At 43.8% G+C, this 128,717-nt stretch overlaps 1 protein-coding gene across 1 annotated transcript; it reads right to left on the reverse strand.

Moving 5' to 3' along the window:
- Positions 1 to 12,464: 12,464 nt before the first annotated feature.
- PXDC1 (PX domain containing 1) lies at positions 12,465 to 97,261 on the reverse strand. Its single transcript, XM_030208625.1, has 5 exons — positions 96,248 to 97,261; positions 54,432 to 54,523; positions 54,219 to 54,336; positions 27,217 to 27,328; positions 12,465 to 13,303 (listed from the first exon to the last, which is right to left on the reverse strand). Exons 1-5 carry the CDS (start codon positions 96,501 to 96,503, stop codon positions 13,189 to 13,191), a joined length of 693 nt encoding a protein of 230 aa, XP_030064485.1. The 5' UTR covers positions 96,504 to 97,261; the 3' UTR covers positions 12,465 to 13,188.
- Between the last annotated feature and the right edge of the window lie 31,456 nt (positions 97,262 to 128,717).

Consider the following 128,717-nt stretch of genomic DNA (forward strand, 5'->3'; position numbering starts at 1 on the left):
TGCAAGGTTCCACGTTAGGAGTTACGGACCAAGAAAGGGATCTGGGAGTCGTCGATAATACACTGAAACCTTCTGCTCGGTGTGCTGCTGTGGCTAGGAAAGCGAATAGAATGTTGGGTATTATTAGGAAAGGTATGGAAAACAGGTGTGAGGATGTTATAATGCCGTTATATCGCACCACAGTGCGACCGCACCTTGAGTATTGTGTTCAATTCTGGTCGCCGCATCTCAAGAAAGATATAGCAGAATTGGAAATGGTGCAGCGAAGGGCGACTAAAATGATAGCGGGGATGGGACGACTTCCCTATGAAGAAAGACTAAGGAGGCTAGGGCTTTTCAGCTTGGAGAAGAGATGGCTGAGGGGAGACATGATAGAGGTATATAAAATAATGAGCGGTGTGGAACAGGTGGATGTGAAGCGTCTGTTCACGCTTTCCAAAAATACTAGGACTAGGGGGCATGCAATGAAACTACAGTGTAGTAAATTTAAAACAAATTGGAGAAAATATTTCTTCACCCAACGTGTAATTAAACTCTGGAATTCGTTGCTGGAGAAAGTGGTGAAGGCGGTTAGCTTAGCAGAGTTTAAAAAGGGGTTGGACGGTTTCCTAAAGGACAAGTCCATAAACCACTACTAAACGGACTTGGAAAAATCCACAATTCCAGGAATAACATGTATAGAATGTTTGTACATTTGGGAAGCTTGCCAGGTGCCCTTGGCCTGGCTTGGCCGCTGTCGTGGACAGGATGCTGGGCTCGATGGACCCTTGGTCTTTTCCCAGTATGGCATTACTTATGTACTTCCTAAACTTACCAACCCAGACCAAACAGGTTTCATGCACGAAAGGCACTCATTTGACAACACAAGACTTTTCACTAATATTTTACTACATGCACAACACTCCACGACCCCTACTATTGCTATTGGGTTAGATGCTGAAAAAGTATTTGACGGGGTAGAATGGTCTTTCTTGTTCAAGGTTTTAGACGGGTATGGATTTGCCCCAGAAGTCATGCATGTGATCAAAATACTCTATACCCTTCCCACTACTAGAATTCAGATAAATAACACAATATCAGCCCCCTTTCACCTGATCCGAGGTACCAGAAAAAGCTATCCCTTTTCTCCATTGCTTTTTAACTTAGCATTAGAACCCCTCTTGAATGCCATTAGGTCTTCCCCTCTCATCACTGGTATCACAGTAGAATCTGCCATTGCTAAAATATCTTCTTATGCAGATATCCTTTTATATACCACCTCGTCATCTATTCCTGTTATTTTGGATATAATTAATCAATACTCTGCTATATCAGAATACAAACTGAATGCATCCAAATCAGAAAACCTTCCTATTAATTGCCCTGAATCTAAGTCAGAGATTAGTAAATTTGGATTTCAGTGGTCTCCTTTATCCATAAAATACCGTGATGTCCTTTTTGGACCCATATTAGAGGGTACTGTATGTCTGAATTCTGAGATGATCATAAAAATTGCCAATGACTTAACAAGCAAGTGGTCTCCGCTGAGATTGTCTTGGTGGGGTAGATTAGACACAATAAAAATGAAGATCACCCAGAAGCTCAATTATACACTAACCCCCCTAGTATATATCCCCACGCTAGTGGCTGCCACGCAGCAGTGCCAACACAACCCATCAAAGCATTAGCACACGGAAGCCACTAGCACGGCTTAGTGGGGGGGGGGGGGGGGTAAGTATGGTCCCTGTAGCTCTTCATCCTTTCACTTATAAAACTATTGATAAAATATTATCTGCATTTCTATGGGCCAACAAAACACCGTGCATAGCTTTGAAAAGACTGAAAGCACCTCTTTCTAATGGTAGAGTTAATTTCCCCAGCTTTTAAGATTACCACTCTGCCTTCATACTTCACCAACCAGTTGCTTGGATTACAATTACGGAACAATCCTCAGTTTCTTTATGGTGGCAGTTCGAATCTGCAAGATGGTCTGATACACCTCTATACATGCTACCAGCTTCTAGTTTGGAAAACGGATATTAGAATCTACTCAGAATATATTCTCTGAACTTGACCAATATGTAAAAGTTCCTGGTCCTCCACTAGTCATATACATCTATGAAACAACCAGATGTTTCAAATAAATGGCAAAGTTATAAGCTGGCCCTCATGGTAAAAACTAGGTATTGTGTCTGTTAACCAGCTATTTGAAAACTCTACCTGGGCTCCTTACAACACTCTGTGCACAAAGTTTCATCTTACACCTCACCAACAGTTCCATTGGCTGCAACTCAACATTGCATATCATCCACGTTAAATATTTCTGCAATTACATCTGAGGAACCAAGTTCATGGGCATTGTGCCACTCCATCCACACTAATCCCAAACCAGCCTCCAACTGGTATAAACTTCAAAACTGGAAATACACTTCGCTCTCCAACACAGAAGAGGCATGGGCAAGAGACTTGAACCAACATGCTCAAATCAACAAGATCTGCTGCTATTACACAATCTATGTACTTTTTCTTACACAGGGCGCATTGGACCAGGGGTGTGCTGGTAAATTGTTAACAGGGGGCTCTCTCTCGCCAGCAAAGTAAAAGAGAATTCAGGAGGGGCCCAAGCCCACATTTTGGGATCCATTTGTTAAAGTAGCCATGGAGAACCGGCTCCCAAAATTCTTAAAAACTTAACAAACAGCTCTCGAGAGCCTGTGAGAGCCTGCTCCAGCACACCACTGCATTGGACCCTTACCAAACTTGCTAAAATAAGCAAATCTGATGATAAGCAATGTTGGTCATGCCACTCTTCCGAAGGCTCTTTAAAACATTTAACATTTGAATGCATACACCTGAGGTATTATTGGGACACTATATGGAAAGTCACTACAAAAGCAGAGGACCGCATTCCACTACGTCAAATACCAAAGAAAGGAGTAGTGTGACAGTAGGACTCTTCCGTGAAAAAACAGCAGGATGAGAAGTATGATAAATAAAACCTTTATTCTTCAGGACCTGACACAGCACTGTGTTTCAGCGTAAAGCCTACATCAGGGGTCTGTACACGAAATCACTGAAGAATACTATGATTGTGTGTTACACGCTGACCAAACAGCCATCCCCATCAAATTTAGTCCCTAATATTCAATGCTGGTGCCTGCACGTGGCCTGGCACTGAATATTCAGGGCTAATCTAGCCAGCGAGGATCAGTGTTTTAAAAAACAGTGACCACCACCGGCTGAATATCAGCCGAAATATTTGTAAATATCCTAATAATTCCAGATGTAACCCAAGTCACCAATTTACCAAAAACTTTCTTATTTGTACCAATATTTTAGCCAGGAGTTCAAGTTCTTGTGAGGACAATTTATTTTATGTTCCTGTGGTAGGCAGGCAACACTTTCGAGAAGGTTGCTGATACAGCTATCAGCCCAACTTCCCTCTACAGCTTCTTAACCTTCTTTTGAATGTTTACTAACTGATCATTTGCCAAGTCATTTCTACCTAGTCATGTGCCTTTTGCATTTGTTTAGCTAACCTTTAGACTTTCTGGTCATATTTGTAGGTTGAGGCTCCCAGAAGGGAAGGTACTTATCTTTCCCTATGGCTATTTCCCAGCTCTGTTCTATGTAACTATTTATGGACTTTTTTTCCAGGAATGTAAAAGAACATAAGAGTAGCCCTACTGGGTCAGATCAAGGGTCCATCTAGCCTAGTGCCCATTTTCTAACAGTGGCCAAGTTCACAAGTACCTGGCAGAGTCCCAACAAGTAGCAAGAATCCATGTTAACTTAACCTGAGGGATAAGCAGTAGCAGTGGCTTTCCTCAGATCTATCAAAAATGTGTTTTTCTTTGGTGTCATTTGACATCTTTTGTAACATCCTCAATATAGCATTGTCAAAAGCTTTAATGAAATCTAAGCACACAGCATCCCATGATCTAGTTTTCTGGTTACGCAAAGAAATTGATAGGATCTCTCTCTCTCTCTCTGGTAAAAGCATGCTGCCCTGGATCCTAAAATCTAGTGGATTGAAAATAATGTGATTATCTTTCCTTTAGCATTGTCTTCATTAACACCCACTGCAATGTCAAAGGCCTGTTACCAACCCTTTCCCTATTAATACTTTTATGGAGAGCTATGACATCTGCCCTTTCCAATCCTCTCTTGCCTCCAAAGATTGATTGAACAGACACAGCTGTGAAATTGTAGGTACCTCGTTGAGCTCTCTTAATATTGTCAACATCTGTCCCACCTGGGCCCACTGCATTGCCTCTGAAAATTGGCTGACATTTATCTCTCTACCATCCACTTCTGTCAAGCATCTGTGGTGCTATTTCAATCCTTTTTTTTAACTTGACACTCTCCTCCTTTACATCTCAGTCTTACAATCCCACTTCTGCACCTCCTCTTTTCACTGATAAAGGGTTATCCACATTTAATTTTCTTCCTTAACTGTTATACTTTCTGCCTCCAATGATCTTTCCATCTTCTCTCAGTTTTGTCAGATATTTTTTTTTCTCTGTCCTCTCCTTTGTGAGATCTTGGTACCTTATGAATGGCAATTTTTTTTCTAGCCTTTACTTTTCCATCCATTTGAGAAATCAAAGTGGTCTCCCTATGTTTTGTACCCACGGCAGTCTTGCATAGTCCGTAAAAGCTTGTATTTTAGTTTTTTTGCTTTTAGCATAAAATAGCTATGTATTTTATTAAGCTTGTCCAGGCAACACATAAAAATCATTGTTGGAATGTTCCAGATAAATTAGTTTTAATGTTTGTTCTATTATTGCACATTCTTCTGCCTAAAATATTCCTCACAGATAGGTCTTGACGGGAGTTCTTACCATATGGAAGTGGTAAATGCTCAATCAGTGGGATTCTCTGAGGTATCAGAATGTTCTGTCACAAACCCTTTGACACAGTCTGCATCTTTGTGACTGGCTCCTGGCTGACAAAGCACATTATAACACAAGTCTTCTAGTTCAGAGGCTTGCCAAGTTTCAGTTCTGGAGGGTTGCCAGTAGGTTTTGTTTTTAGTACAAACCAAGCATTTATTTAAAAGGAGGAACTCTCCTTCCATTTGTTAAGGATGAGTTTTAAGGCTCAAGAAAGTAAAATATCTATCAATTCCTTATTACAAGCAGAAATATCTTCTATACAATAATTGCAAAGGATATTCAGTGTATTCTTAATCTTTATACTCCCATCCAAAATGTCCTTATATTATTATAGAAATGTAGCATTTGAGAATATCCTTGTCTCTTTGTAACAATGAGTACTGAGGTTTGGAGATTTTGATTTGAGTTCAGACTGCCTTACATGCAATAAAATAGATTGAGAGTAGACATTGAAACCTGCAATCATTTGATCCAAAGCGTAGCTCATTGCAAGGTTCCTTATAGACATTTATATCCTTTTCCCACATTTTTGCTATCCCTTCTACAAACACAAAGGGAATTCCAAAGCCACTTTACCGAATGCCAACACTTTACTCCAAGTATCGGCATTCTGTAAAGCCCTTCAATTGAATGGATATCAGTTTTCCATGCTAATAGACAATGACTCAACTGAAGCTATTTACGGATCAATCCTATAAAACCAGCACCAATATTAATATGGTGAATACACTTGTAAATGACTAGAGTACCAGTATATATATATATATATGTGTGTGTGTGTGTGTGTGTGTGTACATTTGTGTGATGAAAGGCTAAATTCTCAAATGAGGAAAGGCTAAAGAGGTTAGGGCTCTTCAGCTTGGAAAAGAGACGAATGAGGGGAGATATGATTGAGGTCTACAGAATCCTGAGTGGTGTAGAACAAGTAGAAGTAAATCGATTTTTTACTCGTTCCAAAAGTACAAAGACTATAGGACACTCAAGGAAGTTACATGGAAATACTTATAAAACAAATAGGAGGAAATATTTTTTTACTCGACAAATAGTTAAGCTCTGGAACTTTCTGCCGGAGGATGTGATAACAGCGGTTAGTGTATCTGGGTTTAAAAAAGGTTTGGACAAATTCCTGGAGGAAAAGTCCATAGTCTGCTACTGAGACAGACATGGGAAGCAGGATTGGTAGCATGGAATGTTGCTGCTAATTGGGTTTCTGCCAGGTACCTGTGACCTGGCTTGGCCTCTGTTTGGAAAATAGGATACTGGGCTAGATGGACCATTGGTCTGACCCAGTATGGCTACTACTATGTTCTTATGTTATGTAAATGCCAAATATCAAACTGCTTCAGCTGAAATCTCTAAAGTTGTCCTATATTTTCTTCAATTCTGTCACCACTTTTGCCGGTGCCACCTCCACTGCGTGGTTGTTCCTTTCTGCCATGACATGTTTTATGTTGGTACTGAGTCTATCCTGCTTATTTTCGAAGGAGATCGCCGGCCATCTTCAGACACAAATCAGGAGATGGCCGGCCATCTCCTGAACCCGACCAAATCGGTATAATCGAAAGCCGATTTTGGCTGACTCCAATTGCTTTCCATCGCAGAGCCGGCCAAAGTGAAAGGGGGCGTTTTGGAAGGGTATGGAAGGTGGGATGGGGGCGTGGTTATCGATAATGGAAAAAAGAAGGCTGGCTCTGACGAGCATTTCGCCGGCTTCACATGGTCCATTTATTTTTAGGACCAAGCCTCAAAAAAGTGCCCCAATAGACCAGAGGACCACCGGAGGGAATCGGGGATCACCTCCCCTTACTCTCCCAGTGGTCACCAACCCCCTCCCACCTAAAAAAAACCCATTAAAAAACATTTTTTTGCCAGCCTCTATGCCAGCCTGAAATGTCATACCCAGCTCCCTGACAGCAGTATGCAGGTCCCTGGAGCAGCTTTTAGTGGGTGCAGTGCACTTCAGGCAGGTGGACCCAGGCCCAAACCCCCCTTACCTGTTACACTTGTGGTGGTAAATGGGAGCCCTCCAACCCCCCCAAAACCCACTGTACCCACATGTAGGTGCCCCCCTTCACCCCATAGGACTATGGTAGTGGTATAGAGTTGTGGAGAGTGGGTTATGGGGGGGATTTGGGGGGGCTCAACACCCAAGGTAAGGGAGATATGCACCTGGGAGCAATTTTTGAAGTCCACTGCAGTGCCCCCTAGGGTACCCGGTTGGTGTCTTGGCATGTGAGGGGGACCTGTGCACTAGAAATGCTGGCTCCTCCCATGACTAAATACCTTAGATTTGGCCGGGTTTGAGATCGCTGGCATTAGTTTCCATTATCGCCGGAAACCAATGCCGGCCATCTCTAAAGCCAGCCCAAATGCAGAGATTTGGCTGTCTCCAACCGTATTATCGAAATGAAAGATAGCTGGCTGTTTTTGATAATACAGTTGCGGCGCTGCTTTATGGTGCCGGCCTTACAGATGGCCGGCCATACAGATGTACCGCAACCGGCAAGGGAAGGGCCACGCGGGACCCCAAAAAGCGGCGCGACAGTGCAACTGTCCTCCCTGGTTCTCCAGGACTGGCTGGAGAGCTAAGCTGCGGACAGTTGCCCTGGCCGAGGACACCCACGGGAGTCCCAGAGAAAGATTGAGCCAGACCGGACCGAGCCGGGAGGTGGGCTGACAATCGAAGAGGGAGGACCCGCCCGGCCGCGCGAGCGGAGAGGGCAACCAGCTAGGACTGCCCACCAAGACTCGCACCACTGACCAGGAGAGCTGAGCGTGACGAAACGAACCGGCAGAGACCATTCTCCCGCAGCAGCATCTCCTCCCTTAAACTTCTGAAAGCGACACGCACCACGTGGCGCACCGCAGCAGGGAGGCTAAGCTGAAACAGAGCACCAGATCAGTGACCGACTGACACTCAGGACCCACCAAAACCTGGATCGGAGAGAGACAAGAGAGCTGACCCAAGGGAGGTGAGCGTACAAGTGGCAGAGACGACATAACCCCGGACCTAGTTGTGATCTAATTTCCAGCACTGCTGATAATGTGCATTTTGCAGATGTCTCCTGTTAAGACTCTATACATTTTAATACTGTGTCTGTTCTGAGTTCCAATACTGTTGACTGTGTTTCCGGTACATTTGAACAAAGTTTCTTGCTCAGAGTTCCAGCACTATTAACTGTGTATACTTTACTGTGTTTATTTTACCGCTGTCTCTCAATAGTTCTTTCATCAACCTACTGCCCCCGTGCCCCATCCCAACCAGACTAACAAAACAATCCACCCCTATCTCATCTATCCCTCAACCGAACCAATAACAAATCCCTAAAATGTTCCTCTTAAACATACTCATCATAACCTATTCACTTGCTCTCATCCACGCAACACTCAATGACCCCCCCCCCCCATCGGAATTCAACATCATCCCAGTTCTAAACTACTACAAAAAAAACCGACAACAGCCAAAGAAACCCACCATCACTCAAACTGCCTCCTCCAAAAACCAAAACAAAATCAACCAAATCTAAAACATCAAAAACAAATCATCTTATAAATATTCACCCATCGTCTCCGAGTACTGACCCATACCTACCCGTCAGAGTGGGCTACATCAATGCCAGATCAGCAGTTAACAAAACCGAAATCCTCACAGACTGAATCACATCAGACAACCTCGACCTACTCTTCATCACAGAAACCTGGGTCCGTGACTCAAAAGATCCAGTCATACTTGATCTATGCCCCCCTGGTTACAAAATCACTCACTGGACTAGACAAGACAAAAGAGGTGGTGGTATAGCACTCATCTACAGATCTAACTTCTCCCCTGAGCCCATTCAAGAGTCCATTACACCACATCTCGAAATTGCCTCAATCAACCTGTATTGCCCCTCACTATGTGACCACCTAACCTGCATTCTATTTTACAGACCTCCCATCAACTGGAACCACAACCAATCCACATACATGGACTTTATATCAAACGCATGCATCAACAACTCCAATGTATTATTAATTGGTGACTTAAACCTACACTTACGGGACTCAAACTCCGCCCACACCCGGGAACACAAAGACTTCCTCCGCCTATGTGACTTCAAACTCCCTACAATTCAACCAACCCATGTCAAAGGCCACTCACTCAACGTCATCTCCTATAAATTCTCCACGGACCAAAACTTCATCATAGCCGACATTTGGTCTGCTTCCCCCTGGTCTGATCATCACAAAACGTTCTTATCACTACACTGGCGTAAAAAGGGACAACCTAAAACACATGACCCCATAACAATCATCACTAGAGGACGGATAGACAAGGAAACTTTCTGGCAACACATCTACGACAACAGCTGGACAATAAATCCTAACTCAACTCACTTCCTCACAGAATGGAATAACAGGTGCAAACTTATTCTGGATGAAATTGCTCCACTACACACCAAAACTCCATGTAAACACAACCCTTCACCATGGTTTAACGAACTATTAAAAAACCTAAAATCACAAACCAGGAAACTAGAAAAAACCTGGAGTAAATCAAAAAACGTTATTACCCTCAATGCATGGAAACAGGCACAAAGAAACTACAAAAATGCCATTAAAAGAACCAAAAGAACATACTATACAGAAAAAATTACAACCTGCAGATCAGACATAAAAAAACAATATCAACTTTAAAGAATCTTCTTAACACCAGTCCAGTCACAACATCACCCTCAAACTATCCATATGCCGACCAGATGGCCAAATACTTTAATGACAAAGTCATCAATCTTTGCAATACAATTCCCCAAGATTGCACTAGCATCGACACTTTTCTCGACGAACTGGACCCCGACATGGATGAAGTTCCGGATGACTGCTCCTGGACAAAGTTCACCCCCCTTACCACCGAGAAAGTTTCCACGACAGTCACCAAACTCCCCAGGTCCCACTGCCTCCTAGACCCCTGCCCTAGCTATCTAATGAAAAATGCTCCCGCACGCTTTATTACAGACCTTACCAACCATCTAAACTTCCTGCTTCAACAAGGCTCATTCCCCACCAAACATGGCAACATTCTACTCACACCAATCACCAAAAAACCCCAAGAAACCAGCAAATGACATCACCAATTACCTCCCTGTTGCCTCCATCCCACTACTAATTAAACAGATGGAAAACAGAGTGACCTCTCAACTTAACGAATTTATACAAAACTTCTCCATTCTACATGAATCACAATCGGGCTTCCATCCAGCCCACAGCACAGAAACGGTACTACTCACCTTAGTATCCAAGTTCAAACAAGAAATATCATTTGGAATCAACATCTTTCTTCTACAATTCGACCTATCCAGTGCATTCGACATGGTAAATCATAACATTCTGACAAAACTACTGGATAAACTAGGGATTGGCGGAAATATCATCAAATGGATAAAAAGCTTCGTCACCACAAGATCCTACCAAGTCAAGTAAACTTCAACAATCTCATCTCCCTGGTCATCAGAATGTGGAGTACCCCAAGGATCTCCTCTATCCCCAATTCTCTTCAATCTTATGATGATCCCCCTAGCCAAATCCCTATCCAAACATGGCCTCAACCCCTTCATCTACGCAGACAACGTTACCATATTCATCCCCTTCAAATCCAACTTATCAGAAATCTCAGACAAAATAATCACTGGCATGAATACCTTAACCTTTTGGGCCAACGCCTTTAAGATGAAAATGAACAAGGAGAAAACTCAATGCCTAATCCTATCATCCCCACACTCCACACTCCTCCCAACTACTCTTAGCACCCCTGATGTCACGATCCCCATATCTGACAACCTGAAAATTCTAGGAGTAACATTAGACAACCATCTATCTCTTGAAAATCACGCAATAGCCACCACAAAGAAAATGTTCAATATGATGTGGGTGCTGAAACGTGTCAAACCATACCTCCCCACTAAAACATTCCGCAGCTTGGTACAATCCACAGTACTTACCCACGCTGACTACTGCAATAGTATTTTCATTGGTTGTAAGGCCCAAGTCCTGAAAAAACTCCAGACTGCCCAAAACACGGCAGCTAGACTCATTTTCACGATTTGAGCAAGCAACACCTCTACGCGAAAAGCTCCACTGGCTCCCTATCAAAGAACAAATAAACTTCAAAGTACACACACTGATTCACAAGATTATCCACAGAGAATCCCCAAGCTACATGGACAAACTAATTGACCTTCCACCCAGAAACGGATCAAAATCTTCGCGTACCTATCTCAACTTACACCTTCCCAACTGCAAAGGACTCAAGTACAAAACCTACTATGCATCCAACTTCTCTGTGATAGGCAGCCAACTCTGGAACGCCCTACCAAGACCCATTCAAGCAATCAACGATCACCTAACCTTTCAGAAACTGCTGAAAACCAACCTTTTCAAGCAAGCTTACCCAAATGATCCATCTTAAACTTATGTACCCATCCACTCAACACCCAACCAAGCGTTAATGACAATGAACTAGACCCCCTCCCACCAGTCTTCCCACAACCTCTTCCCTACCCCTACTCTCTTTCAACAAATCCTCCGACTAATATAACTCATCCCCTCCCTACCTCTCCCACCTGTACTACCCCTTCTCTTGTTCTATCACCTAACTACTTTTATCATTCTATGTTACTACAGCTTTACTACAGCTTGTTCTTCTCTCTGCAATACATTGAAATCCTATCTACTACGTAAGCCGCATTGAGCCTGCCATGAGCGGGAAAGCGTGGGGTACAAATGTGATAAATAAATAAATAGATGGCCGGCGCCATTCAATTATGTCCCTCCATGCCATAAGCTGCGTAATGGAGTGGGCCACAGGGGCCATGGTCCCAATAAAATTTTGCCCAACACAGTATCAGAAGCTGGAGAGCTTGGAGGCAGGCTGGAGATTGGTTTGTTTGGCTCCTCCTCCAGCCAAAAATATGTTCTGTTGCCTATCTATAACCCACCGATGTCATACATAAATCATTTGTTGTAGACCTTCCTTTCAACTGCAAATTGTTTGTCTTTTATTCCATTGAGTATCCCTTTGAGGTGTTTGACTCAATCTTCCACTGTTCCTTTTTACACCACAAAAAAAAACCCCCAGAAAGGAATATTTCAATTGCAGATATTAAATATATTTAATGTGAGTAGTACATTTCATATAATTAAAATATATTTTAAAACATACTGTATAAAATTATTAGAATTCTCAATAATTTACTGTTATTTACAGGAGCATATCTTTTGTTAATAACAGATCACTACACAGCTCTCAAACTCTTTAGGCTGAGAAAAAGCACCACATGTCATGGCTCTAGAAGGATCTATCTACACTTGGAGCCCTTCAAAAATTTATTATGGCAATGGCTCCACTAAGGGCTCGGTGAACATGGAAAGGCAGTTTCTACTGCTCAGCTTGGTAGTATAGAGACTCGGTAGCCAACTTTGTTCACCTGGAAAGGATTTTCTGTTTGCGTGGATGGTGGCTTTTCGCTGAGCTCTAGCTGGGACTACCCCTAGCCTCAATTTCCAAGCTCTCTTTTGAAGTAAATTCACTGCTGGCTTAGATCTGTTTGGAAATTCTGTAAATGTGTTCTGCGGGTCACAGTGTGGAATGCGAATTCCAGAGAGCTAGAAGAAAATCACAGCCATGTGCATGGGAAAAGGGGGGTGGGGGAGGGATGGTGTTAGTCAATAAAGTTGCCTTCCTTTCATATTTTCAAACTTTTGTACTCATGTCAGAGTCCCTGCGACATTCAAGTGAAAATAATGGGGAATTTTCAAAAGCGTCCCTTCTTGTACAACAAATTAGACTGTCAGATCAAAATTCAAACTACAAGAAAGAAATAAACAGAGCACCATGATCCAAATGGTGAAGCTGGTAGGTGTATATTATCACTCAAGGCACCAGTGATACTGCATGTCAGTTCAATAAAGCAGAAATATCTTTGTTGATTGAAGGCATTTGTGTCATCAACTTGCAGCCTGACCCTATATTTATTTCCTTCAATATTAAGTGTATACTCTTGATAAGAATGTGGGAAAATTCAGCACTTTCACTAAAGAAGAGTTTGCGTGATCCGTACAGGAAGGCAACAGTACAAAGGACGCTGGAGCTCGCCGACGACACATTCAGAAAGAAACACAAGGTGTGCTGGTACATAAAACCACTTCCGTAGCATCCAGGCAGCAAAGTGTAATGCTGTATGAGTTTACTGCAGAGCTATAGTGGATTTAGGTGTCTGTGCTGTGCGTAAAGGCAGAATTCTGCAAGGAAGCTGACCCCTATAGTTTGACATCCTCAGTCCAAAATATCTGTTTCGAAGGGTACCAGGTGGTAGTAGGAGAGGTTTGTGACATACGCTGCTGGGTCATCATTGTTGGGCTCAGGAGAAAACTCAGTACCATTCTGAAACCTGAAAATAAAAGGCAAAAAAAAGTAAAAATAAAGTTTAAAATTTCCAGACTCCACTACTGCCAACTCTAGACTTCGCGCCTTCTGTCTCGCTGCACCCTACGCCTGGAATAAACTTCCTGAGCCCCTACGTCTTGCCCCATCCTTGGCCACCTTTAAATCTAGACTGAAAGCCCACCTCTTTAACATTGCTTTTGACTCGTAACCACTTGTAACCACTCGCCTCCACCTACCCTCCTCTCTTCCTTCCCGCACACATTAATTGATTTGATTACTTTATTTTTTGTCTATTAGATTGTAAGCTCTTTGAGCAAGGACTGTCTTTCTTCTATGTTTGTGCAGCGCTGCGTACGCCTTGTAGCGCTATAGAAATGCTAAATAGTAGTAGTAGTAGTATGCTGGTACATAAAGATAACATTCGCCACTGGTGTAATTTGGAGCAACAATTTTAAAAGATTAGGAATCCATATAGGACTGTTGTCTATCCCAGAGCAATAGCCTTCCCTGTGCATTTATCTACCCAAAATGGTATTTCAGATTGATAAAAGCTGAAAGAGATCCCAAACCCAAGCCTTTGCAACAGCCAGCCTACTTAGGAGGTGGGAATTTACAGGCTTCTATAGGACAGGAGTGCACAAGTTCAGCCCTGGAAGGCCAAGAACAAGTCTGGTTTCCCTCATGAAAATGCACAAGAGAGATTTCTACACAATGGAGGTGGTTATGCATGCAGATCTCCCTCATGTATATTCATTAGGGATAGTCTGAAAACCTGACCTGTTTGCAGCCCTTGAGGATTGAACTTGTGCTCTCCTGCCTTAGGAGCTAAGAATATATATTATTCATGTCAGATCTGTTTTCAAGAAAGGGAAAGCTTTAAAGCTATGGAACAATTACAGACGTGATGGTTTTTCGATACAGTCTGCCTACTCCAAAATAAAAATAAAAACTTGTGTACAAGGAAGTCAATGTCTGTGGGGTGGGGGAGAGGAGGTTTAATAACAAGAGTGCAATAGATCATATGATGCACTAGTCCAAGGAATTGATACACCACAAAAAAAAAGATATATACAGCGTGGTAAGACAGAGGCACTAACCAGGAAAAAGTGAGAGGATATTTGTTAAGCTTTTGCTACAATCCTAGTAGATGCCTCTTTGAAAGAAGTGTCATACAAACTTTCCTATAGCGCCTACTATACCCCTTTTACATTACAGCAAATAAATAATGTTTTATCAGATTCCTGCTGGATACAGTGCAGTCAGGTGGGAACATGTTTCTGCAGGTGGCAGACCTGCTCAGTACTTCAGTTTTTCGGTAAAGATAATAGATGTATCAAGGTCGTCAAAGGACTACACTTTCCACTTCTTCCAATGGTGGGACTACAAAGCCTATGACAGGAAGGCCCTACACAAGTTTTCTTAAGCTAGTTATCTATTTGATTTCAGCTACAACAAGTGCAATAGCCAGACACGGGAAATTAACTCACTCACTGCCTGGATGGGAAGACTTGGAGAGGAATTTTCGAACGGGGATGCCCATCTCTAAGGGCACCCATCTCTAAGGATGTCCCGGTGAAGGGGCGGGGAAACTCGTATTATCGAAACAAGATGGGCGTCCAGCTTTTGTTTTGATAATATGGTCGGGAACGGCCAAATCTCAACATTTAGGTCGGCCTTAGAGATGGTCGACCTAAATGTTGAGATGATCGACCTTAGAGATGGGCGACCTCGGTTTTCGCCGATAATGGAAACCGAGGACACCCATCTCAAAAACGACCAAATCCAAGCCCTTTGGTCATGGAAGGAGCCAGCATTCATAGTGCACTGGTCCCCCTGACATGCCAGGACACCAACTGGGCACCCTAGGGGGCACTGCAGTGGATTTCACAAATTGGTCCCAGGTACACAGCTCCCTTACCTTGGGTGCTGAGCCCCCAACCCCCCCCCCCCAAAACCAACTCCCCGCAACTGTACACCACTACCATAGCCCTAATGGGTGAAGGAGGGCACCTACATATGGGTACAGTGGGTTTCGGGTGGGTTTTGAAGGGCTCACATTTACCACCACAAGTGTAACAGGTAGGGGGGGTGGGCCTGGGTCTGCCTGCCTGTGCACTCCACCCACTAAAAACTGTTCCAGGAATGCATACTGCTGTCATGGAGCTAGGTATGACATTTGAGGCTGGCAAAAAATGTAAAAAAAAAATTTTTTTGGGTGGGAGGGGATTGGTGACCACTGAGGGAGTAAGGGGAGGTCATCCCCGATTCCCTCCGGTGGTCATCTGGTCAGTTCGGGCACCTTTTCAAGGCTTGGTCGTGAAAAAAATGGACCAAGTAAAGTCGGCCAAATGCTCGTCAGAGACGCCCTTCCTTTTTCCATTATCGGCCGAGGACACCCATCTCTTAATTACGCCCCAGTTCCGCCTTCGGTATGGTACCGACACGCCCCCGTGAACTTTGGTCGTCCCCGCAACGGAAAGCAGTTGAGGGCGCCCAAAATCGGCTTTCGATTATGCCGATTTGGGCGACCCTGAGAGAAGGATGCCCATCTCCCGATTTGTGTCGGAAGATGGGCGCCCTTCTCTTTCGAAAATAAGCAGGATAGTTTCATGGGAAACCACACTGCAACAGCAAGTACGTGGCTACCTGATACCATTCTTAGATGATAATAACTATTACAATAGATCACCTGGATAACTTTTTTATTATTATTGATAAGGTGTCATCATTTTAGTATGACTTATTACATGCAACTGTTACGTTCATTACAGTGATGAACTGTTCAAACCCTTTAACTGTATATCCAAGCATAGCGGGTTACTATGTTTGGCTGCTGCTGTTTTTCCTCTTTTCCTCCTTTTCTGCCTCAGTTTAGGACGTGCATGCTTGTCTTTACTAGACTGTAAGTTTTGTAGAACAGGGACTGTCTCCAATGTGTGTCTGCAGTGCTGTGTGTGCCCGGTAGCCCTTTACAAATGAGACATAATAATGGTATACAGTATACACACAGAACAACAACAGATGATGGCTGCATTATATTATAATATTTGCTGCAGTATTTCCGAGATAAATGGGCCAGCTTTCATCATATAAAAAGTACAAAAGAGTAACAACAAAAGGAATGAGTTACTTGCAAATACACAATAGTCAAGCAGGGGAAAACAAATAAGATTTTCAGATCAAGAGAGAAAGGAATGTTCTGAATGACTCTGCATATTGGAAAATTAATGGGCTGAATCTCACCCTAACATTTAAAGGAACACGTCTGTAGAGTTCATGACTGACAATGAGGGAAAGTTTTATGACAGACTGCTTAACCTGCGTAGGAGATATGTGCATGGGTTATGCCTGTTTTACAAAGGGAATATGCATATAAATAAATGCTGTTATAAAATGGCTCCTCCTTCACCAGGAAAGTAGTCCCTCACATGTATATTTCCTCTGAGACATGCACAAATATTCCTACAAATTTTATATGTATCTGTGTGTGTTTTATAATTGACATACATAGGATTTTCACACAGTTTCTACTGTGTGCTATGTAATCAATAGAAATAGAATAAAATAAAACATAGAACAGAAAATAAGATGATACCTTTTTTATTGGACTAACTTAATAAGCTTTTTGATTAGCTTTCGAAGGTAGCCCTTCTTTGTCAAAGAAGGGCTACCTTCGAAAGCTAATCAAAAAATGTATCGTTAGTCCAATAAAAAAGGTATCATCTTATTTTCTGTTCTATGTTTTATTTTATTCTATTTCTATTGATTACCTTTAAAAGTGAACTGACACGGTTACCACATCTCTCTACTGTGTGCTAGAAAATTCCCATAGCCTCAACCAATAGGAATCTGAATTGTATATTCAGTGACATCACTGGTCATCGAGTACAGCAGTGCAATGATGGTGTCTATAGCTACTATTTTTCCCTGTGATGGAGGAGAGTCTGGGAGTGTCCAGTTTGACCAGTATTTAGATTAAGGGAGGAGTTTTTCTTGGAAGGAATTTTGCAGGGCTATAAAGCCTGGAACAAAATTCAAACTTTTTGTCTCTTGGTCAGGGCCGCCAAGGGTGGGGGGTGGGCAAGATTCCCCCAGGTCCAGCCTCCAAGGAGGGGCCGGCTGTCTCCTGCTCCTGATGGGACCAGGGTGATCACATTCCGACAGGAGCAGGAGAGAGAAAACTCTGGCGCCGGGTCCCCTTTAGATGCTGGGAAGGAGCAGACACAGGGCTTCGGGGCCTCTGGTTTGGCTGGCTGAGGTCCCCAAGTCCCACCAGCACAAGCCTTCCTCCAGTGCTGTTCTCTGCCGCGTTGCCTGCCTTGTCCCACCAGCAGAAGCCTTCCTCCTGTACTGATCTCTGCCGAATTACCTGCCTTGTCCCACCAGCAGAAGCCTTCCTCCAGTGCTGATCTCTGCCGCATTGCCTGCCTTGTCCCACCAGCAGAAGCCTTCCTCCAGTGCTGATCTCTGCCGAATTACCTGCCTTGTCCCACCAGCAGAAGCCTTCCTCCAGTGCTGTTCTCTGCCGCATGGCCTGTCTTGTTCCACCAGCAGAAGCCTTCCTCCAGTGCTGATCTCTGCCGCATTGCCTGCCTTGTCCCACCAGCAGAAGCCTTCCTCCAGTGCTGATCTCTGCCGAATTACCTGCCTTGTCCCACCAGCAGAAGCCTTCCTCCAGTGCTGTTCTCTGCCGCATGGCCTGTCTTGTTCCACCAGCAGAAGCCTTCCTCCAGTGCTGATCTCTGCCGCATTGCCTGTCTTGTCCCACCAGCAGAAGCCTTCCTCCTGTGCTGTTCTCTGCCGCATTGCCTGTCTTGTCCCACTAGCAGAAGCCTTCCTCCAGTGCTGTTCTCTGCCGCATTGCCTGCCTTGTCCCACCAGCAGAAGCCTTCCTCCAGTGCTGATCTCTGCCGAATTACCTGCCTTGTCCCACCAGCAGAAGCCTTCCTCCTGTGCTGTTCTCTGCCGCATTGCCTGCTTTGCCCCACCAGCAGAAGCCTTCCTCCTGTGCTGTTCTCTGCCGCATTGCCTGTCTTGTCCCACCAGCAGAAGCCTTCCTCCTGTGCTGTTCTCTGCCGCATTGCCTGCCTTGTCCCATCAGCAGAAGCCTTCCTCCTGTGCTGTTCTCTGCCGCATTGCCTGCTTTGCCCCACCAGCAGAAGCCTTCCTCCTGTGCTGTTCTCTGCCGCATTGCCTGCCTTGTCCCACCAGCAGAAGCCTTCCTCCTGTGCTGTTCTCTGCCGCGTTGCCTGCCTTGTCCCACCAGCAGAAGCCTTCCTCCTGTGCTGTTCTCTGCCGCATTGCCTGCCTTGTCCCATCAGCAGAAGCCTTTCTCCAGTGCTGATCTCTGCCGCATTGCCTGTCTTGTCCCACTAGCAGAAGCCTTCCTCCAGTGCTGATCTCTGCCGCATTGCCTGCCTTGTCCCACCAGCAGAAGCCTTCCTCCGCATACAAGGCAGGCAATGCGGTAGAGAACAGCACTGGAGGAAGGCTTCTGCTAGTGGGACAAGACAGGCAATGCGGCAGAGATCAGCACTGGAGAAAGGCTTCTGCTGATGGGACAAGGCAGGCAATGCGGCAGAGAACAGCACAGGAGGAAGGCTTCTGCTGGTGGGACAAGGCAGGCAACGCGGCAGAGAACAGCACAGGAGGAAGGCTTCTGCTGGTGGGACAAGGCAGGCAATGCGGCAGAGAACAGCACTGGAGGAAGGCTTCTGCTGGTGGGACTTGGGGACCCTTGCCAGCCAAGGTATGTGGAGTTGCGGCAGGGGGCAGAGAGGTGGGGCAAAATGTTCCCCCACACTTTGGTCTCTGGTCCCCCAATTTTTGTGGCAGTCTGGGGGGTGGCAGTGGTGGTCCTGGGAGGGCCCGTTAATGGCTCTTGGTTTTCCCTCCAGCCAAGACCCTTACAGTTAGGGTGGTCCTCAGACCTAATGCTTTAAGGGCCAGAAGCAGCAAAGCAGTCGTTAGCTGGGTTATACTTCACAGTGAATCTTAAAAATAGTTGACAATAAAAATAAGGCTATCAGGTTTCTGTTATTACACAGAAACTATCTTGCAGTATGGGTAAAACAGGGGCATCGGGGAGCCCCCTACACACTCAACAGAAATAAGAGAAGACGAAGAAAACTGCTTTATTTTTACTGGCTTGGAATTCAGCAGATCCCAGAGGACACCAGCTTATCTGCAGCCATCAGGAGACTCACCATCTACAGAGTCTCAGGTACAGAAGAGATCATCAGAGTCACAAGAGTGTGGCTATCTTTTCATAATCGACATTGCTACTAAAAGTAATGATAATTGTGGAAGTGAACTTTGGAGAACAGTCTGTTTTCCCTGTGGAGTAAAGGAGGTTTTTTGTGCATGAGAAGTTGGAGCTTTTGCATTTTGTAAATATGTTTGATGCCTGCCTCTGCTGAAGAAGTGCCTGTTTAACTCTGATCTATAGTGATTGAGTAAATAGCAAGTGGTTCAGAGAACATCAAGCATATATTTTCAATTATTTAAGGGCTCCCTCCTATCACCAACCCTATTTAACATTATGATGGCTCCACTTGCTGCGGCCTTATCCAACCACGGCCTGAACCCTTACATCTATGCAGATGATGTAACTATCTACATTCCCTTCAGATCTTCTTTAACCGAAATCTGAGATGCAATTCAGAACAGTTTTGCCATCATGGTCAATTGGGCAACCGCTTTTAAGTTCAAGCTTAACAAAGAAAAGACCCAATGCCTCATTCTCTCCTCCCAGTTTAATAAATCTATCCCGAGCTCGATTGCTGCGCTGGACTACTCCCTCCCTATCGCAGATAGCTTGAAGTTGCTTGGTGTCATTCTGGATTCCCACTTGTTTCACGACCTTCAAGTAACATCTATTACGAAAAGAATATTCCTTTCCATTCGGTCACTTAAACGCATCAAGCAATTCCTACCGAGTGACTTATTCCGGACTCTAATCCACTCTAGTATTGAGCCATTTTGACTACTGCAATGGGATTTACACCAGCTGCACAGTACACATCCTAAAGAAACTCCAGACGGCGCAAAATACGGCAGCGAGATTAATATTTGGTAAATCAAGGTTTGAAGCAGCAACACCCCTTAGAGAGAAATTTCACTGGCTCCCGATAAAGGAGCATATCGAATTCAAAATCTGTGCTCTAACCCACAAGATCGTTTACAGGGAAGCTCCAGCTTATATGTTCAGCCTGACTGACCTCCCTTCTAGGAATTCCAAAAAGCCTTCTTGTACCTATCTCACTCTCCACTACCCTAGCTGCAGGAATCTGAGATACAAATTGCTCTTCTCCTCCTCCTTTTGCTTTGTGAGTCCTTGTTACTGGAATGCTCTACCATCTACATTAAAGGAGACTACCGACCACAATGTGTTCAAGAAGTCCCTTAAGACTTATCTATGTGATAAATCATACTCTTCTGCTATTTAATTTCCTACCAGCCCTTGTTTGTACCTCCTGTTGTTTGCTCCCCTCCCAAGATGTTCCTTATTCTCTGTTCCAACCTTGAATTTGTATGATGTTTTTTTCATAAATGTTGTTAACCACATAGAGCCCGCCATGGTGGGAATCTGTGGGATATAAATGTTCTAAATAAAAAAATAAACATCTAGCATATGTTTTCAGTTATTTAAGAAGAAGAGTGTGTGAATTGTGTGTGAAGATTACCTGCTTTTTTTGGCCTCCTGGAGGAGTCTCCAATCCTGGCTCATGCCCCAGAAAACAAATATTGTGTATCTGGCCCCCTCTCATGCTCTGAAAAGAAAACTAGGCAACTGCCTAAGTGACCCCAACCAGGCCAGGGCTTACATACAAACAAGAGATGAAGCTGCAAGGAGGTATGCTTAGCATCAAGATCAGGAAATATTTTTTCACAGAAAGAAAGGGTGGTGGATGCCTAGAATACCCTCCTGGTAGAGGTGGTGGGAACAACAATGACAGAATTCAAAAGGGTGTGGGATAAGGACAGGGGATCCCTTAACGGCAAGAGGATGGAAGCCAAGCATTGGGTGCTTCAGCTCAAAACAGCAGTGAAATGACTGTTTTGAGCTTCTAAGGTAGGAGCTCTCAACCCAGTCCTCAGGGAATACCTAGCCAGTGAGGATTTCAGGATATCCACAATGAATATGTATGAGAAAGATTTGCATACTAAGGAAGCAGCGCATGCAAATATATCTCATGTATATGTGCATATATATTGTGGGTATCCTGAAAACTTCATTGGTAGGGTGTGCCTCAAGGAGGTAGCCCTCAAGGAGCAGCAGTTACAACGCTAACCATGGTTTATAGTTTATTAAAACTTCCTATACCGCTCTAACTGCCACGGCAGACCAGAGCAGTGTACAATCTAAAATTTTAGAAAAGAAAAGAACTCCATCTTACTGGACACACTGGATGGGCCATTCTAGTCTTCATCTGCTGACATCTACTATGTCAGTGGTTCTCAAACCAATCAGGTTTTCAGGATATCGCTAATGAATATGCATGAGACAGATATGTATGCCTGTCACCTCCATTACATTCAATGCATATTCATTAAGGATATTCTGGTGAAAACATTTCTGCCTCTGGTTCCAAAAAAGCAAAGAAAGCATATTGCACCTTCAATCAATGAAAAACACCTAATGGAGAATTTTATACACTAACCATCTAACAATTTTTTTATACAGTAGAGATAATATCTATTCTCAGTCTACATTCTACACCTCAACTGAGTTTATCTTCTAGCAAGTTGCCTGATTAGCATCATTTTACTTATTTGTGAGGGAGTATACAGAACACTGCCCCTCACCCTTAAGAAGGAACCCTCGGGTACTGCGAGCCACCTTAAAACCCTGTTATTGTTATATTAATTATTTTTTTTTCTTTAAACAAAATCAATAAAATTGTTTTGAAATCTAAAACTCCCCAGTCCCGCCCAAGGAGGAAGTGAGATCGGAGGGGTGGAGCTGAAACCAGGAACTATAAAGGGTCCAGAGGGAAGGAGCGAAGTTTACTGTATACACCTTCACCACATATAAGCCCCCCTCTCCCACCTGGTTGGCAAGGATGTGAAGATTTGTGGCCCCTGCACAGGAAGAATCTGAATCATTTGTGGCAGCACTGATCTGGCCAAAAGTGATTCTGCTTAGCATAGAAAAGTGATAGGAGATGGTAACAGAAAGCGGGAAAGGGAAGATGAAGAAAGAATATGAGGAGTGGAAGAGATGATGAAAAAAAACCCCCATATGTACCCTGTATACTCTTCCATCCTCCTATGCAAAGACATGCTCCTCCCCACTTCAACTCCCACATCCAGACTTTCCCATACACTCCAGAGTCCCACATACTCCAGTAGTGGACATCTTAGAGACCACTACTTCCTCAACAAACGGTCTTTTTCAAGACCTCTCTTTAGCAATTTAGTCTTTTAATACAGACTGATTTATGATTGTTATGTTTACAACAGTCTGTGACTGTTTATTTGGGCATACTTTTAAGAGACTCCTTCTGCTGCTAAGCTTGTACAACATTGTGGCTTCTGTTGGAGTTGGCAGGGCTTGGGGATTCCCTCAAGAGCAGGTATTTTGTATTTTGTGTTTGGGGTGTGTGTGTATGGGAGATTTAGGGGGAGGGTGGGGGTGGTGAGAAAATTTTGTACCCATCCACTTTGAGCTCAGGCCTACAGACACCTCACATATGGTACCCCTACCAAACCCACTCATGCCTTCTTTCTCTCTAGTGAGACACACTTCACAAGTCTCCCCTCCCCAGTGAAGCCCTCACACAGGTGAGGAGAGGAAGGGAAAATGTGCCACTGTGTCCTCTTCTTCTGTCCTGGAAGACTACACTGAACAAACATTCAGCTATTGTACTCACTCTGCTGCTCCCCAGTATTTCTCCACACTCGTCCATCCCTACACCCCTTCCCGTGCACTCCGCTCCATGGATAAATCCTTCTTATCTGTTCCCTTCTCCACTACTGCCAACTCCAGACTTCGCGCCTTCTGTCTCGCTGCACCCTACGCCTGGAATAAACTTCCTGAGCCCCTACGTCTTGCCCCATCCTTGGCCACCTTTAAATCTAGACTGAAAGCCCACCTCTTTAACATTGCTTTTGACTCGTAACCACTTGTAACCACTCGCCTCCACCTACCCTCCTCTCTTCCTTCCCGCACACATTAATTGATTTGATTTGCTTACTTTATTTTTTGTCTATTAGATTGTAAGCTCTTTGAGCAGGGACTGTCTTTCTTGTATGTTTGAGCAGCGCTGCGTACGCCTTGTAGCGCTATAGAAATGCTAAATAGTAGTAGTAGTAGTGCAGAAAGGAACATAAAGGCTGCACACAGATATCAGAATCTTCCCCAAGAATTAGATAACTCCATTGAGAAGAATTATCCTTTGGAGAAGAAGCTTTTGATGGAGATTTTAGAGTGGGCCATATAACGATTAAGCTTGAATTATGAAAAATAAAAATAAAAACGCAAAAATGATTCAAGATGGATGTAACGGAGCCTCTCCTGCCTGGTTAAACCCCACTGAACATGTACCCCTATGATTTCAATTCAGCAACACAGTGAAGGGCTGTTTCAAATGCCTTATGATTAGCATAATGCATTCTTCATGTGGAAGACCAGGGCTCAGGCATGATCTTGGGTCACTTATGTGTGTGGATTATATCTATATCTATAATATCTCACTACTACTACTATTTACTACTATTTAGCATTTCTATAGCGCTACAAGGCGCAGTCATATGACAGTAACAGCCAATCATACATGACTGTAAAAAACTAACTTAATAACAATTGCTAAAATTGTATGCTAACTTTACTTCTTATTTAAAGCAAACAAAAAAAAAAAAAAAAAGAATACTAATGAATACATTAGTGTTGCTGTGATAACTGGGTTAGACCACAGGTTACAAATTGGGGGTAATGCTTTGGGTAGCTGTGAATTAAAGCTCATGATACCACAGTCTTATTAATGTCCAGTTCAGAGTAAACTGGAAGCCCAAAGGAGCAGGAGGAAAACCTTGAGTGTAAGAAAAAAAAAATCCAGCATTTTAGGAAGTCCTTCTATGTCCTCCTGTTCTAGGATACACTAATTATCACTAATTTGAATCATCTTGGGAAAAATCTACTATCCTTCACCCCGCTGTATGCTTCACCATAGCAGCAGGCTAGAACGATTTGTCTTCCACAACTCTATAGCGCATCCTGTGACTCAACGACTGAATCAGATAAAATATGTTTTGCAATATAATCCCCGCTGTGCAGAAAATACTTAGCCATATAACGAACTGACACCTGAAGGAGTTAGATGAAAAATTCAACAATAGAACGAAAAGATATTTAACAGAGGAATTAGCTACATCTGGGCTTAACAAAATGTGTCCTGCTGTGTGTGGGGAGTGAGGGGAGGTAAAGGTATAGTTTCTTTTCACTTGTAGTCCGCTTTCTTCCTCAGAAAATAACTCACTGACTAAAACATCGGTCCCCATCTCACCCTGATGTTTTGCTGCCTCACTGTGTGGTCCTCGAAAACTCATGTCCAATACAGTTATGCGTTTTTAAATAGTTTTTGAGTAAGTTAATATAAGTAACGTATTACTGTGATCTGCCTGCATGCCAGAGCTACAAATGTCCCGATTTCCATGGAAGACTCAAAGAGAAAGCATTTTAAAATGTTACAAAAGAGGGTACATTATCTGAGGCACCTAGATGAAGGCTACTCTGTTAGGAAATAACTGTCAATAACTTTGACATACGGAACAAAAGCCAAGGTTTCAATTCAGCAGTAGAATGAGGGACTGTTCCAGATGCCTAGTGATTAGCATAATGCATTTTTCATGTGGGATCATTGGAGCCGACTCTGTGGGTGCTCTGGGTGCTTGAGCACCCCCAATATTAAGACAATTCCTTGTATGTGTCCAGGGAGTTGTCTCCAGGGTTCTGGAATGATCTCATAGTAACAGAGTAAATGCCGGCAGATAAAGACCTGTACGATCCATCCAGTCTGCCCAACAAGATGACCAAATTTGATTCTGGCACTCAACACACTAACCCTGGTATACTTAACCTCTTCTTGCCAATTTTGGGGCACAGACCACAGAAGTCTGCCCGGCACCAGTCCTCCTTCCCAACTACTGGAGTTCTCACTGAAGTCCACTCCAGCCTTGATCCTGATCTGTTTTTGATATTTACAGGACCCAGACCATAGAAGTCTATCCAGTATTGGTCTAACTTCCTAATCTGAAGCTGCATTCAAAGCAGTGGTGTAGCTACGTGGGGCCTGGGCTCCCCCAAATTTGCTCTGGGCCCCTGGTTTGGCTGGCGGGAATCCCCAACCCCTGCCAGCTGAAGATTTCATTCAGCGCTGGTCTCCAGGGCCACTGCATTGACTGCCCTGCTCTCTCTTCCCCTCACATCTGGCACGCTCCTTTTAGAGAAACTGAGCATGTTCAGTTTCACTAAAAGGAGTGTGCCGGACGTGAGGGGAAGAGAGAAAAAGGCAGGCAATGCAGTGGCGCCAGAGACCAGCGCTTGATGAAATCTTCAGCTGGCGGGGGTTGGGGACCTCCGCCAGCCAAGATGTACAGCGTTGGAAGTGGTTGCAGAGCGGCAGGGTGGCAGCAGACCAAAATGTGCCCCCCCCCCCCCAAGACTCTGGCTCCCTCCCACCTCGAGGTCCGGCTATGCCCCTGCTTCAAAGCTCACTCCAGTTATGAGGATATTTAAGTTTTTGCTTTAATTGGATTCCATCCTTTTCCTGTATAGTGGTCCTCTATGTTTATCCCACGCATTCTTAAATTCTGTCACTGTTTTTGTCTTCAGAACCTCCCACGGGAGGGCATTCCAGGCATCCACCACCTTTTCTCTGAAAAAGTATTTCCTGACAATGCTCCTAAGTCCCCTGAAACTTCAGCTCATGATCTTGAGTTCTACCACTTCCTCATCTCTGAAAAAGTTTAGTTTGCCACTTATGTGCATGGATTATGTATATCTCTTCTCTATATATAAAAGGCACCTCCAACGTTCGAATGAAGCCTCAAGCCGGAAACTTGAGGCGGGCGAGATATCCGGTTTCGCCATGATTGTCTGCCCCGCCCTCGCGTCACAACATGATGACGTCGAGGGCGGAGCAAAGACACTCAAAAAATCAAGGAAGCCCATTGGTTAATCTCTGTTTCCACTCCCCAACGCAGCCATCATTCCCATACACTCAAAACCAAACAAAATCGCCACTGCACCCCGTCCCCCCGCCCACACTCCCCCTCACCCACGGTTTCGCCATGAGTGTCTGCCCCGCCCTGTGCGTCAATGTCTACCATGCAAGTTAACTTCTGCATTGTGCGCCCAGTAACATGCACGTGGACCTCTCAGCTGCCATTTCCATTCAAGCAGTGGCATGGGGCAGGAATGAATGGGGTTTATTCCTGCCCCAAGAGGCTACTAGACCACCGGGGAGAGCCTACCAGTGTCAGGCAGTGAGTAATCATGGTGGGGAGTGGGGGGAAGGGCCCCATGTTTTGGTTTCAACCTGGATTTCAGTGCCAAATTCGAAATTGAAACCGAAAATTTGGCTGGCCTCTAAGCCCCTTCCCAACTGTAGCTATGCCACTAGCAGTGGGGGAGAAAAAGAATGAATGCGAATGCATGGTAGGGGAGGGCCGACAAATGTATGCTTGCGTAGGGTCCAATATAGTGTTAATTTTGCCCTGCCCATGACTGGACGAGTGCACCACAGTTAAATAATGCAATATTCTTAACATGTAGATATCTAGAGTTCTGCTTGTATGTTTACAGCTTTCAAGGGCCAGGGATAGGGATGTGAAAAGATAAGTTGGCATTTTATTTTATTTCTAGAAAGATATGAATTGAAATTTTGAGGGTAATAATTCCCTGACAGTACTTACAAGTGTTCCGTTGAATCCACATCCAAGTCTTCATCTTTCCCATTTGGTATACTGTGATCAATAACTATTGTTTCGGTGTTAGCTAAACAAAATCCATTGGAACGCATGATTTCTGTGGAGGAAAATAAGAAGTTAAATAAAATACACTCAGAATACATTCTCCTAGGGAACATAAAAGTTCACGGCTGATCTATGTCTCATTTAATGTACTGTTTCTTTCACAGGACTCTGCTACAAACACAACACATAGACAAAAAAATCCTTTATGGCTTCATGCACCCAAATCCTTTTTGGCATCTTGTGAGTGAATTACAGGAGCAACAACTGTCATATGAGAATTTTTTCAACAGATATTTGATAAGAAAAAAAAATATTTGTGACCAGCAAGACAAGATGTATCTGGTACACACAGGAGGAGCTACCACCACAAATGTCATAAGTACATAAATATTGCCATACTGGGACAGACCGAATGTCCATCAAGCCCAGCATCATGTTTCCAACAGTGATCCAGGTTACAAGTACCTGGCAAGATCCCAGAACAGTACAAAACATTTTATGCAGCTTATTCTAGAAATAAGAAGTGGATATTTCCCGTCCATTTTAATAATGGTCTATGGACTTTTCCTTTAGGAAGCTATCCAAACCTTTTTTTAAACACTGCTAAGCTAACCACTTTTATTACATTCTCTGGCAACGAATTCCAGAGTTTAATTACATGTCGAGTTTAATTACATTTCTCCAATTAGTTTTAAATGTACTACTTTCTAGCTTCATGTCCCAGTATTCCTCCTCCAATGTCTCATTAACGTCTCGTTTCGCAAACTAATATTGCCGCTTCACTCCCTTTTCGAAACAAGATGTTAATGAGACGTTGGAGGAGAAATTGAAGACGAGAATGTGGAGAGAATTTCCTATAGCACGGTAACAAAAAGAAAAAAACCCGGCAGAAATTGCTGATGGTAGAGGCTTGAGTGTGTTAAAAGAAAAAAAACGGCAGGAGCTGGCAGGAACAGCTGATGGTATTGATTTCAAAGACTAATTGAAAAAACCGGCAGAAACAGCTGATGTTAATGATATTGGAACGCTAGCTGAGGAAATCGGCAGGAACAGCTGATAAGAATGATATCGGAGAGCTAGCTGGGAGAAGAAATTACCACTTACCATCCACATAACAAACTGCCAGCAAAGTGCAGGACTATTGAACAAGATAAGTGTACTTGTAGCTGTGAAGTATTGGAAAGTTTAAAGTTTGAATATTCTCTATATAGAAGTGTTATTGAGTGGTGTGGGCACAAATAAGAAAGTCAGTGAAAATGTAAACAAAATAAGAAAAGTTAACTGGTGACAGATTTCAAATTTTTTTTTTTTCATTGAATATTGTTCTCTCAGTAGTGGAATATATTTAGGGACGTAGGGCCCCTGGATCAATGGGTTTTCCTCCTAAGTTTTTTTTTTTTTTTTTGGGGGGGGGGGGGTTTACATTGCCCTGTGAGCACTGGGTCCTTTATGAATAAAATGGACCAATGATAAAATTAGCTCCAGGAATAGCGTTGGTGCTCATATAAATATTGAGCAAAGTGTGATCTCTTGGAGATCAGTCAAGCTTGGAAGCATTGAGGTCCAACTGGATAAAAGTAGTAATTTAAACATTTGCTGGGAGAATAATACTCAAGTACCAACTGGGAAATAGAATAAGGAATTAGATTTTAACCAGTGGTTCCCGTAATTCAGATTGTGTTGAGCAACAAAAAGTAGTATACATACTTTGTTCTGTTATTTGAATATTTTTACTGATGTAATTGCCTGTTGTTCATGCTTTATTTATTCTTATTGTACACCGCCTTGAGTGAATTCCTTCAAAAAGGCGGCAAATAAATCCAAATAAATAAATAAATAATAAATAGTGGAAGTCTGGGAGTTAGAATCCGTATCAGAGCCTGAGTAATATAGAACGAGTAGAAGTAAATCGATTTTTTTTTACTCGTTCCAAAAGTACAAAGACTAGGGGACACTCGAAGTTACATGGAAATACTTCTAAAACAAATAGGAGGATATTTTTTTTTTACTCAACGAATAGTTAAGCTCTCTTTGCTGGAGGATGTGGTAACAGCGGTTAGCATATCTGGGTTTAAAAAAGGTTTGCACAAATTCCTGGAGGAAAAGTCCATAGTCTGCTATTGAGGCAGACAATGGAAGCAATTGCTTGCCCTGGGATTTGTCGTATGGAGTGTTAAAAGCAAACAGAGAGGGAAATACAGCATACAAAGAAAGTATACAAAGAAAAAGAGCACCACTGGGCCTTCAAGACTGAGACAGCTCTTCTGAGCAGGGACCGTCCTTATTCGTTAATTTGTACAGCGCTGCGTAACCCTAGTAGCGCTCTAGAAATGTTAAGTAGTAGTAGTAGACAACAAGAGTCCTTGCATAGTGACATACAACCCAGAGCTGGAAAAATTAAGAAAAATCATAAAAGATCTACAGCCTCTGCTCCAGGAGGATGAATTACTGAAAGAGATATTCCCATCCCCACCAGTGCTAGCTTTCAGACAGCCACCCAACTTAAAACACAAGCTAATTAGAAGTAAGCTCCCAACACAGACTCAAAAAGAAGAGAATGGCACACATCCTTGCAATATACCCAGCTGCAAACTATACCAAAACATCTCACAGGACCCCACAGTCATTCACAAAGGAAAAACATTCAACATAAAGGAATCCTTCACATGCTCATCTTCCAATGTGGTATACATCATCCAGTGTAAAAAATGTGACCTATATTGGAGAAACAAGCCAGATGCTAAAAACAAGATTTAATTTACATAGACATCACATGAAAAACGCCATTGCCAGCCAGGATGCCACACCTGTGGGGCAACACTTTAAAAAAACAGAACACTGTACTAGTGATTTCATAGTAAGAATCCTGAAAGGTAACTTTAAAACAATACAGGAACGTAAGACCTTTGAAGTCAAAATGATTAAATATTTTGACACCCACCAGACAGGACTTAACAGAGATCTAGGCTTTCTAGCCGATTATAAGCCATAAAATTGTAAATTGTACTGCTTTGTTTGTCACTCTCCTGTCTCCATGCATATCCCCCTGTCTCACCCATCCACCTCCATCCCCCACCCTGTTAGATTGTCACTGAAATGCTTTGATGTCTCACTTATATATACTGTCATCTACCAAGATTTGCTTATTTCAGATCTGACGAAGAAGGGCAACCTTCGAAAGCTAATCAAGAAATGTACTAAGTTATGTTGAATAAAAAAGGTATCATCTTATTTTCTTTTTCATGTTTTATTTTGTTTTATTTCTATTGATTACTTTCTTAGTATGGAGTGTTGCCACGATTTGGGTTTCTGCCAGGTACTTGTGACCTGGCTTGGCCACTGTTTGGAAAACAGGATACTGGGCTAGATGGGCCATTGGTCTGACCCAGTATGGCTACTTATGTTCTTATGTGAGTGAGTTTTGTCTCGGGGGAAATTTCTCCAAATGGGTTAGTTTTGTGCATACCATGACAGAAATGAATCTCACTCCGTTGACTCTAGTAGTTTGAGTCCAGTGTAAAATGAACATGACTGGTCAGAGGTTTTGCTCACTCCTCTGCCTGCTGTTTGACTGAGAAATGGAGCAGCATATTGGCCCTTGATCCAATGGGACCAGGACTGAGAAGCCACACTCTGGAGATGGACTGTAAAGGAAGTAATGTATATAAATTGCTCTTAATTGGAAGCATGTGTATGTGGAAATGAATCCCTGGAAAATGAGACCGAGTGTGAAACAAGAAGGAAATAGATTAACCTCAACCGCAGGGAGACTTTTTACCTTGAAAGATTACATTCCAGATAGAACGTTGTACCCCAGCACCTGGGAAGTCAATCGTCCTATAGACTGGTTCTCGTATATAGAGGAAGTTTGAATTTACAGTGTTACCCAATGCTGTACAGCCTCAGGATTGAAAGACTACCTCAGAATTGTAACTGTTTTGCATCCGAGATTCATAAAGAGAGTTGCATCACCCCACTTTAGTCTGAGTTATCTTTTGGAGAGATTTCTATGGCAGGGCCATGAAGGGAAATCTTATCCCCTTATGGTGAACCTGCTCCCTTGGAGAAAAGTGTACATGCTAAGAGCAATTAAAGGAGAGGACCAAGAAGAAATAAGTGTTCAGTGGGGGCCCTGGGCTATGAATCTAGTGATGGACCACCCGAGACTGGGACACTGAGATGGAAGACCAGCCTGGGGAAAATGAGAGTAGATATTAGGGATGTGAACACACCAGAAAGTTTTGGTTTGGCTTTTTTTCCCCAATTTTTGGGTGCTTTTTCAATTCATTTCACACATTCGTTTTAATGGAATTAAAAAAAAATCACTACAGCTTTTTAACTCACTGTAATCAACTTAGAGGGGAATAATCGAACGGCGCCGGCGAAATTGATGGCCGGCCATCTTCGGGGGCCAGCGCCGTAAGCGGGTGGAGCCAAGTGTATTTAGAATAGGATCGCCGGGTGTAGGTGAGATGGCCGGCTCCGATTTTCAGCCATAATGGAAACCGGACCCAGCCATCTCAAACCCGGTGAAATGCAAGGCATTTGGCCGTGGGAGGAGCCAGCATTTGTAGTGCACTGGCCACCCTGACATGTCAGGACACCAACCGGGCACCCTAGGGGGCACTTAAAAAATCTTTAAAAAGAAACAAAATTAGCTTCCAGGTGCATAGCACCCTTCCCTTGTGTGCTGAGCCCCCCAAATTCCCTCCAAAAACCACTGCCCACAAGTCTACACCATTACCATAGCCCTAAGGGGTGAAGGGGGGCACCTACATGTGGGTACAGTGGGTTTTGGGGGGTTTTGGAGGGCTCAACATTAACCACCACCAGTATAACAGGTAGGGGGGGATGGGCCTGTGTCCACCTGCCTGAAGTGCAGTGCACCCACTAAAAACTGCTCCAGGGAGCTGCATACTGCTGTCAGGGAGCTGGGTATGGCATTTGAGGCTGGCATACAGACTGGCAAAAAATGTTTTAATATTATTTTGGGTGTGGGAGGGGGTTGGTGACCACTGGGGGAGTAAGGGGAGGTGATCCCCGCTTCCCTCTGGTGGTCATCTGGTCAGTTGGGGCTCTTTTTTGGGACTTGGTCCTAAAAATACATGGACCAAGTCCGCCCGGCGAAATACTCATTCAAGCCGGCGTTTTTTTTTTCATAATAAGGTGAAGCCGGCCATCTCATAACCCCAGCCCGCCCCCTTCCCGCCTTTGCTACCCTACCAACACGCCCCCTTGAAGGTTGGCCAGTGCCGCAACAAAAAAGCAATTGGGGCCGGCCAAAATCGGCTTTCGATAATACCGATTTGGCCGGGATTGAGAGATTGCTGGCGATCTCCTGATTTGTGTCGGAAGATTGCCAGCGATCCCTTTCGAAAATAAGCCTGTTAGAGTGCCTTTACAAAGGTGCGGTAGCATTTTTAGCACGCGCTAAACGCTAGTGACGTCCATAGAAATATATGGCCATCTCTAACTTTTAGTGTGTGCTTATTTTTAGCGTGCACTAAAAACACTAGTGCACCTTTGTAAAAGGACCCCTTAGTGTGCAATAATTTAGCATAAAATAACATTTTTATGGCATACTAGTAAATACACATCTCTAGCAGATATTGACGAGCATTTTCAAAGCACTTAGGGGGTCTTTTACTAAAGTTTAGCTCGAGTTATCTACAGCAGGGCGCATAGGAATAAAATGGGCCCTGCTGCAGATAACTCGAGCTAAGCTTTAGTAAAAGACCCACTAAGACTTACTATGGAACTTTGTATGTCTAAGAGCTTTGGAAATGAGCCCCATTCTTGTTTTCTACTACAAATAAGCTCACAAGCATGTTGAAATAGTGTTGAAATCTGTACATGCCAGGATTTATTCATTAATGTAGTACCTATGGAAATGATCAGCTTCACCTTTTGGTCCCGAGACTCTACAGGCCCTGTTTACTAAGGTGTGCTAGCATTTTTAGTGTGCGCTAAAAATTAGCACATGCTAACGCTAGAGACACCCATAGGAATGTATAGATGTCTCTAGTATTACCACGTGCCGAAAATGCTAGCACACACTCAGCATGACTTAGTAAAAAGGGCCCTACATTTGAAAAGGGTGCTTTTTCACAGTAATGATGCTGTGAAACTTGCTCACTGTGAGTATAGATGTGTTTGATTGTAGACTGTATGAAAACTATTTTTTTTTTGTCTTTTGGGGGTATACGAGTGGAGAGAATAATGCAAAATGTGCATTTGGGACAATATTTCCTTTTTAAAATTACTTTTTAAATAATATGTTTGTATTGTCCTTCCCATTCTTCTGTAGAACAGTTTCTGTAACCTCATTATGTCGATGCAATTTTTTTTCTCAACCAATTATTATTTCCTGTTTTTTTCCCCTCCTTTTATCTATTTTCTCCATTGATTTCTGTGGAATTAGTGCACATAAGTGTTTTCAAAATCATTCATAGAAGATAGTGTGGTAAATAAAGTGTGGGCAAATGAAATTGCCTCCTTGTCCAAGGACTGATCTAACATGACAACAGGAGCATGCTCACTGTGTTTTGTCTACCCAGCTTCAGGTGTTTGTGACATCAGGAGAGCAATTCTATTTATTAAGGGAAGAAATTCTGGGTGCCAGCATATTGTGATGACTCTGATAATCTCTTTCATGATTCTGGAGTGATGCATGCCTAAAAAGAATGTAAAGGAGATTTATTTGATCTCTCTGAAGATATACAGGGCCTCTGAGCCAGGTTTCACTGTAGTGGTAGAACCTGTTGTTGCAGATTTATTTATCTATCTGTTCATTTATATGGTTTTATTTTGAGAAGCGCATATGCTTACAAAACTAAGGGACATAGCTATCAACGTGAGCTACAGTTAAGACACGTTATTTTACTACTAACTCATGCTATTTTAGCACAGGCCCCATTTTATGCACAGAGACCTAGGGGTCCTTCTACTAAGCCATGTTAGAGTCTACGCATGCCCAAGGTTGCCAATTCCGAGTTACTACCCAGCTACCGTGTGTGCCGGGCGGTAATTTCATTTTTGGCGTGCGTCTCTTACGAGCATCAGAAAATATTTTTTTATTTTCTGGCACATGGCACTACTGGGCGGTAAAAGGAATTTGACGCACATTGACCCTTACCAGCCGGTTAACGCACGAGACCTTACCACTAGGTCAATGGCTGGCAGTAAGGTCTCAGACCCAAAATGGACGCACATCAATTTTCATTTTGCCGCCCGTCTATTTTCGGTCTTAAATCAGAAAAGGCATTTTTACAGATGTGCTGAAAAATGGATCTGCATATGTCCAAAACACACGCTTACACTACCACAGCCCATTTTTCAGCACAACTTAGTAAAAGGATCCCCTAGTTACTAATAACTGGGGTTAACAGTAAAATAGCTCATCTTAACAGGAGCCCACATTGATAACTCCACCCCTAAAACTTAAGCATACAGCTATGAAGAAGTGTCTGTGTGGCTGCAAAAGACGAGGATCCCAACACTAATTTCTGTGATTGATTTGACTTATTTTGTTTGATTTATGTTTCGGTTTTCCATACGAATGCTCCAAGCAGTAAATAGCCTATAAAATGCTAAAAACATTTTAAACTGAATTGATAGAAAATGACAATCCCCAATAAATAAAAATAACAAACAGAACATTAGGGAAATAATTAGGTAACTAAAATTAAAATGAATCAAGTCACGCAAAAATCCCATTTAAAAAGCAAGTTCTTGCTCATAATTATAACTGAAAGCCAAACTGGGGGATTCTAGGTGAGCCTCCTAGGAAGAGTGTGCCACACCTGATTTACTATGCAGGAGATGCGGCCAGCATGCCATTTTCCAACTTATTTTTCACCCTGCAGATTTCATTTTAATTTTTAGCAAACATACTACACGTGTCCAACATGTGTCAAATTGGCACTATTGCCCGGCTACCATGTGCCCTGAGCGGTAATTCCATTTTTGGCATGCGCCTAAAACACGCAGAAAATATTTTCTATTTTCTACCACATGGCACTTACCCAGAGGTAATTGGCAGTTTACGTGCGTTGAACGCTTACCGCCTGGTTAGCGCATGAGACCTTACCGCTACGTCAGTGGGTGGCGGTAAGGTCTCAGGCCAAAAATGGATGCGTGCTGGTTTTAATTTTGTCGCAAATCCATTTTACGGCACAAAAAAATGCCTTTTTTCCAGGCGCAGTGAGGAAATGGACCAGTGCGCGTCCAAAACACGTGCCTACACCAGCACAGGCCACTTTTATGCACGCCTTAGTAAAAGGGCCCCTTACAGTTTGCATGTTATTTAGGACTGTGAATATTTCTAAGTGTTTTCTTCCTTGATGGAAGATGAGCCATTGAATTGCACGCTCTATTACATGGATCCATGCCGTGCAGGATGTGTAGACGCGAAGTGTATTGTGGCTTTTAAATTGCTTCAGAATCTCTTCTCTCTGCTGAGTCAGCCTCAGTAACGAACAGGTACTGGAGTGGGGATCTGTGCGATCCAAAGGACAGAAGCTGACAAAGCTTCAGAACCTGACATGCACCCCTGCACAACAGCTGCAGACAAAGTACAGGTGGGCAGCTGTGACTAACATAAAATGGAAACTAATTGGGAGTCAGTGGCTAAAGAATTTAGGCCTCAGTAAAGAAACCACAAAAAGCACTCACCTTCCCCCACTCTCCTGCTAAATACCATCACTCACAGCTCTGTCTATGCCCTTCCCAAAGACACAGAGTAAGTGAACGCTCATTCCCTTGTGCCCTGCTCGTACCCTCCACACTCTCTCCCTCAGCTACGGGCCCAGTGGGTATCTTTAAACTTAGCTATGATATTAAAAGAATATGTTGACACAAAACCTAATGAGAAGCTTTTCCCCATTCTGAAATTCCATGAGGTAGTGTGACCTTTTGCTGATGAATTACTGGGCGGGTGATTGTGTTTCCTTTTCATTTATTTGCTCTTATCAGAGGCAGTGCCTGCTTGCCGGTGTCCATAAAATGTGATATGCACTGCTTTAGACTTTGGAGTAGGATACACAGACACATAGGAGCCAGCTCTGTGAGTACTTGAACACCCCCAATATTGAGCATGACTGTGTTCAGGGAGGGATAATTTCCATTGGGTTTAGCAACTTCAATCATTTTGAAAAGTTGGCTCCTATATAAAGACATATATAGGTTGAATGATGTTCATTCTATTTATTTTTTAGAGACTAAGGGGGTCTTTTACTAAAGATTAGCTTGAGTTATCTGCAGCAGGGCCCATTTTATTCCTGTGGGCCCTGCTGCAGATAACGCAAGCTAATCTTTAGTAAAAGACCCCCTAAAAAGCAAAAAACAAATAAGAGAAGCAATATTTGGTGTAATTGTTCCCACGTATTTAGATCTTACATTAAGTAAAACACTAGCAATGTGCGGATCACAATGTTCAAGCTATGTTCAAAGGATTCAGTTACATCTTAGGCTTTTTAGCGGCAAGTCTATAAAACCTTTTCACATGTAAATAGTCCATTTATAGGCAAAAAAGTCTCTTATAAAATGTGGTCATGTGTAAAAGTACACACGATGCACTTAGGCATGTACTTGTAGGCATGTTCAGGGGAGGACTGCGGCCAGAGCACAGGTGTTGTGATGTATTTTGTAAAACATACTTGACGTGCTAACGTTTACGCCTTCTGTTCACACCTTAGTAATGTAGTTGATGACAGCAGATAAAGGCCTGCACGGTCCATCCAGTCTGCCCAACAAGATAAACTCCTAGTATATGATATGATTACATGAGCATACTTGATCTTGAGCTGTCCATGTCATTTTCAGGGCACAGACCGTAGACGTCTGCCCAGCACTGGCTTAATTTTCAGCTACTGGAGTTGTCGCTCCAGTCCAACCAGATCTATCTAGTTATAATCGAAGCACAGACCGTAGACGTCTGACTGGCACTAGCCTTACTACCCAACTACTGGATTTACTGCTTAAGCACAGCTAAGATGTATTGATTCCATTCTTCTTCCATATAGGAATCGTTTGTGCTTATCTCACTCATTCTTGAATTCTGTTGCTGCTTTCATTTCCACCACTTCCCGTGAAAGGGCATTCCAGGCATCCACCACCTTCTCCATGAAAAAGTACTTCCTAGCATTACTTCTAGTCAACTCCCCTGTAACCTCAATTCATGTCCTCTAGTTCTACTACTTACCCTTCTCTGGGAAAGGTTTGTTTGCATATTATTACCTTTCAAATATTGAAACATCTGCGTCATATCATCCCCATCCCTCCTTTCCTCTGGGTATGCTTATTCAGGTCCTCAAAGTCTCTTCTTACAGGTCTTTTGGAATAAACCTCATATCATTTTTGTCGCTTTTCTTTGAACTGCTTCAAGTCTTTTTATGTTCTTAGCAAGATACAGACTCCAAAACTGAAAACAGTCCTCCAAGTGGGGCCTCATCCCTCTGGCGATAGCCACAGTCATATTGTTTCACTGCCTTGAGATCTTTAGACACTATCACTCTATGGTCTCTCTCCCGAGCTGTGCTTATCAGTTTCTTGCCTCCAACCTTGTACATCTCCTTTTTATTTCTGCAAGCCAAGTGCATCACTCTCCACATCTTCACATCAAATTCTAACTGCTAAATATCAGACCATTCTTCTAATTGCTGTAGATCTCTTCTCATGCTTTCTATTACCTCTGGGATGTCCACTGTGTTGATAATTTTCACGTCATCTGCAAAAAGGCAAACCTTTCCCTCTAACCCTTCAGCAATGTTGCTCACGAATATATTAAAAAGAATTATCTCTAACACCAAACCTGAGGCATTCCACTACTCGCCTTTCTTTCCTCCAAGTGGATTCCATTTATCAACACCCCTTGTTGCCTGTCAGTCAACCCAGGAAGATTTGGTTGGGATACCGGTGCCGGACAGGGTATTTGAGTCTGACGAATCGGAGAAACTTAATGAAATCTCTGTAAACCTGGAGGATGTAATGGGGCAGTTCTGCAAACTAAAGAGCAGCAAATCTCCTGGGCCAGATGGCATTCATCCCAGGGTACTGATGGAACTAAAAAATGAGCTTGCGGAGCTACTGTTGTTGATTTGTAATTTATCCTTAAAATCGAGCGTGGTACCGAAAGATTGGAGGGTCGCTAATGTAACACTGATTTTTAAGAAAGGTTCCAGGGAAGATCCGGAGAATTATAGACCGGTGAGCTTGACGTCGGTGCCGTGCAAAATGGTAGAGACTATCATTAAGAACAAAATAACAGAGCGCATTCTAAAGCATGGACTGATGAGACAAAGTCAGCATGTATTTAGTGAAGGGAAGTCTTGCCTCACCAATCTACTGCATTTCTTTGAAGGGGTAAACAAACATGTCAACAAAGGGGAGCTGGTGGATATTGTGTATCTGGATTTTCAAAAAGCGTTTGACAAAGTCCCTTATGAAAGGCTCCAGAGGAAATTAGAGAGTCATGAGATCGGAGGTAGTGTATTGTTATGGATTAAAAACTGGTTGAAAGGAAACAGAGAGTAGGGTTAAATGGTCACTATTCGCAATGGAGAAGGGTAGTTAGTGGGGTCCCTCAGGAATCTGTGCTGGGACCGTTGCTTTTTAACATTTTCATAAATGACCTGGAGGTGGGGGTAACTAGCGAGGTTATCAAATTTCCTGATGACACAAAGTTGTTTAAGGTCGTCAAACCAGGGGAAGATTGTGAAAAGTTGCAAGAAGATATTGCGAGACTAGGAGACTGGGCGTCTAAATGGCAGATGACATTCAATGTGAGCAAGTGCAAAGTGATGCATGTGGGAAAGAGGAACCCAAACTATAGTTACGTCATGGAGTGGAGGAGTGGCCTAGTTATTAGGTGGTGGACTTTGGTCCTGGGGAACTGAGGAACTGAGTTCGATTCCCATTTCAGGCACAGGCAACTCCTTGTGACTCTGGGCAAGTCACTTAGCCCTCCATTGCCCCAGGTACAAATAAGTACTTATATACAATATGTAAGCCGCATTGAGCCTGCCATGAGTGGGAAAGCGCGGGTACAAATGTAAAAAAAAAAAAATGCAAGGTTCAGCATTAGCAGTCATGGAACCAGAAAGGGACCTGGGAGTCATCATTGATGATACGTTGAAATCTTCTGCTCAGTGTGCTGCTGCGGCTAAGAAAGCAAATAGAATGTTAGGTATTATTAGTAAAGGGATGGAAAACAAAAATGAGGATATTATAATGCCACTGTATCGGTCCATGGTGCGACCACACCTAGAGTATTGTGTTCAATTCTGGTTGCCCCACCTCAAAAAAGAAATAGAGGAATTAGAAAAGGTGCAGAGAAGAGTGACAAAGATGAATAAGGGGATGGGATGACTTTCCTAAGAGGAAAGGCTAAAGCAGCTGGGGCTCTTCGGCTTGGAGAAAAGGTGGCTGAGGAGTGATATGATAGAGGTATATAAAATAATGAGTGGAGTGGAAAAGATAGATATGGAGCGTCTGTTTACGCTTTCCACAAATACTAGGACAAGGGGGCATGCAATGAAGCTAGAATGCAGTAAGTTTAAAACAAATAAGAGAAATTTGTTTTTTACTCAGCGCGTAATTCGACTCTGGAATTTGTTGCCAGAGAATGTGGTTAAGGCGGTTAGCTTAGCAGAGTTTAAGAAAGGTTTAGACGGCTTCCTGAAGGAAAAGGCCATAGAATGTTATTAAACGGGCGTAGGAAATATCCACTATTCCTGAGACAAGCAGTACAAAATGCTTTGCTCCGTGGATCTTGTCGGGTGATTGTGACCTGGATTGGCCACTGTCGGAGACAGGGTGCTGGGCTAGATGGACCTTTGGTCTGTCCCAGTGTGGCGATGCTTATGTCTTAATCTAGTTCACCACTGTGTCCTAATTTCATCCTACTCAGCTTATTTATGAACCTTTTGTGAGGAACCATATCAAAGGCTTTGCTGGAATCCACGTAGATCACATCTAGCATGTGTCCATTATCCAGCTCTCTGGTTAAAGAAATCAATCGGATTTGTTTAGCAGGATTTTCCTTTGGTAAAACCATGCTGCCTTGGATCCTATAAGGTTTCCTTCAGCAGCATCTCCATTAGTTTTCCAACTACGGAAGCGAGGCTTACCGGCCAGTAGTTTCCAACTTCTTCCCTGTCTCCACTTTTGTGAAGTGGGACCACATCCGCTCGTCTGCAATCCCATAGCACATCTCCCATTTCCAAGGATCTATTACATAAATCAAGTAGTCCCCACCAGGATTTCTCTATGTTCCCTCAATATTCTTGGATGTATCCCATCCAGCCCTATGGCTTTGTCTACCTTCAGTCTTTCAAATTGTTCATATACACTTTCTTTTGTGAATGGTGCAATATCTACTCTATTCCCAAAATACCCTTATCAGCCAACTGCGGTCCTTCTCCAGGATTTTCCTCCATGAACACAAAACAGTAGTCAGCTTTTTTCCTTATCACATAGTGGCAATCAGCAGCTTTCAGTTTTACAATTCCATTTCTAGCTTTCCTCTTTTCTCCAACATATCTTTAAAAAGTCCTGTCACCTCTCTTAACATCTTTAGCCATTTTTTCTTCCCCCTGTGCTTTTGCTAACAGTATTTCCCTCCTTGCTTCTTTGAATTTTACCTGGTAATCTTGTTGTGTTCCTCTTGTTGACTTCTTCTGTATTTCTTGAACAGCACCTCTTTTGCCTTTATCTGGTTGATACTCACAACAACTTAACTGACCGTTTAGATTGCTTGTTCGTGGCTATTTGCTAATTTTCAGTGACATTTAACCAGTTATTGCCACTGAAAATGAGTGGTTAGCACCTAAGTGAAAGCTGGCTATTTTGGGGGTGTTCCAGGGGCAGAGTTGGTACTTGGCTAGTTAAGTGCTGATATTAGGCTATTAACCAGCCAGGATAATAGCATAAAACACAGTCTTATCTTTATGTGGCAACCAATGGTCAGTTCTGAATATTGACTTAGCTGGCACCATATAAACTGGATATTCAGTGCTGAAGCCTGGGCATGGTCTGGCACTGAATATCCAGGAATAACATTGGCAGCAGTCAGCAAAACTCTCACCACTGCTGGCTGACTATTTACCTTACTTTATCAGGCACTAAAACCATATAGGCTTACATAAGTACATAAGTGTTGCCACACTGGGACAGATCAAAGGTCCATCAACCCCAGCATCCTGTTTTCCACAGTGGCCAATCCATGTTATGTTGCTTATCCTAGAAATAAGCAATGGATTTTCCCCAGTCCATTTAATAATGGCTTATGGACTTTTATTTTAGGAAGCTAGCCAAACTGTTTTTAAACCCCACTAAGTTAACTGCTTTCACCACATTCTCTGGCAAAGAATTCCAAAGTTTAATTACACGTTGAGTAGAGAACTATTTTCTCCGATTTTGTTTAAATCTACTATTTTGCAGCTTCATTATGTGCCCCCTAGTCCTAATATTTTTGGAAAGAGTAATCAAGCGATTCACGTCTACCCGTTCTACTCCACTCATTATTTTATAGTTCTCTATCATATCTCCCCTCAGCCGTCTTTACTCCAAGCTGAAGAGCCCCAGCCGCTTTAGCCTTTCCTCATACGGAAGTCGTCCCATCCCCTTTATCATTTTTGTTGCCCTTCTCTGTACCTTTTCTAATTCCACTATATCTTTTTTGAGATGTGGTGACCAGAATTGCACACGGTATTTGAGGTGCGGTCACACCATGGAGCGATACAAAGGCATTATAACATCCTCATTTTTGTTTTCCATTTCTTTCCTAATAATACCTAACATTCTATTTGCTTTCTTAGCCACCCACACTGAGCAGAGGGCTTCAACGTATCATCAACAATTACACCTAGATCCCTTTCCTGGTCGGTGATTCCTAATGTAGAACCTTGCATCATGTAACTATAGTTCAGGTTCCTCTTTCCCACATGCATCACTTTGCACTTGCTCACATTAAATATCATTTGCCATGGGGATGCCTAGGCTCCCAGTCTCGTAAGGTCCTTTTGTAATTTTTCACAATCCTCTTGTGATTTAACAACTTTGAATAACTTTGCCTCATCAGGAAATGTAATTACCTCACTAGTTACTTTAATCTCCAGATCATTTATAAATATGTTAAAAAGCAGCGGTCCCAGCACAGACTCCTGGGGAACCCCACTATCTACCCTTCTCCATTGAGAATATTGACCATTTAACCCTACTCTCTGTTTTCTATCTTTTAACCAGTTTTTGATCCATAATAGAACACTACCTCCTATCCCATGACTCTCCAATTTCCTCTGGAGTCTTTCATGAGGTACTTTGTCAAATGCCTTTTGAAAATCCAGATACATTATACATCAACCGGCTCATCTTTATCCACGTTTGTTCACCCCTTCAAAGAAATGTAGTGGATTGGTGAGGCAAGATTTCCCTTCACTAAATCTATGTTGGCTTTGTCTCATTAATCCATGGTTGGTATATTGTATTTGCAGTCTGATGCTCTCTGAGGCTCCATTTGCATGGAGGCAGAGAGGTGTGGTAGCCGTGTTAGTCCACTTTTAAAGGTAATCAATAGAAATAAAACAAAATAAAACATGAAAAAGAAAATAAGATGATACCTTTTTTATTGGACATAACTTAGTACATTTCTTGATTAGCTTTCGAAGGTTGCCCTTCTTCGTCAGATCGGAAATAAGCAAATCTTGGTAGATGACAGTATATATAAGTGAGACATCAAAGCATTTCAGTGACAATCTAACAGGGTGGGGATGGAGGTGGATGGGTGAGACAGGGGGATATGCATGGAGACAGGGGAGTGACAAACAAAAACAGTACAATTTACAATTTTATGGCTTATAATGGGCTAGAAAGCCCAGATCTCTGTAAATTGTACTGCCTTGTTTGTCACTCCCCTGTCTCCATGCATATCCCCCTGTCTCACCCATCCACCTCCATCCCCACCCTGTTAGATTGTCACTGAAATGCTTTGATGTCTCACTTATATATACTATCATCTACCATGGAGGCAGGAAATTGGGTTGTGCCCTTAAAATATAAATACCTGCAATCCTGTAATAGGTTCTTTTAGGGCAAATGTCCAGTTCCCTATGTCTTATGGGACTCTTTCTATTGGCTTACCTTGTTCTCTGTGCCTCCTACACTAATTCCCCCTCCCCCTTTCTCCCTCAGGTTGGGAAGAGTTAGTCTGCAGCATATCTCCTCTGTGAACTGAAACTGCCTATGCAGTGTTCTGTTGTATGATCACTTTAAGTTATCACCAGTGTAAAAGTATAAACAACATTACTATTCACCGTGTTGCTGCAATCTCCTGGCCTCTTATGCTTGAGACAGAGATGGTAGAGAAGTTATTTTTCCTCGTTTGATTACTACATTAAAGAAGATTTTGTTTCAAGAGTTCTGAATCTTCTCATAGTGATGTTCTATACTCTGGTTTAAACTGAATGCCAATCACCCAGTGAGAGGGCAGAACATTCACATTTGATCAGCCTGGGGCAAGAAATACCAAACTGCATATCTTGTCTATCCTGGGCACTGTGAGGCAAATGTAGGCACCTTAGCTAGTTTTCTTTCTTTCTTTCGTTCTTTCTTTTTTACTATCTTCCTACTGGATGCATAAGATTGTAATCGTGCTTTCAGTGGGAACATGATTTATTGTTAAAGTGTAACAGTGTGAGCAGCTCAGATTATTAAAAAGGTAGAATATAAATTTTAATCAATCAAAATGAAACTTGCAAATCCCATAATTCAAGAGGAACTGGGAATTATCTGAAAACCTTTGTCTGTGCTGCTTGCTCAATTTGCGACTGTCCTCCTTGGTGTATTGTATTTGCAGTCTGATGCTCTCTGAGGCTGAATGTTACACACAAGCATCTAGCGCCACCTAGTGGAAGATCTAAAAAAAGATACTGTCATACTACATATACGTCAATAATTGGGTGCTAATTGGCACCAATTTGAATTTACACATACATCTCCTGTGCACCCAAATCCTATAGTGTGTAGCCCAAAAGGGGACCTGGCCATGGGAGTTGCACAGGCGGGTGACTGGTGTTCCTAAAATTTGCACGTGCTATAGAATACCAGGGATGTGCGCCAAAATTGGGCGCTGGGAATGACACCTGGTTTCAGCAGGTGTAATTTACTCACCTTTGAGTGCCCATTATAGAACAGCACTTAAAGCAGATTTTGTTTGGCACCAAATTTTAAATGTCATTTACTGAATCTAGCCCTAAATAACTTGTATTGATGCAGAGTATTAAATGCAAAATAACACAGGCTGGCTTCTCCTCCAAAGTAACTCTGGCACTCAGCCTACTTTTCCTTAGGTGACAACACATTCATTGTTGATCCCTGCAGGTACTTTTATTTATTTACATTAATGTGGATAAAGCCTCCTTGGCAAAAGCCATTCAAAGCAGTTTACACTTAACAAAGACCCAATCATATGAAAAGGATGGGCCATTTCCAGACTGCCTACCTACATCAAGTAAATCACTTTTGAGAAGTGCCTTCACAATCACAAGATGTAAAAAAAAAAGTAACTTTTTCAGTTTGAGATGCATTATTTTCACTGCCTGTCCTGTCATTGAGCAAAGGAACCGATTCTGTGCACAGTTCTAAAAGTAATAGCTGTGATTACTATGGGGGGGTGTTTGTGTCTGTGGGGGGCCCTTTTAGTAAGGCACGGGAGGGCTACTGCACGGGTAGCGCTCACCAAATCATCACTACTGCCGGACAAGCGCATGCGCCTGGCGATAATTCTGAGTTTGGCGCTCGCTGAATCCTGCTGTGGAAAATAATTTTCTATTTTGTACCGCGGGGTCATTCTTGGTAGTAATCAGCAGTTGACACACGCTGCATGGTTACCACATGGGTAGCGCGTGAGCCCTTACCGCTAGGTCAACGGGTGGTGGTAAAGGTTCAGGCTGCGTGCTAGTTTTAATTTCAGCGCATGCCCATTTCCCAGTCCATTAAAAAAAAAAGCCTTTTTTCCCAGCCATGGTAAAAATATGGCCCAGTACGTGCCCACACTACCGCAGGCCACTTTTTACCACGGCCTAGTAAAATGACCCCTAAGTTTGCAAGTGAGTGCATGCATGAGATGCAGGGTATGTCTACACATATTTGCTAGTGTATGGGCCTGCATTTGTGAAAGAATCTATAGGTAATGCACATGTGTGGAATGTATTCCTCCATCTCGCTAAAAACAAATTGAAGTAGAACTACGCACGCAGAGAAAAAACAAAACAAAACAAAACAAACACTGGGTGATCATAGCGTAAACATCACGAGATCATTGGGGGCAACATTTTCACTTGCATACCCATGCAAATGCATTGTTAAATATCAGGGTATTAAGTATATATTTTTTGTACCAAACCAATTGAGAGAATTCATAAGTCTGAAAAAGATTGTTGAGATATAATACCAGTATAGTAAATATAAGGTGGTGATTGTTAGGGCATTAAGCCTTTCTTTTTTATTTGTTTCATATTAGATTCCCCTGAATCTGTTTAAGTTCTCCCCCCCCCCCCCTCATTATTGTGGTCTAAGGAAGAAACGTGGAGGGGCATAATCGAACGCAAACGCCTATCTCCATGGGCATCTATGTCCGAAAACGGGTACATAAAGAGGAGGGACAGACCGTATTTTCGAAAAAAATGGACGTCTTTTTTTTGTTTCGAAAATATGGTTTGTACGGACCAAATACCATGGATTTGTTCATTTCTGAGGTGGGCGTTTTTTTGTTTTTTTTTTAAGCGATAATGGAAACTAAAACCGGCCAGCTCAAAAACGTCCTAATCCGAGCCATTTGGTTGTGGGAGGGGCTAGGATTCGTAGTACACTGGCCCCCCTGACATGCCAGGACACCAACTGGGCACCCTAGAGGTCAGTGCGGTAGACTTCAGAAACAGCTCCACGGTGCTGAGCCCCCAACCCCAACCCCAAAACCCACTACCCACAAATGTACAACACTACCATAGCTCTTAGGGGTGAAGGGGGCACCTACATGTGGGTACAGTGGGTTTTGGAGGCCTCCCGTTTACTAGCACAAGTGTTACAGGTAGGGGGGATGGGCATGGGTCCGTCTGCCTGAAGTGCACTGCGGTACTCACTAAAAGTGCTCCAGGGACCTGCATAAACGCAGGCCTCTAAGACTTGTTGCTGCTGTAGAACCTTGGCACACCAGTTGACACCTGAAGACTAATGTCTCCGAAAACGTCCTTTATTGGAATAAGCAGTGATAAACACAGGCCTGCCCTACCCTGAGGAGGCCGCTAGAGGGCGCTCTTCTACCAGTAATAGGAAAATGGTCATCAGGGTAATGGCCTGAGAGGGCCAGCAGAGGGAGCACCAGCTGAGGCCTGTTAAGAGAAAGACACCCAGAGGGTGCTGGACTCTTCCAGAACTAGGAGGAGGGGCCCAGAAAGGGTGTGGTGGGCTAGTAGTAGCCCTATATAAACAGTACCTCCTGAGGAGCTAGAGAGAGAAGATTGGGGGGGGGGGGGGGGGGGGGGGGACCTGCAACGCCTGGAGCCTGAGGATTACAAGCCGGGAGGAAGTGAAGGAAGAAACCTGCTCAAGGAGAGCTCCTGGAAGGGTTAAGAGAAGGTTCCCTCAAAAACCTAAGAGGTACTTCCCTGGCTGTGGACAGGATTTGGGACATTATGTATTGTGTGAAGTTAAAGTAACTAACAGCCGTGGGGTGGAGGATAGGGCGATAAAGTTGTGGAGAGTGAAGAGTGTCCTATCCAGGGGTGGAGGCTATTAGACACTGAGACCCAGGGTCTCCCAAAGGAAATGGGCTCAGTGAGTGGACTTACAAAGTGAATAACCTGTGAATCCAGGTTCTAACAATAAAGTGAATTTGCATATGTTGACTGTCTGAATTTACATATTTCTGAAGGCTGGAGAAGCAGAGTTATAGTCCCAGGGAAAGTGCAGTGGGTCACTGTCCGTGAGCAAGAGGAGTGACCGGGGCACTTTGGACATAACTGGAAGGAGTTCCAGGGCCCCCCTAAGGGGGGAAGGAAGGCAGGTCTGAGCAGTCAACCTGAGTGAAGCAGGAACCCAGGATATTGAGGTGGGTGCCTGCAAGCCACTAGGAGAGGACCAGCTGGAGTCTTGCTCAAGAGCCAGGGGCCAGTGAGAGTGGAGAGCAAGAAGTGCATGTGTTTTTCAAGCTGTTCAGAACCTGCGCGCAGGTGAACCTGGACGGGAGCCACTAGAATGCCTCAGCACACACGAGAGCATGACTGGGGGTTTACAGCACATTTAATCACAGTTAACTGCAGATCAGAGATTGTGTGCCCCACTGGCAAAGAGTCTCCCTGGTACTGAGATTAGCAGTAGGTCAGAGCTGGCAGAATGCTGTACAATGCCCACTTTCAGTAACGTGGGTAACGCATGAAAGGGAGTGAAAACTGGCTTACAAAAATGGCCACTACCTCATGAACTACTGGAAACAAAACAGGGCACACTCTGACCCAGTAAGCAGAGGGAAAAGCACCATGGGAGTAGAGCCTACCAACTACCAACATCGTGAGCATTTAACACAAGCTAGTGGAATCACGGAGCCCAATACCCTACACCCACCACAATGCATTGCTGATGTGACTCTGCAGTGCGCATAACAGAAAAGGTGTCACACTCATTCGAGAGCCACATCAGAACCAGGGTAAGGCTGTCAGAGGATAGAACACATTCTGCTGTCATGGAGGTGGGTACGGCATTTGAGGCTGGCATACAGGCTGGGAAAAAAAGTTTGTAAAGTGGGGTTTTTTTGGTGGGAGGGGGTTAGTGACCACTGGGGGAGTCAGGGGAGGTGATCCCCGATTCCCTACGGTGGTCATCTGGTCAGTTGGGGCACTTTTTTGGGACTTAGACCTGAAAAAAAAGGGCCCAAATAAAGCGGACCAAATTCTCGTCAAAAACGCCCTTCTTGTTTCGATTATCAGTTAAAGACGCCCATCTCTCCTCGGCCGATAACCACGCCCCAGTCCTGCCTTCACCACGCCTCTGACACGCCCCCGTCCACTTTGTTCGTTCCTGCGACGGAGTGCAGTTGAAGATGACCAAAATCGGCTTTCGATTATACCGATTTGTTCGCCCACGGGAGAAAGACGCATCTCCCGATTTGGGTCGAAATATGGGCATCTTTCTCTTTCGAAAATAAGCTGGATTGTGAGTTAACTTAAATACCTTAAGTTTCTTACTGAGAAATGGTATTATATCATATATGTTTCACATATGTATCTTGTGTTGCTTGTAACAAGATTAATGCTTGTGAAATTTTAAAAATTACATAAAAAAAAGTTTTCTTAAAATTGAGACATACAGTGCAATTGTGTACAAATGAGGTGCAGTATGTGTAATTCCTCTGTATAAGAATTCTCGACACCAGCAAGTTTTCAAATGTTCATGCTATTAATAACAGAGTAGATAAAATTAAAGATGGATTGTTCTATTTCTTTCATTTTTGGTATCTTGACCTATTCACATGTGGACTCAAAATGGCATAATAAGTTTATTTATTCTGTAAATGGTCTCTTGGGACCTGGATATTGTACAGTGACGCTAATAATAAAGTTAATAAAGTAAAAGAAGCAAATACGAACTGCCCTGATTTCTGTGATACAAGAACCTAATTGACAACAAATGAGGGCATTCATTTTAATTCATATAAGGGCAGAATGCACAAGGGGATGGAGAATAAAAAAATGATCTCCCTTCTACCAGAAGCTGCATTTGGAAATATCGAGGCACCTCGGCAGTGTAATATAGTGGTCAGTTTATTAAGATTACAATTACAATTCACACTTCTATCCAACACTTACCCCAAAGAGTTCTGTACGGTTTACAAACAAGAATCTAGGCATTCCTAGGAAAATACACCATCAAGTAACATTAACAAATTTTCTAATGGGATAAGTTTTAAGCATTTTTCTAAATTGTAAGCAGATGACTGTCTTATAGCTGTTGGTAAAGAAGTCCACCAAACAGTAGATTGATATGAAAACTGACCTGAAAACATCACTTTGTATTTTACTTTCTTATAATGCAGATAATGTAAAATCAGATAAGATCTACCCAAAGCATCACAATTCCTGAATGGTAGATCAATAAGATTAGACACATAAGTTGGGGCTTACCCATGGAAAATTAAATAAGTTAAAGAACATATTTTAAAAATAATAGGGTAACTCTTTCAAATTTGGAAGACCTGTAAATCAAATGCACTGCCATATTTTGTAGCATCTGAAGTGTTTTAAACATTGAGGGGTCCTTTTACTAAGCCGCGGCAAAGAGTGGCCCGCGGTAGTGTGGGTGCGTGTATTTGGTGTGTGCCAGGCCAGTTTTAAGGGCTTTTTTTTTTAATGGGACGGGAAAAGAGCATGTGGTAAAACTGAAACCAGCGCACGCTTAATACCAACCTGAGCCCTTAACGCCACCCTCTAGCGGTATGGGCTCATGAACTAAACACGTGGTGACCAGTCAGTGCACACCAACTGCCGATTTACGTTGGAAATGTCACGCACATAGGAAGTAAATAAATTATCCAGGCGGTACGGGTGCACACCAAAGAAATTACTGCCAGGAGGGCGAGCTAGCCTGGCGGTAGTCTCATTTTGGTGTGCAATGCACGTACGTAGGGCCTACTGAGTCTTTGTAAAAGGGCCCCTGAATCCCTAGCTTCAATATAAACTGAAATGCAATAATTCACACAGGCACGTGCTGTTGACTGAACTATAAGTCCAAAGGAATATTGGTCAAATTTGGACCTAATCGTTTGCAATTTCCATACTAAACACTTTAGCTGAAATTGCATGCATGTGCGGCTCAAATGTAAAATGGTTATCCAAGGTAACACCCAATATCTTAAGATGAGATTCTAAAGTGAAGGAAATTCCATTAACTGTCAGATTATTACAGGTAATTGGCTTATAAGAACTACCTAATATCACAAAATTAGGTCTTTTCTCCATTTAGTTTTAGTTTAACATCCTTAGCCTACAGCTCAAGCAGATTTCTTGCAAGGAGCTCAAAGACCTTCTGGTTCAGTACATCAAAATCATTGTACCTAGATAATCAGGTAGCAAACCATATTAAAATTTAAAAACAATAAATGTTTAAAATGAATTTTAGCCTTCACCGGAAGCCAATACATTCTTCTAAGAAATGGGGTGGCAGTGTCGGTGGACTTACCCAATATAACCAATTTTGCTGCTGTATTCTGCACTATTTGCAATTTATATATTTGTGAATCTGGTAAACCCAGCAGCACAACATTACAATAATCTAATTGGCTCAAAATAGTGGCCAACAAGATTGTTTGCAACTGAGAGAGATCTAGAAATGGTTTTACTCTATGTACTAATTTTAGTCTCATTTTGGTGTACGCTGACTTTTCTAACAATCCCTCTCTGGCTTCTCAAATAGTTTCTATTGTATACCACTCAGAAGTCCTCCCAAGGGATGGGATAACATATACTGAAACCTGGAGACTTACGTGCATTGCATCATGGCTTAGGTGCACCCATTTACACCTACCATTTCACTCTATGTTTGACCTTCAAGGCCCTTTAAAGGAAATGGTCCAGAGTACTTGAAGAACAGGATCTCCCTCTACACACCTTGGTCCACTCAAGGAGTATCCCTAACCACACCCTCTCCAAAGGACATTACATGATGTGATATCCGCCAGCGAGCCTTCTCTGGAGCAGCCCCCACGCTCTGGAATGCACTCCCTGAAAGGCTTCGCTTAACACAAGGCTATCTCTACTTTAGGAAGCAGGTGAAAGATTGGCTCTTCAACCAGGCCTTTAATGGAAGAAGTAAATGACATTGGCTGCACATACTATAGCAGGACATGTTTATCCACTCCTACCCTAGCTAAGATAATGTTCAAACACCTTTCTGACCTCATTTGCAACTCTCTTTAAATCAGTCCCTTATTTTCTTACTCTTGTTACTCTATCTATCTATATGTTCCATCTTTGCTTACACACCATGCTGTCTATTAAAATGTTTTATTGCGTATTGTGTTGACATTGTAAATAGTATACTATCCAGCTTATTTTCAAAAGAGAAAAACGCCTATATTGCGACCCAAATCGGGAGATGGGCGTCTTTCTCCCGTGGGCGAACAAATCGGTATAATCGAAAGCCGATTTTGGTCATCTTCAACTGCACTCCGTCGCAGGAACGAACAAAGTGGACGGGGTCGTGTCGGAGGCGTGGCGAAGGTGGGACTGGGGCATGGTTATCGGCTGAGGAAAGATGGCCGTCTTTAGCTGATAATCGAAACAAGAAGGGCGTTGTTGACAAGAATTTGGTCCGCTTTATTTGGACCCTTTTTTTCAGGTCCAAGTCCCAAAAAAGTGCCCCAACTGACCAGATGACCACCGGAGGGAATCGGGGATCACCTCCCCTGACTCCCCCAGATGTCACTAACCCCCTCCCACCAAAAAAAACCCACTTTACAAACTTTTTTTCCCAGCCTGTATGCCAGCCTCAAATGCCGTACCCACCTCCATGACAGCAGAATGTGTTCTATCCTCTGACAGCCTTTCCCTGGTTCTGATGTGGGTCTCGGGTGAGTGTGACACCTTTTCTGTTAAGGGCACTGCAGAGTCACATCAGCAATGCATTGTGGTGGGTGTAGGGTATTGGGCTCCGTGATTCAGTTACACCATACATCACACATACACATGCGCAGTACATGCACATGCGCAATTCCACTAGCTTGTGTTACTTGCTCACGATGTTGGTAGTTGGTAGGCTCTACTCCCATGGTGCTTTTCCCTCTGCTTACAGGGTCAGAGTGTGCCCTGTTTTGTTTCCGGTAGTCCATGAGGTAGTGGCCATTTGTGTAAGACACTTTTAGATCCCTTTTAATGTGTTAGCCACGTTACAGCACTTAGTTTTTACCTTGAATGTTGCTGAAAGAGGGCATTGTACACCATTCTGCCAGCTCGGACCTACTGCTAATCTCAGTACCAGCGAGACTCGTTGCCAGTGGGGCAGAACCTCTGATCTGCAGTTAACTGTGAGTAAACGTGCTTATTCAAATAAAGGACGTTTTCAGCGACATTAGTCTTCAGGTGTGAACTGCTGTGCCAAGGTTATACAGCAGCAACAAGTCCTGTCCCTGGAGCACTTTTAGTGGGTACTGCAGTGTACTTCAGGCAGGCAGTCCCAGGCCCACCCCCCCCCCCCCACCCGTAACACTTGTGGTGGTAAATGGGAGGCTTCTAAAACCGACTGTACCCACATGTAGTTGCTCCTTTCACCCCTAAGAGCTATGGGAGTGTTGTACATTTGTCTCTCCCACGACCAAATGGCTTGGATTAGGACGTTTCTGAGCTGGGCGTTTTTAGTTTCCATTATCGCTAAAAAAAAACCCCGCCCATCTCAGAAAGGACCAAATCCATGGCATTTGGTCCGTCCAAACCGTATTTTCAAAATGAAATATGGACGCCCATCTTTTTCGATAATACAGTCTGTCCCGCCTCTTCACATACCCGTTTTCGGACATAGACGCCCATGGAGATGGGCGTTCGCGTTCGATTATGCCCCTCCACGCCATACTTTGTATTGTTGTTTGAATATATTTACTGCTGTAATTGTCTATTGCTTATGTTTGACTTATTCTTGCTGTACACCACCTTGAGTGAATTCCTTCAAAAAGGTGGTAAATAAATCCAAATAAATAATAAATGGTTGCACCTAAATTTAGGCGCGCCAATTCGGGTATACACTAGCATTCTACAACAGCATCTTGGCGCACAGATACTATTGTAGAATTGGCTCTTAGTACATGGCACTGTGGGAAAGGAGTTATAACATAGACCATACTCATTCTATTCAACCCTAAGCAAGCCTACTACGAAGTTACCAGGAAGAGTGCCCTTTATTTCCTGGCCCCCTTTCTGCAGAATAGTCTGCCTTTGAGCATTCGATCAGAACCATCCTTAAAACAAACTCCACCTTAAGACCTATTTCTTTACCACAGCATTCTCCTGACTTAGCTCAGTTTTCAAGGTGGGAGAGGAGTGCTATGCACTTTCTAATTTATAAACAACAAAAAGGATGAATGTTTCTTGTTGTGAATGATGTCTTTCCTATACATGTAATGGCATTCCTATTCTACTTGTTTCTTAAAAATATTTTTTAATGTACACCACTTTGATTTATGCTGTAAAAAAAAGTGATTAAGCACATTTTAATAAATATAAACACAGTGCAAAATTCACCAGGTAGTGAAGCATAAAAGATTATGGTGCCAGATGCCAGCTCTAGATACCCAAAAGAGCAGGAGGAAACTGCCAGGTCAAAAAAGCACAAAAACTGAATTGACCACCACCAGAACAAAATGAATTAAAAAAAAAAACCCCTTTAACAGACTTACTAAAAATAAAACAGAAACCAGTAAAGGAAATGATGCTTTGACGCATTGCTTATCCTAATTGCTGAGTTATTCATCTTTTTATGTGTACAGATGCCAAAGCTCTAAAATATGTTTTTTTCAAACTACCAAAGAAAAAGTTAATTTTTCCGGTTCCGAACAGATAAAATATATTAAAAATAAGGCCCAATTTTTGGATCACAATGATTACAAACCAAGGAAGAAGGGGAGGCACCCCAGGTGGATATGTCTGGGGTGTAGGGTGATGTGAGGGAGAAGGATTTTTTAAAAACTAAAATTTGTGCCTGCATTTTCAGTTTAATAAAGAGAGCAAGCAAAAGCCTCATGAAGATCTAAGTAACATCTATCTCAAAATCACTGGATCACTACAGTTTGATCACAAATTTTGATTAGAAAAAAAGCTCTCTATTTGCAAACATACTCACATTAAGCTCTACATAATGCAATAGTGCAATGAAAGAACAGGCCCTTCATGCTCCCCAGTATTGCTTACCTGAGATTTTAACAGGACTTTGAAAGCTTGGTTGTATTTTATGCACATTTTCATTTTTTAACACTTGATCTAGAGGAGATCTTTCAAAGAAGGTCAGAACAACTTCAGATCTAGAGTACTGAAAGTGAAAGAGAAAACAGGTTATTATAAACAGAAGAGTCTTTAGTCTATGTTTCCATGCTGTGCCTGGTTTGTTTAGAATTCTTCACTTACTTTACACGGCATGCTGATGATAATTTTCAGAAGCTTCTCCACCTCATTCAGTCTGGCTTCAATATCATGAGCCTCTTTTATTGTGATAAGTCCTACATGAAATGAAAAAAAGAACACGTTACACGTGCTGCTAAACCAGGACTTTCCAATCTGTGGGTTACAAAATGCAAGTCTGGGGTCAAAATCTGGGCGTCATTGCCCTGCACCTCCTGGGGGTTGCATGCTTTCAATGGCCAAGTCAATGAGGTCGCAGCTGGAAGGGTTTTCGGTTTCGGCTGAAACCATAGCTGAAACTGAACCCGTCGCCCCTGTCCCTCCCCCAGGAGAGGGTGGGTCCCCTCAAGCCTCCTCTCATTCTTGCTCCCCCGGAGAGGGCAGATGGGTCACCCCTTGGCAGAGGGCAGGTCATGGGCTTTCCCTTCCCTGACAGAGAGTGTTTCACCCCTCCCCAACCACAAGCATCCCCCTGACCACCTGTAGGCTCTCCCTGGGCCTACCTTAGAAGCCCTGGTGATTTAGATGGGGGCAGGAGTGATTCCCATTCGCTCCTGCCCATGCCAGCTCTGCATTCAAAATGGCTGCTCCAACTTACTGCTGCAGCCTCATAAGATTGCTATGGGAGGCAGCAGCAGGCATTTTGACATTGGAACAGGCATGGACAGAAGTGATTGGAAATGACTGCCTTCTAAGTTTATGGGTGGGGATGGGAACAGAGAGTGGTCGCACTTGGGGGGGGGGGGGGAGGGGGGAGAGAAGTTTCGGATTAAGCCAAAAAAGCACTGGCATTTTCGTCCAAAACCGAAGCATGTCCAAATCTGAATTCTGAGCCGGTTGTGGCACCAAAGCCGAAACACAGAAAGATTGATGTGCTGTGCTAAGCAGTGGTAAACATTATCTTGGGCACATAGCTACCAGTATCACAGCCATCACTCTTCAAAACTAGAGCTTCCAGATAGTTTCTGTTATTAAGGAAGGTTGAGTCAGTCTGTTTTGCTCTATTGTACCCATGAATTTATTTTACTGTTGTTTCATAGGAAAGCAAGACTACAATGCCATAAACGCAATGAGCTAAAATCAGGATTGACTCCAGCTGTCCATAAAACATGGAGCGATGTACTCGTATCCAGGGGAAGGTCAAGGCAGTCTACTGTCTGAGGTGAGGGATGAGATGGTGCCCCCCCTCCCCAAGTCACCCAAAATGGAGGTCCCTCTCAGAACTCTAATTAGGGAGTGGAGAGGTTCACTTTGCTCAGAACACTGGTCAGGCAAGAAAAAAAAACAACTTACATTACCAGGCTATATATTAGAAAAAATGGTTCTATGCAGCAAAAGGTTACAATTCAATAATGTAATTAAAAAAATATTGACCCCTGACTGCACACTGGACCATCATGGTGTTAATTGTAAACATATATTCTGCATCCACAGAAGTTCATCTCCCCCAGCACTGGGTGCCAAGCAGACCTAGGACAGTTCCCCAAATCAATCATACAAAAAGAGTTTGATTCTGGTTTCATCTCAGTAACAGCAACGTGGACCCTCTCCAATACCACTTCTTTCCCTATATCCATCTCTGACATTGATCTTGAGCTTCTTAAAAGATAGAAAACAGAAAGTAGGATTAAATGGTTAGTATTCTCAATGGAGAAGGGTAGATAGTGGGGTTCCCCAGGGGTCTATGCTGGGACCACTAATCTTTAACATATTTATAAATGATCTAGAGATGGGAATAAGTAGTGAGATAATTACATTTGCTGATGACACAAGCAGCCTTATTTTCGAAAGAGAAAGACGCCCATATTTCGACCCAAATCGGGAGATGGACGCCTTTCTCCTGTGGGCGTCAAAATCGGTATAATCGAACACCGATTTTGGTTGTCTTCAACTGCACTCCATCGCAGGAACGACCAAAGTTGACGGGGCGTGTCAGAGGCGTGGTGAAGGCAGGACTGGGGCGTGGTTATCGGCCGAGGAGAGATCGCCGCCTTCAGCCGATAATCAAAAAAAAAGGCGTTTTTAGCACGATTTTGGGTCACTTTTTGTGGACCCTTTTTTTTCACGAACAAGTCCGAAAAAAGTGCCCCAACTGCCAAGATGACCACCGGAGGGAATCGGGGATGACCTCCCCAGACTCCCCCAGTGGTCACTAACCCCCCTCCCACCAAATAAAAAGAACTTTAAAAACCTTTTTTTCCAGCCTATATGCCAGCCTCAAATGTCATACCCAGTTCCATCACAGCAGTATGCAGGTCCCTGGAGCAGTTGTTAATGGGTGCAGTGGGCTTCACCCAGGTGGGGCCAGCCCCATCCCCCCCTACCTGTTACACTTGTGCTGGTAACTGAGAGCCCTCCAAACCGCCGTCGGTTTTGGGGGGGATTTGAGGACCTCAGCACCCAAAGGAAGGGAGCTATGGACTTGGGAGGTATTTTACTTTTTTTTTTTTCTTTTTACAAGTGCCCCCTAGGGTGCCCGGTTGGTGTCCTGGCATATGAGGGGGAAAAGTGCACTACAAATCCTGGCCCCTCCCATGACCCAATGCCTTGGATTTGTTCGCTTTTGAGCTGGACGCCTTCGGTTTCCATTATTGCTGAAAAATGATACCGCCCAGCTCCAATCCGCACAAATCCAATGCATTTGGCCGGTACAAACCGTATTATCGAAAAAAAAGATGGACGCCCATTTTTTTCGAAAATACGGTCTGTCCCGCCTCTTCACGTACCCGTTTTTGGACATAGACGCCAATGGAGATGGGCGTTCGCATTCGATTATGCCCCTCAAGATATTCAAAGTTGTTAGATCACAAGAGGATTGTTAAAAATTTCAAGAGGACCTTACGAGACAGGGAAATGGAGCATCCAAATGGAAGATGACATTTAATGTAAGTGCAAAGTGATGCATGTGGGAAAGAGGAACCCAGACCACAGATAGTGATGCAAGGTTCCACATTAGGAGTCACCAACCAGGAAAATGATCTAGATGTCATCGTTGATGATACACTGAAACCCTCTGCTCAGTGTACAGCAGCGGCTAAGAAAACAAATAGAATGTTAGGAATTATTAGGAAAGGAATCGAAAACAAAAATGAGAATGTTATCATGCCTTTGTTATCACTCAATGGTGCAACCACACCTCAAATACTGTGTGCAATTCTGATCACTGCATCTCAAAAAAGATATAGTGGAATTAGAAAAGGTACAGAGAAGGATGATAAATATGATAAAGGGGATGGGATGACTTCCTTATGAGAAAAGGCTAAAGCAGCTAGGGCTCTTCAGCTTAGAGAAGAGATGGCTGAGGGGAGATATGATAGAGGTCTATAATATACTGAGTGGAATGGAACAGGTAGAAGTGAATCACTGGTTTACTATTTCCAAAAATACTAGGACTAAGGGGCATTCAATGAAGCTATTAAATAGTAAATTTAAAACAAACCGGAGAAAATATTTCTTCACGTAACATGTAATTAAACTCTGGAATTCATTGCCAGAGAATATGGTAAAAGTAGTTAGCTTTGAAGGGTTTAAAAAAGACTTGGATAATTTCCTGAAAGAAAAGTCCAAAAGCCATTATTAAGACGGACTGTGAAAATCCACTGCTTATTTCTAGGATAAGCAGCCATTGGATCCGACTCTGTGGGTGCTTGAGCACCCCCAATATTGAGAAAATTCCTTGTATGTGTCCAGGGAGGGGTCATTTCCATTGGGCTTAGCACCCCCAATAATTTTGAAAAGTTGGCTCCTATGTAAGCAGCATAAAATCTGTTTCACTCTTTTGGGTTCTTGCCAGGTGACCTTGTTTGGCCACTGTTGGAAACAGGTTACTGGGCATGATGGACCTTTGGTCTGTCCCAGTATAGCAATGCTTATTTTCTTATTATCTTTTCCTTTCAGCAATCTTTCACTTATTTTTCTGCCTCTCTATCCACTCAGATTTCACCCTTCTTTCTCACCATCCAGTCTTCAAGCTTCCTCTTTTTATTGCATTTATCTATAGCTTTCCATCTCCCCCACCAGTGCCCAGCATCTCCCCTTCCCCTTCAGCCAACAACCTCTCTCTTTTCCGTTCCCCCTCCATTAGGCATCCCCCTTACTTCATACACATCTAGAATCTCTCCCTGTTTCCTTCCATGATGTTTTTTTTTTTAGTTACATTTGTACCCCGCGCTTTCCCACTTATGGCAGGCTCAATGCGGCTTACATGGGGCAATGGAGGGTTAAGTGACTTGCCCAGAGTCACAAGGAGCTGCCTGTGCCTGAAGTGGGAATCAAACAGTTCCTCAGTTCCCCAGGACCAGAGTCCACCACCCTAACCACTAGGCCACTCCTCCACTCAAGCAATTCCCTTCGTTTCCTTTTCTATCCATCCACCCAGCCTTTCTCCCTGGGCCATTCCATCTGTGTAGCCTTTTTTTTCCCTTCTCCCGCCATGTCCAGCATTTCTCCCTTCCCTTCTACAACCCTATTTCCACAATCTTCCTTCTCATCTAATTCCTCCTCCCATGCCCAGAATCTCCTCCTGCTTTCCTTTCCACACACCCACATCCATAATCTCTCCCTCCCAGGTCCAGAATCTTCCTGTTTCTTCCCTTACTCTGTCTACCTCCATCCCCCACTCACTTCTCCCTCTATCCCTTCCTTCTCAGTGTAGCATCCTTCCTCACTTCCATTTTACTCACTGCTGCTGCTGCTGCTTCTGCTGCTGCCACCATTGCTGTCCTCCTGGACTTGTGTCATAAGTAAAAGTAAAAAGTAGCACAGGCTCAGGGTGGCCATGCACGTGCTCAGTATGATGGTCCCACCCCTCCAGTGCAGACTTCCTTTGGCAGAGAAGCTGGGACAATCAGACACTGACAGCACACATGGATATGAAGGCATGGTGCTTCGCTTTTCTTTTACCTATGTGTTTCTCAATCATGTTTATCTCTTCCCTCCTCCCCCTATAACATCCTGCTTACTGGCCCTGGGGGAGGAGGAGAAAAAAAGAAAAGTAGCTTTCTTCCACTGGAAAGCACCATGGCTACTTAATGCTGCCCCCCAAAATTTGCTGCCTAAGGTGTCTGCCTCCCTCTGCCTAATGAAAGAACTCCTCTGCTCATATCCAAGATGAAGTTTCAGAGTGTTTTCCAGCCCTACAACATTTACCTTTCTGAAGGTATCCCTACTACCTATGCTGTGTGAGAACTTTCTAGATAGCAGGGATATGAACACAGGCACTGAGTCAACCTATTTCACACCCCAGGAAAGCAAGTCAGCCCTTTGAAAACTGGAAAGAAGGGGCCCTTTTACTAAGCTGCGTAAGTGTCTATGCGCACCTAACGTGTGCCAAAATGGAGTTACTGCTTGGCTACTGCGTGGCTCTTGTGGTAATTTCAGTTTTGGTGCACATCTGATACGTGTGTCTGAAAAATAATTGTTATTTTCAGACGTGCATATTGGACGAGCACCAAGTGGCATTTGACGCGCGTAGATCATTACCGCCCGGTTACCATGTGAGACTTTACTGCTAGGTCAATGGCTGGTGGTATGGTCTCAGACCCAAAATGGACGCACGGCAATTTTCATTTTGCCACACATCCATTTTCGGCAAAAATTTTAAAAAAGGCATTTTTTTACAGATACGCTGAAAAATGATTCTGTGTGTGCCCAAAACATACGTCTACACTACCGCAGACCATTTTTCAGTGTACCTTTGTAAAAGGGCCCCTGAGTTCTTTAAGATAACCAAAAATATTAACATTAACCTTGTTCAAGGAACAAATGTTGAATATCCATTCCAAATATCCTGGCAATCAAATTAGTTTGCAGAAATCTGCCATTTAGAGCTGTATGTCCTGCATGTAATTCAATAGAGCAACAAGGAATAAGGTGACAAAGTTCTTCGTGGGAGGGGAAAGCTAGGTTGTGGCTTACCAGTTTGCCATTTGACTTATTCCTGCAAAAAAATGTACTGAAAACACAATGAAGTGTCGACACTTACACATGGAGGTTGTAAAATGGCTCCTTCCACATACAAGTGCTGGCATTTACACACAGAAGCTGCTGCATTTTACCATTCTCTGTTTCCATGTTTAGCCTTTCAAAATTTTTGCCTCCCCTGTACTTGCCAGTCTTTCTACATATTTTACAGAAGACTCATGCAGCAGAGCTTTTTGTAATATGTTTGCAGAATTGTGAAAATTCCAACCTGGATGTTTCAATTCCTCTCTCAACAACCTATGCACAGAGGGCTTTTACGTCTCCTAACTGTACCTATTCACAATTTGGTCAACTCCTTGGAGAGTGTTTTGCACAATCTACTCAGGGAAGTGAACAAGATGCTGCAAGTTTTGAATTTGCACTGAAATACATGACAGTTAACTAAAGAGGGCAGCACCAACCCTCACTTTTATCCTTCCTCATTTCAGATCCACATGTAACAGAGCAGTTTATCTGAATTATTTATTCACTAACATTCTAACTGGACACAGATATATCTAGAGTTTTTTTAGGCTACCAAGAGAAGGCAGGTTTCCTCATCTCTTCTACAAAACAGATAGCGTATCCAGGAATGACCGATCTGAATTTCAACGAGGAGGAGACAAAGGTGATGTGCAGCCTGACACTATGGCATTCCATCTCACATCTGCACATACACACAATAAAGGACACAACCATAATCTGAAGAAATCGCATGATTCAGCACAAAAGACATGCAGCCTTGGAGAACACAGAGACACACCACACAGTCTACAAATAACACGGTTTTCAAATAGTACTTATCTTATGGTAAGGCTACAAGAATGGCATGGGCCCTTATATGTAAGACTAGCTCTAAATGGACTGAGCCTTACTACCTAGAGATCTTATGATGTATGTAAGGGATCCCCACACCCACAAGCTCACCTTACCCTAGAATTTACCAGATCTGAAATAATGAAAGTCACAGGGCCAAGATCTACCTCAGGTAAGGTGCATTGGAATTGGAGGAGCCACCTCGTAAAAAAGAACCTTGTCCTTCTCTCTCAAAGAAAGAAGGAGGAATATTTGAAATTAGTTTGTCGCTACAAGTGAATTTAGTGCAGACAGAGAAGAGGATATAATGGTATGGTAATAAAAGTCAACAGATATTTATAAATATACACTATAGATCCATATAATGTTGAAGATGGGGTCCAAATTCTTATACCATATTGTGAGTTCGCATTATATCAGGTTTATAATACCCGCACTGGCACCCGCACTCCCACCTGTCAAAACATACCTTTGCTGGCCTCACACTCCACTAAGTCAGTAAAAGGCAGCCCATTTCATTGATAAATCACATGAACTTAATTAAACATTATATCCAGACATGAAAAGTGAATTTGGTCACAACATAGAAAATACAGGCTAAAATCAACATCCTAGAGGAGTCCGCTGTCTTGGTACATGTGGGTACCAATGACATAGGAAGATGTGGGAGAGAGGTTCTGGAAGCCAAATTTAGGCTCTTAGGTAGAAAGCTCAAATCCAGATCCTCTAGGGTAGCATTTTCTGAAATGCTACCTGTTCCACGTGCAGGGCCCAAGAGACAGGCAGAGCTCCAGAGTCTCAATGCGTGGTTGAGACGATGGTGCAGGGAGGAAGGTTTTAGATTTGTTAGGAACTGGGCAACATTCTGGGGAAGGGGGAGCCTATTCCGAAAGGATGGGCTCCACCTTAACCAGGGTGGGACCAGGCTGCTGGCATCGGCATTTAAAAAGGAGATAGAGTAGCTTTTAAACTAGAAATGGGGGGAAGGCCGACAGTCGCTCAAAAGCGCATGGTTCGGGAAAAGGTATCTTGCAAAGATACCTCACAAACAGGGAAGATAGGGTTTCTGGATAGTGAGGTTGCACAACAGACCGTGGTAGGCCAGGTGCCCTTAAATACAACTAAAGATCAGACAAAAGATGTCAAATCAATAGTGTCAGGTACTAAGCATCATGCAAATAAGAACAACAAACATACTCTGAAATGTCTATATGCAAATGCTAGGAGTCTAAGAAATAAGATGGGAGAGTTGGAATATATTGCACTAAATGAAAAATTGGATATAATAGGCATTTCTGAGACCTGGTGGAAGGAGGATAGCCAGTGGGACACTGTCATACCGGGGTACAAAGTATATCGTAATGATAGGGTGGACCGGACTGGTGGAGGGGTAGCATTGTATATTAATGAGAGCCTTGACTCAGATAGATTACAAATTCAGCAGGACACAAATCACACCTTTGAATCACTGTGGGTTGAAATTCCATGTATAAAAGGGAAAAAAATGGTGATAGGAGTGTACTACCGTCAGCATCGCCAGGATGAGCAGGTAGACACAGAAATGATAAAAGAAATCAGAGACGTGAACAAAATGGGCAATGTGATAATAATGGGTGACTTCAATTATCCAAATATAGACTGGGTAAATGTAACATCGGGACATGCTACAGAGATATAATTCCTTGATGAAATCAAGGACAGCTTTATGGAGCAACTGGTGCAGGAGCCGACGAGAGAAGGAAAAATTCTAGACTTGGTCCTTAGTGGAGCGCATGATCTGGTGAGGGACGTTATGGTACTGGGGCTGCTTGATAACAGTGACCATAATATGATCAGTTTTGACATCGACCTTGAAGTAACTGTACACAGAAAGTCAAATACGTTAGCATTTAACTTTAAAAAAGGAGACTATGATAAAATGAGAAGAACGGTTAAAAAAAAACTTAGGGGGGCAACTGAGAGAGTAAAAACTGTACAACAGGCGTGGACGCTGTTCAAAAATACCATCCTGGAGGCCCAGGCCATACATATTCCGCGAATTAGAAAAGAAAGACGGAAGTCCAAAAGACACCCGGCCTGGTTGAAAAGTGAGGTGAAGGAAGCTATTAGGGCTAAAAGAAACACCTTCAGAAAATGGAAGAAGGAACCGTCTGAAAATAACAAGAAACAGCATAAGGAGTGTCAAAGCAAATGCAAGGCGCAGATTAAGAAGGCCAAGAGGGAGTATGAAAAAAAGATAGCATTAGAGGCAAAAAAACATAGTAAAAAATTTTTTCGGTATATTAAAAGCAGGAAGCCGGCAAAAGAATCGGTTGGGCCGCTGGATGACCGAGGGGTAAAAGGGGCGATCAAGGAAGACAAAGACGTAGCGGAGAGACTGAATGATTCTTTGCTTCGGTCTTCACCGAGGAAGATTTGGGTGGGATACCGGTGTCGGAAATGGTATTTCAAGCGGACGACTCGGAGAAACTTACTGACTTCACGGTAAACCTGGAGGACGTAATGGGGCAGTTCGGCAAACTGAAGAGTAGCAAATCTCCTGGACCAGATGGTATTCATCCTAGAGTACTGATAGAACTGAAAAACGAGCTTGCGGAGCTACTGCTAGTGATATGCAACTTATCCTTAAAATCGAGCATGGTACCGGAAGACTGGAGGGTGGCCAATGTAACGCCCATTTTTAAAAAAGGCTCCAGGGGAGATCCGGGAAATTATAGACCGGTGAGCCTGACGTCGGTGCCGGGGAAAATGGTAGAGGCTATTATTAAAAACAAAATTACAGAGCACATCCGAGGACATGGATTACTGAGACCGAGTCAGCATGGCTTTTGTGCGGGGAAATCTTGCCTGACCAATTTACTTCAATTCTTTGAAGGAGTGAACAAACATGTGGACAAAAGGGAGTCGGTTGATATTGTGTATCTGGATTTTCAAAAGGCGTTTGACAAGGTACCTCATGAAAGGCTACAGAGGAAATTGGAGGGTCATGGGATAGGAGGAAATGTCCTATTGTGGATTAAAAACTGGTTGAAGGATAGGAAACAGAGAGTGGGGTTAAATGGGCAATATTCACAATGGAGAAGGGTAGTTAGTGGGGTTCCTCAGGGGTCCGTGCTAGGACCGCTGCTTTTTAATATATTTATAAATGATTTAGAGATGGGAGTAACTAGCGAGGTAATTAAATTTGCTGATGACACAAAGTTATTCAAAGTCGTTAAATCGCGACAGGATTGTGAAAAATTACAAGAGGACCTTACGAGACTGGGAGACTGGGCGGCTAAATGGCAGATGATGTTTAATGTGAGCAAGTGCAAGGTGATGCATGTGGGAAAAAAGAACCCGAATTATAGATATGTCATGCAAGGTTCCACGTTAGGTGTTACGGACCAAGAAAGGGATCTGGGTGTCGTCGTCGATAACACACTGAAACCTTCTGCTCAGTGTGCTGCTGCGGCTAAGAAAGCGAATAGAATGTTGGGTATTATTAGGAAAGGTATGGAAAACAGGTGTGAGGATGTTATAATGCCGTTGTATCGCTCCATGGTGCGACCGCACCTTGAGTATTGTGTTCAATTCTGGTCGCCGCATCTCAAGAAAGATATAGTAGAATTGGAAAAGGTGCAGCGAAGGGCGACTAAAATGATAGCGGGGATGGGACGACTTCCCTATGAAGAAAGACTAAGGAGGCTAGGGCTATACAGCTTGGAGAAGAGACGGCTGAGGGGAGACATGATAGAGGTATATAAAATAATGAGTGGAGTGGAACAGGTGGATGTGAAGCGTCTGTTCACGCTTTCCAAAAATACTAGGACTAGGGGGCATGCGATGAAACTACAGTGTAGTAAATTTAAAACAAATCGGAGAAAATTTTTCTTCACCCAACGTGTAATTAAACTCTGGAATTCGTTGCCGGAGAAAGTGGTGAAGGCGGTTAGCTTAGCAGAGTTTAAAAAGGGGTTGGACGGTTTCCTAAAGGACAAGTCCATAAACCGCTACTAAACGGACTTGGAAAACTCCAAAATTCCAGGAATAACATGTATAGAATGTTTGTACGTTTGGGAAGCTTGCCAGGTGCCCTTGGCCTGGATTGGCCGCTGTCGTGGACAGGATGCTGGGCTCGATGGACCCTTGGTCTTTTCCCAGTATGGCATTACTTATGTACTTATGTAGTTAATAAATGAGTCCAGAGTCGACTGTTTTGTTTCTTCTCATTTTTTCCGTTTTGCAATTTCAATAATCGATTTCAAATGAAGAGTATAAATCACATCCACATTTTCTGATTGCAATCATTGAAGAACAGTATCCATGGCCACTAAAGCCAATGATAGTTTTGGTGGTGGAGGTGGAGAGTCATCTTCATCACTGTTGTCCTGAGCTGGGTTTTCAGTTTGGACTTGAAGACTTAAAGCATTCACTGCAATTACCTGGTCATTTAGTCAATCATATGTAGGACACTCGTTGTCAATATGAATCCATTCCATCATTCCTCAATACCACACCTATGGGCTGATGATCAGAAGCAAACGCAGGCGCTAGAGGCTGTTAGTGCCATACTAGTGCCTGCATTTGCTACCGCCCCATGATCAGAGCCCCCGAGCGCGTGAAACAATGTGCTCGTGAGCTCTGAATGCAACTAGCATGCAAATGCATGCAAAACATGGCTAAACCTATTCATCCCCAATGATCAGCGACCAGCGCGCCAAAGACTGGCATGCTGGCCGCAGCAAACCCTACACCAGCTCAGAGCTGGCGTTAGGATTTGCAGACCATTGGGGAGGAATGGTGAGCCCTGTCCAGAATGCATTTGCATGCTAGCAGGCCCCCATTCCCCCCAATGCAGAAGCCCCCAACAGGAACCCTGACCCAACCCCCACCCCAGCAACAGGAGTCCCCCCAACAGGTTCATCTCAATGATTGGTTTCAGAATACAAATTACTTCTCGTGTACTATGGTAGAAACGGGATTGTTTGCTCCGAGCCATTTTAGTGCCTGGTTACATGCATCGCCCCCAATATCCCTCACATGTCCCTGGTGGCCCAGTGGGCAACGGGTCAATCCCCCCCCCCCCCCCACCTGGTGGTCTAGCGGCCCTTCCCCACCCCCCTACCTTGTTGGAGGAGGGCTCCCTCCTCTTCCATCAGTGCCGCCTGCAAAATGGTGGTGCCCAGCCCTGCCCAGTGCACCCTGGGATGCGCTAGACGGGACTTCACACCATATAAGGGAGAAACTCACATTACGGCTAAGGTTTTCTTCCGAGGGATGGGCAGGCAGTTGTCCAGCCGTAGAAGTGCTTTAGGTTTCAAGTTTTTCCTCCTTAAATGTGCACACATGGATGGCACAAAAAGTTTGTGAAACCACTCTGCAAAAATGTCTGCAGTCATCCATGCATTTTTACTGTGATGGTAAGAAAATGCTAGCATTTGCAACATTTTGTGGTGGAAACACAGTGGGGATCTCAATTTCCTTATGCACAGTGGTTTTACTTTGTGCATGCCAGTCGTATTGACACAAAACAGCAACATCACTGTCTTTCATCCATTTGAAACCTTGTGTCTTTTGTCATCAGATTTACTGGCTGATCAGGAAGCGTGCAATAGCAAAGTCCTGTTTCATCACAAATGTAAATTTGCTCTGGAACATAACCTCCTTCTTCTATGATAGCTTTTAACTTTGGTGGATAATCATCAGCCACCTAAGTGCCAATCGATTGAACTTCACCTGAAATTGCAACTTTCCAGATGCCATGCTTCTTTTTAAAATGGGTAAGCCAATCCTTACTTTCAATTTTTTCTCCTCTGCTTGTAGCCCAGGCGCTGGTGGTCCAGTTCCTTTTTTAGCTTTTCTGCTTGACTCCTGATTATTTCTCCGGAGATAGGTGTTCCTTCTGCTCATTCTTGGGTAAACCAAATGAACACGGCTTTATCCAGGGGGCTATCATTTGCTATCGCTTGTTTGCTTTAGCCGTTTTCATTAGAGACCTTCATCACTTGCTGCTTGACGTAAGTTTGCTTCGTCATTGATCCACCCCCATTGAATGGACTCTCCGACACCCACTTATCTGCAAACCTCCGCTTGCATTTTTCCTGATTTTAAAAGATCTAAAGCTTCTAGCTTTTCTTATGCTGACCATACTTTTTTTTTTTTTTTTTAGAAATTTCCATGTTAGCATTTAATGCTATCTTTTAAGCCTCCTAAACTTTGCCAGCACTGCCTTGCATCACTTAAAAGAACCCTAACAACCTCGCATCTGAAACATATGAAAAATCTGGGGTCCAAGTTCTGACCGCGTTGTAACCGATCCCACATAATATCGAGCCGCGTTATAACAGGTCTATGGTGTAACCAAAAATTTATTTAAATAAGATAATATGAAGATTTAAATTTACATTAACTGTTTGAACTCTTTGAAACTGTTCACAACACAATAAAGTTCCAAAATATAAGGTAGAACATCTCATAAACTTATTTTAAGCATCAATTCCCTTTTAAATAAATTCAGCTGAATTTTCACAGTATCTCCTGGATTCTATAGGAGTGGCGAGTTGCGCACGTTAAATTGAGTGTGTGCCCAATTTACATGTATACCTTAATTGAGTAAAGAGCCAATCAGTGATGATAATTGGCCAATAACAACCAATTATCAGCACTAATTGGCAGTAATTGGAATTTACACACGCATCTTTTTAGGTGTGTATAAATTCTAACATGCATAGCTGAAAAGGGGGCATGGCCATGGGAGGAGTGTGGGCATGTCAGAGGCCTTCCTCAAATTTCTGCACATAGTTATAGAATTCCGGGGGGGAATGCACATGTATTTAGGCACGGGTATTTACACCAGGTTTTCAGTGGCATGAATGGTTGCGCCTAAATGTAAGCACATTCCCTGGCCTTTTGTGCTACTCTATAAATCACGCCTAACTTTAGGCACGGTTTATAGAATAGTGCTAAGCGCATTTTTGGACGTGCCTAATTTTTACACACCATTTACAGAATCTGGCCCTACAAGTTCCTTCTTTCTTACAGTTAATAAAGGCTTCAAGAACTTTTACTTAGGAACCCTTTCACCTCACATAAGGTAAGTATGAATATATCTCAAACCTTTCTATACTTTGTTTTCCTTATAATATATCATCAACCCTTAAGAATCAATTCTCCTTCTTGTTGCTTGCTTTTACTCTAGGTGGCTGGATCCACTAGTGAATGGCAATACCTCTCAAGTAAGTATAAATTAAAATAAAACCTCAACTCTCCTTAATTTTTCCTTTTTTTTTTTTTTAGTGGATTACAAAAATATCTAGAGTGGTTTTCCAGAACAGTCCTCAAGTGTGATGTATGTGCAGTGTAGATGGTGGCAGCACTTTATCCGCTTCCAGCTTTCTTTAAAACTTCACTTCTTCTCCTTTCTAGGTTAAGGCCTCTTCCAGAAGCTGAGGAACCCAGCTGAGAACCTGTAACCAACTTTAAAGAAATAACAGAAACTATCTGCCTATCTGTAAATGTGTGCACTGCGTTTGTGTTCCATTTGAAGTCTCAGGATACCTATACTGTGAAACAAAACATAACATGAATCAAAAACACATTGATATATCACTGCTAATGTTTAGGTGGAAATGAGAGGAAAAGCTTCATACTACAGTTGCTCCACTCGGTATGTTAACCGAATTTATTTGAAATATTAGAGCAATACGGTGAAAAAGTAATCATAAGCTGGAAAAACCTCTCTTCTATTAAAAGAACACTAACAAGTTCGAGACTAATTAGCTTGCATCTGAAACACATGAAAAATCTGGGGTCCAAGCTCTGACCGCGTTGTAACCGATCCCACATAATATCGAGAAGAGAGATTTTTTCCAGCTTATGATTACTTTTTCACCGTATTGCTCTAATATTTCAAATAAATTCGGTTAACATACCGAGTGGAGTACGGTAGGTAGTATGAAGCTTTTCCTCTCATTTCCACCTAAACATTAGCAGTGATATATCAATGTGTTTTTGATTTATGTTATGTTTTGTTTCACAACTGACAGGCCCTCATGATCAAAAGCCCTGCGCTGTTCCAAACAGCACCCTAAAAATAGCGCCGGGACAGCGCAGGGCTTTTCTGCATCGATGATCAAAGATGATCAAAGATGATGCAAATCTAAGTAGCGCTATTATCTTTGATTATCGTATTGAAGTGCGGGAGAATTGCGCCTGAGCATGCGCTCAGCACAATCCTCCCGCACTTGTTTGACAGGTCTGGGCTGTCAAAAGTCCAAACCTGTCAAACAGTTGTCTCCAGCCCCCCCTCAAACCCCCAGAAAACGTTGAGGCCGCCGCCGCCGGCCAAACCCTCTCCCACCCTCCCATCCAGCGACGGGGGGGGGGGCTGTAGGTCCCCCGACGATCCGACCCCCTCCATGCCCAGGGAGGGTTGGAGATCCGGTGGGTCTCCAGCCCCCTCCCCGAACCCCCATAAATTGTGGTGGCCGCCTCCGGCCAAAAGCTAACATCAACGGGGGGGCTGGAGGTCCGGTGGACCCCAACTCCTCCCCCCCCCCAGCATTCTGCAGTGCCAATCCCTGGTGGTCCGTGGTCACCCTCCGTCCCTCCCGGCTGCCCCCCTACCTTTTGTTGGAGGAGGGACGCAGCCTATCTGCCTCCCTCCTCTTCTTGTCGACCCGCAGAAAAATGGCGGTGCCCCGCCCCGCCCATTGCATCCTGGGATGTACTGGGCGGGGCTACAGACCATGGAAGGCTCCCTTACGCTAAGAGCCCTTGAGTGCGTTTTTTCAGGCGCTCGAGGGCTCTGATCATGGGTCGGCAGCAAATTCCGGCGCTAGTATGGCGTTAACAGCCTCTAGCGCCGGAGTTTGCTTTTGATCATGAGGGCCTGAATGAATAAGTGAATCAGATCTTTATATTTGTACCTATACTGTGAGACAACCTGAATACTTGCAATAAACCAATAATTCCCTCCCTAAAATTCCTTTTCTGTACTTCACTTTTATTTCCCTCACTACTCTAGTTTCTTCCAGTTGGGCTGGCTTCTTCCAGAAAGAAAGTATTCCTCTTAGGTTCTCTCACACACAGCATTCAAACCTCTGAGCTGACCTCCTTTAAGAGATGCCCTTTTTACTCTGGCACGAAAATTTAATTTTTACTTTTTTCTTTTTCCAAGCTAACCAAGCTTAAGTCAGAAAAGCTTTGGATAAGACATAAGAACATAAGAGTAGCCATACTGGGTCAGACTAATGGTCCATTAAGCCCAGTATCCTGTTTCCAACATTGGGCAGTCCAGATCACAAGTACCTGACAGAAACCCAAAGACATTAATCTTCAAGGGTGAGAGGTGGAAGAACAGAAGCAAAGCTTGGTCTGTCAGTGAATTTGGAAACCTGACAAACAGAGGTTTTACCACAGGAACTGAAGTGCAAAACAAGGGCAACACTCTTGGCTCAGAGCAGTAGAAGCCCCTTTCTTGCTCTTCAGAAATAAAATTCCACTTGAATGGTTCATTTCTAAAACAAGAACTATGAGAAAACGGGCAACGGTCCTTAGCTTCCATGCTCTTATTCTTTAGGAGCATCTATTTTAACATAACTTTCAGCAATCAGCAGACAATTATGCCATGAAACAAATCACCAGTATTTGTGAAGTGCCATCATTTTGTCCCAGCTAAACAGGGGCACTGGCATTACCTAACCACTAAGCTGGAAAATGAAAATACTATGGATTGTTAGCAATGCTCCTGGTGGAAGTCTGTTGGTCTTCCGTAAAACGGAGCTGTGAAAGTATTCAAACTCAAAATATGTTGAATCTTGCATAGGTGCTGGAACTTAGCAAAGAGCCAATGTTTTCTGCCACAGAGCCCACTGCACAGGAATCAGACATAGGAAAATAGAAGAGAAATAAGTTATTTCCAGCTCCTGTCCTTGAACTGCCTCCTGCCTTGCAACACATCTGAAAGTGACTCATTATAAAGCAGCAGAGGGCTCTCAGCCAATCAGATTGCTTGACGGAATGCCATGCCTCCCTCCACCCCCATCTTTATTTTGGGTACACTATCCGTATGCAGCTGTATTTTTCTTCCCGTTTTTGTTCACGCCATAGCCCAGACAGCAAGCATGGACAATACACATACCTTTGCCAAGCAGAAGAGCTGGAAGAAAGTCTTCAATAAGACTTACCATCAGCAATGCTCATTTAGCCAGCTTGTCACATTTAACAGCTGAAATCTTCCTACCTTCCCCCAGGACTGATCGTGTTGCTTCTGTGGTATGCTAATGAACGGAATGCACCTCAACAAATCTCCTTCCCTGTTTTGTAATTGGGCTCTTATAAAATTAGGTCACACTTAAAATGGAAAAAAGATCCCAATGAAGAAAATAAGGTATAACATAAGCAGTGTCAAGCTAGATGCAAAGTACTGATAAACAAGGCAAAAAGAGAATATGAAGAAAAACTTGCTGTGGAGACAAAAACTCACAGTAACAACTTTTTCAGGTACTTCAGAAGCAGAAAGCCTGTGAGGGAATCCGTAGTACTGTTAGATCATGAAAGAGCAGAAGGGGAATTTAGGGAGGACAAGGCCATAGAAGAGAGATTGAATGAATTCTTTGCTTCGGTTTTTACGGAAGAAGATGTAAGAGATCTACCTGTATTGGAAATGGTTTTCAAAGGTGACGATGCGAAGGAACTGGAAGAAATCTCTGTGAACCTGGAAGATGTACTGAGCCAAATTGACACAAAGAGTGATAAATCACCTGGACCGGATGGCATACACCCCAGGGTACTGAAAGAACTCAAACATGAAATTGCTAATCTGTTGTTAGTGACCTGTAACCTGTCATTAAAATCATCCATAGTACCTGAAGATTGGAGGGTGGCCAATGTAACACCAATTTTTAAAAAGGGTTCCAAGGGTGATCCGAGAAATTACAGAATAGTAAGCCTAACTTTAGTGCCGGGAAAAATAGTGGAAACTATTATAAAGAATAAAATTACAGAATACATAGACAAACATGGTTTAATGGGGCAGAGTCAGCATGAATTCAGCCAAGGGAAGTCTTGCCTCACCAATTTGCTTCAATTCTTTGAAGGCATAAATAAACATGTGGTCAAAGGTGAGCCGGTTGATGTAATGTACCTAGATTTTCAGAAAGCTTTTGAAAATGTTCCTTATGAGAGACTCCTAAGAAAATTAAAAAGCCATGGGATAGGAGGCAATGTCCTTCTGTGGATTAGGAATTGGTTATTGGACAGAAAACAGAGGGTAGGGTTAAATGGTCATTTTTTACAAAGAAATTAAGTGAATAGTGGAGTGCTGCAGGGATCTGTACTGGGACCAGTGCTATTTAATATATTTATAAATGATGTGGAAAACGGAATGACGACTGAGGTGATTAAATTTGCAGATGACAAAAAACTATTCAAAGTTGTCAAAACACATGCAGATTGTGAAAAATTGCAGGAAGACCTTTGGAAACTGGAAGATTGGGCATCCAAATGGCAGAAGAAATTTAATGTGGACAAATGCAAAGTGTTGCACATTGGGAAGAATAGTCCGAATCATAGTTACCTGATGGTAGAGTCCACCTTTGAAGTTAGCACTAAAGAAAAAGATCTAGGTGTAGACGGTACACTGAAATCATCTACCCAGTGTGTGGCGGTGGCCAAAAAAGCAACAGAATGCTAGGAATTATTAGGAAAGGGATGCAAAATAAGACCAAGAATATTACAATGCCTCTGTATTGCTCCATGGTGGGATCTCACCTTGAGTACTGCATTCAATTCTGGTCGCCCTATCTCAAAAAACATATAGAATTATCAGAAAAGGTTCAAAGAACAGTGACCAAAATGATAAAGAGGATGGAACTCCTCCCATATGAGGAAAGGCTCAAGAACCTAGCTCTTCAGCTTGGAAAAGAGATGGCTAAGGGGGGGATATGATTGAGGTTTATAAAACCCTGAGTGGTGTAGAATGGGTAGAAGTGAATCGATTTTTCACTCTTTCAAAAAGTACAAAGATCAGAGGACACCCAATGAAATTACATGGAAATACTTTTGAAACAAATAGGAGGAAATATTTTTTCACTCAAAAAATAGCTAAGCTCTGGAACTTGCTACCAGAGAATGTGGTAAAAGCGGTTAGCATATCTGGGTTTAAAAAAGGTTTGGACAAGTTCCTGGAAGAAAAGTCTATAGTCTATTATTGAGATGGACATGGGGGAAGCCATTGCTTGCCCTGGGATTGGTAGCATGGAATGTTTCTACTAATTGGGTTTCTGTCAGATACTTGTGACCTGGATTGGTCACTGTTGGAAGCAGGATACTGGGTTAGATGGACCATTGGTCTGACTCAGTATGGTTATTCTTATGCATATTCACAATATGCATGCTCAGGGTAGGAATAAAGGCACAGCATGGGCGGAGTCACAATTTAAGGACATACTAACATGTTTCTCTGCTCTTAAGCAGGCATAATGTGTAAGCCCTCAATCTAGACACTATTTCTGCAGGATTACCTTTATGAAATTACCTTCTTAAAATCCACCCATAGGTTGTTGATCTAACAGCAATAAAAACACCAAAATATCCTTCTGTCTTAGACAAGGAAATGTGTGAAGACTAAAGCTTGATGATATCACCGTGTGCTCTTTTCTTCATATCATTTCAACAGACCTGGCCTATTTCCCTATTGTCAGGATGATCATTCAGCACCATACCTGCAGAGCCAAGCTGGGCAAACCCTGGTTTCAGCGTTGTAGTCCTGCTTTTCCTAGATTTGGAAATCAGAACTGTAGTTCAGTGCATTCAACAGGATAAAGTAGGGATTGATTCAGCTTGTCCCCAAACAAGAAAATATATGGTCATCATATCTTGTCCCAAACGAATGGAGCTAACGGTTCACAAATTCAGGAAAACTCTTTGCAGTATGTTGAAGAGATCAAGGGCCCTGTTTACTAAGCCGTGTTATAAGCGCGTTAACATGTTTAATGCACGTTAACTGTGTACGTGCCTACAATATCCATATAGGCGCCTACACGGTTGGCACGCAAGCTAATTGTAGGCGCGTTGAAAATGTTAACACGCCTTAGTAAACAGGGTCCCAAGTTTGAAGTTTATTCAACACTTAATAAACCGCTTAGAGAAGACCATCAAAGCGGTTTACAATTCCAATATATACCAAAATAAAGAAAAGAAACAGAACTACAATTATAGACAGAAAGAAAGTAGAATAGCAAAGATCCAGAAACCGCCACTGCACACAGCAGACCATCTCCACGGTTGGCCAAAGGCACATAGGACCCAAAAGCCTGAAGATAATAGATGTCTTGTTTAGCTTTAAAATCAGCCAAGGATTGTGCTAAATGTAAATCCAAGGGAAGAGAATTTCACAGGGTAGGACCTTGCACACTAAACGATTTTTTCTAACTGTAGAAAGACGAATTAGGAATAGGGAGAAGCCTGAAGAAAACGGCCTTGAGAAGAGCGGAGTATCCTTGAAGGAGTATAAGTCAGCAAAAAGCAAGACAAGTAGAGAGGACATCCAGAGAAAAGAACCTTAAATACTAAAATTAATAACCTGTAGGATACCCGATATGAGACAGGAAGCCAGTGTTCAGCCCCCAGATAAGGAGATGCTTTCTCACTTTACAAATCTTCAAACTATCCTGAATACATTTGAGATATGGGGTTTGCTATGAGCTGGAATCATACTGCTGTCTCCTTGATGCGGCTGATTTTGGCAAAACAGTGTCGGAGATGGACACAGGAAGTACATTCATGCAGAGAGTTAAGTATTAATTTGTGTTTTGGGGGGTTTGTTTGTTAAAAAAATGACTTAGCGTGTGTTCTTTGATTCTATAATTATGGACTCTATGAAGAGACTATAGCACATACAATGTTTTACTAAGAGACTGACAAAATCATGACATGAAAATAAACAAAAGGCTTTTTGGTAATAATCAGTGTGTTTTTTCTAGCAAAAAAGGTGCCGGTACTCAAATGCCTGGCCACCCTTCGGGGGTGGCGTAATCACTGAGGAACCCACCCCACAATAGTCAGGACCCCTACAACCAGTCCCAGAATCTATGACAAGGCAGAATTGGTGTGTAGAGCCTGAGCTCTTTCATTAAAGCTTGGGGACCATGGATCAATTTTAGCAGACACTGGAAAAGGTGCCGGTACTCAGTACCCCCAAGTACCCCCTCAAAAAAAGCCCTGGTAATAATTAAAAAGTTGATGAACACACCTGTTTCCTTTGATGTACGAGTATTTTATATGATTTTTGAAGCTGAATATTAGAGTTTTTTTTCTTTCATGATTTATGCTTACTTTCCCCTAATTTAAAGATATGACACAAGTATAAAGGAGCAAAACTAACTATAGGAGAGAAAAAGACACAAAAATTCTATGTATAGGGGGTGTCAAAGGCAGAAATTTGAATAAAATTGGATGAATGATTGGAAACGTATTGGGTAGGGCAGACATATAAGACATGATGATCTTATAAGGCCAACTATCTATAGGAAACTGGTTAAATATACAACCCTATCTATTCTTCAGCTCTCCAATTCACTTACCTGTCATTGTCTCCAAAATGATGACAGCTGAGATGCTAGCTGAGCTCTACAAGCCTTGAAACCTCATTTCAAACACACCACAAATAACAATCAAGAGAATCCCAGTCACTGTCTGCCCTCATGCAACTGCTCCAGGCCTGCTCTTAATGAACTACTGTCAACAAAGAAAAATGAGACAAGAGGTAAGATGTATTAATCTGTATTGCTCTAGTATTGCATCACCTGCAGCTTCTTTCAGCACCGCCTTATCAGAGCTCCCTCGGGCCCTGATGATCAATTCCCTGCACTGTTCCGAAACACTGCCCTAAAAACAGCACCGGAAAAGCATGGGGAATTAACTCCCCAATCATCAACGCTAATAACATGCAAATTTAAGCGCGTTATTAGCGTTGATCATCCTAGGAAAGTATGGGAGGATTGTGCCTGAGCATGGGTTAAGGCACAATCCTCCCGCACTTGTTTGACAGGTCCCGGCTGACAAAAGTCCGGACCTGTCAAACACAGGGGCTGGAGGTCTATGGGACCCTCGGACCACCCTTCCAAAGCAAGGTCCCGGTGGCCTAGTGTCCCCCCAAGCATCCCCCCCTGACATGACTCCCCCTGGTGGATCTCCAGCCTCCCTAACCCACCCACACCCCAAACAAATATACCCGGTGGCCCAAGTGGGCTGTCAACGCAACCCCCCACCCTCCCTCCCTGGTGGTCTACTGGCAAACCTGCCCGTCCTCCCCCGTATCTCAGCCCAGACCTGTCAAACAATTGTGCGAGGATGCGCTCAAGCACAATCCTCCCACACTTTCCCAGGATGATCAACGCTAATAATGCAGTTAAATTTGCATGTTAATAGCATTGATCATTGGGGAGTTAATTCCCCCTGTTGTACCGGTACTATTTTTAGGGTGCTGTTTCGGAACAGCATAAGGAATTGATCATTGAGGCCTTGGTCAGCATGTGGCTTGCTAGGAACACACAGCCAGAGTCACAGAGACTCTATAGCCAATGTAGACTTGGGTACAGGTACCACTGAACAGAGGTACAACCAGGAATGGCTTTGGAATTTACAATCTTGCAATTGCACAAGGTACCATGCGTTAAGGAGTGCCAGAGATGCCATTGTCACAGAAGAACAGCTGCCTCTCTCTTCCCCATACTGGGCTAAAGATACAGTCACTCTTGCTGTCTCCCCCTCTTCCATGACAGTCTGCAAAGCCAAAGAGCTGATTCTATATTATTCCATGGGATGACCCTCACTTGATGTTCCCGCCACTCTCCTTCTGAGGCCGCCTGCAGGGCTGAAAATCATCAGATGCATTTTCTAAGCCTTTTACCCCGCTTCCACCCCTAGGCCCAATTGGAAGGACAGGGAACCAGGAGTCTGATGCTCCTAAATCCTTTCTGCCCCAGGCCACTCTCCCTCTCCAGTCCAAATAGCTGATCTGTGTGAAAAAGAGAGAGAAACCAGCAGCAAGAGGTTAGAAGCATCTAACTCTTCTTAAGCCTTTTACCCCGCTTCCACCCCTAGGCCCAATTGGAAGGACAGGGAACCAGGAGTCTGATGCTCCTAAATCCTTTCTGCCCCAGGCCACTCTCCCTCGCCAGTCCAAACAGCTGATCTGTGTGAAAAAGACAGAGAAACCAGCAGCTAGAGGTTAGAAGCATCTAACTCTTCTTCCCTACCAATACAGCAATGGGGGGGGGGGGGGGGGGGGGGGGGGGAGGGGCTTAGAAGAGCCATCCCTTTTTCATGTGCACTTTATAGACCGGCGCTAAGTCTGACAGACTGAATGCAAACCCCAGGGGAAGGGATTCTTCACTTCAGGGCCCAAGGCATATTATATTATTAAAAGTTCAAGACGATACTTCTAACAAGAAAAGAGGTGTTCTAAAATAAAACAACTTACTGATAAATGCTTCTTCAAATGGTAACAGGTTCAGCTGAATCTTCCAACATATAGTTTATTTAAAACATTCTGTACCACTTTTATGAGCAACATCAAAGCGGTTCACAAAATTAAAAATAATACAAAGAAAAGAAATGGAACTCCATAATCAAATAGACTAACAAAGGTCAAAAGATAACATACATGAAAATAGTTAGAAATACTAGAGCATCACAAAACCACACACATTATCACAATACAGTGCCAAACTATATATTGCTGGAAAGCTGCCAACTTGTAACTCAGGGAAGGAAAACAAGATTAAGCAAATATGTCTTAAGGGCAGTTTAAACTGAATCCAAGAAAGTTCAGCATGTAGAAATTGCTCTAGAGGGCACGAGCCACAAAAACAAAGGCTAAATTAGGAGGGAAATCTAACTGGGCTTGGGCAACAGCAGGGAGTGAGAGTAAAGATTCATTAGATAACTGAAGATGATGATTTGGCAGACATGAGACCAACAGAGAGGATAAATAGCCTGGAATGCCCTTAACAACTGAAAGCCAAAATGAAGCTGATAAAGAGGTGGGGATACCCCATCAGCTGCCCCTTCCAGCCTATAACCACAAAGAGCAAAATAACTGTTTAGGTCCTTTCTTCCACACACTTCTGGGACATTCTCCTCCCCTTTGGCATTCCCTCTGGATTTGTACAGGACTCCCAAGGACCCTTCTTGGTACCTAATGCTTGAATCTCTCCTCAATATCGCTTTCCTCTTCTCCACCTCATGGACTCTTACAGGCTCATGGTAGGCAGCCCTCTCCTTTTTATCTTTCACAGATGGTTGGATCCTCAGGAGCAATTACTTCACTGGATTCCAGAAGCATCACCACAGGAGCTCTAATGCATGGTCCTCTGAAGTCACCACAAGCCACTAGAAACAAGAGGCAGGCTTCCTCTTCTCCATCTCAAAAGACACTTGGGAACAGGAGATAAACTTCTCCCTTTCGGACCTAGACCAACCTTCTCCTTTCTAATCCAGAATCATTCTCTAAGAATCTATTTGTGGAAATTCTGATCAGTCCTTGGGCCACTCAGTGGAAAACACTTGAGCAACACAGTTCAATTCACTGTGCTCTCAAAACAAAACAAAAGAAAAATCAAAAACAAACAAAAAATAGAAACACCAAGGAGTCACACTCTGCATCACAGGCGCCGACTCCGTGGGTGCTGTGGGTGCTCGACCACCCCCAATATTTCACCAGCCGGAAGTTCCCTTCGCCAGCCCAGAATTTTAAAAGTCCCTCCCTCCCTCCCTCTGAGTTCCAGGGTCCTCCCCCTCCCTCCCTCCCTCTGAGTTCCAGGGTCCCATGCATTTTTGAGTTCCATTACAGTTTTCATCTCCACCACCTCCCGCGGGAGGGCATTCCAGGAATCTACCACCCTCTCAGTGAAATAATACTTCCTGACATTATTCCTGAGTTAGCCCCCTTTCAATTTCAATTCATGCCCTCTAATTCTACCACCTTCCTGTTTCTGGAAAAGGTTTGTTTGTAAATTAACACCTTTCAAATATTTTAATGTCTGATTCCTACCCCTGCCATCAGCACCTTCTTCAAGCATTCCATTTTACCAAAATCAGTACGTTTGAAATCCAGTACTTTTGAGTTTTGTGCGTCCACACTCCACTTTTGCTCTTACATCAAACCATATTGGGTGATGATCACTATTACCTAGGTGGGCACCCACACGGACATTGAAAACACTTCCTCCATTTGTGAGCACTAGATCCAATGTCGACCCTTCCCTCGTGGGTGTTATCTACAGACCTCCAGCACAAATTGAGAAACTGGACAAGGACCTGATAGAAGATATTCATAAGCTTGGTATGAAAGGGGAGGTGCTATTGTTGGGAGATTTCAACTTGCCTGATGGAGCTGAGGTCTGTAGATAACACCTGTGTGGGTACAGAATCCAACTTCTCTTTCCAGGACAATCCATATAGCTTCTTCCTTTCCCCAGCTACCCTGCATTTCAGCTGCTCTGATATTGCTTTTCACATACAGCGACACTCCTCCACCTCTTCGGCCCTCCCTATCCCTTCTAAAAAAATTATAGCCCAGTATGGTCGTCTCCCATTCATGGGACTCATTGAACCATGTCTCTGTAATAGCAACAATATCCAAGTTTTCCTTGCAGATCTTGAACCTTTCTACTTAGACTACAAGCATTTGTGCTCATTGCTTTCCATGTTTTCATTGAGTTAAGATGGTTTTCTTTATTTACATGACCTTTCCTTCTGCCATTAGGATTTTTTCTTGGGGTGACTTTCTGAATTCCTTTGTTTCCTTTTGTCACCCCCACCCTCTAGTTTAAATGTCTAGAAACATACTGCCTGAATTTCTCCCCAAGGATCCTTTTTCCCGTCACTGAAAGATGTAGCCCATCATTACAGTACAGCCCATGATTTTGCCATGTACTGCCCCATCCTCCTATGTATCTGAAACCTTCTTCCTTATACCAGACTTTGAGCCACCTATTGAATTTAGAGTCTGGCATAACACCCTCTCTCCCTCTGCCGGTGTCTCCTTCTCTTTTCAACCCCCACCCTCAACCAGTCTCTTCCTTCCCACAGTCTGGTCTCTCTATCTCTCCCCCCCCCCCCCCTTTTGTGCTGTCCTTTCCGGCAGGTCCAGTACATCCCCATCTCCCTCCAGTCCCCGACCATCAGGTCCAGCACATCTCCATCTCCCTCCAGTCCCCCCTCCAACTGGTCTAGCATGTCACTATCTCCCTCCCCCCCCCAATGGGTCCAACATCTCTTTTTCCCTCCCCCCTTGAATCCAGCATATCTCCCTCACTTACCCCCTCCCTGTCCACCAAACTTGCCTTGACCACTGGCAATGGCAGTGATTAACTCATGCTGATGCTTATAATTAAAGACATGACACTACATTTATGACTTTCTTTTGAAGATGAATTTGGATAAGAGGTTATCTCCTCATTTTGTTCATTCCCATGCTACTCTATTAATACTGTACTTCTGCCCCCCTGTCCCTATTGTTTCAGTCTAGTTTTCACGCATTTTTTCAGTTTCTTCTATCTCTTTTCACTTTCTTTTTAGAATGTAAGCCGCCTAGATGTATTTGCGATGGGTGGGGTAGTAAACCCCTTAATAAACTTGAAACTGATCTGGCTGAAGTTAGGACCTTTCCTCTGCCAGGTCCTGCCTTCTCTGAGGTAACTTCCTGCTTCTGCACAGGCGGAAACCAGTAGAGGGAAGGCCCCTGCTAGCTGGGGGAGGGGGAGGGAGACACGCTGGACTCAGGAGCATGGAAGTGGGGAAAGGGAGAGAGAATGAGTGAGTGAGAGTGACACTGGCTAGATCCAGGAGGGAGAGAGAGAGAAGAACCACTAGGTCAGAAAAAAACCCAGCTTTCGTATGGCTGGTTTTAGGGATCAGCTAGCAGTCGGACTGGTCTTTGAAAAACCGGCCAGTTGGCAACCCTGATGGAAGGTAAGGGAGAGGAAGGAGACAGAGGTAAATCTGAGGCAATGAAAGGTGAAAGGAAAATTTAGAAGATGAGGGTGTTTAGGAAAGGAGGAAGATGCTGAGGGTAAAGGATAATTAAGGGGGCCACATAACTGTAGCTGCTAAAGGAAGCAGCTAAGTGAGGAGGAGATCGACAGCTGAGAAGGGACTATAGAAGGGGAAATTGGGGGAGGTATAGAGTTGGGAAAAGGAGAATTGGGGGGATGGGAGAAGGCGGGATAAAGTCTAGCTGAGTAAGTAGTGATGGAGAGATAGAAAGAAAAAGGAGTAGAGATTTGAAAGATCCATGTGAGAGAAGTAGGAGAGAAAAGAAGACTGCGGGAGAGAGAAGAAATGGATAGAAGACCCAGGAGAAGGACTTAAGATACTAGCAACAGGAAAACAGAAAAAAGAGATGAGAACCAAAGTGATTACAAAAGGTATCCAGACAAAGGGGACAACAAGCATTTTATTTTTAGTTTAGTGAATAGCATAAGTCAGCTTTGAGAATGTGTACCTTGTGATAGCTTCCTGTTTTGCATTGCAGAAGTGAAAATGTATTTTATTCCTCTGTTGTTGCATTACCCACAGAGCCTAGTTTTTTAAAATTTCCAGTTTAGCTTTTGTCTGCATGTTTCCATTTTTAATGTGTACTCTTAGTTTGCATTACGTGAGGGATAGTCCATTCTGCATGTGTGACCAGTGAGGTAGTCTGCTAGCGTTATAGTTTGTGTAGGGACATGTTGCAGGTTGGCTTGTTCTCCTTTCCCAGTGGGAGTTTAGGGTTGCCATCTGGCTCTAAATTTTCATGACATATTGATCTAGTCCTGGTTTTACTGCATTACATACAAGACGAGTAGTTCCGACTTCTCTACTGCATTCCCTAAGAAGTAATACGACAAAACGTCCCTGCATGCAGTGAGGTAAAAGCAGGGCAGGACCAGCCTAAGTAGGAGATATACTTGTGTTCTAAGGCCTGTTACTAATTTGCAGCACTGTTTTTTTACAGAGAGGTTGTTGTTGTTTGAGTCCTGAGTGTTAATTGCTGTTATGGTGTGGCAGATTTGCTCCAAAGTTTCTGAGTATATTTTAGGTCGGCTTTTGTGGTATATTGTAATGTACCAGGTAGAGGAAAGAGTTTAACTTGCAGTTAATGAGATCAATAACCTAGAAATTGCACACTCCTTTTTTGAACCCCAGTGTTTAACAAGGTAGAGGTTAAGGATCATATCTATGTAGGCCTTGTGATCATACTTTTGTAACCAGGGCCACACTTGTATATTCTTATAGATTATAACTAACAATAGTAGATGAAGGTGAAAGGGGACAGACTCCGGAGTAACCTGATGAAATATTTCTTCGTGAAAAGGGCGGTGAATTCATGGAACGGCCTCCCAGTGGAGGTGGTAGCGATGACAACTGTATCTGAATTCAAGCAAGCTTGGGACAAATACATAGGATCTCTAAGGGAGAGGAAGGGATAGTAGATGGCTTTGATGGGCAGACTAGATAGGCCATGTGATCTTTATCTGCTTTCATTTTTTCGTGTTTTAAATTTTAAAAATAAAAAATTGTCTTCTTGCTCGTGGTGCTACAGGTAAGCTCCAGCTTCACCCAAGATGGTTCAGCTAGTCCTGGGTTTACCCCATTGTATGCATGGACTTGCAGTTTTGCTTTTCTTAGGCAATCTAATTTGGAAATCAGAACTACAAGTCCCTGCATGCAATGCGGTAAAACCTGAACTGGATCAACCTTGTTGAGCGAATCTGGAACCAGCTGGCAATTCTAATTTGCAGGTTGTATGCCCTTTATCACTTGGCTACGGCTCTGTATGTTCCATCCTCTTCCCCCCCCCCCCCGATCCCCCTTCTCCCAGCAGCCCACCTGCATCCCCTTCCCTTGCTTCCCCTATGGATGTCCCATGCTGATCTAGGCTGCCAAGAGGAGCAGCAGCAGATGTGATAACGGCAAGAGGCAGCCAGTACCACAGCTGTGCGAGAGAGGAGAAACCTTGCTGCTAAATTATCAAACTCTTTCTGAAGAAACTTCCTGAACTGCCTCCGGAAACCGGGGGCTGCAGTAACTCCTGTCTGGAGGCCTTTACGAGAGAGATGATTTTAACAACAAGGAAAATCTTATTATGGCAACCTACAGGGGCAACAAAGAAATTCATAATGCAAATCCAATTTGCTTAACTCTGTACCCACTAAATTTCAGATCATTAGTGCCTAGTGTGTTCACAGATTTGCCATCAGTAAATCAATGTTCACCGGAGAAGATACCCCCCCCCCCCCCCCCCCCGGAACGGTGTAATCACAGTTTCAGATTGTTAGTGTGCTAGCACATGCAATTAGCTAGCTTACAGCTCCCCAGCTGCTGTGCACACCACTGGACCAGAGCATACACTGTTACCAATTCAAGCAGCAGCATATCCCAAGCCCATGGTTCAATGCATTATTAATCCCTGCGCTGAACCAGCAGAGTTCAGCCTGTCAAGTGTAACATATTGTGTTTCATTAAAACCGTAGGCAGCTTTGAAGTCATTCACACTATTTTATGTTGCCTTAATGCTAGTACCGAGTATCCAGGGATCAGCAAATTCAGCATTTAATACTTTTTAGCAATAAATTAGCAAGAAAGTGGTGTATCCAAAATTGGAAGAAAGATATATTTTCTCCTGCTCGCTCCACTTTCTGAATCATTCTTCGAATTCATTTTCTTAAGACCATGAAAGGTTGGCCCTGACTTTTTAAAAGAAATAAGAGTATTTGGATGGTCTGGGAAATAGGGAGTGTGGCTTGCCATTACAAAGGGTGCCTGAACTCTGCTGAACTATGTTCGCCCCGTCTCAGTTCTTCTGGTGACTGTATAAGTGACACACAATACAAATGATCCAGGAAACCCATGGTGCCCTTTGCACAGCCCCCAATCACAACATTCGCCAGATCATTTAAAATTCAACTTCAGATATGTAGTTGCATCCTTATGAACAAAAAATTATACCAAGGCATTGTTTTCCTTGAAATGAACTAGCTTTGCCTGCACTCTTATGCTCCAGGTCAGTGGCATAGCTAGGACTGAATGGACCCTGAGGAGGAAAAATTGACATGGGCCCCCTGTAACACCATTGCTCCCAACAGGGGGACACAAATATACATTTCCTAAAGCTGACACATTACAATAAATAAATTCAGAAAAAAAAAAATTTTTTCTACCTTTGTTGTCTGAGCATTGCTTTGGTCCTGGTGTCTCTTCTGTTTTTTCTTAACTCTATCCAATGTCTCCTGTCCTTTTGATGTTTCTTCTCTCTCTCTGTCCAGCATTCATCTTTTCTGTGTGTCCCTATCTGTCCTGTCCAGCATTTCCCCTCTGTGTCCCTGTCTCTATCCTCCCAGTTCAGCATTCCTCCTGTGTGTCCCTTTCCCTTCCTTTGTGTCCAGTTTTGCCTCTCTGTATCCCTGTCCCTGTTCTCTCCACAGCCACCATCACTTCTGTGTTTCTGTCCCTCTCCATGTCCAATTTCTCTATCCCCTTTCTCCTGTACCCCACCCCAAACCTCTTCCTCCCTCTGTTGGTCCATCGTCTGTCCTTCTCTCTTCTCTGGTCCAGTCTCTATGTCTTCTCTCCCCCCCCCCCCAGTCCAGCATCTGCTCCCTCCCTTTGCTCCAGGTCTCTCTCTCTTTCTCTCTTCCCTCTGGCCCCCATCAAGTCTACCACCTCTACCCCTCTGCCTCCCCCAACTCCACTCAGTTTAGCATCTTTCCATCCCCCCTGGAAGTCTCTGAGCCAATCACAGCACATTTAGCTCAGCTAAACACGTTGTGATTGGCTCAGGGACTTCCAGGTCTCTCAGCTGAGTGAAGCACTGCCAAAAAAGACGTTTTTATTATTGCGGGGGGTAATGACGGCCAAAATGGATGTTTTTTGGGGACAGGCGTCCTCAACTGCACTGTCCTGTGGATCAAGCCGCATCGGAGGGGGTGAGCAGCGCGGCGTCTTTGGGGGGGGGGAGGGAGGGGGAATGACGGCCAATATGGACGAGTTTTTTTTTGAATGGGCATCCTCAACTGCACTGTCAAGCCGCATCGGAGGGGGTGAGCGGCGCAGCGTCTTGGGGGGGGGGTGACGGCCAAAACAGATGTCTTTTTAAAGCGGAGCGCTATTTTTTTTGTTGTTGTTACTTTTGTAGCAGTTTTTCAATCTCGCGCAGTCCCAACGAGAGGTACAGACCTCTCGTTAGATTTTCCAGCATTAAGGCAATCGGAAAAGGTTAGTGTATCTCATTACAATAGGGTTTCTACACAATTTGCTCATCTGCATTCCGTTTTCGTTAGCTGCTACCGTTGTTGGAAAAAAGTCTTTAGTGCATGCCAGGGTTTACTACTTGCTCGTTAATGGCTCGTTTAGTGCATCTGGCCCTTAGTGAGATCATACACTGCATGTGCCACCCAACAAATTTTACCCACCTCCATGTGACCATTTATGCATGGAGGGAGGTCAGAAATACACACAGATGGACAAACTGAGCTGCATATTCTTTCTTCTACTGTGTAAAAGTAGTGCTGAGGGTACCTTCTGGGAAGAGTTGGCAAATGGATCCAAATTTGCCTGACAGGGTTGATCCACTCCTGGGTTTACTCCACTGCATGCACGGTTTTGTAGTTCTGATTTCCCTGTGGCATTCCCTGAGGAAAGTAAAACTAAATTCCTGCATGCATTAGAGTAAACCCAGGAACAGAACAACCCTGTCAAGAGAATCTGGCAATCCAATTGGCAGCCTCATTTCTAGGGAAGTTCCAGGGTCATAGGTGGGAAGAGGCTGGCATTCTTCACCTCAAAGCTCTGTGGCCATGGTGGGCAAGAGAAAGATAACCTTCAAGACCTGATCTCTGTTTCTCACTCCTGTTGCAAGCCACAGCCACAGCCAGCATTGTCACTTAAATAGGTAACTGACTGGTCTGATTAGCTGTTCAAGGGAAAGGTAGGGATATTTGCTGATGAATGCCCTCAGAACACGTACAGATGTAAGTGCAGTATCCTCCATGCTGACCAGCCTGAGAGTAGAAGCCAGGCCAAAGAACTAAACCTAGGTCCTTCACATGGCAGTGTGCAGCCGTATCCCTGAGCCACCCAGCTGGCCTCAAATCTATGGTTCAGAGTTATTCTTGTAACAAAATAAGGCCATTTATGGGGGTCTGCATGACCTGCTATATATTAGCCACAATTGAAAACGTATCAAGGACCACAGAGTATACAGGACTATAGCACAACATTTCAGTGTTTTCCTAATATGCAATGCTTGGTTTGGTACTGACTGAGAAGAAAGAGTCCCTTCTCATATGCCACCGACACCATGTTACATGTGTTGTTTGTTATGCTATATATGTATGTCATGTCATATCATGTTACATTATTATGTTACATTGCATCATTCGAGTCTTATTTTCCGCTATATCCTCTTTCAGGTTCAATGCGGATTACAAATTTAAAAACCTAACATTTCTGGGAATGAACACCATATAGCAGTAAAAATAAGTAACACAGCAAATCCTAAGTATTTTTTTAAAGCGGTTTTCAACTAAAGAGATCATAATTCAGCAATTAACTCAAAGTAACAGGTAGATGATTCCATTCTATCACAGCTATGTAGTTAAAAGACCCTTAGAGTGCAACAATCTATTTACTACTAACCATTTCTGTAGTGCTACTAGACGTAGGCAGCACTGTACACATTATATGCAGGTACTTTCTCTGTCCCTACAGGCAGTGGTGTGCTGGAGCCGGTTGTAAAATTTTTAAAGCTCTTACGAGCCAGTTGTTCTGGCAGGCGAGCTGGCTCCTAGGGGCGGCGCAACCTGGCGGTAAGTGAGGTAAGCATGGCAGGAGGGCGCCACAAGCCATGCTTACCTCACCTCCCACCGCTCTGGGGGGTTTAAATCTTTGATTTACCTCCGTCGCAGCAGCTGCAGTGAAAGCCCGTCTCTAGTCTTCCCTTCATTCCCGTCAGTGTCCTGCCTTCTTCTGACGTCATTTCCTCTTTCCGCAAGGGCGGAACACTGACAGGAAATGAAGGGAAGGCTAGAGACAGGCTTTCACTGCGGCTGCTGCGACGGAGGTAAATCAGGAGCAAAAAGAGGGATGTTGGGGGGAGAAGAAGGTGGGCAGGTGGACATGTGAGCGGGAGGGCAGGGGAGAGAGGAGCATCAAAGACATCAATAGATATGGATGGGAAGGCAGGGCCCAGGGAGAGAGGAGAAATTGCTGGACATGGAGGGGAGGGGAGAGCAGGGGAGAGAGGAGAGTTGCTGGATATGGATGGATGGAGGGGGGCAGGGGAGAGAGGAAAATTGCTGGATATGGATGGATAGATGGATGGAGGGCAAGGGAGAGGACAGTTGCTGGACATGGGTGAATGGAGGGGAGGGCAGGGGAGAGGAAAGTTGCTGGACATAGGTGGGTGGATGGAAGGGAGGGGAGAGGAGAGTTGCTGGACATGGGTGGATGGAGGGGAGGGCAGGGGAGAGAGGAGGGTTGCTGGACATGGATGGAAGGGAGGGCAGGGGAGAGAGGAGAGTTTCAGGACATGGATGGAGGAGAGGGCAGGAGAAATTCTGGACATGGATGGAGGGAAGGGAAGACAGGAAGGAGATGCACATGGATGGAGGGGAAAGGAGAGAGAGAAGAAATGCTGGACATGGATGGAGGGAAGGGAAGAGAGAGGAAGTGAGATGAACATGAATGGAGGGGAGAAAGGAGAAATGGACATGGAGGGAAGAGAGAGGAAAGAGATGAGATGAGGGAAAAGGAAGAGAGGAGAAAAACTGCGCATGGATGGAGAAAATAGGAAGAAGCTGGATCCATTGGACAGTCAAGTCTGCGGAGGACCAGAAATGAAGAAGAAAGGAGGAAAGAAAAGAAATAAATGGAAAGGAAGCCCTGGAAACGGAGTCAAGGGAACAGACAGAGAGCAGCAGAATCAGATACTGGGCCAGCATGATGAGAAAAACAAAGAGGGGCATATGGCCGGCCCCGTAAAGCGGCGCCCCAACCGTATTATCGAAATAACATAGCCGGCTATCTTTCGTTTCAATAATACGGTCGGTGCCGGCCAAATCTCAGCATTTGGGACGGCTTTAGAGATGGCCAGCATCGGTTTCCGGCGATAATGGAAACTAATGCCGGCGATCTCAAACCCGGCCAAATCCAAGGCATTTGGTCGTGGGAGGAGCCAGTATTTGTAGTGCACTGGTCCCCCTGACATGCCAGGACACCAACCAGGCACCCTAGGGGCACTGCAGTGGACTTCAAAAATTGCTCCCAGGTGCATAGCTCCCTTACCTTGTGTGCTGAGCCCCCCAAATTCCTCCCCAAAATCCACTCCCCACAACTCTACACCACTACTATAGCCCTAAGGGATGAAGGGGGGCACCTACATGTGGGTACAGTGGGTTTGGGGGGGATTGGAGGGCTCCCATTTACCACCACAAGTGTAACAGGTAGGGGGGATGGGCCTGGGTTCACCTGCCTGAAGTGCACTGCACCCACAAAAAACTGCTCCAGGGACCTGCATACTGCTGTCAGGGAGCTGGGTATGACATTTGAGGCTGGCATACAGGCTGGCAAAAATATATATATATTTTTTTTGGGTGGAAGGGGGTTGGTGACCACTGGGGGAGTAAGGGGAGGTGATCCTCGATTCCCTCCGGTGGTCATCTGGTCAGTTGGGGCACCTTTTTGAAGCTTGGTCCTGAAAAAAAAGGGACCAAGTGAAGCCGGCCAAATGCTTGTCAGGACCGGCTTTGTTTTTTCCATTATCAGGCGAAGCAGGCCCCTGTCCCGCCTTCAGTACCCTGCCGAAACGCCCCCTTGAAGTTTGGCCAGCTCTGCAACGGAAAGCAGTTGAACCCGGCCAAAATCATCTTTCGATTATACCGATTTGGCGGGGTTTAGGAGATGGCCGGCCATCTCCCGATTTGTGTCGGAAGATGGCTGTCCATCTCCTTCGAAAATAAGCAAGAAAGTCACCAGACAACAAAGGTAGAAAAATTATTTTCATTTTAGTGTTTGGAATATGTCCACTTTGAGAATTTACATCTGCTATCATATTTTGCAGTGTATACGTGTTTCTTTCTGTTTTACTGATATTGTGCTGCATGCAGTCTAACTTCTTAGGATTTCAGGTTAATTTTTGAAGAATTTGAATAGGGGCTATCTCTGTTCTGCATGTGTGACTGCAAGGCCAAGTGTCTGAATAGGGATCTGTTTGTTAGGTTCTGAGATTTTGATAACACATTGTTTTTCAGAGTTGGCAAGACTGTCTGTTCTCCTAATTCCTGGTCTGTATGCTAATTTGGTTTGTGTCATTTTGGGTATACTGCAGAGATTTGTTTTTCCTGGTAGAGGGCTTCTAAAACAGACATCATATTATGAGAATCAGGTTCTCAACGTTAAAAGTTTATATGTATTTACTTATTTATGGCATTTTATCCCACATTAAACATGAATTAGATTGGAACCTGGGAGCATTTAATTTTTTTTTCCTGGCGAGAGTAATGCATTGCCGCCCCCCCCCCCCCAGCTCTCTCCCTGGCTATAGCCAGCTCTGCAACTTGGGGGGGGGGTGCAGAAGTGGATGGGGGCGCAGAGATGGACAGGGGGGGTGCAGAGGTGGACCGGGGAGAAAGCCTGTTGTTAAACTTTTACCAGCACACCACAGCCTACAGGGTTCACAATCTAAGTGTTTTTTTTTGGTGGGGGGGGGGAGGTTGTACCTAGGGCAACGGAGGATTGTGACTTGCTCAAGGCCACAAGGAGCTGCAGTGGGAATCCAACCCAGGTTGCCAGTATCAAAGCCCACTGTACTAACCATCAGGCCACTCCTCAAGATGAAAAATTAAGCAAAGTGCTCCTATATGCTGGAGGCAAACCATTCAATATTTGTCAAATATCCTGCAGCAGTCTGTCTTCTATGAAGGGTTCATGGGTGCTAGTCAGACGTCACCCTTCCTAGAATCTATGATCTCATGTGGGACAAGGCTACAGCATGTATTCTCTGGAGATCTGGCTGGAATGTATTATACACCTGCACACGACAACTGTGCAATGACTCAATAACCCAGACCAAGGCAACACATTTCTGGTAGACTCACTGCAATTAAAATCTCCACATCCTGACAGTGCTGTAAGAGTCTGCCGCCTCCTCAGCAACCTGGCAAGCTAACGTAAGCGTGGCTGAAACATCATTGTGAATTAAGTGTCGGGCAAAGCTAATAATTAGACTTAATTGGACAAAACATATCAGTCACTTTTGCCAACTCAGTCTTTAGTCACACTTCCTGCACACATAATGATGTGGCGTGTTTTGCAATTCTTAAGAAGAGGAGCCGTTTAAAACATAATGAGCACATGCTTGTGTGGTGAGGATCCAAGCAAAAAGTCAAGCTTTAGTAATCATGTGATATTTAATAAGGGTTCATCATGAGGTGGCCTTATCAGAATGCCACAAGCTACCTGTCTCAGCACATCTCGCTGCTATTACTCACTGTAAGGGAGAGAGAGGAACTGCAGAGCTTAGTAGATGGGCAGACTAGATCGGCTGCATGCAGGGCTACGGAGTCAGAGTTGGTAAAAATGTACCGACTCCAGCTTCAAAGTAAAAACTTACCTAGGAACAAAATGGTGGAACTCCTTACCACCCAAAATAAGAAATAAACAGGAATATACTAGATTCCGCAAAATCCTATTCAAACAAACCCTCACAAAGAATGACCATAAGTACATAAGTAATGCCACACTGGGAAAAGACCAAGGGTCCATCGAGCCCAGCATCCTGTCCACGACAGTGGCCAATCCAGGCCAAGGGCAACTGGCAAGCTTCCCAAACGTACAAGTATTGCTTTATGCTTGCCCAGAGTTGCAGTGTTAACCTTTGACTACTGATGCCTTTTTTCCTCTCTAGTAATTAATCATAGAAATTCATATGTATGTATATTGAGAGATCATTTAAAAGAATGGTTCTCTATTGAATAATGTTTGTAGAACACAAGTGTAATTTTTCTCATATTTGTCATAGTTAAGCTGAGCTTTTTTGCTATGAGAATCGGTTCTTGAGTGGATTTGCAGTGATAAAACTGCCCATCTGACATGATGAGCATGTGTGGAATTAGCTCGCTCTTTTTCTGTAGTAGCTCAACGAGAGTTACGTTCAGGCACAGTTATATTTCCTTGTCCCTAGAGGGCTCACAATCTAAGTTGTACCCAAGGCAATGAAAGATTAAGGGGGTAATTTTCAAAAGGTTGCCTGAAGTTAGACACTGGGATGATCTGTACTTGCCCCCGGATTCCATATATGGCGCCTGAAAATCCCTGCAGAAACCGAAGCGTATTCTATAACAATGCACATAACTTAATTGGTTAACTAGCTAATCAGTGCTATTAATTGGATGTAAACAAACAATTAGAACTAATTGGCATTGAGATTTACACACACAACTTGTTAAATGTATTCTGTAACATGGTGCACCTAAATTCTAAGTCACATAGTTGAAAAGGGGGTGTGGCCACGGGCAGAGTATGGGCATTTCTAAAATCTTGCACATTATTATACACCCGATCTGTGCCTAATTTAGGCATTGGGATTTACACCAAGTAAAATGTGGCCTAAATGGATGCAACCAAATGTAGTCAAGTGGCTAGCCGCTCAGCATATTCTATACCATGCAGAGATTTGTCTATTCTATAAAATTTAGGCGTAAGTTTTGTTCCACACGGATTTATCAGGTGCCATATACAGAATCTAGCCCTTAGCACGAATTCTATATCAGCAATTATATAGTTCCACGCGTAACGCTAGGTGCAAACACTAATGTCAGCTGAAAGGCTGGTGTAAATGCTCACGCCAAACTGCTGTTAATTAGGCATATACTCGTTAGTATTCTGTAATGTGTGTGTAAGTGCTGGGCACATCCCTGACCCGCCCATGCCCCTCCCAGGTCCATAACATCTTGTGTTGCACACTTTGGATTTTCGAAACACCAACTGAGGGCACTTACACATGTAACCTCAAATTAGTACCACTTAACAACAATTGTAGCTAATTATTGGTTGTTAAAAAGCCAATTATTAAATTACACGGGTTGTAGGCACTGTTTGTATACAGAAAATCATTTACAGCAGTGGTTCCCAAGTCGGTCCTGGAGTACCCCCTTGCCAGTCAGGTTTTCAGGATGTCCACAATGAATATGCATGAGATTGATTTGCACACACTGCCTCCATTATATGCAAATTTCTATCATGCATTTTCATTATGGATATCTTGAAAACTGACTGGCAACTTGGGAAACACCGACTTAGACAGCAACTAGACTCGTGTTGCCAAGGGTAAGACCAATGCCAAAATTAGCCCTTAGAATCTTACTAGGCTGTCCAACAATGAAGGAATAATGGCAAAATGAAAATACATATTATTTATTATAGATATAAAAATAAAATGGCAAAGCAATAAAAAAACATATGTATTGTGCACAAAATACTAAGGATTACATACGTATATATATTTAATTGAAGACACGTTTATTCGAGACACGGTTTCTTAATTCTTTTTGATAGCATCTAAGTGTTTTTCCCTATTGATTTGTTTGAGAGAGTCCATTTCTGTTTGACCCCTGATGCAGGCGTAAGAGTAGCGAAACACGGCACGTGTCGGGTCTCTTGATTAAAGGACTCTTGATTGTTCCAATTCCTGAAGGCCATTTTGTGCTTTTTTTCTGTGTTGTGTTTGTCTGCATTTCTGGACCCCCTCTTTTTAATACTTGAAAATTAAACACGCACCAGACATATATCCCCTTTTGAATGCCCCCAACGACTTGGGACACATGTCTGATAGCCCAAAGTAATGAAACTTGTACAAGACCACAAAAGAAGTTGACCAGGATATTGTGGCCTACAGACCATGGATGCCACATGATTGGGAGACAGACATAAGCAAAAGAGAAGGAAAAAAAATACTGAGGTCAATATGTAGCGGTTTTTTAGTCTCCAATGGCGTTATTCCTGGATATTCAATGCCAGGTTGTCTCCGGGCACCAGCATCGAACATCCAGGTTTATATGGCTGGCTTTCTCTTCTGCGCGTAAGTGCAATATTCAGTACTTAACTGCATAAGTGATATCACATAAATATAGGGCTGAATTTTTTGCAGTCCAATTTAACCAGTAAACAAAGGTGATTAAGTGCTAAATATTGGCACTTAAACTCCATAAATGTCAACCCTTCACCCAGACTAACTTACTAGAAACATCTTTATCTGAAGAGTCTGAAAGAGCGACTTTATTGGTTTCATTTTTATTCGAGCAAGACCTAGAGGTGGTGAAGCGCTTATCCTTTCGGAAACTACAAACTTTGTTTTATGGCAAGAAAATCTGGATATTTCCCGATGTAACAAAACAAACTGAGAATGGAAACTTTGGCAATGGGGACATTTTTCTATCTTAACTATCCAGGTAAATGTGTAGTTAAATATACAGGGTTAAAATATGTATTTTTTCTTCCAGAGCAATTGCGTGCCTTTATAGATTTTAAAACGGTGACCAAAGGTAATATCCAAAATAAGTTGAGATTATGATATGCCTTTGGAAGGGGATTGCGTGTTAAGCATTACGAGTCTTTTTCTTTTCCTTTTTTTTTTAAGCTTATCTCCTGAGTTTTCCTTTGAACACAACCTATTACTACTTAACATTTCTAGAGCGCTACAAGGGTTACGCAGCGCTGTACAAAATAAACAAAGAAGGATGGTCCCTGCTCAAATGAGCTTACAATCTAAAGAACGAAATGTCAAGTTGTACAGTCTAGATTTCCTGGGTAGAGGTGTAGCGGTTAGGTGCCGAAGGTGACATTGAAGAGGTGGGCGTTAAGCAGAGATTTGAAGATGGGCAGGGAGGGAGCCTGACGTATGGGCTCGGGGAGTTTGTTCCACGCATGGGGTGAGGTGAGGCAGAAAGGGCGGAGCCTGGAGTTGGCGGTGGTGGAGAAGGGTACTGAAAGGAGGGATTTGTCTTGAGAGCAGAGGTTACGGGTAGGAACGTAAGGGGAGGTGAGGTGGTGGTCTAAAAAGGAATAATACCTTTTTGGTGATTTATGCTGACTTACATTCTTTACCTTTCTGTGTTTCTTCTTCAAGTGTTTGACTTGTAAAGAATTGTTTAAATAAAAACAAAAAACATATGGGTTGTGTTCAGTGACCGCTCTGTAACTAGCAGCTCTTCTCTGATCAGTATGCTGGTTGCAGCACCAGAGCTCACATATCTGGAAACTGTGCAGCAGACACTGAAGACAAAAGTTATCAGGGTATTGGATTGCTTTTGCTAAAACCATCACAGGGATAGCAAGAAAGACACTGGCAAAGGACCTCAGATAACTGATGTTCCCTGCAGAGGAAACATAGCCTGAGCTTTCTGATTCATTTTCAGCATTCAGTTACCCAGCATTTCACAAAGTGGGCATTATAAAGTGAGCAGAAGAAAGAGATGTGTCAGCTCTGCATAGCAAGTTTTACTGCCAATGACACTGTTAATGAGAGGTCAAGAACATAAAGTTAACACATCTATAATCTCTAGTTTTCAAATACATTAAAATAGGTCTCTTTCTTAAGGGTTTTCATTTGGGGACAGGCAGTGTGCCACTCTGGTCACTGTCAAGAACTCTTAAGTTTTATTTTGATGTTAACAGGCTGTTTGCAGTGGGCAAGGCCAAGTTTCGAGTCTGTTACATAGACAGCAGACCTCACTGCAAGCTAACTCCTCAGTGGGGAAACACCCCTCATCCCCCTAAAGAGAACAATACAAACGCACATTCTCAGGGGTTAAGACCACCAAATATTTTTAACTTAAACTAAAGACGCCGAGAGAGAGTGATCTGAAAACCCGGGGCTGTCTAAACCAATTTTAGTCGAGTATGGCCTTGCTAAAAACGCTCTGGAACTGTGCATTTCTGAAGGAGAAGCCTGTGTGAATAATGTCTTGTGAGAAAAAGCCTCTGTGCCACGCAAGTCCTCCCTGCGTAAACGAGCTTCGTGCTTCCTGTCCAGAGAGCTCCAGATGTGCTCCCGCCGCTGTAACAGGGCGCAGCAGCAGCAGGGCGGACTGGGACTGTCTAGAAACCACATCTGTCCAGCGCACGCGCTGACGTCCATGTCATGTGTCCAGCCCGGGGCTGAGCAGCAACAGGTCCCCACTGTGACTGTCCGCCAAGGCCTAACAACGCCCCTAGTCCTCGTCTGCTACTCTTCCCCAAGTTTCAGCAGCGAGCCACCCCCATATACAGGTCATGAAAAGAATCTCCCACTGAAGCTACTTTATATTATTGCTGTCCATCATGTATTACAGCGCCGGATAAGTTGTTCTAAACTGCACAGCGCTTTCTTGAAATCACTTTTTTTTTTTTTTTTGTACCGAGGCCAAAACTGCCCACCCAAAATGAAACCCGAGCCGAGACCTCTCGCTTTCTCCTGCCCCGACGCTGGCGTGGCCGGTGCCAGGCTGGCACTCGTTTCCCTGCGCCCCTCCCTCTCTTATCAAGCTCCCACCGCCTCCATAGGGGGGGGTTGGGGGGAAGTGTCTCCTGGCTTACAATGCGCTGCATAGCATTGCACATTTCTAATGACAAGATATCCAAAAAGCGAAATCATTAACGAACCCTGCTGGTATTGTATTTGGGTAAACTGTCTGAATAACGCATGCAGTTGAAAAAGATAAAGTTGACGGTATTTTACCATCTTTTCCTCTTCCATTAATCACCTCCCTCAATCCCTCATAACGTGCTGCATTAAATAAGGGCATTTATATAGAGCAAGGATGATCTACAGCATTTAATTTAAGTAAGAATGGAACAACAACAAAAAAACAAGTAAGGTTGCAAATACTACTACTACTTAACATTTCTAAAGCGCTACTAGGGTTACGCAGCGCTGTACAATTTAACATGGAAGGACAGTCCAAATAGCCCTATTCTCTCCTCCCCAATACTTTCTTGAATTTGGCATGCACGCAGAGAATCAGAGCGACTGCACAAACCTTCGAGCAGGGGCGACTGCGACAGCTTGACGCGGTCCTCGGGGAAGGAGTCCAGCAGGCGCTTGAAGAGCCGGCCCAGGTCCGAATAACTCCGGTGCAGGTACATGACGTTCCTGTCCGACCACTCGGTGCGGATCTCGAAGAACTCCTCTTCGTCCCCTCGCCTGTTGATGATCAGCCGCCTGATGCCGTTCACCCAGCAGCCTCGCACGAACATGTTCACCAGAGAGGTGCCCTCGAATACGGCCGATGCCATTACCTGCCCCCGGGCACAGACATAGCCCACCCCGGACCAACAGATCTGCCCCCGTCCGCCGGGCAACAGGCCAGCAGGGGAGCGGGATCCGTATTATATATAGGGTATACGGATAAATCAATGGCTAGCCGGATAAGCTCTCCCCAACAACAAAAAATATATACTTGATCCGGATGACTGCAATGTGTTTAATAAAGTGAGCTGGTTCACTCCGGTGTGGCTTCTCCTTCACCCTCTCTCTGGTTGTAGTCCGGATTTATTGCTGGATTTGAAGGAATTCAGCCTCTGCAGATTCAGCTCCCCAGTGAAAGGGAGGGGAAAAAAGTTTTTTTAACAGTTTGTGGCGCAACAGATTGTTGTTGTTCCTCTCCGGAAAGCCTACTTTTCGGGTGGGGTATGCGCCTAAGTCTTTGCCGCTTTCCCTTCTATCCCGATCCCTCAGGTTCTTCTCCCTCCCTCCAGTGCAAGTTTGAAACGTACAATAAGATCAAACAGAAACCCCCAAGTCCGACTGGTACTTTTCCTTCGCTGCCCCTGCCTTGCTTCAGGATTTCCGGAGTGGCTGCGGTTTGCAGCGGCAGCAGACTCAGCTGACAGCTGGAGGAGAGAGGAGAAGAGACACCCGAGCCCCCTCCGGCAACAGAAATCGTTGCCGATGTTAGTAGACTGAGCTGAGCTCTGCCCACGTTTCCTCCTTCTGCTTAGCCTGGAATCTGCTCTGCATTCCAGCCTGAGGGGAGAAGACGGGACAGGCAGCTTTCCCGCCCTTTGATATTTGGGGGGACAGACTGATCCGTTCTTAGACAACTTGAAACAAGCCCCACCCGCAAACGGAGGGAAGTGGAATCTTACCTTCTCCCCCACCCCCCACCCACTTCACACACCCCACTGGGAATAAAACAGAGAAACCCAGCTAATCCCTTTCCTAAACCCCTCCCTCACCTGGCTTACTGAGGACAGGGAAGGTGGAGGTGAGACATCTCTCTCACCATTAATATTCCTATCCTTATTATTGTTATTATTACTGAAGTAAAAGGAATCTTTTCCCACCTCTCACCACTGACACCCTACCACTAAGTGAGGGCAAGGAAGGGCTGATGAAGGGCTTCTCACTCTCAACCCTCACCATTGATTCACTGATGGGAGGATGATCAGAAGCAAAGGCAGGCGCAACAGGCTGTTAACACCATACTAGTGCCTGTGTTTCTAATGGCCCAAGATCAGAACCCTCGAGCGCATGAAACAATGCGCTCCCGGGCTCTGAATGCAACTAGCATGCAAATGCATGCAAAACAGGGCTCTTAGCACAAGTAGCATGCAAATGCATTCTAAGTGTATGCCTCCCCAATGATTGTCGTGCTGTCTATGGCAAACCCTACGCCAGCTCAGAGCTGGCGTTAGTTTGCAGACCATTGGGGAAGAATGGTGAGCCTTGTCCAGCAAGCATTTGCAAGCTAACAGCCCCCCCGCCCCCCCCCCCAGTGACATGGGGGGCTGGAGGTCCGGTGGATCTCTGGTCCCACCGACCCCCCCCCCTCACAGGTTCAGGGGAGGCTGGAGATCCGGTGGATATCCAACCCCCTAACCCCCCTAGCTTCCCCTCAGATGTCCCTGGTGGCCCAGTGGGCCGCGGGTCAATCCCCCCCCCCCCCCACCACAAGGGCTCCCTTATATGGTGTGAAGCCCCACCTAGTGCATCCCAGGTTGCACTGGGCAGGGCTAGGCACCACCATTTTTGAGATGGCGTCATTGGAAGAGGAGGGAGGCCACCTCCCTCCTCCAATGAAAGTAAAGAGTGGGGAAGGGCCGCTAGACCACCAGGTGAGGGGGGGTTGACCCGCGGCCCACTCGGCCACCAGGGACATGTAAGGGGATGCTATGGGGTTGGGGGACTGAAGACCCCCCAGATCTCCAGCCCCCCGAACTCATGTTGGGGATTAGGGGGAACGGAGGTCCACCGGACCTCCAGCCCACATTTCGCTTGGCTCAGGGTGGGGGTACTTAGGGTCTGGTGGTCCCATGAACCTCCAGCCTCTGTGTTTGACAGGTCTGGAATTTTGACAGCCCAGACCTGTAAAGCAGTAAAGCCCCACGCTGTTCCACTGCGGGGCTTTCGATCATCTGCCCATGAAAGTAGGTCTCCCCTTTACTCCAGAAGCATCATTGGCTTCGAATAGAACAATGGATAATCTTTAAAACCCACATTTACTTTTAGAACTTTCAGTCCCCGATGCTCAAAACCCTGCCGAAGTACTGAACTGCGCAGTAGAAATAGCACTGGAACTATGCTCCAAAACAACTACCTCATGCTCAGCGCTAATGACATGCAAATATAGGTGCACTGTTAGCATTGAGCATGAGGGAGTTGTTCTGGCACGCTGTTCTGGATTGTGCTTGGCGCACATGCTTTCAAGAGTTGGGCATCAAGCACAGCTCTTATGCGTGTGCTCTGAGGCATACAGAAGGAGCAAACGGGGAGGAATAGAAACAAGCCATGAGCCACTGCAGACAGCACTGGAAGAAATAGTGAAATCACAATTTATTGGACCGGACAATTCATCATCCTGCCCCCACTCACAAGGAAGCAAGCACTGACCTGCTAACTGCCACACTAGATCTGGAAAACATGCCTCATTCATGCTTTAGAGATTTTTAAAAACACACACACACATTTTCCTTTCCTAACTTGCAGCTGCTTTCTGACCTCCAGGAGGGTCAAGCTTTCTCTTTAGTGAGACCTGCAGTAGATGAGGGCTGTTTCCTTTAATTCCTGGACCCCTAATGCCAGCTCTGAGGTGGTGTAAGGTTTGCGGTGGTAGGGACACTCTTGTTTCCCACACTGTTCTTTCAGCATTGCAGGGAATAGGACATCAACTACATTTGCTTATGCTTGCAGGCTTATCACGCTATCCTTTGGTGCACTCGTCCCCCACGTCTGAGCCTTCTGATCAGCACTAGCAAATGCGGGTGCTAGTCCGGCTCTAATGATTTCTAGTGCCCGCATTTTGATACCCACACCAGGGGCATAGCCAGACTTCGGTGGGAGGGGGTCCAGAGCCCAAGGTGAGGGGGCACATTTTAGCCCCCCCCCCAGTGCCGCTGACCCCCCCCCCCCCGCCATTGCCAAAAAACCCCCGCCGCCGCCGCCACCACCACCAACTTTGCCCCCCCTGCCGACAACCCTCTCGACCCCCCCTCCCACCGCCAACCCGCCCCCACCCCGCCTACCTTTGCTGGCGCGGGACCCCAACCCCCGCCAGCCGAGGTCCTCTTCTTCTGGCGCAAGGTTTCGTTCTGTTTCTGTGAGTCAGAAACAGAACAAAGCCTTGCAGATCAGCAACACGGCCGCTGGCTGATCTGCAAGGCTTCGTTCTGTTTCTGTGAGTCTGACGTCGTGCAGGACATCAGACTCACAGAAACAGAATGAAGCCTTGTGCCGGAAGAAGAGTACCTCGGCTGGCGGGGGTTGGGGTCCCCCGCCAGCAAAGGTAGGCGACGGTGGTGGGGGAGGGGGTCAAGAGGGTCGTAGGCAGGGGGGTCCATGGCCAAATCTACAGGGGCCCAGGCTCTCATGGCCCCACGTAGCTACGCCACTGACCCACACTATAGGAGCCAATTCTGTGGATGCCAGTGAGTACTGAGAACTCCCAATATTGAGCATTAGACCAGTTCCTTATATCCTGATTAACTGTACAAAGAACTTGCCTTAGTGAATTCCTTCAAAAAGGCGGTAAATAAATCCTAAAATAAATAGTTTAACCACCCATTTATTTGTCCCAACTGATTTTGTACCAGGCATCTTGTCCCCATCTTTATATCTGCATTTGGCCCCTCAGCTATATGGTAAGCTGTATTGTGGAAAGCATTAGTATCAGGGCCATGCCAAGGGTCTGTGGCGCCCCCCTGCAGGAGATCAGTTGGCGCCCCCACCCCCCCACCCCCCGCAGACGAACAGTTGGTGCACGTGCGCCCCCTCCCCCCCTTGAAAATGATCGCTGCCCTCCCGCTCCCATGTCCCAACTGCCCGCCCTCTTCTCCCCCTCAAGATCCCTTTTAAATTTACCTCTGTCCGGCAGCAAAGGCGCAGCGTCATTGAAGGAGGTGGCGCTTCCGACGTCTCTACTAGTCTTCCCTTCGCTCACTGTCCCGCCTTCTTCTGATGTAATTTCCTTGGCATCAGAAGAAGGCGGAACACTGAGCGAAGGGAAGACTAGTAGAGACGTCGGGAGCGCCGCCTCCTTCATTGACGCTGCACCTTCGCTGCCGGACAGAGGTCAATTTCAAAGGGACCTTGTTGGGGGGGAAAAGAGGGCGGGCAGTTGGGACGAGGGAGGGCGAGGTAAGCATGGCGTGGCGGGGCGCCCCCAGAGGACGGCGCCCTCCTGCCGTGCTTACCTCGCTTACTGTGTTGGCACGGCCCTGATTAGTATTATAGCAATGTTATTTGAACGTTGTAATTGTGTGCTTGATATTCCATCACTGTTATGCTTACATTGTATTACATCTCTGTTATTTGAATTTCAGTGCTGCTAAATGTGTATATTTTTGATCCTGTTTCATGGTAGTCCTATTAATAGGTTTCAATTTGCTGTTTCCAAGTTTTCGTCTTTCATTGTATATATTTGTACTTGTACATTTTACTATTGTTATGCAGTTAACAAAATTGTAAGTTTGATGTTAAACTGTACCTACTGTATACCTGCATTGGGTGAATCTCTTCATAAAGGCAGTTAATAAATCCCAATAAATAAATAATAATAATAAGGAACGGCAATTTGTATTTTGTTTGGTAGCCCCAATAATTTAAAAATGTCGGCAGCTATGACCCACACTTTGCATTTTTGACTGAAACCCAATCAATTTCCCCCCCATCCCATCCACAGGCCTCCTCCCCCGGGCCCACTCCAGGAAGGACTGGTGGTCTAGTGGCACCCTCCTTGCCAGTGTTCCCTCTAAGCTATGCACATGTGTGTGCATGCATGTGTCAAAGGGAACACACACGCCTAGCAACTGTGCACACAAAACTTTTGCGTTCTTTATTATGAACACTAGTAAAACAGGCCCGTTTCTGAGACAAATGAAACGGGCACTAGCAAGGTTTTCCATGGAGAATGTATGTTTGAGAGAGTATGTGTGAGATTAACTGTGTGTGAGAGAGAGAGAGAATGAATGTGCGAGTGTGTGTGTGTGACAGAGAGAGAGAGAGTGAGACTGATGGGTGTGAGTGTGTCTCCTCTGTCCCCCCTCCAGCCACCCAGCAATTCTCCTCTCTCCCCTGCTCCCCCTTCCAGCCACCCAGTGATTCTACTTTTTCCCTTGCCCCCCTCCAGCCACCCACTGATGCTCTTCTCTCCCCTGCCCCCCTCCAGCCACCCAGCGAGTCTCCTCTGTCCCCTGCTCCCCCTCCAGCCACCCAGCGATTCTCCTGTGTCCCCTGCCCCCCTCCAATCACCCAGCGATTGTCCTATTTCCCCTGCCCCCCCTCCAGCCACTCCTCCACTTCCTATATCATAAAACACACCTTGAATGCTGGGGGGCGTGGCGTTGTGGCGAGGGAACAAGCCGAGAAAGTGAAGCCTTGAAGCATTCGTGCGCTCCGACCTGTGGGGGCGTGGCATTGCGGCGAGGGTGACAAGCCAAGAAAGTGAAGCCTTGAAGCATTCGTGCGCTCCGACCTGGGGGGGCGTGGCGTTGCAGCAAGGGCAGCAGGGGCGGGGCCTCGTCCTGCTGTCGTGCGGTTGGTCAGTGCTGTGAGTGACATACCCAGAACTACGTGTCATCAATTCAGGAGATGGAGCCTTACAGAGTGCACGAATGCTTCAAGGCTTCACTTTCTCGGCTTCAGAACGTTGGAAGTGTGTTTTATTATATAGGATAGGCTATATCACACATCTTGAGTTGAGGTTGAAAACTTGCACACAAAATGTTTTTCATGTGCACATGTGCCAGCAAAAATGAGAGAGAGAACATTGCTCCTTGCACTCCAGAATTCACCAAATGGGGGGGGGGGGGGGGGGGATTCTATTTGAATAATTTTTATTAAATTGTGCAATTTTACAATTAACAATTTCAAAACATCAAAGCAAGAATATGAGTATATTATGCAATAATCAAAGCTGAGATTTAAAAGCAACACTACACCCTACTAATTATCAAGTGAAAGATAATGATCTAAGGTTTTCCATTTTCTAAGACCAATAGGTGGTCCTAAAGAGGAATAAGATATAAACTGTTCATATTTCTTATACAGTAAAATCCAATTCCACCAAAGATATACATTAACTTGAGAATAGTCCTTCCAATGTGAGATTATTAATTTTAATGCAACTGATATTAAAAAGTCAAACAGTAGTTTATCCTCTCTTGAAAGAAAATATGGAATACAAATAGACTTCCAAATAACAAACTTTGGTGAAAAAGATTCTTTTGAAAACCAAAAATTTCAGTTAACTTATTCCAAACATCAAACCAAAACAAAAGTAAATTAGGACATTCAAGCAACAAATGAATAAGAGTTCCTTTATATTTTTTGCATGACCAGCATAGGTCAAGATTTGAGAAGCCAGATAACTTACTTTTCCTAAGAGTCCTATGATAGATAAAGAAAAGAGATTGCGTTAAGGCAGCTGATAAAGAGGATCTAGGTCTATTCACCCATATTTGAGACTATTGAGTTTCTGATAATGAGTCATTGAGATCTAACTCTCATACTTGTTGAGTAGACCTACAAGAAATAGTAGTATAAGATTGTATTGTTTTATAAAATGTTGAAGCTCTGTGATTTAATTTACAGAGATCCTCAACAAAACTTTGGAGATCTAAATTGTGATTAATATGATTAAGATTCCACTTTTTAGATTTAATTACACTACATAACTGGTACCATTTCAACAGTTGAGTATTGGGAATATTAAACTCTTTTTGTAATTGAGCAAAAGTTTTAAGACTCCCATCGGAAACCAATTGCCCCCAAAATCAAATATTACAATTCTGCCAGATAGACCAATTTAATGCCTTGTTGCAAATCTTCAAATTTTCCTTGTTCCATAAAACAATAGGGGAAAGAAAATCTGAAGGTTTTGGAAAAAAATTAGACAAAACTGGGAAAGCTTTTGTAGTTGCAGTTATAACAAGACTATTCCTAAGATTCGGAAACCAACATCTTTTGGGATCTGACAGTGCCAATACATTCAAAGGAACAGGTTGTGTTAATGACCTTTCTATGTGCAACCATCTTTAAACCAATAATATCCCTTAGAAAGAGTAAAAGAATTATGGTACAAATTAAAATCAGGAAAATTAACTCCACCCTTCTGTTTAGGTAATTTAAGTGTACAGATAGATATATGAGGAGGTTTGGAGTTCCACAAAAATTGTGAAAGGATTCTATCAATTAAAAAAAACTGGCAGGAAATGGAATTGGAAGCATACTTAGTAAGTAATGACTTTGTGGGGGGAATTCTATATATGGCACCTAAAAAATCTGCACAGAAAACATTTTCGCCTAAGCGTACTCTATAAGCGGCATCTAGATCTAGTCATGGTATTTAGAATACACTTAGTTGATATCCCAGAACCTACAACTATGCGCATACATTTACACCAGTGAAAACATGGTGTAAATCCTGGCGCATAGATTTAGACGCACTGGGCCATATTCTATTACTACGAGTGTAAATTTTGGAACGCTTATGAAACACCCATTTTTCCACCCGTTTTTGGCTGCATGCATTAGAAGCTATGCGCACTGTGTTACAGAATACACTTAGCAAGCAGTGCCTGTAAATTCAAATTATTGCCAATTAGTGCTCATTATTGCTTGTTAAGTGCTGTTATCAACACTGATTAGCATGTTAAGCCAATTATGTTACGTGCATTACAGAATACACTTGGATATCGGCACTCATCTCTAAGCATGCTATACAAAATCCGAGGGATAGTGTTCAACAACAAATTCATTTTACTAGCATACACTTGTTAACTGTACTGTACAAGACAATTTTTGTAAATATATACTAAGCTGTTAGGTTACACATCAATGACACATTTAACATAAAGCATCGGGAGACGTATGTGTTAGGCGAGGAGAGTCTGATAGGTACGGGCGGAGAGAGGGATCTTGGGGTGATAGTATCTGAGGATTTGAAGGCGACGAAACAGTGTGACAAGGCAGTGGCCGTAGCTAGAAGGTTGTTAGGCTGTATAGAGAGAGGTGTGACCAGCAGAAGAAAGGGGGTGTTGATGCCCCTGTATAAGTCGTTGGTGAGGCTCCACCTGGAGTATTGTGTTCAGTTTTGGAGGCCGTATCTTGTTAAGGATGTAAAAAGAATTGAAGCAGTGCAAAGAAAAGCTACGAGAATGGTATGGGATTTGTGTTACAAGACGTATGAGGAGAGACTTGCTGAACTAAACATGTATACTCTGGAGGAAAGGAGAAACAGGGGTGATATGATACAGACGTTCAAATATTTGAAAGGTATTAATCCGCAAATGAACCTTTTCCGGAGATGGGAAGATGGTAGAATGAGAGGACATGAAATGAGATTGAAGGGGGGCAGACTCAAGAAAAATGTCAGGAAGTATTTTTTCATGGAGAGAGTAGTGGATGCTTGGAATGCCCTCCCGCGGGAGGTGGTGGAAATGAAAACGGTAATGGAATTCAAACATATGTGGGATAAGCATAAAGGAATCCTGTGCCGAAGGAATGGATCCTCAGGAGCTTAGTCAAGATCGGGAGGCGGGGCTGGTGGTTGGGAGGCGGGGATAGTGCTGGGCAGGCTTATACGGTCTGTGCCAGAGCCGGTGGGGGGAAGCGGGACTGGTGGTTGGGAGGCGGGGATAGTGCTGGACAGACTTGTTCGGTCTGTGCCAGAGCCGGTGGTTGGGAGGCAGGGCTGGTGGTTGGGAGGTGAGGATAGTGCTGGACAGACTTATACGGTCTGTGCCAGAGCCGGTGGTTTGGAGGAGGGGCTGGTGGTTGGGAGGCGGGGATAGTGCAGGGCAGACTTATACGGTCTGTGCCCTGAAGAGCACAGGTACAAATCAAAGTAGGGTATACACAAAAAGCAGCAAATATGAGTTATCTTGTTGGGCAGACTGGATGGACCGTGCAGGTCTTTTTCTGCCGTCATCTACTATGTTATGTTACTATCCAGCTTATAATTGAAAAAGAAAAACGCCTATATTGCGACCCAAATCGGGAGATAGACGTTTATCTCACAAAAACGAATAAAGCGGTATAATCGAAAGCCGAATTTGGACATTTTCAACTGCACTCCGTTGCGGATGCGGACAAAGTTGATGGGGGCGTGTCGAAGGCGTGGTGAAGGCGGAACTGGGGCGTGGTTATCGGGCGATCAGAGATGGGCGCCTTTCGCCGATAATGGAGGAAAAATATGCGTTTTTAGTGAGAATTTAGGGCACATTTCCTGGACCCTGTTTTTCCACGAATAAGGCCCCAAAAAGTGCCCTAAATGACCAGATGACCACTGGAGGGAATCGGGGATGACCTCCCCTGACTCCCCCAGTGGTCACAAACCCCCTCCCACCACAAAATATGCCGTTTCACAACTTTTTATTTTCACCCTCAAATGTCATACCCACCTCCCTGGCAGCAGTATGCAGGTCCCTGGACAGTTGTTAGGGGGTGCAGTGGACTTCAGGCAGGTGGACCCAGGCCCATCTCCCCCCTACCTGTTACAATTGTGCTGCTTAATGCTTAGTCGTCCAACCCCCCCAAACCCACTGTACCCACATGTAGGTGCCCCCCTTCACCCCTTAGGGCTATAGTAATGGTGTAGACTTGTGGGCAGTGGGTTTTGAGGGGGATTTGGGGGGGCTCAACACACAAGGGAAGGGTGCTATGCACCTGGGAGCTCTTTTACCTTTTTTTTTTTTTTTTTCTAAAAGTGCCCCCTAGGGTGCCCGGTTGGTGTCCTGGCATGTGAGGGGGACCAGTGCACTACGACTCCTGGCCCCTCCCACGAACAAATGCCTTGGATTTATTCATTTTTGAGCTGGGCGCTTTCATTTTCCATTATCACTGAAAAACAAAAACGCCCAGCTCACAAATTGTCGAATAAAACATGGACGTCTATTTTTTTCGAAAATACGGTTTGGTCCGCCCCTTCACGGACCCGTTCTCGGAGATAAACGCCCATGGAGATAGACGTTTTTGTTCAATTATGCCCCTCCATGTTAACCTTTCATCTGCTGTGACACACCTGGCAGATATTGTTCACATGTGTGAGACAGTGACTACTGCAATATTTACTTTATTAGTTTAGTATATTAGGCACTCCATATACTGCCTTTCGCATGAAAATCAAAGTGGTTTACAATAAAAACAAAATGTACAGTGAAAAAAGGAACTACAAAGTACCAACAGGACAACTGAAAGAGGATATGAAGAAGCAGTGGGAAAAGTTAAAGGAGGAGAGGCAAGAAAAGTTCACCCAAGTGACAGCTCCACAGTAAAGTACCATGCACTAACTCAGCATGCAGTCCACACCCATCCTCCGCTCATAACTCACTCATACACATGAGAAATTCTTGCCAAGTGATGGCAGGATCTGCTGTGATATGAAGAGTGTAGAACTTCGAAGTTCTTTGCTTAACTAAGGGAAGGGGATTGGGGTGATGCCTGGGCATGCAGGTAGCAGGGCTGCTCACTTACTCTGAGCAGGGACACCCTGCCCATGCTAAGGATCTCAAAATGACCCTCCTCAGCCTCCAAGTCATAGCTGAAGGAGGCGTTGGCATGTAGTAAGGGTCAAACACCACCCAGTGGCTACCGCATGTCCATTTCTTTTTTAAAAACCCTGCCTTTTACTTGCTGCGGTAAAAGGAGGCCTCAGCACACGTAAAAAACACGCACCAATGCCAGCACAGGCCCCCTTTTTCCGCAGCAAGTAAAAGGACCCCAAAGTGCATTAAGCATTTTGCTTGTGAATTAGAGCATGTTTTAGTGTATGAGTATGGTAACTGGCATGACATTATGTGCTAATTTGCGCATTAAGGGGCCCTTTTAGTAAGCTGCGGTAAAAAGGCAGAAAAAGAAATGGCCGTGCGGTAAGTTTGCACTTGCCGGGTGGGCATTTCAGGGCGGAGCTCTTACCGTAACCCAATGAGGTGGCGGTAAAGGCTCCTGCGTTAACCCAGCATGCAATGCTGCCTGATTATTGCCAGGTAAACCCCTGCGGAAATATTTTAAAAATATTTCTGCTAGCGCTAGTAATGGGGTGTGCTGGGAGTGGACCTACCGCTAGCACTCGCGTTGGGCCGGCGGTAGTTCCAGGTTACCGTACAGAAACCCTTTAGTAAAAGGGCCCCTAACTGCATGAGAAGTTATGGAAGAGGAATGTGTTTTTCTTTCTTCAACAGGAGCTTAATCATCACATTCCCAGTGGGGTCAAGTGGCAGTCACAGCCAGTGCTGTTTTGTAAACCAATATAGCTTTGCACATCATAGAATTTGAGCAAAGGAATCGTATCTCTGCTTCCTTTTGCAGGCAATGATGTTTTTTTTATTTCTCACACTTTTAGAGGGTAGGGTTAAATGGCCATTTTTCTCAATGGAAGAGGATGAATAATGGAGTGCCACTGGGATCTGTACTGGGACTGATGCTATTTAATATATTTATAAATGATCTGGAAAACGGAGTAACGAGTAAGGTGATTACATTTGGAGATGACACAAAATTATTCAAAGTTGTCAAAACACATGCGGATTGTGAAAAACTGCAGGAAGACCTTAGGAAACTGGAAGACTGAGCATCCAAATGGCAGATGAAATTTAATGTGAACAAATGCAAAATGATGCACATTGGGAAGGATAATCTGAATCATAGTTACGAGTCAGCACTCAAGAAAAGGATCTGGGTGTCTTTGTAGACAATATGCTGAATTCCTCTGCCCAGTGTGTGGCAGCAGCCAAAAAAGCAAGTAGGATGCTAGGAATTATTAGGAAAAGGATGCAAAATAAGACCAAGAATATTATAATGCCTCTGCATCGCTCCATGCGAAATCCCCTTGAGTATTGCATTCAATTCTGGTCGCCATATCTCAAAAAACATGTAGTGGAATTAGAAAAGGTTCAAAGAAGAGCAACCAAAATGATAAAGGGGATGGAACTCTTCCCATATAGGAAAGGCTAAACAGATTAGGGCTCTTCAGCTTGAAAAAGAGATAGCTGAGGGGGGATATGATTGAGGTCTACAAAATCCTGAGTGGTGTAGAACAGGTAAAAATGAATCAATTTTTCACTCTTTCAAAAAATACAAAGACCAATGGACACTCAATGAAATTACATGGAAATACTTTTAACTATTTTATTTTGAGAGATTTTTTGATGAAATAGTACAAAAATAAGAATAAACAATAATAAAAAATTGTTTGTTTCATAGAGATTTTTGGACCATGGATGCAAATGATCGATAACATGCAGTAGGCGCAAGGATTTGGAAATTGGAATACCCTTTGTGCTATAGGAGATCTAATAGCCTTGCCACTAGTGGATATATGATGTTTCCATGCTCCTTTTCTCTTTTTTAGGAATGTCATATTAGTTTTGTTTTTCTTTTCTATACATCAGACACTCAAATAGTTGCAACATTCGATGCTACAAATCCCAGGGCAAGCACTGGTTTCCCCCTTGTTTATCTCAATAGCAGACTATGGACCTTTTCTCCAGAAACTTGTCCAAAGCTGTTTTAAACCCAGATACGCTGTTGTTACCTATTTCTAGAATCGAATAGACTGCAGGACCTGACACCTGTGACTGGCTGAGAGAGACCTGGAGGAGGGGCATCGGATTTGCTGCTAACACCCCGGGGCAGATAGAAAGGAGCAAGGCGGCCGGAGCAGAAGCCGCCAATAGCTGCCAGCAGCATCGGGAGCCTCCTCGTAGCCCTTTCATCTCCCTCCCGATTATGGGGACAACTTTTTTTTTTTTTTCAGTGAAGGATGTCCATAAAGGACGTCCTTGGCATGCGCAGAGCAGTTGCATAACGTTTGGCTGCTCTACGCATGCTCAGCTGGCCGACTGGCTTGGAAGGAAATCCCTTGCAAATGAGCTAGCAGCGACCAGCTCATTTGCATGCGATTTCCTTGATGCATTCCTGTTGCTTACCAATTTGCTAAGGAATCGGTAAGGGAAGGGCTTTAGCGATGGTTTTAGTGCATCTACCCCTAGGTCTTTAATTCGAAGTCTGAGTATAAGGTTAACTCGTTCATCTGTGGTCAGCATTAGTGAGGATTTCATACTTCTTTGTTTTCTTTACTGCAAGCGTACAGGACTTGCAACTTTTTCCTGCCTTACTTTGAGGGGGTTGGTTAAAAAAAAATGTCAGGGATAAGTCGCTGAGGGGGAGGAGGGCCAGAACAGAGTAAAGTGCTGGACAGTTCAAAAATGCATAGAATAGTATTAATGTTTGTTCATGAAATGGCATTCCAGCACTATGCATAATATATGTGTATGCAACTGCCAGTGTGATGGAAAATATTGTTGGTATTGCAAAAATTGTATGAGCACATGTGCAACGTGCTAGAACACTATTTGTGTATAAATTATATTAGGATTACAAAAATTGTGTGCACAGATTAGCACTGCAGTTCATGCACGGATGTAATGTGTGCAGCATCTGGTGCCAATACAACCTGTGTCTGCATGCATCCAGTGCATTCTCCACTATGGTGCCTCAATGCCACATGCTATAATGGTACCTTGGTGTCAAAAATTTCATTATAGAATAGTAGCATAATGTGGCATCAATGCACCAACACTTAGGTACGCCCACTTACACCAGATCTATGGCTGTAAGAAGTAGGCACGCCAGATTTTATATATGGCACCTGAAAAGTCCATGGTGGTTGGGAGGTGGGGATAGTGCTGGGCAGACTTATACGGTCTGTGCCAGAGCCGGTGGTGGGAGGCGGGGCTGGTGGTTGGGAGGCGGGGATAGTGCTGGGCAGACTTATACAGGTCTGTGCCCTGAAGAGGACAGGTACAAATCAAGGTAGGGTATACACAGAAAGTAGCACACTTGAGTTTATCTTGTTGGGCAGACTGGATGGACCGTGCAGGTCTATTTCTGCCATCATCTACTTTGTTACTATGTTAGAAAATATTTCCGCCTAAGTGTATTCTATAAGTGGTGCCTAGATATAGAGTACATTTACTTCATATCTCAGTGCCTAACACTTTGTGCCTCCAATTACGCCAATGAAAGCATGGCTTAAATCCCAGCACATAGATTTAGGTGCAGAGGGCCATATTCTACAACAGTGTGCATAAATTTTGGAATGCCCACGAAACACCCATTTCCCTGCCTATAACCACGCATCTTTTTGCCTTCACGCATTATAATGTAGGCAGTCTGCGTTACAGAATACACTTACCGATTTGTGTGCGTAAACTCTAATTATTGCCAATTAGTGCTCATTATTGGTTGTTAGGTGCTGTTAATACTGATTAGCTTGTTAAGCCAATTAAGTTTCACGCATTGTTATAGAATACGCCTAGATTTCAGTGCGGAACGCTAGGCACACTATATAGAATCCGGGGAATAGTGCCCAGAACGTATGGAATTATATAAGGTGTGTGTGCAAGCAGGAGGCATGCCCATGTCCTGCCCATGCTCTACCCACATGTGTGCCCCCTTGCAGTTATACGCTTTAGCACTTATGCACCACCTTATACACCAGCATTTATTGCAATTGCGCACATATATGCCAATTAAGGTGCCACTTACGCATGCAAGGTTTGCATAACTTTATGTGCCCAGTTATAGAATTACCTTTTATGGGGTAAATTCTATAATTGACGCTTAAATACAACCTGTGTCTGCATGCATCCAGTGCCTCAATGCCACATGCTGAGTGCCAGTTCTATAATGGTAAATAAAATTTACACACTGAGCTCTATTCTATAAAGGATATACGTCCTTTATAGAATAGCCCTTAGGGTATAAACCACACATAACTTTAGGCGCCGACAATTATACCTGCTAAAAGGGTTCTAGGTCAGTTCCTACCTGAACAGTTCCCACCCACCAATTCCCATCTGGAAAATTACCACCTAGGTCAATTCCCACCGCTCCAGGGAGGACAATTCCCACCCTTTACAATTAGAATAGAACAAGGTCTGGCATCTATCGCCTTTGCTTTCCCCTTCCAGAAATGCAGCTTGTTTGGGGGGGGCAATGCCCCCCCCCCCACACACACCCCAGACTACACCCATGTCACTTTCCCTCCCCTTCTGCACACCACACCACGCAAAACAAAAAGAAATAAAAAACAAAAAATCCAAATAAAGAGCATAAACTATACCCCCCCCCCCCCCCCCGGACACAAAAAATAAATAAATAAAACATCATTACAACCCGATTCTAAACGCATTCACTAACTTTCTCAAACCCAGACAATTACCTTTCCTCCAAACCTTCAGAAGTCAAAAACACTACAATTCCCATCCACTCCTACACGATTCCATGATCACAAATCCATTTTTTCCATAAACCTGGATGACTGTCAGCGACACACAGCTTCACCTCCATGCAGCGGTGCTGTTTATGCAAATTCTGATGCATAAAAAGAAAACACAAAAGATAGAGGAAAAAAAAGACTGAACACCAGATCCCAGTAAGGAAAAACTTTCCAGAGTGGGAAATGGCCCTAGGAGGAAATTGTCACCCTTGGGTGGAAATTGGTCAGAATAGAATAGTCCTAGGTTGGAATAATCCAGGGGGGAATTGGTGGGTGAGGATTGTCCCAGTGGGAACTCGCCAGATACCGCTAAACCTAGGTGTAAATGCTGGCACCCAAATTAGGTTCAGTTCAGCTGGATTCTGTATGTATGTGCATAAAATGTTGGAACACCCCCAAATTGCCTCTGGCTGTACCCCTAAAAATGTACATACATTAGAATTTATGCGCTGATCGTTGTAGAATACGATCCACGTGTAAATCCTAATTAAGACCAATTAACACCAATAATTGGTTGTTAGCAGCCAATTATTGATGCTGATTGGCTTGTTAAGCAATTAATTTGCACGCGCAAATTGGCTACGTGTGCTGATTTGCGCACACAACTTTATGAAATCAGGGGGAATGCACTTACTTCATTGGGAAGCAACATTTTTCTTTATGCTTGTGTTTGAAAGCCATGCACTGAACTGTAGTGCATGGCTCTAATGCAGGGTTACTATATTGGCCCCTCTGTGTGATCTTAGCAGTGGATGTTGCCTAGAATTTTGTAATGGCTGCATTTTGTGATAATTACAGTTCAGCTCTTCTTGTATGAATGAGTCTCCAGTGACTGAATGCAGTAAGGGAATCCGTTCAGGAATCCCAGGGTCATGTTTCCCTGGACTTTTTTTTTTTGAAGTGTGAACTTAGATATGCCTTTAACTAAATTTTGGAAAACAAAACTTTTCATTTTGATATCAACAAAACTATGTATACATTTTCAATTATCAACAGTCTTATTCAGTGAAGATTTGAATTATAGGAGCAAATTCGGAGAAAACCAGTGTTCTGGAGTAATTTTAAAATAGAGAGCCTATAAACATTTCAAAAGTGTGTCCATTTTACATAAGCACATAAGTATTGCCATACTGGGAAAGACCAAAGGCCCATCAAGCCCAGCATCCTGTTTCCAACAGTGGCCAATCCAGGTCACAAATACCTGGCAAGATCCCAAAAAAGTGCAAAACATTTTATACTGCTTATCCCAGAAATAGTGGATTTTCCCCAAGTCCATTTAATAATGGTCTATAGACTTTTCCTTTAGGAAACTGTCCAAACCTTTTCTAAACTCCGCTAAGCTAACCGCCTTTACCACATTCTCTGGCAACGAATTCCGGAGTTTAATTACATGTTGAGTGAAGAAAACTTTTCTCTGATTCGTTTTAAATTTACTACATTGTAGCTGCATCACATGCCTCCTAGTCCTCTTATTTTTGGAAAGCGTAAACAGACGCTTCACATCTACCTGCTCAACTCCACTCACTATTTTATAGACCTCTATCATATCTCCCCTCAGCTGCCTTTTCTCCATTTTTTTAAGTTTAATTGGTATTTGATATACCACCTTTTGTTTAAGGAGGTAAAAGTGGTTTACAGTTATAACAATAACATAAAGGAACTGCAATATATGATAGGAAAGACACTCAAGAACTACTACTAATCATTTCTATAGTGCTACTAGACCTATGCAGTGCTGTACATATTATAAGCAGGTACTCTCTCTGTCCCTAGAGAGCTCACAATCTAAGTTTTTGTACCTGGGGCAATGGAGGGTTGGGTGACTTGCCTGGGGTCATGGGGAGCTGCAGTGGGAATTGAGCCCAGTAGGTTGCCAGGATCAAAGCCCACTGCACTAACCATTAAGCCACTCCTCCCTCCCTCTATTTTATGCCTATTTCTTATACGCCAAACGACAAGAACCAGACCACTAGCCAAACTACAACTAGAAAAAAAATTTTAATAGAAATTTTTATTTTGAAAAGGTGGACAGTCATACACAAGTAGAAAAAATAATTGATATAGTCATAGGTCCCTTTATTTTGAGGGGTTTTTTTTTTTTTTTGCAAAATCAACTATAAAGTGTATAAAATAGATAACTCAAAATTTTAGTTATCTCTTTTTCTTAAATGTCTCATTATGCGGCCCTTTTACTAAGCCACGCTAAAAAGTGGCCCGCACTATTTTCACCATGTGGATTTCTCGTGCACTGAGGCCACTTTTAGAACAGCTGTAAAATGGCTGCAATTTCTATTTCTCCATTGATGGCCACGCACTAATTTCCCAATTAGTGCATGGCCATTAGCACGTGAGCCTTTACTGCCACCTATTTACTAGGCTCATGCACTAACCCTGTGCTATCTGGGCAGCATGCAGCAATTTACCCATGCTGCTCGATTGGTGCAGGGCATGTCTGCTCTCCGCCTTCAAATACACCCCCACACTAAAAAAGAAAACCTATTTTTTTAGCTTCTGGGTAGCACACACCGATTCCAGAACTACCGCAGGACGTGCTCTTTTTAGCATGCAGTAAGAACATTTTAGTGTATGCCGATGCTTTGTAAAAGGGCCCCTATATCATTTAAAATAGCAGGTCCAGTAATGTGGCCGTCTGCGCCTTTGTGCAAATGTAGGACAATTTAGAAAGTTATTTAAAACCCACTTTTTTGTCCAAGCCTTTCTTAATTTTTGTTGTTGGCAGGTAGTAGCAGCCATTATTTTTGAGAAATCTATTGGGGGGTAACAGCGCATTTGTTGTTTGTATGTTTGTGATTATAATTATTATTATATATGTTTCTTTTTGTTAGCCGCTTAGGTTTAAGCGGGTTACAAGTTTTTAAAATAAATAAAATAAAATAGAGGCTCCAGTTAAGCTCACACACCACCTTTTCAAAAAGGTTTTTCTATTAAAAATAGTTTTATAGTTGTAGTTTGAATATTGGGGTCCTTTAGATTGTAAGCTCTTTTGAGCAGGGGCTGTCTCTCTTCGTGTTTGACTGTACAGCGCTGCGTAAGTCTGGTAGCGCTTTAGAAATGTTGAGTAGTAGTAGTAGTTTTTGTTGCTTTGTATTTTGCTACACCTATTTTTGCACTATTTTGATTTGATTATTTGATATAGGCAACATGTGTGTGTGTAGTTTTTGGCAAGTGCTGTGCCATTCGATGTGGGTGGCCCCTGAGCTGAATCATCCATTCCTGAGGTCAGCTTGCTAGGGATGCTGCAAAGACAATATTCACAACCCCCTGAGGGGAGGCATTGTCTTTCTTGTAGGTGAGATGTGTGGTAGGGCCTAGCATTCCCATAAGAAACTCTGTTATCTGGTCCCTGCTTCAGGACCATCACTGCAATGATCAAACTAGGTATGGAGGAGGAGGAGGGGGAGGAAGAATAGAAAATAGGGCCTATAATTGTGAAAGAAAGCTCATGGCACCTGCTCTCACTCTGGTTCCAACTGAGCTAGAAATACAAAAGGGTAGGAGGAAACTGACAAACTCTTTATACTTCACTTTTGGTTTACTTGGTTCTTCATCTTTCAGATCTGTACCTCTCTGTTTTTTTATGTCTCTCATGGTATTTTAGAATCTCTTAGATGCCTTGTGTTCTGGGATTCGTCAGGGAATCTTCTTCATAAGCAATAAGCACACTGTATCATGACAGCCTGCCCCCAGCATGGTATATAGTACATTTCTGCCCAGAACTCCTCCCCCCTCCCGCCAGCTAACCCTTCCATGGTTATTAATGGTACAGTGTGGATGAAAAGGAAAGTGTGCTCGATGGGAACTTTTGTGCCTTATTAAGAACTCCTTTATACTGACAGAGAAAAGGGCTTTTGTAGCCCTCCCTCTGTCCCACTGCATTTTGGGTCCCAGGATTTTCAGAGTGAATAAAGAACCCTGTGGAGGAGCATAGCAATACTGTAATGGTTCCTCTCGCTTGCCAGTTTCTATGGCAACCTGCATAGTGCACACATCCTAAGCAACTGTAGCTTCAAATTGCTTCTTGGTTGGGGTCAGCTTTTCGGTGGTCCTGCCCTTGCCTTTCCTTTGCATCCTGACGGGTGATGGCAGTTCTTCTGATTTGCATTTTGAATTTTAGGTGTGGGAATGGTTTAACATGGGGCAGTAAGCTAAGCTGCTATTGCTGCTTTATATAAAAAAGAAGAAAGGGATAGTGGGAGAAGGAAGGGCCTGGAAACTTACTCCCTGGGTTGATTGATTTCAAGTACTGTGCACGGATTGGATGAACTTGAAGGGAGGTTTGACAAGTACACAAGTCAACTACCAACTGATGACATAAGCCCTGAAAATAGATTCTGCTTTGCCCTACCTGCAGGCGGAGAAGCGCTGAAGCACAATCATGAGAACCATGAAAGGGGGACTAGGAATAAAAGAGATATGCATTAAAATAATGATGGATCATGCTTTGGAAGGATCCCTGTAATTTCTGAATCTTGCTGAAGGGCATCCAAGCCAAACGCTACTGGGAGGCTGATGCAGAAAGCCTCATGGTAAAGCCACAGCTCTACTGTGAAATTAGCTCGGAAAACTTACCATGGCATGCTATACGCAAGCAGCATGCATATTACTGGTATGTCAAAAATCACAGGCAGTAATTGACAGCCCACTGTGAAATATCTCCCTTCCTGTCAGTGCCTGAGTCGTGATTGGCTTAGGCACAGACAGGAAGGGTGGCATTTAAAAAGAAAAAGTTGCCAGTGGTCAACATTGGCCCATTTCCCTCCCCCTGACATGACTGACACTGGACCCCCCTTCCCTAAACATGAGCAGCCTCCCTTTTGATTTTAAAATTTCCCTGGTGTCTAGGGCACCCCCCCCCCCCCCCCCAGTGAGTAAAAAATAATTTCACTGGTGTCTAGTGGCACCCTTCCCTTCCCCTCCCCCCTCCCTGACCTGACCAACTTTTCTTTAAGTCTAGTCTAGGTCTAGTAGTGACTCCCCAACCTCTTGCTCAGGCCCTCCTGCAGATCCATACTGATGCTCAGTTGCTCCTGCCTTGGTGCCATCATCCTCAAAATTGCTGTGCCCTGCCCACGAAGTGATTCTGAAATGCCACTAGACACCAGGGATTTTTTTTAAAATCGAGGGAGAGATGGGTAACGGGTGAGAGGTGCCCTAGATACCAGAGTATAAACATAATGGGGAGGGGGCTAGGTGGGTGTTCTAGACACTGGGGTCATATGGGAGGGTGCCCTAGACACCAGGAAACATCAGTCAGGTCCAGTAGGGGTGAAGGAGAGGGTGCCAGTGCAGAAAGCTAACGGCACGGAGGTCAGGTACAGCTACACTTGCCTGGACCTGGTGAAAAAATACATGTGGTAACTGCACATCAGAAGCCACTTTTATTTGTGCATTGCTGTGGCATAATTAATGGCTTCATATGCATTCATTTAAATGCAATGTGAGGCTATGTATGCTGCATGAGATAAACCCATACTCTATCCCTTTTCTGCCTGGTTTGTGCACATATACCCTGTGGTGTCCATGTGGCTGAGCTGGTGGTGGTAGCTTTCTCCATCAGCCCCTGAGTATGGACGCTACTAGCCTAGAAATAAATGAATGACTTAAAATAAAGAGGGCTTAATACAGGACAACATTCCACATTCCTTCCTTCTAAAATCCTTGGAGGATGCTGGAGCACCTGAATATGACTCAATGGTGAAATCTTTATATAGTGTGATGGTTAAGGAGTGCCTTTGGATTGGAAGACATAAACCCCAAGGATGGCAGATTTATCAAAAAGTTTGGGAATCTATGTGGGAAGCCATGCCATATAGGGCACATAAGTGGTTACTAAATTATTAAATAATACATGTTTTCATTTTTAGCGATGCAGTGGACCTGTGACAGGGAGGAGGAAGGAGAAAAGGTGGGAGTGGTGGGGTATTGATGAGTTTCCCTTCAAGCCAAGGCGTAAGGAACCCCACAGTGTCCAGGATTGTCTTATTTTGGGTAAGGAGGGGGCGGGGGCAAGATTGAAGGATGGGAAAGGAATTAGAGGAGATGGAGGAAGGGGGAGGGAATTAAAGAAAACACCAAAAAGGGGGAAAATTGTTGTTTAATCAGTTAGTTATGGAGCACCTGATATTCAGCTGGTGGCGATTACACCCAGAAATTCAATGCCAGGCTATGTCCGGGCTTCAGCATTGAATTTCCAGGTATATGGAGCCAACGAAAACATAGCCAGTTTAGTTAAGTGTGACATTCGGCACTTAACCAGCTATGAAGAATCACAAAAACTTAGGACTACATTTCATGCGGTCCTGTTTATGCACTTAACTGGGAAGATAAGTGCATAAACAGGACCGCATGAAATGTAGTCCTAAGTTTTTGTGATTCTTCATAGCTGGTTAAGTGCCGAATGTCACACTTAACTAAACTGGCTATGTTTTCGTTGGCTCCATATACCTGGAAATTCAATGCTGAAGCCCGGACATAGCCTGGCATTGAATTTCTGGGTGTAATCGCCACCAGCTGAATATCAGGTGCTCCATAACTAACTGATTAAACAACAATTAGCTAAATGCGCTGTGACTGGCTGAGAGAGACCTGGAGGGGCATAATCGAAAGGAACGTCCAAATAGTTTTGATTTGGACGTCCTCGCACGTCCCAATCCCCGATTCTCTCCGGCGGTGGTCATTTCGGGCACCTTAGTCGTAGGAAAAACGCATCCAAGAGAAGGATGCCCATCACAAATTCTGAAGAAAAAAACGTCCAAGTGTTCGTCAGGGACGTCCTTTTTTTTTGAGTGAAAGACATCCAAGTGTTTGGCACTTGAAAGGATGTCCCTGACGAGCACGGACGTTTTTTTTTTTCTTCCGATTTTTGCGATGGGCATCCTCTTCTGCATGGGTCCCGCTCACAGCAGCCCCAACGAGAGGTATAGACCTCCCGTTAGGTTTTCCATAGTATATGGGGTTGGAAAACGGCTGTGCATCTGCCTTGCATGCGCATTATAATACTAATTAGCTCATTATAATAACTTTTAGATCATTTGCATTCCGTTTTTGTTAGCTGCTACCGTGACAGGAAAATGGCTCGGAGAACCTTTTTGTGCATGTCTTGTTTTACTACTTGCTCGCTAGACTGGCTAGAACTGGTTTAAAAACCACGTTGCTGGCTCGTTAAGTTTTGTGCATCTGGCCCTAAGTGCTTTGAAAATGCACCTCATAGTGTATCAGCTTCTATCAGTAGTGTGGCAATTTCATTGATGGGGGTATAAGAATCAGCACTTAACACATCCCAACACCCTACATGACTCAAAATCACAATTATTTAAAAAACCGCACAGAACCTCAGCAGCGAATTTTTTCGCACAAGCCGTCCACTTGTGGCTTGCTTCTGTTCGTCACTGGTTCCAAAGTGGTATAAATGTTTAATGCATCACTCTTTATTTAATTTCAACTTAATTTTTCTTAAAACTGGGACTTTTGTAACTTTTATAACATTTCACAAATAATTGGCAAGAGCACACTTATCTTAAGTCCAATTGGTCCTGCAACTTAAGATAAGTGTGCTTTTGTGAGTTATTTATGGAATGCTATAAAAGTTACAAAAGTCCCAGTTTTAGGAAAAATTAAGTTGAAATTAAATAAAGAGTGATGCATTAAACATTAATACCGCTTTAAGGGGGTCTTTTACTAAGCCGCAGTAGCATTTTTAACTCGCGTTAGCAATCAGCTGGCTGTAAACACCGAGAAGCCCATAGTAATATAATGGGAGTCTCGGTGTTTACCACCAGCTGATTTCTACCATGAGCTAAAAATGCTACCGCAGCTTAGTAAAAGACACCCTAGTTTGGAACCAATGACGAACAGAAGCACGCCACAAATGAATGGCTTGTGTGAAAAAAGTCACTGCTTAGGTTCCGCGCGGTTTTTGAAATAATTATGATTTTGAGTCATGTATGGTATTGACATGGGATAAGCATCTGTGCCTAAATATTGGCACATAAAAATACCAACTTACATTAGAATTGTATAGGGTTGTGTTTCTGAAGCAAGCAGTGAAGTAATGCTTTTTATAGCTATTCTCCATGCTGTTTTAGATTCTTTAATTTGTAATTTGTATTTTGTATTTCTTATCTTTTCATTGCTTGCTTTTTATTCTTTAATTTATTTAGGGCTGCATTTTGATTAAAATTTGTAATCCCGATTAACCACACAATTCAAGATATGTTTTCTATTTATTTTTGTTCCCACTGCAGCTTCTTGTGACTTTGGGCAATGAAGGGTTAAGTGACTTGCCCAGAATCACAAGGAGCTGCAGTGGGGAATAAATATATAAACATACCATTAATCGTGATTAAAATTGTAATCGAAAGGCAGCCCTAGTATTCTATAATGTCACTTACACATGTAACTACTGATCTAGAATTTGTGCTCAGCGTGCAGCATCCTGGCACCTAACCTTTGGCAACCTATAGAGAATTACCCGCTATATGTGTACAGTTGTATAATATATGTAGAATGTAAATATATGTATTTATAACTATATAGTATGTATAAATGTAAATATAAGTACAGTGCACTCCATTTAAGTGCACGTCGGATAAGCGCATGCTCTGTTTAACTGAATGCCATACTTCAGTCCCGTTTTTGGCACCATCAATTTCTATGGGGACAAACTTCAGATTAGCACACCACTGATAAGTGCAAGATTCGCTTATATGCATGGTTGAAGACCACTCCTCTGCAGGAAAGACACCGCATAAGTGCGCGCATGGAATATGGAAGCCGATTGGCACATGACAACCAACGAGATTTCAAATTTACTGCCTCTTTAAGTGCCACAGGCAGAATAAGTGAAAGAATATTGTTAGAGCATGCACCGGGGTCGTTGTCGTCATCGCGGCGGAACTGTAAGACTTTAACACTGGCTGAACGAATAGAAGTTCTTAAAAAATTAGAAAACAAAGTCAAGCATCTATTGCTAAAGAATATGGTGTCAATCCCAGTCAAATTTCACGTGTCTTGAAGCAGAAAGACCAGCTTCTGGAAGACTGGCAAAACAATACAAATCCACAACGGAAACGAAAACGGGCGGGAAAAGCTGAATTCAAAGCCACTGTTGGATGGTTGGAAAGATGGAAGGAGAGGAACAGCATACAATTCAAGAAACAGCATGGTAAGAAACAAGGCGCTGATGACTTTGGTGCTGAAAATTCGGTTGTTTCAGTTCTTCCTACCATCTTGAACGAGTTTGCACCTCGTGACATTTTCAATGCTGACGAAAATGGTCTCTACTGGCGAGTTATTCCTGATGGAACACTTGCATTCAAACATGCCGAAACTACTGGAGGTAAAACATCGAAGGACCGACTGACGATCCTCCTTTGCTGCAGTATGGATGGGAGTGAGAAGTTGGAACCCCTCATCATTGGAAAGAGCAAACAGCCCCGTTGCTTCAAGAAAGTTAAGCGACTTCCTGTGTCATACAAGGCTAACGCAATTCATGGATGACTGAGGAAATTTGAAAGCAGTGGCTAAAGAAGTAAGACACTAGAATGCGGGCACAAAAGCGTCAGATTTTGCTGCTTTGTGATAATTGTGCTGCACACAGGGATGATGTCAGGCTGTCTAACGTCAAGGTGGTCTTCCTGCCACCAAACACTACCTGTCTGATCCAACCTATGGATCAGGGCATAATAACCAATTTCAAACAACATTATCAGGCTCTTGTGCTACGTCGTCTGATGAGCGTTATGGGTGACCAGATTGGCAAGGATAAACGTGCTGTTGAACTGGCTCGTAATCTATCACTGTTGGATTCCCTACACATGCAGAAAGAAGCCTGGAATCATGTTACACAGGCAACCATTGTGAACTGCTACAAGCGGGCAAGCTTTGTTAAGATGTGTAGGGGGATGCAGCTGTTGCAAACGTGTCAGATGAAGAGGTTATTGACATACAGCCGGTGTTACTGAAGAGGATTTCCATCGCTACGTAGCTGTTGATTATGATCTACAAACAGCTGAAGACAGCACTGATGTCGAGATATGCGCCTACACGCAGGCAACAACGGCTGATGATGGAACAGATAAAGAAATGAGCAGCGAGGCACATGCTGATGAAATTCAACAACCTCCTCCTGTCACTTTTGCAAGAGCGCTGGAGAGTGTCAACACCGTGCGGGCCTATCTGGAGGTCACTGGATGTCAGTGCTATGATAGTTTTTACTGTCTGGCAGATATAGTCTATGGAACTCACAGACCCAAGAGTGTACAGAGGACTATAACCGATTACTTCAGGTAAAGCCTAATGTCATTTAACGGAGACTGTATACTGTACATATAATAATAAACAGTACTGTACATATGTTTATCAGATGTCAAGCTTTTTTGGGTCACAATGGTTAAGTGCACACTCTGGTTAACTGCATGCATTTCTTTGGTCTCAGACCCTTGCACTTAAGCGGATTGCACTGTACTATATATAGAGGAGTTTTTATACACAATTGATATCAGTCTCTTCTGTCCTCTAATTAATAATGGGGGAAATTCTATATATAGTACCTTAAAATTGGCACCGTAAAGCCATATGGTTAGTGTGATTCTATAAGCTATGCCTATAATTAGGCATAGTTTATAGAATATTCTTAGCGGCCGTTCTTGCGTCTAAAACTTAGGCACACCCATTGAGGCCACCTAAAACCAGGCCTAAATACCTGCACCCGATCGGGTGTATTCCATAATAGTGCGCATAGTTTTTTGAAACACTCACAACCTGCCCATTCCCCGCCCATGGCCATGTCCCTTTAGACTGCGCACATTAGAATTTATGTGCACCGCATTGTAGAATATACCTAGAAAGTTGTGCGTGTCAATTAAAGGCAATTGGTATCACTTATTGGTTGTTAAGTATCAATTATTGGCACTGATTGGTTTGTTAATCAATTACATTGTACGCGCAATTTGGCCGTGCTGCCAAATTAGTGCACACAACTTAAGGCGCCTAAAGAATTTGGGGGAGTATGTATGTAAATATACAATATGCATGGTGAAAAAGTACACTATAGGGGTTTAGGTCACAAGAACATGCAGAAGTGGGTGATATTCTAGTCATTTGGGTGCATAAGTGGCCATAGCTGTGTGAAAATGACTTCTTATAGAACAACAACAAAGTACGTGCCATGACTTGATGGTGCATACTTTGCTGGTGAGTGTGCACATGGGTGGAGTTTGGGAAGAGCACAGAAATACATGGGTAAATGTTAAAATATTATAATTTGCACACGTTCTGGATAATATCTAGGCACAGGCGTGTATACAAGCTATAGGGCTGGTGTAAGTGATCATGCTGTAAATGTAAACACATTTTCTGTTAGTAAATATTCTATAAATAAAAGCAGCATTGCTTTGAAATAGACAACATGAACCACACCTCTAGTAGGCTCCCTACTGTAGAATTACTCTCCACAATTACAGCTCTGAATACCTCTTGACAGTGAAAACCCCAGTGCCGTTTCTCTTCTTGCACTTTTTTCCTGTTTAAATTTGCATCTTTAGTGCACTTTTTGTTCTGCAGAGGCTTTCCTTTCCTTGGACACAGTCAAACTGCAGCACAGAAAGAGATTAAGATGGGAGAGGAGCCAAGATGGCGACAGCAGCATAGTGGTGATTCTGTTGTCCGTTTTTGTTATGGTGAAGAAGGAGGGTAAAGTGAGGGTTTCCCCCCTCAGAACCTTTAACTAACCCTTCAACTCCAGTCTGAGGACCAATGGATTCCTTTCTGTGGGGGATTGCAGCCACCAACACTCAGGGAGTCTCTGTCTGCCCAAATGCCATTACCAGGTGGATTGGCATCGGGCTTCAGCTTAGATATCTCATTGACCCCCGATATGAGGACGCCCTGCCTCAACCCCTCCTGGATAGTTCAGGTGACCTATCAGTTGGAGCTCAGCGTGTCCGTAAAGAAACTCCGGATGGTTGGGGGGAAGGTGCTTGGAACAAGTACAAAGGCCTTGGTCAGGCTTCTGGGTCAACTGCCAGAGGGAACAGGTTTGGTGGGAGCAGCAGCTGAGTTTGGTGTGGAGTCCTGGTCTTGCTGTGAGGGTCCCAGAGAGCAAATTCTAGCTGTGCCTTTATTTCAACTTCAGAGGCCCTCAGCTTTTACTTTAGAAACTATTTGGACAGCATTCTAGGATTTGGGTAAGGTACTCCCAGTGCAAATAGCTACTATAAGTTCTAATGTTCAAAATAATACCAGCAACATTGAGGCTATGAAGATTCATTTTGATAAAATGTCTCAAAAGTGAATGTACACAATGATCAATTTGAAAATCAGATACTGTCTTCAATGCTTATGAAAGAGAAAAGTTTGTAAAAATGTAAGGTGGAGAATTTGGGAAATGCAGCTAGATTTTCTAACCTGCGTGTAATCAGTTTTCCTAAGTTGCTGCTTATTTCTGCAAAACAGATGTTTCATAGATATCTTAAAGAAGCATTACAAGTTCTACAAGAGACCATTCCTCTGCTTTGGAGTGTTTACTATTTGCCTGGTTTAAAGAAAGAACCCTTGCAAGTCCAGTCTGCTTTAGCTCCTCTTCCTGAGAGGGAGGTGGATATTCTGAAATCTTGGAGACCTCTAATTCAGAAACTGTGACTATAGCTACTTTGGTGGTCTCTTTGGCATTGGCATCCGGTCGGGAGTGGCATCTGCAAACTTTCTTTAAGAAAGAAGTGTCCCCTTCTTAGGCTTGCAGGTCAGAATGCTTCCAGATTTAGCTACAGAAACCCAGAAGAAGAGGAAGGCTTTTCTTATGGTAAAACCTGCGGTCTTTCAGATAGGAGCACTATTTTTTCTTAAATACCCATGTAAATGTGTGATTAAGTGGAAGTCGGTGAAATATATATTTTTTTGCACCTTCTTAGCTCTCTGGGTTCTTGAGTGACAAGAAAATGGACACTAGTTCACCAGTTAGGGAAGCTGTGATGGGCTCATAATTAGTAGCAATTGGTGTGCTCCTATGCTGTTTGTAACTGTGCTTAGATTAATAGTTTAGGGGGTCTTTTATGTAGGCACGCTGGCGTTTTTAGTGCGCATTAAAAATAGGTGTGCACTAAACACTAAAGATGCCAATGTATTCCTATGGGCGCCTTTAGCATTTAGCATGTATCCATCGCTGTTCTGCTTGTGTAAGTTTTCTATCTCTGTTACCTCCCTGTATTGACTCGTGGATATGATCAATCATGATGCACTTATAGTCCTCAAATTTATGAGACTGTTCTTTACTATGTCCTACCAGGGGAGCTTCTAACTTCGAATATTTTAAATTATGTTTGTGATCGCTATGTCTTTGTTTTAAACGACGCGTGGTTTTTCCCACATATAGCTTCCTACATGTGCACAAGCAGAACAGTGATGGATACATCGCTTAAAGACCTTAAAACCAGAAGGTCTGAATAACAGAATCGAGTGGAATGCTTTCCTGTAACGTTTTATTATGAAAAAAATAGATATAACATCATGTAGAAGAGGAATGGTCCCTTTAATAATAGGGTCGTCCCCTTGCCGACATGGGCAGTCCCTATTTGATTAGCTCATAAAAGGCGACACCATGCCACAGAAAAACCGCCATCTTTTGAAATACAGAAAAGTAGAGATGGCGGAAGAAAATAGATAGAAAGGTAAGTAACGTGGAGGGGCATAATCGAACGTCACCGGCCAAATAGGTCGCCGGCGATCTATTTTGGCAGTGGCGCAACAGCTGGCCGGAACCGTATTATCGAAAAAGATGGCCGGCAGTCTTTTTTTTTCAATAATACGGTTTAGACTGGCCAAATGCCTTGGATGTCGCTGGGTTTGAGATGGCCGGTTTTGTTTTTCAGCGATAATGGAAAAAAATGTCGGCCATCTTCAACCTGGCGACATCCAAGGCATTTGGTTGTGGGAGGAGCCAGCATTTGTAGTGCACTTACATGCCAGGACACCAACTGGGCACCCTAGGGGTCAGTGTGGTGGACTTCAGAAACAGCTCCCACATGCATAGCTCCCTTACTGTGGGTACTGAGCCCCCCCCCCCCAAACCCCCTACCCACAAATGTGCACCCACTAAAAGTGCTCCAGGGACCTGCACACACTCAGGCCTCTAGGACTTGTTGCTGCTGTATAACCTTGGCACAGCAGTTGACACCTGAAGACTAATGTCTTTGAAAAAGTGCTTTATTTGAATAAGCACGTTTACTCACAGTTAACTGCAGATCAGAGGTTGTGCCCCACTGGGAAAGAGTCTCCATGATACTGAGATTAGCAGTAGGTCCAAGCTGGCAGAATGCTGTACAATGCCCTCTTTCAGCAACATTCAAGGTAATAACGTTTTCTAACGTGGCTAACATATGAAAGGGATCTAAAACTGGCTTACAAAAATGGCCACTACCTCATGGACTACCGGAAACAAAACAGGGCACACTCTGACCCAGTTAGCATGGGGGAAAAGCACCATGGGAGTATAGCCCAGTATCCTACACCCACCACAATGCATTGCTGATGTGACTCTGCAGGGCACCTAACAGAAAATGTGTCACACTCACCCGAGAGCCACATCGCAACCACGGAAAGGCTGTCAGATGATACAACACATTCTGCTGTCATGGAGGTGGGTACGGGATTTGAGGCTGGCATACAGGCTGGCAAAAAAGGTTTTCATTTTAACTTTTGTAGTATGGGAGGGGGTTGGTGACCACTGGGTGAGTAAGGGGAGGTCATCCCCCATTCCGTCCGGTGGTCATGTGGTCAGTTGGGGCACCTTTTTGAGACTTAGTCGTGAAAATAAAAGGACCAAGTAAACCCGGCCAAATACCGCTTAATGCCGGGGTTTTTTTTCCATTATCGCCGAAAGCCGGCCATCTGGTAGCCACGCCCATGCCCGCCCATGCCCCGCCTTCGCTTTGCCGGCAACACGCCCCCTTGAACTTTCGCCGGCGAGGCGACGGGAAAGCGGCGATGCTGTTAAAAAGCCAGCTTTCGATTATATGCTTTTAGCCGCATTTGTGAAATCATCGGCGATCTCCCGATTTGTGTCGGAAGATCGCCGGCAAAAAGTTTCGATTATAAGCTGGATAGTAACATAGTAGATGACGGCAGAAAAAGACCTGCACGGTCCATCCAGTCTGCCCAACAAGATAAACTCACATGTGCCATTTTTTGTGTATCCCTTACCTTGATTTGTACCTGTCCTTTTCAGGGCACAGACCGTATACGTCTGCCCAGCACTATCCCCGCCCCCCAACCACCAGCCCCGCCTCCCACCACCGGCTCTGGCACAGACTGTATAAGTCTGCCCAGCACTATCCCCACCTCTCAACCACCAGCCCTGCCTCCCACCACCGGCTTACAAATGGACAGCACCAACTGATCCCAAACAATTTCTTTTACACTGGGAAAACAAATGCAAGAACATACTACTACTACTACTATTTAGCATTTCTATAGCGCTACAGGGCATACGCAGCGCTGCATAAACATAGAAGAAAGACAGTCCCTGCTCAAAGAGCTTACAATCTAATAGACAAAAAATAAATAAAGTAAGCAAATCAAATCAATTAATGTGAATGGGAAGGAAGAGAGGAGGGTAGTAGCGCTCTAGAAATGTTAAGTAGTAGTAGTAGTAGTAGTGGAGGCGATTGGTTACAAGTGGTTACGAGTCAAAAGCAATGTTAAAGAGGTGGGCTTTCAGTCTAGATTTAAAGGTGGCCAAGGATGGGGCAAGACGTAGGGGCTCAGGAAGTTTATTCCAGGCGTAAAGAAAAATCAAATTAATCCCTAACTCATCTGATCCCTTTCAAACAATCCAAATAGGATACACAAATGCCAGATCAGCCATCAACAAGGCCACAATATTAATAGATTGGATCACTGATGATAACCTAGATCTACTAATCATTAATGAAACCTGGATTCATATTCACAATGACCCAATATTACTAGATCTTTGCCCTCCAAACTACAAAATTGCTCATTGGCCTAGAAATGGCAAAAGAGGAGGAGGTATCGCACTAATTTACAATTCTCATCTTACAGCAACAACTATAGCTGAATTTATAACACCACAACTCGAAATCGCCTCACTTACTATAAGTCATCCTACCTTGTTCAACCATCTAAACATTATTTTGTTTTATAGACCACCAGGCAACTGGCATGAAGTAAAGAGCAAAAATAAGGAAGAAGAACTTATTTAAAACCTTGTGTCTAACTCCGCTGTTAATTATGTTTCACAGAGCGATAAAGACGAAGGGAACCGCTCCTTATGAAGCAATCCGCAAAACAGGAGCTCGCTGTCGGGCGTTACCCGGTAGTCCTTAACGCATAACATAAGTGTTGAAAATTTGTTGTGAGAAAATACACGAAAAATTCTTGATAAAAATAGCGAAATTAGCATTCATAGTGGGAGTTTTTATTTTTTGAGACTAGTGAGGATGCTCGCCAGTAAGTTTGTATAAAGAAAACTTATGTTTAATTACAAACACTGAGCAGCAAGATATCCGCTACAAAATCTGTAGTCGAGTTATCGAGTGTCTGAAGTCTTTTTCCTCCCAGAAAACACAAACATTCACCAGTGTATGTCACAGTTGGAGTTAGAAAGGCGAATGAGTTAAATTCTGATACATTTAGTGGATAGTGAATTGGACTTCTATAATTATAGTCATAGTGAAGTGCAAAGAAAAATAAAATG

This window comes from Microcaecilia unicolor, chromosome 1 (assembly GCF_901765095.1).
Source record: "Microcaecilia unicolor chromosome 1, aMicUni1.1, whole genome shotgun sequence".
Taxonomy (NCBI): Eukaryota; Metazoa; Chordata; class Amphibia; order Gymnophiona; family Siphonopidae; genus Microcaecilia; species Microcaecilia unicolor.

What these genes read in the sequence shown, in the direction of transcription:
- PXDC1 (XM_030208625.1), bottom strand. Translation starts at nt 96,503, where the DNA reads ATGGCATCGGCCGTATTCGAGGGCACCTCTCTGGTGAACATGTTCGTG. An exon ending in GCAGTCGCCCCTGCTCGAAG is followed by an intron (nt 54,524 to 96,247) that starts GTTTGTGCAGTC and finishes CATTTCATGTAG; the next exon opens with GACTTATCACAATAAAAGAG. An exon ending in GTGGATTCAACGGAACACTT is followed by an intron (nt 13,304 to 27,216) that starts GTAAGTACTGTC and finishes TTTTATTTTCAG; the next exon opens with GTTTCAGAATGGTACTGAGT.